We start from the raw sequence: 144179 nt of genomic DNA, 5'->3' as shown, positions 1-144179 counted from the left end.
TGAGTGTGAGTAGATTATTCCTGACACTTGGAAGGACAACAGAGGCAGGGAACAGGAGCATGCCCTGCCAAAGGGGGTGGGCTCACTGCATCCCTCTTGCACATGCTCAACGCAAGATGTTTCCTTTCTTCTCCAGAGCTGAGGTTGAGTGCAGGAGCTGCAGGCCACAGCCTGGCAGGAGGATAGAAGGAATTTTGATTGAACCAGACAGGTAGAGGCTGAGAACTCAATGGAAAGATTGTGAAAAATACACTTTGTACTCAATAGAAAACCACAAAGTGATCTTCAGAATTCTTAGAACCAAGGAATGCCGTGAGGGAACTGGTAAAGCAGGAAATTCTAACAGACCCCAGGCCCATCTTGAGTGTGAAAGCACATGGCTTTACCCTGAATGCTTTGTGATATGCTGCATACAGCGCTTTCAATAGGAAGTGGTTAGGAGTGGTGTATCATCCATTTTTCTATCTTTTAATCTAATCGCATGTGCCTAGAATGTGGTATCTAAACTCTGTAAAAGTTTTTAATGTACAGTGCAGACTGCTAATGTGTGAGACTGCATAACTTATACCCACCAATAACTAAATTAGAAGCAGGTTGGAGACCCAACATTACACTTGGCATCAGAAAGGTAAAGAGAGACCTGACCTGACCTTAAACAGAGACCTGAACTAGTCAGGTCAGGGATCTATTTAAGCTTCTGATGCTTGGTGTGAGGATTGGGGTGCACCTATTGTTAGCCTGCAAGGCAAAATAAAGGCTGGCATAGTCTAGAGGAGAGTGTTAGAGTGGCTCAAAGGCTGGAGGGATCAGGAATTAGATCATCCAGCTAAGCACAAACAAGACTCCCTGATGCTGGAGGCAGGGAGTAACAAAGTGACCCACTCTCCTGTGATAGCTCTTGGGGTATCTGGGACTGTGAGTCTCCTTGATTATCCTTTCCTTAACAACAGTTTTACACTGGTGTCGGTTTTATTATTATTATTTCAACAATGTTACTCCTGATTAAGGGTGTGAGTCTGTCACAGAGGTCACAGAAGTCACGGGACCTCTGTGACGTCTGCAGAGGCCGGTGCGTCTGGCCTCGGGGCTGCCTGTGCAGCTCGAGCAGCTCCTGGGCCAGCTGCACCGGCTGCTGCTGGGGCAGTCTCGGGCTGCTGCACGCCCCTTCCTCCCACCACCACCACCCAGCAGCAGCCGTGGTCTCAGGTCACCATGCCCCCCAGCCCCCTCAGCAACAGCAAGGGTCCCAGGCTGTGCGCCATTGCCCATCTGTCCCCAGCACCATGAGGTGTCCTGGGACGTGCACCGCCACCCTTCCCCCCCAGGGTACCCGCGGTGCCCCGAGCTGCCCCAGAGCACCCGCGGTTTAGTCAGGGGTATATTGTTCAAGTCATAGACAGGTCATGGGCTGTGAATTTTTGCTTATTGCCCATCACCTGTCCATGACTTTTACTAAAAATACCCATGACTAAAATGTAGCCTTACTCCTTGTCACAGGGTCTGTGCAGGCTCTCCCACTTTTGTGCCTGCACCCTGTGTTTAGGCTGGTATCATACCTAACACGCCTTCTTTTGCTGGATCACCCAAGTGTCTTTATTTACAATGTCCATGCAGTTCCCCAGTCTCCCAACAGCTAGCACCCCACAGACCCTCCCCAGGGTCTCCTGCCTTTGAGGCTTCCTGCTTTGGTAAGGAGACAGTGATACTGCCCTCCTGTCTCCTCCTAGTCTAGCCTCCTCTCTGAGGTTTGTTCAGGGTTTTTATAGCCCTCCCGTGCCTCAGCCCAGCTGTCAGCACTCAACTCAGCATGTTCCTCTGAGCCAGCCCTGATTAGGGCTTGAAGCTGGGCCCACTGCTGACTACCTGTGTCTCCTGACCAGAGAGCAGACTGCAGCCAGCATTTTGGCAGGGCTTTAAAGGGGGTTTTACCCTGCCCTGCCACACTTCTGATTTGCACCAGTCTGAGAGAAGACCCAAGGATAGGGTGACCAGAAATCCCAATAAAATTGGGGCCGTCCAAATATTCAAGTAATTTGTCCTGCATCCCAATGGACACCATTTGTCCTGATATTCAGGCTCGGCTTTTTTTCCCCCCTCTGGACCTGCCCCCCGATGTGTCCTGATATTTTGTTCATGTAATCTGGTCACCCTACCCAAGAAGTAAGGTCAATGGAGCTGAGCCAGTTTGCACTAGCAGAGAGTGTGGCAACTATATTCCAATAATCTATTCAAGAGAAAAGAATTGCTTTTCAATGGCTCCCACCTGAAAAACGGAGGTAGGTTTTGTTAAATTCCTTCTCCCAAACAACCCCACCCCCTTGCATGGTGTAGACCTCAAGTCAATGCCTTTTTCAGCGTGTGGTGGCTCAGAATCAAGATAATGGACTGTCTCAACAGCCAAGCATCTACAATGATTAAACAGGGACGATTCATGCAGTTTTTGTGCATTTTTGGCATATGTCCAGCATAGCTGTAAAGTTAACATTGATGATGGTGATGAAGGACATTTATACTTTTCACTGCTAGAACATGGGCCTCCGTGCTGGGGTTTGTGAAACAATATAAGCTGTTTAGTGTCTGCCAGGTGTGTCTCTAGAGAGAGAAGAGTGAGAGAGGCTGCAATGGTGGATATAGTGAAAGACGGGGAAAACCCCCAAACACAGAGGGGAAAAAAAGTGTTTCCAGTGTAAGTTTTTCCTCAGTTTTAATTCCTGAGAGGTCAGAAATAGAACTATTATATTGTATTTTATAAATATCACAGAAAAAAGGATTAAAGCACAGGAGCGAGGAACCACCATAGCATCAGCCTGGAGATCATTAGTTTTAGGCTGAAATGATGGCTGAAGTTCACAGTCCTCATGCAGTAAAAAACACAGACAGGCAGTGAACCAGAGGACAGTTCTGAGTGTTTGGTATGTAGAGTTCATGTAACAGATCCAAGGAAAGATTGTCACACAGAAAATCTGTACTATTGCTATGCAGAAGAAGCAAAACCTGGAGCAGCCTAGGAGGACAGGCATCTCAGTTTGACCTAGTCAATGTAATTCATGAATGTCTGAATGAAAGCATGTACCTGAATTCCAACAGCAGCCTCAATTACTAGGATCACCAGGCCAACTATATTTGATACTAATTTTATGAAAGATTTATACCAGTAGCTCCAATTCATGAAGATGTACAGAAGTTTTGTCCCAGAGGAGCAGATCTTCTTGCAATGCTGTGCCATTAGACTCAGACAGATGAACTACACTTCTTTCTGTATAACACATGGAAAACACTGCTTTATAGCACGGGGAAAAAAAGCCCCTCAGAGATGTCTCATCAGAATGAAGCACCTGCTTTCTAGTGGATGTGAGGAGTATCCTCTTACCGAATATCAGTGTTACTCATGGATATTTGCATTGTTAACTCAGTACCCAGCTCTTCTGCAGAATAATGTTTAAATGGGCTTATAGGAGACCTGAAGTTAATGCCTCTGCAATAAAAAATAGTTACCAAATGTCCCACTAAAATACTATGGGTAGCTGTGAATTAAATTCTAGTCTGAGCATTACACTGCTGCAAAACAGTTTTACTTTTTATGACATCTTTCCTAAACATTTGTATCCCACAGTGCTTCACAGTGTTAAAAAATATAGATTTGGATTGGTGAATAAGCCATGCAGTCAATTATCTGAGTAACACTAAACAGCAATAGGCCTGGGTTGCCGAGCTTAGATCTGGATTTGGATGCAAACATTCCCAATAGTTATGGGGCATTTGGAGCCAAGATTTTGGATCAGCCTGCGTGCTCTGTGATGATGATGGCTATTTAAATAGAAAATCCAGAGTAATCCGGAAGAATTGGTTGTGACATTCCCCAGGGTGTAACCTTGAACTGCTATGTCCCCTTAACTCTTCAGCCCAGTGCCTTTTACACTGCTTTACTGTCAGAACAGCCACTCCCGGCCTGCCATTAGCATGCAAAGTCACTCCGAGCGGAGTACACAAATGCTATACCCAGCCACCCATGAATAGACACAGGGCAACACCTGCATATCCCTCAGCCCCCGCCTTCCCCCCGCCACCCCAAGTGTGTATCCTGTCCCATTCAGTAGTCCACTGGACCGTACAAGCTCATAATTAGTTCATCATTCCAACAAAGTGCAATGAATATGGTAATGAATATGCACCGGCCTTGTTGTTTCAAATGGAAGCTTCCCAAACACACTGGTTTAGATAAAACAACCAAGAAGTTTATTAACAAGAGAAAGGTAGCTTTTGAGCGATAAGTCATATAACTCAGAGTTGGTTACAAAAGAAATAAAAAGACAAACACACAAGCTAATTCCTAAACTTTACCAAGGCTAAGAAGCAAAAATGCTTCTCTTACCCAAAAGCTTTCCACAGTCTGAACTGGTTGGAAAACCTGCAGGCCAGGACCACTCATCCCAGTTCAATGATGCATCTTTGTCTTTTAGTTGATCTTGCTGCTCTGAGCAAAGAGGCAGGGGAAGGAGGAGAGAGGTGGTGAGGATTTCACTTCCTGTCCTTTTTAAGACTCTGACCCTTTGTGCTGGAAAAGTCTTTGCTGGGTCATGGGGTCAGCAGTCCATTGCATACTGCTCTGCAAGCTGTCCTTCAGATAAATTATAAATATTTTGTTTATCCCTTTCCCCACTTAATGTCCAATTAAGCAGGTAATGGCCTTTTAGCACATAGCTGGCATGCCAGTGTGCCTTTGTCCTTGAGAAAATGGTCTGAGGGTGTTACCCAGAACTACAGCATATTAGGTAATGCTCATAGAGCAAGATCTCACTGCTCCATATACAATGTTGATACACACATTTTAACAGCAGATTGTTCAGCAGATTGAGTTTTCAAATGATGCCTCACAAGACATACTTAGTACAAAATATATCACAACTATATAAAAGTGGTGAATGGGGCGTATCACATGGGGTACAGGTGTCACACTGATGTGACTTTACTGTACTTGCAATGGTTAGGGTGACACATCACCAGAGCCAAGGTGATGTGCAGGAACTAGCATCTGTTAGAGAGCCTGGGTTAGACCAGACAGATGAAAAGTAAGAACTCAAGAAAAAAGAACTTAAGAAAAATAAACCCTGTTCTCAAGTGAATAAATAGAAGAGTGAGTATGAAACAAGGTGGCCTTCAGGTTCTTTAGAAATAACCAAAGTCAGGAAAGAATTGGTCCAACAGGGGGGTGCTATCAGACCCCAGATAAATCCAGTGGATGAAGGATCCACCACAGAGACACCCAGGACTTTAGAATGAATGTTTTGTGACTGCTGTACACAGTGCTATCAATAGCAAGTGTTTAGGAGTGGTGTGCCATCCTTTTCTTTATCTCCTCTAATTTACTTATCACCATGGTAGCTAAACATTGTTCATGTTTTAAAAATACAGTGAGACCTGCCAGTGAGTTTGGCTTTCTGCACAGGCCCCTGATTCGGAGTGTCGTGATAGTTCTCCATCCAGCTCCAGGTTAGGTCCTGGGCTTCTTATTACTGCACCTGCCCTCACTTTGGTTTCCTCTTTTGTAGGTTTGATTTCTGTAGGCATTGGCTAGTCTTTTCTCTGTCTCTCTTGCCCCCCAAATCTCAGATCCTGTAAGAAATTAACTGCAAAGTGCCAGTTGGTTAGTGCTTTATTGACTAATTCACCTGCAGAATTGTCTATCCTGCTACTGGATTCACCTGACAGCTGCTTATCCCACATCCTGGAAAAAGCAGCTCATCGGAGCTGCTACCTGCAGTAGGCAAAGCACTCCCCTACCTCGGGAACTGAAAGCAGGTTTTAGATAAGGGAGGTAGAAGGAAGGAACAGAAAGAGTCCAGCTGCTCAGGGTCGCTCTACTCCCTCATCCCCGCCTCATCCCATCAAATGAAAAATGGGGCAGTCTGCTCCTTTCCCCTGCCTGCCTCAGACCTCCACATGACAGATATGGCTATTTCCTGCAATATCTTTGAAAACCAGGATTAAATTAAGTTTCAGTATCTTTGGAGTCCATTGTATTAAATGCAACAGTTGTGTTATGGCAGGTCTGGCTGATCAAAGGACCATAATAAACACCGTAAGAATGGTCCTTTTGGGACAATATGTGTGAAGTGGATTTCCTGGGAAATATCTAAAGGAGGTGAAAGCAAATTCCCCATCCCTAGTTCTCCAAACCCCCAACCTTTTGATGTTGTGCTCTGAGGCAGGGTCCATTGTCTGCTGATCATCTGTTCCCAGAATCAGAAGATCAAAGGCCCAAGCTGCAGAAAGGAAAGATTGGACTATTCCTGGTGCTTCTGGTTCTGAGCTGAGACTGTTATGAATTTATAACAGAAAAGCCCCTTTGTGGGGTTTGAAGGACTGACTCCTACCAGAGCCCTGACTGGGATGGGGTATAAACCCACGCTGGTGATGAAGGGGTTAAAAATCTGCTGTGGGCAAGACTGGCCCCACCCCTCAGGTATTGTCAATCGTGTGAAGGGTGGAATAAGGGCTTACCAGGAGTTGCTGTACAGCTCCCAAAGGAGACTCTGGGAATCCTTGAGCAGAACTGCCCTCTTGAAGGCCACTTATCACTCCCTCCCCCGCCTCCCTACAAGAGGCAATGACCCTGGTGCACTAGCTAAGGTTTGGCCAGCCTTAAGATGAGTCATTAGGCAGTGCGTTCCGCTAACCTGTACCCGTTTTGGGGTTAGGGAATAGCGGGCCATACAAAAGGGACTGGGACAATGGGAGCCAAGAACCCCATCCCCTTCAGCAGCCAGAGAAGTGTGTCGGGCACAGAGACACACTTGGGTGTGAGTGTGAGGGGCAGTTGGAGATGCAAGGGGTTGGGGAGGGAAAGAGAGAAAGGGGATGCAGGAAGTGTGCATGGGAGAGAGAAGTGCAGAAAAGGGTCAGAGCCCCATCCCTCTGGTGGGGAGGAGAAGAGTTTCTCCAATTAATCAGCTATTGACCCCTTTGAATCATATCGGCTCTGGCCTTCTCCTCCCACAAATAGTCATTTCTCCCTCCTCATCTCATTGCCACTCACTCGGTTCCTTCTTTGTTCCACCTCCCCAGTCTTTGGCAGCTCTCCCTCTTCTTCATCTCCCTCTTTCTTGCTCCCTTCTGAATATCTCTTATCCTGTCCTCCATCTTCACTGGCAATTATGCAATATATTTTGCATAATATTGGAGGGCAAAATTATGCAAATTTCAGTTCTGTTAGTTATTGTTCTGATGATGTTGCCCTATATGCTACCATAATCATTTTAATCCGGATGCCATGAACAGGCTTGAGTTGATTATGTTTTTGAATTAGCATGGTACAGAAGTTGTAGTACACCAATGAATAACAAGGATGGTGGAATCGTATGCCCTTCTGCTGCCACTAGTGTCCATGATAAAACTCCCATTAACTTCAGAGGGAGCATATTCTGGCTCAAAAAGCTTTTTTTTTTTTTTTTTTAATAAAATAAAATTATAAAATATAAAATTGAGGGTTACTTTGAAAAAAGAAATGAAAAGGTTAGGAGCCAAATTGACAGCACTGTGCCTTCAAGAGCACAACGTGACCATGAGTGCGCAGACATACTTTTCAAGAGCAGAATAGGTTTCTATAAGGGTGTAGTTCCATTGACTTAAAGGATTTGTCCCTCTGTGTCTAACAAGGCCAATGTCCTTTTCATCTTTTGTCTGCATCTACTTTTTTCAGAGGTTTCCATTTGCAAAAAAGGATGACCATGGCTGACTGGTGACTCCATATGAATTCTTGCAGCCCTGGAACTCCACAAGACCCAGCTAATATGTATCTACTTATAACTACGTACTTGGGTGATTTCAGACAATTGAACTGCTTTCCTAAGAACATACGTGTTATCCCATATGACAATCTATGGGTCTCAGAACAAGCAGGTGAGTGTCGGGTGCTGATAGCACTAACACTTGAAGTACAATGACGGTAAATGGTGAATGACAACCTATTTCATGGTGCTGGGACAGTGCCTCCAAACTGGCCCAATCCTTGTTGTGTGTCTGGTATAAAACCTCATAACTAAAACCGAATTAACAACAAGGAATGTCTCTACCCTTATCTACATGCAAATGAAGGGCTATTTGTGAAATAATGAGAATATTGTTAGTTTTTTATTTAGCTGATTACCAGTTGTTGTTATTATTATCCTTTTTTTCAGTAATCCAATCAGGAGTGGAAAGAATATGCACAAATAATCAATACATGAATAGACAAAGTGAACGGTTAATGAACAAGCCTTTTGTCTGAAGATTGTTCTTATAAACTATTTGGTGAATATTTATGAATGCTGAATAAATTTGGAGATCAGGAGTCATTCATGAAAATGGGCTAAATGAATCAGACAATGGGGATAATGATACTGCTAGTTCTATTTCTAAGTATGGGGGGAAATAGCAAATTCAACAAAGGTACATACAACCATTGCACTAACCATTCTTTAAAAAGGGCACATATCCATCTGTTCCAGCACTCTGGTATAACTTTACAAACAATACTGCGGCATAACTTGAAGTGCAATTCAATATATCCCACTTCCAGTAGGTCAGGCAACTTAATAGGTCAGATCGCTTATCCCATCTTGATAACTCCCCTAATTTTTGAATGCCTGGGAAAATGAATGAGCTTTGCAGCATGTTAAAGAGCCTCAGATCTAGGCTAGTTTGGACCAAGAGGAACCACATCTGACTATTAATTTTGTGATCTGATTTTTTCAGAGGTTCTGAGCAACCCCAGGCAATCAGTAGGAGGCGCAGGTACCCAGCACCTTTGCAAATCGGGGCATGAAACGCATATCCTTGTGATTGTATCTATTGGTTGGCTATGAATTGCACACACAGCTAGTTTATGCTAAAGTATCCTATTATTTCTGTTACCCCTTATTCCCTCCCATCCCACCCAATTGTTTGGCTCTTCCACCTTTTAGACTGTAAACCCTTTGGGGCAGAGGCATGTTCTATATGTTTGTATAGGACCTAATTGAGACCTCTAGGTGCTACTGCAATATAAATGTTAAAAAGTACTAATTTAATGAAGTCCCAATTATTCCAACAAAATATTCAAGTTTAACCAGATCAGTCAAGCCGACATACCATTCTACTGTACAGTGATTAAAGTTCAGATTTGTAATGCACATAAAGAAGTGCTCTTCCAACATCTCTGGGCATCCTACCATCACTTAAAATCACAGAGTTGTGCATGTGCTGCCATGGTGATTTGCATGTCAAATGACCTGACTGACTAATTGCACATGCAATTACAATGTCAGCCTGTGCAGCTGTTCAGGGCCGGCTCCAGACCCCAGCGCGCCAAGCGCGCGCTTGGGGCAGCATTTTTCCGGGAGGGCGGCAGGCGGCTCCGGTGGACCTCCTGCAGGCATGACTGCGGAGGGTCCGCTGGTCCCAGAGGCAGCTGCATTTCAGTGGTACTGTATGTAGTGGTACTATTTGCCCTAGTTTGTAAATAACTGATGTTCCATTGGGGTGGAATGTGCTTTATAAATGCAAGGTAATAATAAAGCAGACAATTCTACTCTGCAGGGGCGGATCCAGGCCCCAGCACGCCAAGCGCATGCTTGGGGTGGCAAGCCGCGGGGGGTGCTCTGCCAGAGCCGTGAGGGCGGCAGGCAGGCTGCCTTCCGTGGCTTGCCTGCGGAGGGTCCGCTGGTCCCGCGGCTTTGGTGGACCTCCCGCAGGCAGGCAAACCGCCGGAGGCAGCTTGCCTGCCGTGCTTGGGGTGGCAAAATCCCTAGAGCCACCCCTGCTACTCTGTAATAGATCTCTCTTCTAAACCCTTTTTCATGATATTTCATGTTCCATTTACTGCATACTTGAGTGGAGACTTGCTCTTCAAGGGGTAAAAAAGATATGACAATGATGAATTCATAACTAAACCATGTCTCCCCCAAAGCAGTATTTTTTGGCAGGAAGATAACAAAATAGTATTCTGCAGAAATTCAGGTTTGTTGTCCAGGTTTCTCCCTTAATACTAAGTAAACAGCTAGCAGCGGGTTAAAATAGCAAACCAAAGCACCTACCACTACAAAGCTAAAACAGAGGCCCAATTCTCTCTCTACAGCAGGTGTATACTGGTACAGCACCACTGAAATCAGTAGAACTGCTCCTGATTCACACTGCGGTGACAGAAAAATCAGCACCTAGGGTTCTGGATTACATGAATCTTTTAATTTCTCTTTACGTCCATCTGAATGACAGAGGGAAATTTTACGAAATTCCTTCCCCTAACAAATCTCCTGCACCTTAGATAATTCAGAGCCCTAGTTTAGGATTACTCAAACTCAAGACAGTAGAATGTATTGAAGGACAAGCCATGCCCTTTTTGAGCTGTTTTGCATCTTCCCGCTGTGTCTCCGGAGAAAGAAGAGGAAAAGGAAGGCTGACATGATGAATGTGGTGAAAAGAATGGCAATTCCACTGGAACAGGATAAAATACATATAAGCAAATCTGTTTTCAGAGTAATGTATTTTATTGGCTTATTTCCTGAGAAGCCGGAAATTGAATGATTACAGTGTATTCTGTAAATATTCATGAAAGGAAGGCAGTTTGTGAAAGATGAAAACACAGAAGTCAGGAGCAGCCATGTCATCATCCTGGAGATTCTCGGGTTTCAGGTATTGAAGGGATGGCTGAAGTTTGCAATCTGCACACAGTAAAAAAACAAGACAGGCAGCAGAGCAGAAGTTGTAAGAAATAAGAAACCAGAAGCCACCTCTGAATGCTTTGTACACATAGTTCTTGTGATACATCCTAGGATAGTATGACATGCAGAAAAGATGTAGCATAAATGTGCATAAGAATATAAACCTGGAGAAGCCTTTACTGGCCAAGATCTTATCACTTGTGGTCAAGCATCTCTTTTTTTTTACTCACTCAATGCAATTCATGGCCACAATGAAAGCATATATCCTAATTGCTACAACAGCCTCAGTTGCCGAGATGATCACAGCAATTACAATGGATGAGGTAGAGTTGTCTACTTTCAGAATGTTGCAATTGTTGATTCTCATTTTTCAAAGTGTACAGAAGTTCTGTACCAAAGGAACACGGCTCTGTGAGAATTAGGATGGCAGATGCTGGAGCTGTCTGTATAGCTCATATGAAAGGCACAGCTTTATACGTTAAAAAAAAAAGCAGTGGGGAGGTGTCTCTTCCCAATAAATCCTCTGCTTTATGAGGCATGTAAATGTGAGTATTCTCCTACTGCGTATGCAGTGATATTTACATGTTGTCTGAAGAGCTGTGAAGAGTTAATTTTTTTCAACTGTTCTTGTAGGTGGCTTGAAGCTTATGCTGCCACAATAAAAACCCATTTTCCATTTGTAACCCAACACCAGCCAAAATTGATCACTTTGGCAACGCAGATCTGTCTGCTGAATACCTGGGCACAGTAGGTGTGTTTATGCAAATACAGTCTGGTCCTGAAGTCTTTCCCTGCAGTTTATCACTAGATGTGAGGGGAGAGCACATTCAGATGCTGCTTACACATTGGATTTAGTTTCCATTAGAAAGTTCCCTTCACCTGGCTGTAGATTCCAGATAAACACAATAAAAAAGTATAATCTGATTCCTGAGACTCCATCAGATCAAATCTCTACCCGCTTCAGAACAACAAATGAGCTCATACTCACCTAGCATTTTGGAGGCAGACAGTCAGGGAAGCCTTTCTTCCAAGTTTCTCCCATGCCTCTTTCTCCATCTCTCCGTTCTGCTTCGAGGTCATTTTTATTAAACTAACAGGCCCCCCTTGTTCTCCTTGACCTGATTTATCATGTTGTTCCAGTTATTTGCCACCAACTTCACTGAAGTTGATGGAACTGAACTGGCATTTAACAGGAGTAATGCATAGTGAATCAGACCTAACTCTCCATTTGGTATAGCTATTATGGGCAATAGTCTCATTTACGCTAAGACCCATTTATACTGCTCTGCATGTAAATGTAAATAGAATAAAATGAGAATCGGCCCCTTGGGTGCAGGTATAGCCCAGTTAAACCATTAGATTCTCAGTGACTCCTGGACTATTTCCAAGCCTAGTTATCTCAGTACCAGCTCTTTCAGATATAACTGTGTTGGGTTATGCAAATTCCCATTGATGCAGAAGCATGGGTGGTGGGTAGCATAGGCAGGGAAAGGTTGTGCCTCCCCAAATAGCCCACGCTCCACCCCGAGGCCCCCTCCAGCTTGGCGCTAGTTGGCCCCTGCCCAGGCAGGCCACTCCTCTTCCAGGAGCCGGGGCTAGGGTGGCTGGGACTTGGGGTGGCTGGGGCTGCCCAGTGTTGGGGGAGCCCCGGGCACTGGGGCTGCACCACCCAGTGTTCCGGGCTGAGGGGGGAGGAGAGGGGAAGGCAAGTTCCTAATGCATTGCAATGCCTATGGATGTCATATAGAGCCACCATTTTAAATTACCTCCATTTTTGATTGCATACATCATTTATTCCAGACACAGGGACATTTATGCAAGATTTCTGTTGGGCCTCTGTCAGTGCACTTACAATGAATGACAATAAAACGGCTTGAGCTCAACTGCCACGTGAAAGAGGGAGGCAGTCTCTAGGGGGCATGTGGCTCAGACAATGAGCTTTACCGTTCACCTAGCACTGCACCCAGATAGCTACTGGAAGCCGATGTCATCCGTGGGGGCACTGGTATAATGTGCTCCCTGTGAGAGCTGTATTCCGTCCCAGCGAATGCTTCCAGGCTGGCCCCATGTAGAGGGCACCAAGACAATCTTAGAGATAACAGAGGCATGGGGAAGGGATAGTGCTTGTGCCTCTTTGCATTCTCCCCCCCCACAGTGAAAATATTTACACAACTGTGGAAGAAGGGTTGAGGGGCAGCATGTGGTAAATGCTTGGACGCCCACAGTTCTGTGGTGAATAGAGGCCTTCTCTCCCCAATGCTGCTAGTCTGACCATTTTGTGGATTATAGAGCTGGTTGAAACTTTTTAATAGAAAATTCGGTTTGTGATGAAACAAATGTTCACAGAAGATGTCTGCTTCCCTCAACGGTTTTTTTTCAACAGAAACCTGTAAACTGAGGGGTTGGGTTTGGGCAGTTTGCAGTTTTGGTTGCCAAAAGCGAAACCATTTTTGTTTTTTGGAAGAAAAAGTAACACTTAACACTGAAAATTTTGATGAAAACAAAAATGTTCGGTCTTGTCAAAATGCTCCCAGGGAAAAATACCCATTTTCCGACCCTCTCAAGTGATTTATCCATTTAAGCTGCAGACCTGTGATGCCTCCATTCGTAGCAGCCATGTTTTTCCTTATGCCAGAATGGGGACTGGAGAGTACATGGAATGGTAACAAGAGCGAGCTTATCCTGAAGAATTTGGAGCTCTATTAAATAACCCTCTTTGGGTCTCAAATTAGGGATGGTTATGAAATGAGAAGGCAGCTTAATCAGTAAGTTAGTTTATGGCTGCATCTGATACAACAAGAACCCAATTTTCTGTACAAAGTGAAGTACTTTTGATGTTTACTAGTGGTTTCTGAAACCATCACTGACAGCCTGGTATATCAGCATATACAAAACCAGCTGGGGGGAGGAATAGCTCAGTGGTTTGAGCATTGGTCTGCTAAACCCAGGGTTGTGAGTTCAATCCTTGAGGAGGCCACTTAGGGATCTGGGGTAAAAATTGCTTCTCCTAGTGATGGCAGAGGGGGCTGGACTCAACTCAATGACCTTTCAAGGTCCCTTCCAGTACTAGAAGATTGGTATATCTCCAATTTTTACCTTACCTGGTCTTTTACAATGGACTCCTTTAGGCTGTTGTGTCTGGCAGTTGTGGCTACCTGCACTTCCACCTTCATGGTATTCTCATCCTTTTGTCTATTTTTGGGCTCCAGGTCAGGGCAAGATTTCACTGTTTCTGTGATTTTGAAATTGGCTTTTTATGTTTGAGATCAGAAACTCCACTGAAGATAAGGATAATAATGAAATGGTTATGCACGTAGGCCTAAAGGAAAATGGCTGGGTTTTACTTACTAGGCTGGGAGCAGTACAAGCAGTATCATTCTGCAAAGGTTCACTGACATCTTGATAGTAACATACACATGTTGATTCATTTGATAATTTGCAACACAGCTGAAAAGCAATGTCCCGGAAGTAAATGCAGGTAAGCAAAAAGGGTGTGTGTGTGTGTGTGTGTAGGAATAAAAGTAATATGGCAGTGTGATGAAAACTAACATTAGATCAGAGCTTACTTTTGAGACCAGCAAAACCTGCAGCCAGGAGCGGGACAAACAGCTCCCCCAGTACGTTGGAAAATCCCACATGTAACATGGATGAAGTAGGTTCTGCAAAGGAGGTGAAAATGTGTGCGATGCTTATTGGCTACCTCCATATAGAAAGGAGAAGAACTGACCTTTCAGTCATGGTGAAGGATAGCCAGTAAGGAGGATGTAGAGCTGGGAGGAGAGGAGGGAGGAGGAGTTGAGAGGGAGGTGTTGGTACAAAGAAGAGTTTAAAAGGCAATCGGAAGCCCTCCAAGGATAGCCATGCAGGGAGCCCATCACATCGTAAAGTTTGCTTCCCTAAGAGTACTCCTGGGCAATTAGTGGTCTGCAGAGCCTGTTCATAGATGTCCACAGAATGAAACCGCAGCCAGAGGATTGGAGAAACAGTCATGTGGATAGTCCAAGCAAGGGCTCCTCTGTTCCAAAGTGTCCTGCAGAATGAAATGGTAGGGGAACCTCAGGGGGTGAATCTAATTTAACATCTATTTGGTTCATGAATTTTACACTTACGTGTATCTTTAGCAAGTTACTTGGTATTAGACTCTCCTTTGACAGAGATATAGGCAGGAATCTTTCTGCAGCTTAAATATCTTCAACCCTGCACTGGGACTTTGCTCACACTCTTATTGTGGGAGAGATTTTCCATTTCCTGCCATCGCTTGCTATCTATCTTTTGTGGTGTGCCTGGTTTCCTTACTGACGGAGGACGTTGTGCTAGTTCTTACTGTCCTCTCTTGTGATATCTTGTTTATCGAGGTGAACATTTTAAAAGTAGGGCTAAGTCCACGCGATTAACTTAAAAAATTAATTGTTATTAAAAAATTAATCACAATTAATCGCTGTTTTAATTGTATTGTTAAACAATATAATACCAATTGGAATTTATTAAATATTTTTGATGTTTTTCTACATTTTCAAATATATTGATTTCAATTACAACACAGAATAGAAAATACACAGTGCTCACTTTTTATTATTTTATTACAAATATTTGCACTGTACAAATGATAAACAAAAGAAATCGTATTTTTCAATTCACCTCGTACAAGTATTGTAGTGAAATCTCTTTATTGTGAAAGTGCAACTTACAAATGTAGATTTTTTTGTTACATAACTGCACTCAAAAACAAAACAATGTAAAACTTTAGAGCCTACAAGTCCACTCAGTCCTACTTCTTGTTCAGCCAATCGCTAAGAGAAACAAGTTTGTTTACATTTACGGGACATAATGCTGCCCGCTTATTTACAAACTCGTCTAAAAGTGAGAACAGAGATTCACATGGCACTTCTATAGCCAGCATTGCAAGTTATTTCTGTGCCAGATATGCTAAACATATGCCTTTTCATGCTTTGTCCACTATTCCAGAGGACGTGCTTCCATGCTGATGACACTCATTAAAAAAACAATGCGTTAATTAAACTTGTGACTGAACTCTCTGGAGGAGCATTGCATGTCTCCTGCTCTGTGTTTTATCTGTATTCTGCCTTATATTTCATAATATAGCAGTCTCAGATGATGATCCAGCATGTTGTTCATGTTAAGAACACTCTCACTGCAGACTTGACAAAACACAAAGAAGGTGCCAATGTGAGATTTCGAAAGATAGCTACAGCACTCGACCCAAGGTTTAAGAATCTGAACAAGTGACGTCCTAAATCTGAGAGGGACGAGGTGTGGAGCATGTTTTCAGAAGGCTTAAAAGAGCAACACTCTGTTGCGGAAACTACAGAACCCGAACCACCAAAAAAGAAAATCACCCTTCTGCTGGTGGCATCTGACTCAGATGATGAAAATGAACATGCGTCGGTCTGCACTGCTTTGGATTGTTATTGAGCAGAACCCGTTATTAGCATGGATGCACGTCCTCTGGAATGGTGGTGGAAGCATGAAAGGGCATATGTATCTTTAGCACATCTGGCACGTAAATATCTTGCAACACGGACTACAACAGTGCCGCAAGAACACCTGTTCTCACTTTCAGGTGACATTGTGAACAAGAAGCGGGCAGCATTATCTCCTGCAAATGTAAACAAACGTGTTTGTCTGAGCGATTGACTGAACAAGAAGTAAGTCTGAGTGGACTTGTAGGCTGTAAAGTTTTACATTGTTTTATTTTTGAATGCAGTTAGTTTTTGTACATAATTCTCATTTGTAAGTTCAACTTTCATGATAAAGAGATTGCACTACAGTACTTGTATTCAGTGAATTGAAAACTACCATTTCTTTTATTTTTACATATTAAAAATAAATATAAAGTGAGCACTATACACTTCATATTCTGTGTTGTATTGATATTAACATATTTGAAAATGTGGAAAACATCTAATAATATTCTATTATTGTTTAACAGCATGATTAATCACACAATTAAACATAATTAATATTTTTAATTGCTTGACAGCCCTATTTAAAAGCTATCTTAAAAGTCAGTTTGATGGTGACCATTTCACAGTTTGGATTGTAAATTTGACATTAAATGAAGAAAGAAAACCTTTAGGAGGCATATCTATAGGGCCAGGTTTTGGATGCCTTAGTAAGCTATCCAGAGCTCACACTGGTGGTGCATAAAACAGGCATTTGTGTGCGTAAGTGCTGATCTGAATGACCAGAGGAAAGTGACAATGTCTAAAACAATTAGCTATTTGTATAGTTGACTAGAACGTCCCTAGTTACCTTGGATTGCATAAAAAGATATACAGGATATAAACTCTCCTGCTTCAGGACACAAGCCAGCCACTAACACCCTGGAGGTTAGGGAAGAAACTTCGTCCATGGGCAGGTGCTGTGCAATTGTCTGTTATGGAGATTTTACTCCTTCTGTTAAGCATCTGGTGTTTAGCCATTGCCGGAGACAGCTTACTGCAGCCTGGTGTGACGATTCTTATGTATTATACATTTCTGTACCGTTAGAGTAGGTAGAGAGACAGACCTGAGCTGCAATGGTCAGATCCAGTTCTGAGGTTTATGGGGTGCCCACATACAGGGCCTGGGTTTGGTAAAAGTATAACTGAAATTCTTGATAAAATGTATTATTGCCCTGGCCGACTGTAAACTGTGGTTTATCTCATTTCAGCTACAGGAAGGCAGGTTTTTTTAAGTTAATATTATCATGTTGAAACATGTAGTTAATCTGATTATGCTTTGGGGAGATTGTGGCACATGTTTTAAAATGTTAAGTAAATCCACATATTTTTTCTTAACAGTCAGAGAGAAATGCTCACTGAAAAACTACTCATGTAGATGGAAATTTCCCATCCCTGAATCCTGAGTGATAGCTTGGGTAACAAGGCTCTTTGTGTGGTGGCAATCTATTGTTTGTGTTAGATACACTCCATATTTGTGCAGCTTGCATGTGGTAGTGATTCAGTTACTGCTGAATTACACAGTAGTAATGTTAAGTATCAGAGGGGTAGCCGTGTTAGTCTGGATCTGTAGAAGCAGCAAAGAATCCTGTGGCACCTTATAGACTAACAGATGTATTAGAGCATGAGCTTTTGTGGGTGAATACCCACTTCGTCGGATGCATGTAGTAATGTTGTTTACACTGTCGAGCGGATCTTCAGCTGGTATAAATCAATGTAGCTCCACTGAAGTAAATGTAATAGTCCATCTTATGTTATCCAGGGAAATGGTCCCCGGTCTTTTGAAATGAAGTTAAAGAATTAAACCCACAATAGAGTGGGTCCCTGGTATACGTTGGGGTTGCGTTCTTGAAAAGGCCGATGGATACTGAAATGACGGATACTGGGGAAATTTTCCCCATAAGAAATAATGGGCCGCCCCACCTCTTCCTGCCCCCCTCCATTCCCGCCCCACTTCTTCCTGCCCAGTTCTGCCCCCTTCTCCGAGCACGCCCCATCCCCACTCCTTCCCTTCCCTCCCAGCTCCTCCTGAACACCGGGGGAAACACCCAAAGAAAAGCCACGAAAAAGGTGAAGCGATGCTTATGCAGATCAGGACCGACATGAATTGAAATGTTCCCCTATTGATGAACGACGGATATGTTAAATGACAGATAAGGGGGAGATGTATACTGGGGACCCCCTGTAGCAAGAATGTTAAACTAGAATGCCAGATTTAAAAAAATATATAAAGTTTAAAGCATTCCCGCTTTTTTTTCCAGGAATGTCCAAAAGGCTTACCAGTTCTTCAAGCTGAGAGTCAGAGTAAATCATAGACAAAATCGCATCGATCGATCGATCATCATTTTATAAGAACCGGATACACAGATAAGGAAAGTGCATTTATGGGCAATCTAATTCCATGTCCTAGCTGAAATTTCCCTAAACATGAGTAATAACTATTAGCAATAATGCAGGGACTGAAAATCCCTTGTGCTCTGAAGTTTGGACAAGTTACAAGGATACAGTCACTCAACATATTGTATTGGAATGTGTATTTAGCCTTTGTGTTTTGAGAGCCCTGGAAACTGAAGTTCAAAAAGCAGGTAGCAGCAGTTCAGACCTCTCCTACAATGAGTTGCTAAACCTGTTCTGGAAGGACCAACAACTCTTTTCACACAGGCCCCTAAAACAGAACAACTTTTGATCATTACTGACATGAGTCATATTCAAACTGCAGTCCTAGATGCAAAAGGTTTATATGCTGCTTACTTTTCTCCTGGCTCTCCCGGTTCATCCCTTCCATTAGTTTTAATAACTGGCATAAAACAGTGTAATCACTCAATGCAGCCCTGCGGCATGTGCTCTTCTCTCCTGCGCTGCAGAAAATAAAAAAAATTAGGGGAGGGATAGCTCAGTGGTTTGAGCATTGGCCTGCTAAACCCAGGGTTGTGAGTTCAACTCTTGAGGGGGCTATCTGGGGCAAAATCAGTACTTGGTCCTGCCAGTGAAGGCAGGGGGCTGGACTCAATGACCTTTCAAGGTCCCTTCCAGTTCTAGGAGATTGGTATATCTCCAATTATTACCTTAGTGGCTTGAGCCTTGGCCTGCTGAACCCAGGGTTGGGAATTCAATCCTTGAGGGGGGCCATTTAGGGATCTGGGGCAAAAATCTGTCTGGGGATTGGTCCTGCTTTGAGCAGGGTGTTGGACTAGATGACCTTCTGAGGTCTCTTCCAACCCTGATAGTCTATGATTCTATGAATAGAAACAGCTAGCACACTGTGAACATTTTGGCTTTGTGCGTTTCTGGGAAAATGAACATCAGCCCAGGTTCATGAGTTATGAACCTGGGCTGTATTACAGATGGAGAGTAGCTAACTGTAGAGCAATAAATCCAAGGGAATGAGAAAAGGGCTATCTGACTAATTCATTTGTGACCTTGCACCCCATAATGGTTCATAGAAATATGCTTATGAGTGTAAATATGACATAACTGGAATATGTTTTATGCTAGGTATGCCATGTAACATGTCTTTGCATGTTATATATTCATATTGCATGGATATATTCATCCTATTTGTATGCATGTATCATTTTTATATCTGAAGTTATGAGTGTTGGCTCTATGCGTGTATTTAAAGTGTTTGCTGTAGGAAGCACATAAGGTAGATTTGGTTAACATAGGGTGAAGGGGTTGTTCAAGTAATTGGGAGTACTTGGCTAACAATGGACCTTGATAGACGCCAATCCACATCTGAGCTTTCCTGGGAACGTTCAGACTAACATTTAGGCAATGGTGTCAGCCTGTAAAGAACTGAGTCATGCATGGACATGTGACTTGCCCATGTGATTCCAAAACTCCATCTTGTAGCTGTGATTCTGCACAGGAAAAGGTAAGGGGTTTCCACCCACAAGAGAGACTATATAAGGCCCGGGGAAACCCCTCCATTTTGTCTTCAGCTGGCTCAACAGATAGCCTCTCCACCCCAAAGAGATGCCTGAAAGAAACTGGAACAAAGGACAGTAACTACAGGGGGGTGACTGATTGCTGGACCCAGACTAGGAGAAAGTCTAGTCTGTGAAAGAAGCTTATTGGAACATTTCTGTGGGTAAGATTTACCTGCAGTTAATTTCTTACTGCATTAGGCTTAGACTTGTGTGTTTTGTTTTATTTTGCTTGGTAATTTACTTTGTTCTCTCAGTTATTACTTGGAACCACTTAAATCCTACTTTGTATATTTAATAAAATCACTTTTTAATTATTAATTAACCCAGAGCAAGTAATTAATTCCTGGGGGAGCAAACAGCTGTGCATATCTCTCTATCAGTGTTATAGAGGGTGAACAATTTATGAGCTTACTCTGTATAAGCTTTATACGGAGTAAAATGGATTTATTTGGGGTCTGGATCCCATTGGGAACTGGGTATCTGGGTGTTGGAGACAGGAGCACTTCTTAAGCTGTTTTCAGTTAAGCCTGCAGCTTTTGGGAGACATGGTTCAGACCTGGGTCTGTGTTTGCAGCAGGCTAGTGTGTCTGGCACAGCCAGGCAAGGTACTGAAGTCCCAAGCTGCCAGGGAAAATGGGCTCAGAGGTAGTCCCAGCACATCGGGTGGCATTTCCAAAGGGGGTTTCTGTGACTCAAGCCGTCACACCATTCATCAGCCATTTCTCTCAACCCCTTTTAGCTATTTAGTTCTCTCCATTCAAAGGAGAGAACTAAATGGGCTGCTGGAAGGAGCAGCCAGGGGCGGCTCTAGTAATTACGGCAGCACGCCGTGGGGATGCTCTGCGTCCTGCGGCTCGGTAGACCTCCGCAGGCATGCCTGCGGATGCTCCACGGACCAGTGGACCCTCCGCAGGCACATCTGCGGGAGTTCCACCGAGCGCCTGCCGCCCTCCGGCGACCGACAGAGCACCCCCCTGGAGCCGCCTCTGGGAGCAGCCATATTTCCTCTGACATGCTGGATTTGGGCCACTCATGCCACCAGTGAACCTGACCATGTCTGTAATGTGAAGCAGGCAACGATGGAAGGATTCACAGTCATATTGCAGCAGTTCAGGAATAAATCCTGAGAAGAATGTTGTTTAAGTTCACGCACCCAGATAAGGCCAGGTCCAAAGGACATACCTGTGGCAGTAGATAAAGTAGATTGGGCTGTTTTGTTCTGGCCATGAATTGGAAATATAAAGATTAAATAACTGATTTTTTTCTAATAAATAACCAGGAAAAGTGTTGTTTGGGTCATTACAGACCCCAGTCCTGTAGCCCAAATGTGAGTAATCTCGTCTCTATCAATAGCAGTATGGGAATTTTGAAGTCAGTGACACAAGTCACATGAGAAAGGGCTGCAGAATCAGGCTCTTGGCTTGTAAACAGTGTCCCTCTTTTCACTTTCTTTGAAGTCAGGGATCATTAGTTCTTGCTTTGAGTGATACTCAGTGCACTAGCTCACATTAAGCCTAGGAATCTCAGCTAGGGCATGGAATTAGATTGCCCATAAATGCACTTACTTGACTCAAGCACCACCACCATAGAATGTCGCCTGGATATAAGAGGTACAACGTGGGCGAGGTGATAGCTTTTATTGGACCAACTTCTGTTGGTGAAAGAAAGCTTGAAAGCTTGTTTCTCTCTCACCAACAGAAGTTGGTCCAATACAAGATACTACCACACCCACCTTGTCTCTCCATGCCCCAACTAATGTCTAAGATTAATATAATGTCACTGTGAGACTGAGTGCTGGCATTTCACTCAGAGTAAGAATCAAAGACCCATGACTTTAGATTGCCTAATAAAAAACACAAAGATAAGTTTTACATTCCCAGTGAGCAGAATACTCCAGCTTTTACCTTGGTTATATGAGGCACTCAATAGTTGTTCCACCTTTAACGATAAGAATATCATTTGTGACCTTGTTCACTTGCACCAGTCTTTAATGGGAGTAGCTTTATTAAAGCCAGAGGGCTTGCACTAGTTTGACGCTAATGGAAGTGAGCTCAGAATCAGGGCCCTATTGAAAGGCCTAGTCTTCACTAGGAGGGTTTTGCCTATACAACCATTCCAGTATAGTTAAACCGGTACAACCCTCTTAATATTGACACCAGGATACGCACCCTTATATGGATATAACTGTATTGTTTATTCTGGTTCCCCAACCAGCGTAAGCTATGCTGATATCAGCACTTCTATACTGATATAACTGCGTCTGCATTAGAGCTTTTATTGGCATAACTATTCTGGCAAAAAGTCACACCCCAACCAACACAGCTATGCCAGCAAAACTTGCTAGTGTAGACCTGCCAATCAAGTTGATATTTAAGAAATTAACAGCAGTACTAGGAGGACTGGAGTTACTCTCCATTTAGGAGCCAGTTCAGCGTTTCATTTGTAGACCTCAAATGTGTCACCTTCATGAAAGGGCCATAGCCTCCATGTGGATGTTCATATTGGCACCAACGAGCATAAACACCCATTTTAGGCATGTGCGAACTCTACAGCTAAATTCCGAAGGCTTGATTCAGCTCCTCTGGAAGTCAGTGTGAGTCTTCCCATTGATATCCATGTGAGCGGGATCGGGCCTTAAATGCTGATTAGAGCATCCCATTGAGACATTTAATTACCTTCTGTGTGGAACTAAACAGAGGGATTACAAATTCATTCCATAGTTTGCACTTGACTCAGCCTGTTGACAGTTTGCGTGGCACACAGAAGTATTGTATGTACTGCATTCATTTCTTGAAACATCTTTTCTTACAGATCTCATCCCTTGGATGAAATCTGAAGTCCCAGTGTATCCTTGAAATGCACTGACTCTAATCACGAGAGCTGTAAACAAAAAATCATCCACTACAGACAATATAAACTGTTTGATTTAAACAACAGTTGTGTTCCATGACACCAGCACATTTTCAGTTGAACAACTTAAACTGAGCTTCTCTGGTGGTTTTGGCAAAGTAAACAGGTAGCTTCATCTCAAACTGTTTAAGTGTCTCTCAAAACTGAAAATGCTTCTCTCAGACATGAAGAACTTCTCCAAGCAGAACTGTGCCTTCCTCCATGATTCAGTCTTCCCGTTGATCTCTACTGTGCATAATACTGGTGACATCCTTGAATCCAAACGCCTCCTCCCCGACCTGTACATCTACCTATCCCCACCCATGCAATATTGAGCCGGTTCAATACTTCTGCTGAGATTCTCATCCATGGTTTCATTTCCCTTCATCTTGACTATTGCAGATTCCTCTAGGCTAGATTCCTCTAACCCCAGCTCTCCAAAACTTGTAAGATAAAGAATGCTGCTACCCATGTACTCAAACATACAACCACACTACTCATTTGCTTAAACAATTCACCGACAGCCCTCCTCCTGACCCTCATCCATTTGAGGACTCAGTTCAACATTGCTGAGATGGTTTGATTTAGGGAGGACTTCTGGTTTTACTTTTGTGGAAAAGGCAATTATGAATGATAAGATTTCATTAGACTTGGCAGCCAAAGTTACACCTGTACATTGGCTTCAACGGGAGTTGAAATGGAAGGGTGTATTTGACTCTGTCTCTGCTTCCTGAGCCATACTAATATTTGGGGATGCAGTTTGTATGAAAAATGCTATACAAAATAAATTGTATTAAGTTAAAACAATGAGGAGTCCTTGTGGCACCTTAGAGACTAACAAATTTATTTGGACATAAGCTTTCGTGGGTTATAACCCACTTCATCGGATGCATGGAGTGAAAAATACAGTAGGCAGGTACAAATATACAGCACATGAAAAGATGGGAGTTGTCTTATCAAGTGGGGGGTCAGTGCTAATGAGGCCAATTCAGTCAAGGTGGATGTGGCCTAGTCCCAAAGGTTGACAAGAAGGGGTGAATATCAACAAAGGGAAAATTACTTTTTGTAGTGTATTAAGTTAGTATATCATGAGGTGGCCATATAAGCACTTTCCTTTATAATCCAAAACGTTAACAGTGCATCTGTGTATCTTTTCAGGATAATTGGCTTGGAGCAGCGATCCGTGGCCAGTGGGAGCTGCGATCGGCCGGACCTGTGGATGGGGCAGGTAAACACACCAGCCCGGCCCACCAGGGGCTTTCCCTACACAAGTGGTGACCCCTGTTTGAGAAACTTTGTGCTAGAGTAACTGAAATTAGAATTGACTGGCTCTAGTTTTTTTTGCTGCCCCAAGCAAAAAAAAAAAAACCTCCAAGAGCGCAACAGCCAATGCAAAAAATACCCACAAAAACCTCTGAGAGCGAACTGCTGAAGCAAAAAATGCCGCCTCTGGAGTCGTGCCGCCCCAAGCGCGTGCTTGGTTTGCTGGTGCCTAGAGTCGGCCCTGTCAGCAAAGGAAATAATTTACTTAATCTCTGGGCCAAATTCAGACCTGGAAGCAGTACTTGAGGTCGGGGTCTGGCCCTTCAGCTTTTGAAATGAAGACAGAAAGATATCAGGCTGCTCAATTACATGTTCTTGCAAATGGACTTAGGTAAACAATGATAATGATATCTCATGCAACTGAAAAAATAATTACTATTTTAATAATAACTCTCCTGGTAAAAATGATGAGTTCGAAGTTTCTTTCACGATGCTAAGTGCAAAGTTCAAGGAACTGCTCTATAAATTGTAAGCGTTGTACATTGTAAATGCCCTGTTTTCTCTCTTCGCTGCAAGAATGATTTCCACTTACTTCTTCCCATGCCTGTGTCTCATATTATGTTTTGCCTATTGCACTACATTCTCGGTAAGTCTAACTCTTCTATTGCCAGATCTTCTCTTTCAGCATGTTATACATCTTGTACAATATGTATTTTACTGTCTTTCAGGTTAGACGCCCTCCAAAGGGAGATGGTAAGGACTCAGTAAACTATTTCTAGTCTTGAGATATTTTCTTTTATTTTCTGTGCGTGGAGCAGGGGATGCATAATGTTTTTCTTCTTAATTTGCTTTTCTTACAGCACGTGATGCTGATGCTGGTGAATTGAGGGAGGACATTCCAGCAATAAATTTAGGTGGGTTGCATTTCTAATTCCCATGCAGTCCTTTTGAGATGGTTGTAAGCAAAATGCTGGTGCAACCTTCTAATATTTAGAAACTTTTAATTTTTTTTGTCTTTTTTTTTTTTTGGAAAAACTGGGTGATATGCTCAGGCAGGGCAGGCAGTCATATCATAAACAAACATGGTGAAGGCAGACTGGGACTGAACATCCTCCTGCACCACCAGTATTCCTGAATCTTAGCCCTGCAGCAATCCTGCTGTCCAAACCTTGGGCTTCTCCTGGATGAAAACCACAGGTCATAGTGACCTGTGTGGTAATTCTGTAATGTTAATGAACATCCACTAGGATGAGAGCCTTTCACTCCTGAAGACTGAGGGCTATTGAGCCAGGTCTATAGCTGAGGGGAATTTACACTGAAGTGAATGATACCATTCCAATTGATGGTATGGCCCAGAGTGGGGTTCCAAGTAGGAATGGCTTTAGAAGCCAGTTAGCACCCACCTCAGCGCCATAACAGCTGGTTCTAGAGAGTGGGCAGTAATTTAGTGGCTTTACTGCGTTTCTGTTGAACTGTATAGAAATTACATGGAAAAACACACAACAAAATGAACCCACCTCATTTAATTTTCTATTTTTTTGTAATCTGATTTTGATATATATTGCTATATCTACAAATATATTGATAAATATATATATGCATATTCTATTCTATTCTTATCATTGGAGCAGCTTACCTAAGGATATAGTGGATTCTCCATCACTTAAAGACTTTATATCAGAACTGGATCTCTTTCTAAAAGAGATGCCCTAACTCAGACACAAGTTGATGCAGGAATCATGGAGTGAAATCCTATGGCCTGTGTTATACAGGAGGTCAGACTTGATGATTGGAATAATTAGAATAGTTTCCTCTAAACTTAAACTCTATGAAGCTATGATTATAGGGAGGCAAAGACATTGGAGCATAGACAGCCATAAGGCAGAGTAAACCTCTCATAACATGCTTTTTAGTAATCTGTCCAATTAGGTAGCAGCATCTGCTGTTAATTTAGGGACAGATCCATTACTTCAGTGAGACTAGAAACAGGCCCTTAATAATTATCCATAAATGTCAACTTGTGGCCTTGAAACTTCCATGGTTCCATAAACTCAGCATTTTTCAGGATATAAAATAACAGTATTTGAGATTTAATTTAAATAATCTGTTCCTAAATCGCTTTGCAGCTGCTGGCCTGAACCTCTTTCAGGGGGATATCTTACTGCCAGTAAGTATTTTGTAAATGCATGCACATAATTCGTACTCGTCATATTTGCAGTACTATTAGCCCTCTTCCCTATTCCAGGGGGGATTAATCTTTCCTTCTGTTTTCAACAGGATGAGCGTAATGCACTGAGAAATGAGATCTACAGATGGAAGTTCCCTATTCCCTATATTCTGGGCGATGACCTAGGTAAAGCAGACTAGATTTTACTCTTCAAATTTTAGGGCCAAATCCTGGTCCCACTGGAGTTAACAGGATACCAGAATTTGACCCTAACAGAAATGACATTAAGCCATTCAAAGCTTTTCAAAATACATTAACAAGCAGGCCCACCAATTACACTAAGATCAAATTCCACGGCATCTCAAAGATATAGCAAAACATGTAATGTAAAGTGTTTGTCTCTTACTGCATGTAGCAGGGTGGTCACCCGCTCCGAGCCTGAAAGGGTTACAGCTAGGGTGACCAGACGTCCCGATAAAATCGGGACCGTCCCGATATTTGGGTGGTTGTCCCACGTCCCGACCAATCAATTTGTCCCGATATTTTGCTCTGCCGGCAGACACCCCCCACCCTCATACATGTCCTGATATTTTCTTCATCTCATCTGGTCACCCTAGTTACAGCCAGCCCTGGAAAAGGGCTGGGGCTGCGAGCTAAAGGCTGGGCTGATTGGGGAAACAGCCTCAGCTGGGGCCACACCCCAATCAGGCCACAGCTGGCCTTATAAAAGGCTGTGAGCCAGGAGTTCAAAGAGTCTCTCTCTAGACTGAGGTGAGGTAGGGATAGAGGGTTGGGGGTTCCCCTGGGAGGAGAGACCCAGAGACTTGGGGGGAGGGGTACTGCAGGGGGCAGAACCGTAGAGAAGGGGCACCGGGGTCCGAGAGGGACATGGAGGCCAGCGACAGGCGAGACAGCAGCCTGCAGAGGGCACTCCAGAGCTGGAAACATTCCCAGGATGACCAGCAGGCGGCGCCGCAGCAATGAGTTGCATATCACTACACTGCGATATAGCATACTGCATGTACAGCATATAGCTTATCTCCACAAACAAGTGATCTACAATATATTAAAGGTACTTTTTGAAATATATTTTCCAGATCTGAATGCAAAGGGAGTCATACTTGAAGTGTTTGAAATGTACCGTCTTAAGTCTTGTGTGGATTTCAAGCCATACGAAGGAGAGAGCTCCTACATACGATTTCAAAAATCTAATGGGCAAGTATTATGATGACCTCCTAGATTCTTGTTTAATTTTCTTTATGTAGATTTGCTGCACATCCTTAAACAGCCACCACCTTCTTCCCGAGAGGTGTTTCCATTTCAGTGGTGGGTGAAGTGGTCCCTCTGTACACTCCTTACCTATTTTGCAGGGGTGTTGGGAGGCAGAATTTGGGCTTTGAAATCTTTGGAAGAAAAGATGACATGAAAGCTCAAGTTATTGAAATGCAGTTTTTATTTCCTGTGTATAAACTATCCCCAGATCACTGAGTACAAAGGCGGTAGCTAGAAAAAGATAAGAATCTTATCAAGTATATCACTTATGTATGTTTCTTTTTTCTCAGGGTTTCTTAAAGGCCTTTTCAGAGTCATAAAGATTATTTAATTTTCCCCTGTCCTCCACTCTGCCTTGGCTCGTTTATCCTCCAGACTGAAGATACTCTTTCTGGATCCCATCAGGGCCCATTCTGAGTCATCCAGAGAAGTCACCAGTGAATGACATAAAGTGGCAACACTTAGATGCTTAGATGCTGAGCATGTTGCCTCTGCAACACTCTTAACTCCTGCTGGCCCAGGTGCAAGAAACTGAAGTCAATAGCTCAGATCCCAGCACATTGTGCTGCTATAACATTAGAGGGAAATATGGTGTCCAACACTAGGCCAGTGTATTACATACTCCCTCATAAGATTTCTAAGTGCTCCTCATCCTAAATCCCTCTAGTGACAAATTCTTCTTTATCACAAGAGGTGGAAGGTTCAGTCTTCACTGATGAGGGTAGTGTCTGTATGTATATTCCAATCTGGCCACATGTTTCATTGCAAAATGGCACCCAAGATGAGACCATAGGAGGAGAGATTAAAAAGATTCAGACCCTTCATCTTAGGAAGGAGACAACTAAGGGGTTTGTGTGGGGGGTGGGTATGATAGAGGCCTATACAATCACGAATGGTGTGGAGAAAGTGAATAGGAGAGCATCAATTACACCTTTACGTAGCATAAGAACTAGGGGTAACTTGAGGATAATTTCAAACAAAAGGAAGTACTTCACACAGCACACAGTCAACCTGTGGATTTCATGGCCAGGGGACGTTGTGAAGGCCAAAAGCATAACTGGGTTCAAAAAAGAATTAGATACGTTCATGGAGGATAGGTCCATCGATGGGTAGCAGCCAAGGTGGTCAGGGACGCACCCCTATTCTCAGGGTGTCCTTTTGGCACTGGAGGTGGGGAGTTCAAATGACACTCCCATGCCCCCTTGGGCCAAAACTTTGAAAGGTCTCAAGTCTGCCTTCTTCCTGTTCTTCTCCTCTCGTGGTACTGCTCTGCTACCTACCCCAATAAAGGAGAACTAACAACTTAAAATGCCTTGTTCAAAAATGTTAAGTAACACTTAACCTTCAAACTCCTGAACAGCAAATGTAACTTTTCTTGTCTGCATAGTAAACACTGGCATTTTTATCTGTTTGAATAATCAAAGTGGTGCTTTCCGTGCCTTCTTGGTTGCAAAGATTTGAACTGCTTCCTGATGATCCACAGTCTAGGCCAGCTCATGCTCTGTTGTGATGGTTGCAAGGCCGACCAACCTCCCGTGTCATTGTGGAACATAGATGTGTTTTTATTAACTTCAGCTTGGAGAAGCTGCGTTCTCCACTGGCAATGTTTACAGGAATTGTTAGAAGTATGCGCAGAGCAACAAAAGCATTTGGAAAGAGGGTGATCATCTTATTTGTGCACATATATTCCAGAACAGGCTTTGGAGTTGATCCTGCTGAAATGTATCTTGAAAGGGCTTTCAGTTCATCACCTAAATCACTCGCATCAATATCGTGCGTATCATCATGTGTCAACGCTGTCTCTAGTGCCCTGCATTGCTGGTGTAGGTCTTCTTCAGGTATAGTGAGGAGTTTTGGAATATCATACAACATCCAAAATATACTGCTGTGTTCCTTGAGCTGCATGAAACATTCTTCAACTGACTGTGTTGCACAATCTAGCACCTGGTTAAATAATTCAACTTTGAATTGTTTGGGGTCTCTTATGGGATTATCCCGTGTCTTGTAATCAAAATGTCTTCTTCAGTGACTCTTGTATTCTTGAATGGGAGGGAAAATAGCTTCAGTGTGAAGTTCCTCTGCCAACTTCTGTACACTCTTCAGAACATTTTGAAATCCCTCATCTGACTGGTAAGACTGTAGGAATGACTTTGCTTTGTTCAGTTGTTCTATTGCTCCAGATATATCAAAGTCAACACCTTGGAGTCTCTTGCTTACAACATTTATTTCAAATGGTATGTCATGCCACAACACTAGGCCACACAGAAATATGAAGTTATGTATATTTCTGGTGATTCCATTTCCCTTTGCCACTGTTCTCCCACGTACAGTTCCTGTCATAGCATTATCCTTCATAACGGCAACTATGGCATCATCTTCCCAATTTGGTGTTTGATAGGCTTTATCGCCTCCTCTCGACTTTCCCACTCTGTGGCATTAAGTGGTTTCAGTGTCAGAGGATGTTCCCAGATGTTGCTTCAAAATTTGCCATCCATGAGTTGATGCAGAGAAAAATACACAGATGCTTTGAATTACATTAAAAATTCAGCAGCCTCACTAGAAGCTGATGCTGCATCACTGACCACCAAGTTCAGTGAATGAGAACTGCATGGGACAAAAAAAGCTCAAGGGTTTAACTCTCGGATCCGTGTCTGCACTCCTCTGTTCTTTCCTCTCATGTTGGCACCATTATCGTAGCCCCGACCTCTCATGTCAGCTATCGCAATTCCCGTTTCTTCCAGCTTTTTAAGAAGCACATTTGTCATACTAGCTCATATAGTATCATCAATGTCAATACATTCTCGAAAATGCTCTCTGACAATCACCATTGCAGAGACATTTTCACTAGGTTCTGTTGTTGTTACAAAATGCACCATTAAAGTCATTTGTTCCATATGGCTGATGTCAAGTGTGCAGTCCAGAATAACAGAGTAATATCCTGCTGATTTAAGATCTGCCGCAATCTTCTGTTTGACTTTTGTTGCCAGTAACTGTATGATTTCATTTTGAATTGTTTTTTGAAGGTAGTGGTGTGTGTATGTTTCTTGGGTGGTGACTCTTCTTAGATGCTCCTGGAGTACAGCATCAAACTCAGCCATCAGCTCCACAATTGTAAGGAAGTTTCCACTGTTTAGCACATACAGCTGATCAGAAGTGCCACTCAGTGCTAGGTTTTGGGTAGCAAGCATTCTCACAATGGCAATGAGCCTTTTCAGAACATTGTGCCAGTAAAGAGACTCTGATGCAATCTTCTCTTGATGCTGATCATCTATGGTGGCCTTTAACCTTAGTCTCATCTCAAGCTCTTTCCACCTATGGAATGCTCTCTGGTGATTTGCTGCCTTCTCATGGCATGCCATATTTCTAGTCAGATATTTCCAGTCCTTTGTTCCTGTAGAACCCAATGTGGCTGGAACATTAGACTGGAAGAGTTTGCATCCAAAACAGTATGCAGCATTCTGGGTTTTTGAGTACATAAGCCATGGCCTCTCCACTTTGTCACCATTGGGGATTTCACGCCAGTAATGTGTTGGATGGAAACTTCTATTTTCATTGTCTTTGGGGAACATGTATCAGGGGTAGCTGTGTTAGTCTGGATCTGTAAAAGCAGCAAAGAGTCCTGTGGCACCTTATAGACTAACAGACGTATTGGACCATGAGCTTTCGTGGGTGAATACCCACTTCGTCGGATGCATGTAGTGGAAATTTCCAGGGGCAGGTGTGTGTGTGTGTGTGTATATATATGCAAGCAAGAAGCAGGCTAGAGATAACGAGGTTAGTTCAATCATAGAATCATAGAATCTCAGGGTTGGAAGGGACCTCAGGAGGTCATCTAGTCCAACCCCTCATCATGGAGGATGAGGCCCCCTTCTAGCAGTTGAGATGTGAAACCAAGGGAGGAGAAACTGCTTTTGTAGTTGGCTAGCCATTCAGTCTTTGTTTAATCCTGAGCTGATGGTGTCAAATTTGCAGATGAACTGAAGCTCAGCAGTTTCTCTTTGAAGTCTGGTCCTGAAGATTTTTTAGCAAAGGGCTTTGGCTGGGGCTGCAGGTTCTGGGGTGGGGCAGGGCTGGGGAGGAGGAGTTTGGGCTGCAGGCAGGCTGCCCCCGGCTGGAGAGGGGCCAGAGACTCCCTGCAGTCCTTTCCCCCGCTGGCAGCACACTCACCTCACACCGCTGTCACTGCATGTGCTTCTAGAGCCCCTCTCGGGTCCAGGAAGCCCCCTTGCTTCCCTTGTGGTGGGTGCAGGGGGAGGGGGCTGCCATCACTTGTGCACCTCCTCCCCTGCTGCTGCCCCTCGCTGTAGCCTCACTGGGGGTGGAGGATGGGGCTACCCCTTGCCCAGCGTGGGGCAGGATAAACCTGGGTCAATCTGTCCTGGCACTAGTGGTGGGGGATGCTAGGACCCTGCGGCGGCAGTTGATGCTGGTAGTTGGCAGAGCACAGCGCGGAGCTACAGGGGGCAGCTGCCTGCTGCCCAGGGCGCAGGCAGGGATTCTTGGAGGAGGTGCACGGGGGAAGCAGGCCACAGGGAGGAGGACCTGGCCTTGAAAGTTGGTGAAGCCGGGTCCCTGTGCCCTGAATATTGCTGGAGCATGGGCACCACAGGCCCATATAACTCACTGCCCCGTCTGCAATCACATCCGCCAACTCCTTTAGCACCCTCAGATGTAGAAGACTGTAGTGGAACATGATACCAGTTTTCAAGTACATAAAAGGTTGTTACAAGGAGGAGGGTGAAAAATTGTTGTTCTTAACCTCTGAGTAAAGGACAAGAAGCAATGGGCTTAAATTGTAGAAAGGGTAGTTTAGGTTGGACATTATGAAAAACTTCCTAACTGTCACGGTAGTTAAGTGCTGGAACAAATTACCTAGGCAGGTTATGGAATCTTTGTCATTGGAGGTTTTTAAGAACAGGTTAGACAAATACCTGTCAGGAATGGTGGGTTTTACTTAGTCCTACTTTGAGTGCAGGGGACTGGACTAGATGACCTCTTGAGGTGCCTTGCAGTCCTACACTTCTATGGTTATATGACTGTGCAATCTCTCTCTCTTTCTCAGGTGCTGGTCCATGGTGGGTGACCGACAGACTGGACAAAACCTTTCCATTGGGCAGCGGTGTGACCATAAAGCTATCGTAGAACATGAGCTCTTACATGCAATGGGATTTTATCATGAACAGTCAAGGACAGACCGGGATGATTACGTGAACATCTGGTGGGATGAAATTCTTCCAGGTCAGCTTTAAATGGCAATACAGATTTTGGGAAGTACAGAGACAGAAAGTATATTATTTTTCTCACTAATGCGCTAGGTTTTAAAGCCTCCTGACATGGAATTTTAGAGCCAGATTAGATCGAGGGTGCAGCATTGGGCATCTCTAAAAGCTGATACTTGTGCACATTTAGATGTAGTAGGTAGTTTGACATCATTTTATCTCCGCGCTGCTTTTTTTCCTGAGGATAACACAGATCAGAGGCAGCATTGCCTAGTGAATAGGGGACTGGCCTAGATGTCAGGAGCCCTTAAGCAAGTCACTTCACCTCTGCTTTCCCTCTCTCTATTTCTCTGCATTCTCTTTTTGAAAGAGAAGCTCTTTGGGGTTGGGGCAGTATTTTACTATGGAGTTATACAGTACTTAGCACATTGTGGTCCTAGTGCTAGACGTTAATGTGATATAAATTATAGTAAGGAAAGGAGATAGCACACATAAGTAGAAGAATGGAGGTCCAACAATAACCTGTCCCATGTGACCATGTAACACATGTCACCTCCATTGGCATCCTTATTGCTAGTCTCAGCACCAAGACCGTGAGCCACTCTTTTACTCTTAGTGGTGGTTCGTTTTGCTCAGTGCTGAGGTACATTGGTGGGACTGTATAGGGAAGCTTGCAGCGTTGTTGCATGGTATATGTGATTTCAATCGTCAGGGCTCCACCTTTCACAAGCACTAAATAAATGCAAGACAAACAAAGAAAATGTACCAGAATAATTCAGTTATCTGATTAACTGATGGTAAAAATACTCTCTTCGGTCCTCCAAGCCGAATAGCTGTTGTTTTGTATGGAACAGGTAACAGTAGTGTATGCATGCTCACTCAGCACTGCCCCAACATGTGTCTGACCCGGGTGGTGGCACAAAGGTCTCTAGAAGTGAGAGAGGAGTTGAACGTCCATGCCCATTCCTTCCTTAACATCTGTGTTGGGACTGCCAGCATGACTGGGGCAGCCAACTGGTGATGGGGGCTTTACACACCATGTTTTTCACCATTAAACTGAACTAAGAACAACTCGCCTCACTTAGGTCACCAAACAGTCATCAGATGGCAATAATTTTCAGTTGCTATTAACTTGGGCTGGATTTGAACCAACAGTATAATATAATAATAATAATAATTAATAATAATAATAATAAATAATTAATTAATATTAAATATAGGGCCTACATGCCTCAACTGAGTTTGGGGTTCCACTGTGCTAGATGCTGAACAAACACATAGTAAGAAACAGTCTCTGATCCTTACAATAGAGAAGACAGACCAGAGAGTACAATTATCCCCATTTTTCAGATGTGTTGAAAGGCTCCGCAACCCATTACCAATGGAATCATAGAAAGGTAGGGCTGGAAGGGACCTTGAGAAATCCTTTAATGCAGTCCCCTGTGCTGAGGCAGGACCAAGTCCTAGACCATCCCTGACAGGTGTTTGTTCAACCTGTTCTTAAACACTGCCAATGATGGCAATTCCACAGCCTCCCTTGGAGGCCTATCCCAGAACTTAAATATCCTTATAGTTAGAAAGTTTTTCCTAATATCTAACCTAAATGTTTCTTGGTGCAGATTAAGCCCATTGCTTCTTGTCCTACCTTTAGTGAACACAGAGAACAACTGATCACCGTCCTTTTTATAACAGCCCTTAACATATTTGAAGATTGTTACTACGTTTGCACCTTAGTCGTCTTTTCTCAAGAGTAAACATGCCCAGTTCTTTTAATCTTTCCTCATAGGTCAGGTTCTCTAAACCTTTTATCATTTTTGTTGCTCTCCTCTGGACTTTTCCAATTTATCCACATCTTTCCTAAAGTGTGGCACTCAGAACTGGACACTACTCTGCCTGAGGCCTCACCAGTGCCACGTAGAGCAGGACAGTTATTTCCCTTGTCTTACATATGACGCTCCTGTTAATACACCCCAGAATGATATTAGCCTTTTTGGCAATTCATTACACTGACTCTCATTCATAGAATCATAGAAGATTAGGGCTGGAAGAGACCTCAGGAGGTCATCTAGTCCAACCCCCTGCTCAAAACAATTTGTGATTCACTATAACCCCCAGAGCCTTTTCAGCAGTACTGACACCTAGTCACCATTTTGTAATTGTGCATAACAATAACCTTGAATTTTCCTTCCTGAGTATAGTACTTTGCACTTATCTTTATTGAACTTCATCTTGTTGAGTTCAGACCAATTCTCCAATTTGTCAAGGTCATTTTGAATTCTAATCTTGTCCTTCAAAGTGTGTGCAACCCCTCCCATCTTGGTGTCAGCCACAAATGTTATAAGCATACTCTCCACTCCATCATCTAAGTCATTAAAGGAAATATTGAATAGTACAGGACCCAGGACTGAATCCTGTGGGACCCCACTATGTATGCCCTCCCAGTCCGACAGCACACCAGGGTTAGCTATTCTTCGACTAAGCTATTCAACTGGTTGTGTGCCCATTTTATGCTAATTTAATCTTGACCACATTTCCCTGTTTTGCTTATGAGAATGTCATGTGGGATTATGTCAAAAATCTTACTAAAATCAAGAGATGTCATAGCTACTGCTTCCCCCATATCCACTAGGCCAGTAACCCTGTGAAAAAAGGAAATTAGGTTGGTTTGGCATATTTTATTTTTGAAAAATCCATGCTGGCTATTCCTTATAATCTTATTCTTCTTCAGGCGCTTACAAATTTATTGATTAATAATTTGTTCCAGTATCTTGCCAGGTATCGAAGCTAGGCTGACTAGTCTATAATTTCCTGGGTCCTCTTTGTTCCCCTTTTTAAAGACAAATGCTATGTTTGCCCTTCTCCAGTCCTCTGGGACCTCACCCATCCTTCATGAGCTCTTGAAGATAATGGCTAATGGTTCTGAGATTGCTTCAGCTAGTTCCTTAAGTACCTTAGGATGAGTTTCAGCAGTCCCTGCTTACTTGAGTACATCTAATTTAGCTGTATAGTCTTTAACCCGTTCCTTCCCTAATTTGGCTTGCATTCCTTCCCTCTTGTTGGCAATATTAATTGTGTTAATTATCGGATCACCACTAACCTTTTTAGTGAAGACTGAAGCAAAATAGGCATTAAACACATCAGCCTTCTTGATCCCTGGAGCCAACCAGTCATCAGTTTTCTTTATTCTTTTCAGATGATCAGTAACATCCCTCTCTGCCTGACCCAACCCAAATATGACACGTCTAATAAAACGGTAATTGACTGGGAGCATTATAACATTCTCCTGCCTAATGCAAAAAAGGAAAAAATATAGTAGGTGCATGTTAGCGTAACTTTACTGCAGGTACGATGTTCTGCAGGTGTCATTACAAGCTATAGATCCCACTTCCCACTGAGATAAATCCTGCAGGCCTTACTGAGGGAAAATGCCTCTTAAAGTTTCTTAGGGGAGTTGAGAGACTGCAACTTCAGCTGGGCACTGCATGGAGGATACAGTGGAAGGTTCCACACGCAGGGCCAACTTCAGGCACCAGTGGAGGAAGCACATGCCTGGGGTGGCTCATGCTAAGGGGCGGCATTCCATCCATTCTTGGGGCAGCACAGTCCGGGCAGTTTTTTTTTTTTTTTTTTTTTTGGTTGAAGCGGCAAAAATGGTAGAGCCGGCCCTGTCCACATGCCTTCCTCATATCTTGTATTTGCATAAAGACTGGATCATCTCTGGCTCTGAATCACTGGCACTAGGTGTCAGCAAAGGCTGGATTTGTACAACCTGCCAGCTGCTTCTTTTATTCGCAGCTAGTGCAGTGCTCTTCTTAGAACGGATCTTCATCTGAAAGTTATAACTGATCTTCTGAGTGGATTACCTTCCTCTGAGCTGTAAAAAGCTGTAGTGCTACATTGGGAGGAGTGACATCCTTTCTGATAATTAATCCAGTCAAAGGCCTTGGCTACATTTGAGAGTTACAGTGCAATAAAGCCACCCACAGCGCTGTACCTCAATCCTCGTCCACACTGGCAAGGCACGTACAGCGCTGTGTCTCCGTGGCTACAGCGCTGCTGGTACTTCCCCTCCCTGAGAGGAATAACAGCTGTTGCGGAGTGGCTGAGATACTGCTGCTCCAGTGTAAATGGGGAGTAACCTTATTACGCAGTGATTGACCTCTGGAAACTCCCCATAATCCTTTTAAGTGAAGCTTCCTCTCTTTGTTTTGTTGTGAACTCTGGAGGGGAAGTGCCCTTTCAAAGCTCTGTTTTGGGGGCTGCTTATCAAAAAACCAAACACAGCTACTGTTTGCTTTGAATGAGTGAGAGGCAGGCAGGGGAGCTCCCTTTGGAATGCACACAGCTAGTGTTTGCTTGAAGAGAGAGGTGGGGCGGGGTGGTGTGCGGTGAGGGGGTTGGGGTCCACTTCCACAAGCGGCTGCTTATCTGGTCTATGAGAAAAAAACCACACAGCTGCTGTTTGCTTCAGTGAGTGAGAGAGGGGTGGAGGAGGGAGGGGGGTTGGAACTTACAAGGCAGCGTGTTGACACACTCTCAGCACCCCCAAAAACCCACTCTCTCTTTCCCACGCTCCCTGTCACTCTCCACCCTTTTGAAAAGCACGTTGAAGCCACTTGAATGCTGGGATAGCTGCCCATAATGCACTGCTCCCAATGCAGCTGCAAATGGGGCCAGGACAGTGCGCTGGCAGCTGGCAGTGTGGACAGACTGCAGCGCTTTCCCTACTCAGCTGTACGAAGACAGGTTTAACTCCCAGTGCTGTACAGCTGCAAGTGGAGCCAAACCCAAAGTCTCAATTCAAATCTCTAACAGGAAATAAACATAAACTTTCAGACAATCCTCAGCTCTGAATCCCAGACCATTGTGTTGAGCATGTAGCTGCTACCCCAATCAGCTACACTGGGAAATAGTACAACTGAGCTATTTAGTAATAATGGTTCATTCAGTGCAGCCACATGCTATTTCTAATTGAGGAGAATAAGAATTTTAATAGCAGTGAGAAGCAGCCAAAACATTCACAGTATAATTTGAAATGTTATTTTTTTCTCTCTTTCTCTCAAACTCTGCAAGCTTGAAATTGGTCCCTTCTGTGAATTATTTGCACTAAATAGGGGCTATTTTCACTGTAAAAATAGGTCTTTCCTTTTTTTATAGCAACATTATTTTCAGGAAAACAATGGAAAAGTTACAATTTCATGTGCTTCTGCAGCCAAATTGCCATTTTAGTGTCATAGGGAATTGAAAATGGATAAAATTGCAGCAAATGTTATAATATCTAGTGTGGCAAAACTGCATTTTCACTCAGCTCTAAATGGAAGATGGCTTTTGTCCGGCACGCCAGCGGGGGCTGGGAGCACTCTATACACTAAGGATGCATGTTGCATGCATCTCCCTACTGAGGAGAAATACCCCGGTTGTTCTACAGTGAGCCGAATACCCAGGCAAACATTTGCCTCAGTAATTAAAGGCTCCAGAATGAAGCCTGCTCATCATTCCTTAGGGCTTAATCCTGCAAGGTGCTGAGCAATCTGGTCCCAATGCTTGCAAAGCACTTACGCTTGGACTTAACTGTTAAGTGTGTGAATACTCCCACTGAGGCCAATAGAGTCACTCACATGAGTAAAACTGAGCAATTACATGCATGCTTTGCTGGATTGGAGCCAGAGAATTTCACCCTTTGCAGGATCGAGGCCATAGCTAGAAGAAGACAAACTGTAATGTGAGTCATAAAAGAGGCAGAGAAGGGAAGCAAATGAGACCGAAACAAGGAGATGCCTGAGGACCTTCAGAAAAGGAGAAAAACATTCAGAACCACTCTTTCAAAACGTGGCCTTATACATTCATGCACCATTTCTGGGCACTGTTACTAGTGCATGCAGGCACGTGCACAAGTTCAGACTCTGCTCTCATTGAACTAGTTTACATAAGTGAGTTAGGGCAGAAGTTGGCTCTTATGCTCTATAGGTGCAAGTTGAGTGACAGTCAAGCATAAATATATTTCATGCATGGAAATTCCATCATTTGCCTTCACGAGTGATAGCACTCAAAAGCTGCAGCTGGCAGTTATTTAAATGTGCACTAGCAGAAGACACATGAAATGAAAACGGGGATCTAAAATAAGAGGACTTTGTTGTCAAAATTGCTTCATAAACCAATAATTTAAGATTCTAATTCTAACCATATGGTACTTGTCTTTGAAGCCACCATATTGATTCTGTTCTGCATTAATATGTTGTAACTTTTGAGCTTTAGTATGTCCATCCCAGGGACATTTTTGCCTTGGGAAGGATTCTGACCATTTTAAGAATGAATCACTCATTTGTTCTTTCACCAGGCCAGTCTCACAACTTTGTGAAGTACGACGACACGTTCATCTCCGACCTGAACACCCCTTATGATTATGAATCAGTAATGCATTACGAGCCGTTATCATTTAACAAAAACGAAGGTGTCCCAACAATCACTGCGAAGATACCAGCATTTAATGACATTATTGGGCAGCGCTTGGATTTCAGCACCGTTGACTTAGAAAGACTGAATCGCATGTACAACTGCAGTAAGTCTACACTGAGCCATTGTCAAGTTTGCCGCATTTTGGGGCTTTAACAGGATTTCTTTTCTCCCCCTTAATTTTTATATCTAAATAAATAAAAAGACAAGAGATCCAGATAGGGAGGAACTATAGAAAACTTGTCCTCGGTTTACCTTACTGCAGTGCTAATGGGGATGAGTGATGTGTGGAGCAGGTTATTTTCCCCATCCCAATCCCTCTCTAGGTCTCTGCTAGCCATTACTGCTTTTGAAGCAGTCCAGTAAGTGAATGAAAGACTTAAACTCATCCAATTCTATGCTTCCTTCCATGCTGTGCTTTATTCAGGGATCCCCCTCAATGAATTAACTTTCTCCTCCTTCAGATCCTTGCTTGAGGGTCACCTCAGTTGTGACAGCTCCAAGAAATCAGCCAATTGTCAGGCTGGGCATCCGTCAGGGACAGCTGATTTTATTTGCTACCTTCAGGAACCAAGAAGTTGAGTAATAGCTCCCTAAGGAATCATTTTGACTACTCAGGGAGGGTAAAGGTTGCAGGATTGTATATGTGCAGTATGATGTGTTGCATAGAAATGTATCCATCAGGAAAAGCATACAGAAGGGAAAAACAATTTGAACAGCATTATCCCAGTCTTCCTTAAAACACATTTTATTTACTAGAGGCTTGTTTGGATTTAACTATATGCATGTCCTTTCAGCTTCCACTCACACCCTTTTGGACCAGTGTGCTTTTGAGTTTGCCAATATCTGTGGCATGGTTCAGGGCACCGGAGATGATGCAGACTGGGTCCATAAGAGCAGCCTCGCAGGACAAGAAGACCACACACTCCTCGGACGCTGCAAAGGTAAAATAAAAAATAAATATGTACCTGAGTAAACGTTAGGGACCCCAAAGGTCACTTTGTTCATACCTTAGCGAGGGTGACAGCTGTGTTTTAAAGACCACTTTGGAGAGATGCTAACATTGCAGCCAACTCTTGGAAAATCTTGGCAGCTGATCAAACTGAAAGGTACTTCAAAGCCAGGAAAAGAACTATCTTTGAGGGTACTGTTCTAAAGAAGGCTTGTTTGTTATGACTCTGGCCACGGTAGCACCCTTTTCCCTTTTCACAGCACCTTGGCAATGTGCTTTCTTTTGATAATGAGGAACAAAGGTGCTGATATTACCAGTGCCAAATCAGAACCTTTTTGCAACACACACTACATTCTCCAGACCAGCTCAGCAATATAGAAGAGGACAAAGAACATGTATTATGGTTTAACTAGAGGCATAATAAATATATGCTGGAATGTGACCTGCCATGCCTGCCACGGTTTGATTAACAATGATTTTAGCACAACATAAGAGTGAAGAGTTGCACCCAAATCTCTGGTAACAGTTACATTTGAAACATAAATGACGCGTGAGGCGTGTTGGGGCTGGAACAGTCTTAGATCAATATTTGATTTCCTAAGGAATCAAACAACAATGATTTTAAGGTCCTTCTATTCAAGTGTTTAATGATAATTTTACACAAAATCCCCAGTTTTCTGTTTTTCAAACTAGTAGAATCACAAAAAAATGCAAGGTCAGTCCCTAGTATGAGCCAGTGACAGAGCCCGGCAGTGTCAGTCCTGGAAGCATTTGCTCACAAATTAAAGTAAAGAGAAATTCCCAAAGGCTTGTTTGACAGCTAAGAGCCTGATTTTCCACTACTTAGTCAGGCAGAACTCCCTCAGACTTCAGGAAAATATGACTTCAGTGGGAATTTTGCCTAAATAAGAAGTGCAGGTATAATGACTCTTAGCATGAGCCACTATCATTTGAGCTAAAGGAGCAATTCCATTTGCTGGCAGAGGTGGCACATTCTTATCCCCTTACGTAGACCAGCCACTAAAGTGAAGAAGACACGGAGACTCACACTGTTTCAGGAATAGTTACATAGGATCAGGTACAATTTTAACTAGGAATGGGAAATGATACTTGGAAGCAATCCACGGGTCATCAGTAGAACATCCTGCAGGCTTTCTTTGAATTCTTTCCCCTCCTGTGACAATCAAAGTCCAGGCACCCCCAGGAGAGAACAGGGGCTCTGAACCCCAAGGGACAAGCAATTGAATCTACAGGTTCTACACAATGTTACAGAGTAGAGCTGTAGATTAAGTACGGTCTTTCATGAAAGCATGTAATGTCCCAAACTTGGTGGTCATTAGGAGATCAGTGAGGAGTCCGGTGGCACCTTAAAGACTAACAGATTTATTTGGACATAAGCTTTCGTGGGTAAAACTCCACTTCTTCAGATGGTTATGGCTACGAATGTATACGTGGAGATATGTGTAGAACATTGTACTTGTAACAAAGATGCAACTGCAGTGTCACCTCCTGGCAGGCAGGCAGGCAGGCACCATAGCATTAAGGCACCCAAAGTTACAAGGCAGGCAGTGACAGAACCCCTTTCCTGTCTGTGTGATCCCCAGAATGTCACACCCCCATTTTTTATTTCACAGGTGTAACTAAAGGGACGTTGGCTGTGTGACAGTACAGTCTAGTGGCTAGAGAGAGACTGGGGTCAAGCCCCGGGATATTATTCCTGGGTCTTCTGTGTAGCCTCTCTGTGCTTCAGTTTCCCTGTTGGTGACACGGGGATATGAGACAATACCTAAAAAGACAGTGGTGTTGTGAGGTTTAAGAAAAGCACCACTAACTATACATGCAGCTGTTTCTTCTGCACTGCACATACATTTATGCCACCGCAAGTCATATGCAGCAGGCAGAAAGATTAAGAAGAGGCAATAACTGATGCTCACTTTCTCTGTAGATGCTGGTTCTTTCATGTACTTCAACACTAGCTCTGGCCAGGCAGAAGATATGGCTCTCCTAGAATCCCGGATCCTTTATCCAAAGAGAACTCAGCAGTGTCTCCAGTTCTTCTATAAGATCTCTGGAAGCCCCTTGGACAAGCTTGTCATCTGGGTTAGAAAGGACAATGGCACCGGGACTGTTAACACACTGGTTAAAGTCAAAACCTTTCAAGGTATTTTTGAAAATATTAGACGACTACAAAAAATTGGGGCGGGTGAGGGGATATCATAGTGTGTTCAGAAAAGAGACAAACTGGTTCAGAAACACAAGGGTTTTCCCAAGCCAATCAGGTCAGCATCTTGCTATCCAGGTAGGCATTCTGGTATGAGCACAACATACCTACTACGTGGATGGCTGTTTACAAGCCCTGGATGGTGAAATTCGGATGGTCCCAAGCAATATACAGGTCACAATGTTAATGCTTTGGGTAAGAGCAAAGCAGGCCTGTAAAAGATTTACATTTGCACCATGAGGGGTAACTAACCACTGTGCTCATGCAAATAGGAGCAATGATCCCCCAGCATTGTTAATGCAAATAAGAGCTTTCATTCCTGACAACTTGCACATGTATTTGCTTCTAGAGCATTTTCCATGCAGAAAATTCATCAACTCCTCATTGCTTGCCAGCGGGACGTGGTTCCAATGAGTCACTGAATTTAAGTGGCACCATCTAATACAAGTGCTTTGACATCAAACTTTAAACTTGTGTCTGAACAGAGAACACGCTGAGCATCCTGGGGTCACCCTGGAATAATAGGGAAGGGTGAAGGGGTGGCCAACAAATGGTCTCGATATGCACCACACAGTCAGAGACGTAGTAGGCCATATTCTGATACTATGTCAATCATACTAAATAACCCCTGACTTCATGAGCAATCCCACTGATTTCAATGCACCTGACATGTATAAATCAATTGGACTTCTCAAGGAGTCATGTGCTATTCAGTGTGAGTAAAGGTATCAGAATCTGGCTCTCCTACAACAGCAAGGGCAACATTCAGCCCCTGTGTCACTCTAACGACTGCCATTGAGTCACCTCAAGGAAGGAAGGATCTGACCCCGATGGTTTATTTTGAGATTACTTTAGACCAAGTTAAAAAAAATGCAAAACCAAACATTGATGAGAGTTGCCACTTTTGTGGGTTTGCTCAACAGCACAAACTCAGCTACTGTGAAATGGTTCTGTTGTGGTGGCAAAACCCAGGGAGTTTTGGGGATCTATGAATATCCTGCAGGTGGGATTTTCAGGATGAAGGATTGTACCTTGGCAAAATCAGGGTGATATTGGGACAGCTGGTGCCAGACTCCCTGAGCCTTTTGTTTGTCTCATTGACCTCTTATATCTTTTGTCTTTAAAAGTGAAAGCTCTTTGGGTTAGAGACTGCCATTTACTAAATATTTGTACAGCACCTAGCACAATGGCCCCCTGGTCTAGCTGGCCTCTGGTGATACTAAAATATAAATGTATAATAGTAATAATAACAACCTGAGATCTCCACCCTTCAGGGTTATGGGGAAATCCACATGTCTTAGTATTCGGTTTAAATAAGTGGTTGGATAACAATAAATGTGCTACTAAAGACTTGTCTATGCTACAGAATTAAGTCGACTTAAGTCAATGTACAGACACTGCTGTAATTCATGTCCACATTTACTCCTTCTGTCGGTGGTGGGTGTCCTCACCAGGAGCATCCACTGACTGAAGTGGGGCATTGTGGGACACACTGACAGCTGGAGTCTGGCTCTCCCCCCACCCCAGCGCTGATAGCCCTAGCTGTCAGGCGGGTGCCAGGCTCACAGGTGGGGGCCCCACTGCTCTGGCGCTGACAGCATGCCTGGCTGACAGCTCAGGCTATCACACCAGGGTGGGGGAGGAGGCGGCTGACAATTTGGGCGGTCAGTGATAGGGTGGGGATGGGGCACTTACCACATCGACATAAGTGCTACGCCTCTTGTGGAGGTGGAGTTATGATGTTGGCATAGTGGGCCACTTACTTCAGCGGAAGCAGCATTCTAGTGTAGACACTGACGTTATTAGGTGAATGTAAGCCACCTTGTGCTGACCTAACTCTGTAATGTAGACCAAGCCTATGGTATATTGTTATTAATTGTGTCCCTGGTTCTTGTTTCTTCCCGTAGGAGATAGCGACCACAATTGGAAAATTGCCCATGTGACCCTCAATGTTCAAGAGAAGTTCAGATACGTCTTCCAAGGACTCAGGGGCAGTCACAGCAGCTCATCTGGTGGAATTTTTATTGATGATGTCACCCTAACTGAGACACCGTGCCCCGGTGCTGTATGGCTCATTCGGAACTTCACCCACATTCTCCAGACTTCTGTTTCAGGCTCTGTGATGCGTAGTCCCCGGTTTTATAGCCCTGAGGGCTATGGTTATGGAATAACTTTGTATCCTCATGGCACATCTAATTCCTACTTTCCAGATTACACCCGCATTTCTTTTCACTTGTGCAGTGGAGAGAATGATGATGTTCTGCAATGGCCTGCTGAGAACAGACAAGCTATTATAACGGTGCTAGACCAGCACCCTGACATCAGGAACAGGATGTCCTCGAGCAGGAGCTTCACGACAGACAAGACCCAGGTTTTGCCGAGTAAGTGGCTTCTGCATGAAAATGACTGAAGCAGCATGCACAAGAGAAAGAGAGTGTGATCCAGTGGAGAGGGCATGGGACTTGGAGTCAGGAGGCCTAGTTTCCATTCCCAGCTCTTCTATTACTTTGTTGGGTGACCTTGGGCAAGTCCCTTCCCTTTTCTGTGCCTCAGGCTCCTTATCTGTAAAATGGGAATAGTGATACAAGCTCACCTGGGATAAAAATGTGCTCTATAAGTGTTAGGTGTTTATTAATAATTATTATTTATTATTATAGGGGTGAATGAGCCTAGAGATATGAGTTTGATTTCTAAATATAAAGTTCTTCAAAACGAAGTCAAGACCCAGAATTCTGCCTGTGTTCTTAGAATGGGTTCAGGGAGGTCAGAACACTTCCAAGCCAGTGACATGATCTGATGAGTGGTGTGTCACAATGTGACATTGCAACGCCACAAGAGCATCACCTTCCCGTGATGCGCCTGACCAACTGAACGTGCAAATTTTGCGGTTTGGTGACCTTGAATACGGACAGCTTGGTTGCATTTAGATTGTCACCCAAAGCAGTTTATTTAATGAGTAAAGTAGTTGGAAATCTGTGGGAGTTCTAAGTTATCATCATCCAAAGCATATCCAGTAATCCCCCATCCATATCTCTGTCTTCATCTATTGCCTCTTGCCTTACACTTAGATTATAAATTATTTGAGGAAGAGGCAGCACAGTGAGGTCCTGGTCCATGATTAGAACTCCTGTGTGATATTGCAATACAAATTAATACGAAGAATAAAGACTTTGTCAAAGTAAAACCCCAAGAGCTGAGTCCCGATCTCGCCAGACCTTTCTCAGTATGATCTTTTCTATATTCATGTTTTGAATAACAAAGATTTTTCACAGAACAATAATACTGATAAAATCCAGAAACTCTAAACTCTCACACAGGTATTCAGAATCTAAATCTGACTGTGGGGCATGACTTCACCACTAGTTTATTAATGCAGAAAAAGTCCTTGTAAAGCTTTAACATCTATTGCTGAATAGCATTTGGTTCTAGGCTTTTTGCTGATTAAAACCAAGTCATGCATAATCATATTATTTTGCAGATAAAAATGATACTTCAATGTGGGATAAACCATCTGTGGTTGGAACATTCGACCCTTCGTGCAACTGTAATAGAAGCTTAGACTGGGGGTGGAGTAATTTCATCTCTCACAAACAGCTGAGCCAGCGGAATTTCCTGAAAAACGATGACCTCATTATTTTTGCAGAATTTAAAGGTGCAGAATCTTTTCTTTCTCTTCATAGAATCATAGACGATTAGGGTTGGAAGGGACCTCAGGAAGTCATCTAGTCCAACCCCCTGCTCAAAGCTGGACCAACTCCAACTAAATCAAACTGAACAGGTTCTTCTTTCAATGTCAATTCACATGGGTATTCCGATAATGATGGTCATCAATCTCTGAGCCGCTTCTATTTTGCTGGGCCAGATTTTTAAAGGTGTTGAGTTTGGTCCATTTTATAATATATATAGAACCTTAGAGCCTGAGATTTTTGAAAGCCAGGATCCACATTTTGCAGTCTGAACCCACCACTAACACACATAGGAATCACTTCACCAATAATTGAGATTACTTGGCAAATGACTTCATTGCAAGGCTTCTGTGGTAACTTTCTCTGTAATGTCCTCACACAGGGCTAGCGAAAAGGGGAAACTTCAGGGTTCTAATACAGGGATGCCAAGATGGCATAAGCAGGAGGAGTTTCATTTTATTAGTCACTGGGGAATTTTCAGGCTATGCAAAAGGCACAGGTTCTATATCTGTGTATGCATGTATATGTATATGTGTACGTGTATGTATATGTATAGAAATGTCTATATGCATTTATATATATCAATGTATATAGCAAGGGCATGTTCTCCTCTTTTTATACATGCAGAGCTTCCTCCAATACCAGTGAGAGCTCCCTACGGGGGCAAGGAGAGATAATATGCCATTGCTGAGATCCTTCGGGATGAAAAGTACAATGTATAAAAATGTCAGTCGCTATTAACCACTGTCTCTCTCTCTTTATTTCCTTTTTAAAAGATCTAACCTATCTCAGAAAGACTGAAGTCCCTATTAAACCAGCCCAATCCATCACCAAAGGCCTCGTTCTTGAAAGGCAGAGGAGATCAGCCCTGGACACTGGCCTCCTTGAAGACTGGTCATCCCACATGAGAGACCCGTGTGACCCAAATCCTTGCCAGAATGATGGAGTCTGTGTGAATGTGAAAGGGAAAGCAAGCTGCAGGTATCACAGACCCCTTTTTTGCCAGCCGCCGATTTCTCGTGCACTCGCTGATGCATCTAATAAACATTCCGCTCATGAGACGCTAAAACTCTCAGTTCACCACTACAGACGTTAATATCAAATCCTCCACATTGTCAGGCACAGTGATAGGAACACAGTACTCGTTTGCTCAGCCTTTGGGAATTCTCTTTCTAGCAGTCCTCAGGGCAGTGCAGAAACTGCTCCCTCTGTGGGTGTTCCCAGGGGATGTAAATTGCCCTAAAGGAAGTGGGGATGATGTGGGAGACTTGGCCCAAGCCCTTCTATTGGGAACTGACCCATGCAACCCAGCCATCTTGTTGGTGGGAGAGGTGGGGGAAAGCCTCCTTGAGCTCCCTCTCCTCAGCTCTGGGATGGGATGGTTCCCCACTGGACCCTGCTCAGGGTTGTGTCTAGATGGAACATCCTCTGTCAAACCAAAGAGTCCTCAATCTACAGCAGACAGGCCCCTTAGTTCTTTCAGAAGTTCTGAATGTAGATGGATGATCTTGCAAAGGTCCTGCAGGGCAGGAAAATACCTGCCACACCTTTACATTTGTTGCCTTTTATTCCCAGGTGTCCTTCAGGCAACACCTTCTTCTATACAGGTGAGAGATGCCAGGCGGCACAGGTCCATGGGAATCTCCTTGGAATGATGGTTGGTGGAGCTGCCGGAACAGTAGTAGTAGTTATCGTAATTGTTTCCATGCTAACTAGAAGATAAATGCTTCAGCTTGATGATTTTCCTGGAGCTTGGGAGCATCTGGTTTTTAATGAAAACAGATGCAGGAATAAAATATGTAGACACTCTCAAGATATGGATATAAAATGTTCTTCTAAAATCTCAGTGACAATGCTTTTGCTCTGCAGGGCATAGCATTTAAAGAGCCATCACCTAGAACTTCTGTTTAATAAAAGTTTATAACATGAGAACAACCTGGAAAATCTTTTCTGCGTGTCCTTTTTATCATATTGTTATTTATTCTAAGACAAGCAGGAATGAAGAGATCCCATGCATTTGATCTAACCAGTGGAAAATAGCCAATGTCCAAACTCAGATAAAGTAACTGGGAGAACTTTTCAAATGATTGAGAGAAATTCCCTTATGGAAAAAGCCAACAGAATTCAACAGGAACAGACCCAATGGGCTTCTTTAGAAATATAATAAATCTCTACAGCAATTACTCTAAAAACCTATTGGCCTAAATCTTCAGCTGGTGTAAATTGATGTAGCTCCACTGATTTCTATGGAGCTATGCTGATTGAGACCAGCTGAGAGGCTGGGAAACAGCATGTAATAGAACATAAGCTCCTTTCTATGAATCTTTGAACCATCCTATGGATTCTATATCAGGGATATAATTTTATATTAAATCCTAGTTATTTTCTATTAAATTCTATAGGACCTTTCCATATGGAGTTATCAAATATTTCAGTGCTGGTCTGCTCTGTGGGCCCAATCCAATGCCCATTGAAGGCAAAGGAAAAACTCTCAATAACTTTAGTGGGCATTGGATCAGGCCTTAATGAGCAAAACACAGCATTAAAACATCAACAGAATTACAATAGGGATGGATTTGGCCTTTCAGTGCTTAGTGCTAAATTCAAATGCACATGGAAATACACAACCAAGTCACTGTCTCATGGAACAGGGACTCAGGGGAGAGGGGTGCGAATGTTTTATAAAGGAGACTGTGGGTCCTGATCCTGGGAGGTGCTGAGTGAATCTGGTGAACGCTGAACACCCTTAGTTCCTATTGATGGTGGTAGGAAGTGTTCAATACTTACCAGGATCATATATTATCAGGTGGGGTTCTGTTGCGTTGCAGTGCCTCTCAGGCGGGCACGGACAAAAACCCAGCAATCAATGTGATTGGTAGCCAAGTCCTTTATTTCTCTCCAGCATGCTCTTATATACAATTATAACAGGCAATCAAGCAGCTGCTAATTGGTTAATAAAATACACACGGGCACAACTGTAACTTCATAGGGTAATTATCATCCTGTACGACTTTCTGATTTATTATCCTGTTTACTGCCTACTTGGCAGCTGAGAACCATCCCAAGGCCACTTAGCCTCTAACATACCCAAACATGCCCATGTGCCAAATTCCCACAGGGTTCCAGTTATTTTCCACATCTGAGATTTTATTTCCCAAGTTTCATCCAAAAGCAATTTCACGTAAGCAGAATACAGAACTTTTCAAGACAATGGAAGCTCAGACAATAGCAACTGGAATGAAGCCACCTACTATTTATTGGACACCTGAAAGAGTAACTGTAGCTAAAGGGAAATTGAGCATTGTGAAGGGGGGTACCTGACCCTTCGAGGCCCCCTTTTGGAGGCCCCGGGGTGCTGCCACTTCTCACCACAGGAAAGGAGCGGTGAAGGTGTGTCCTCCAGGCCTGCCTAAAGAGGCTGCATAGAAGCAGCCAATCAGAGCCCAGCAGGCTCAGCTAAAAGGAGCTGTAGGGGCTGGGCATGTCAGTTCCTGGCTGGAGCCAGTAGGGGAGGAAGGTGGCTCTGCTCTGGCCAAAGGGAGTTTGATGGGCTGTATTTGCTAAATCTGGGAGCAAGAGGACCTGAGACCTCTAGCTTTAGGGTAGTGGACAGAGGTGAAGAGGCCCAGGGAATGTAGCAGCAAACAAGTAAAGGAAGCAATATGTGTCTGATGTATATAGGATCCCAGGGTTGGGACCTGAGTCCTCCCAGCAGCTGGTGCTGGAGTGGCCTAAGCCCCAAAAAGGGAACACGGCTAGTTTAAAAGCCCAAGAAAAGGAGCTAGATTTAAAAGGGCCCAGAGACAGAGCTGAAGGCCCTGGTGAGGGTAGACTGACAGTTCCGGGGGCACTCTTTACTAAGACGGGAGAAGGGGATAAGTTTCCTTCAGAAGCCTGAGCAGAAGGCTGAATTTAGAGGAGCCCAAGAGTGGCTGAAGAGAGAAGGCGTCCTCAGAAAGGAGGGTCTGAGTCCAGTTTGAGCCAGGGATTGGAAGACTTTTATTTGTGTTTGTTTTGGACTTGACTACCCCAGACGGGGTTTATCTATTGTTGACTGTGTGACTTAGCTGGGGATGTGAGCCACTGAAGACCTGCCTATTGAGGTCGACAACCTACAGGTGGCTCCACAAGAAAAAAGATTGCAGCACCACACCCAGCCAACAGATGGCGCTCATGAGATGTGACTGTCTCTCATCACAAGCAAGCACAACTACTGTGTGAGCAGTGGATTGTATGGGGTGGACCAGATTCTACTCTGTTACACTTGCTTTCAATCTGGAGTTTACTGCAGTGTAAGAGAGAGCAGAAATTGGTCCTGTACATGAAGACTGGCTACTTAAAGAACCACATGTATGTGATTAGGGCATTATCAGGAAGTAAATGGTGGGGAAGACTGCGAGCGTATGTAGAAGTTAAGAGATGAAATATAATCCCTGGTATGAAAAACAGATCATGTAATAAAATGTAATCACTCCTTATTTTCCTGCTACCTATCTTGCTCTCTTGGTTTGGAATTAAATCAAAACAAATATTTTAACAGACTTTTCACCATTGGCTATCCAACTGGGCCTTATGATAATATACAAATGCAATTACCCTTTGTCAACTCCTCACGTTAGATGATTGACTCCACCTAGGATAAAATATTAAGAGCTACTTAAGAAATGACTTGTTATTTCTTTGAATACAAGGCAAACCCTCACAGACTGATACAACACTATAGCATGGCATTTCTAGCAAATCTGTTAGAATTGAAAAGCTCTCCTCAGTCTGCAAATTGTGAGAAGCTGTTTCTTTTTAAAACTGCCTGCAAGTATGATGGGAGGAGTTGCCACTATTTCATTCAGGGCCTGCATCCATTTGAGGGCCCCTTGTGATGTTGCTCTAGGGATCCTCTTCCTCCGCAAAGATTTCTTTTCTCTTGTTGTTCCCTCACTTTCTCTGACCTCCCTGATCAATACACTTAGGTGAAATTCACCCCGTGCAGAGAGCCAGCATAAAGGCCTATGAAGTACCACTAGTGATGTTCCATTTAAGTACTGCCATGAGTGTGATTTCATTGGTACCTAGGCCTTTTGGTCACATCATTGTACTGGGAATTTTGTAAGTTATGGTACACATGACATCCTTACAAAGGATTAATTTTTGTAAGGCTGCGGCTCCCACCCATAGCTAGCAGCAGCATCATGCCCTCCCTATGTGATCAGCCAATGACAGTGCTTTCCAATTTGGAAACTTGGGAACTGGACAGAGACCATTACAATGGTTGGAGTTGGAAGGAGGCAGGGTGGCAGGTTTGCTTGCTTGTTTTCTCTGGTAGGCAAAGTGTAATTTAAATGGTAACCGTAGAAGGAAATGTGAGGCTCCCCTCTGCTTTGCATTCTGTCCCATTTTCATAAGAGGGGAGGTGTAAGGTGTCAGGTCACGCTCTAGGCCTTCAATACAGCCCTTTGGAATCACTCTAGCAATGCAAAAGAACTCTAACTTATTCAGCACTGCACCACCCTCTTCCAGGCACCTCATCTAGGGAGCAAGTGAGGGCTAAGTTGGGGTGGGAACTTGGCCAGAGTGCACTGTGTTCCAGCGATTCCTTGAGGGCCATTACAAGATGGAGTAAGTTAGAGCAGCCTGTGGAGGGTTTGATTTAAATTACTGATCAATGAGCCATCAGATGACTCTGCTCAATCAGTTTATTAACCCAAAATAGAGCAGCACTATACAGAAAGGGGTAATACTTGACCCAATCTGGGAACAGGTTTGCAGCTTACATGTTCACTGTTCCAAAGGTCTGAGCTCATTTTGACTCATGTATATACCAGATTTCACTGTCTTATTACAGACCTTTATTTTCCTTTCTCTTATGTAGTTCCCCAGTGATTTCTAGCACCTGCACCAGTTATTTGTATCCGTTCCTACAGAAACCAGGAACAGAGGTCATACACGGTTCACTGGAAGCCTCACATGAGTGCAAAACACACTGGGCGTTTGGTTTATGATTAGCATAAAGCCTTCTGGAAATTTGATAGTGGATAACAAGCCCGAAGGGTGCTCGTGACACAGCAAGGTCCAGGCCAGACTAATAAGCAGCTGTGTCACCCCTTCCCTGCAACCTTGGGTGCCTGACGGTGACTTGCTGAAGTAGCTCCCACTTGGGCTGTTCACAAACAGCCTTCTCGCGTGCCAGCCACACCCTGAGTTCTGTGTGTAGCTTCAGCCTGCCAGCCACACAGCAGTCACGCTCTGGGTCTCATCAGCCTGGGTTGTACTGCAGGGTGACCCCCAACACTCCCCCTCCCCCAGAAAGGTATGTCCTGCACGGCCCAGCCCTCTCCTGGACAGAACAAAATATTTTAAGTCCGTTATTCTTTAAAGGGAATAATATGCCAGTTTAGCTCAAATAATTATTCAGACCCTTCATTTAAAGACACTGGATTAGATAAAACAGCAAAATAAGTTTATTAACTACAAAGTCACCCAAGGTTGCAGACCACACAGTCCTTTGTTTAGGACAGACCTGTTTGCTGGCCTCTTTTTGGATAGGGCTGTGGGGATTGGAACGTGTGTTACTAACACCAGACAGTGGCATGTTATAACTTCACATACCATGTTGCCCCACACATATTTTGCCAGGACAATACCAGCAAATTCTGAGTTTTCCAATGATACCTTACAAGGCATACTTTGTACAAAGATTATTATAATAGTATGTAGGGTGAGGATCTAGGGGTACATTCTGTCACAGTGCTTTAATTCATACTGAGAGTCAAATTAGCCCTTGATAGCTGAAGAGCTCATGGGGAGCTGGCATTCAACCACCTTTGCCACCCATCTCTGGGTCCTACACCGAGCAGCTCAGCCCTGCTTGAGGATCAGGACCTGTGCTGTGAACTCTGCCTTTTGCTTCAGCTGCTGATCTGGCAGACACTTGTTACCGTCAACTTTCAGCGCCTCAGAGTGAAATGTTTAGTGTGGCGCAATGTGCATAAACTAATAACCATTTGGCTAAGAGCCAGGGCATTTCATGACATTAACCTGCTTTATTCTGGTACCCTTATGTTAACGAGTATATCCATGGACACGCCCTTGGGAAAGGGGCTGGAAACTTAACGAGTAGCCTATAACCAAGGCCTCTGTTTTCATTCCATTTAACTGTTTCTTCCACACTGATACAAGTCACGGTAAAGTCAAACGTTTCCCCCCATTGCTATCAATGGCTCTGCTGCAGTGGTGTAAGCATTGTTATAGGCAAGCTTTTTAACCAGGGTATCATGTAGACCTGCTCTGAGGCTTACGATGCTCATGGTTGCCTGGGGACCTGTTTACATGCGTGCTCCCACTGTTGCTAGCACCAAGGAAGTGATAGCTGTGGTGGGAAATTTTTGCTACGTAATCCAAATACAGAGACCCCCCCCGTTAGTATACAGACCTGTTTGTTAGCCTGACCGGGTTTGACTTTCTTTTTTTTTATATATTCTTACATCCTTACTAATAAGTGTGAGCAAAGAACAAAGACACCGTGTGTTGCTTCTGCCCAAGCAGATGGGTTTGTTAGTATAATCAGAGAAGTGAAGGAATAGTAGAGCTAAAGTGTTGCTGGGTAGAGTGGGCATTTAATATATGAGCGTACGCTTGAAGGACAATCCTGCCTCAACTCCTCTCCCACGATAAGGTCCAGAAACCAGTCTAGAGGGGCGAGGAGGATGGGGGGGGGGAAGGTATAAGAAACACCAAAAGCCAAAGAAATGCCTGTCCTTGACCGAAGCACAACCTCACTCCTTACCCCTCCCATGGGATACAAAAGAGGTGGTGCCAAAGCCCCAGAGTCATGAGCCTCCAAAATGGAAAATGACCATAAATTGTAAGGGGTGGTGTGACCGGGCGGGTCGGGGCTCAACCCTCCCAAGGGCAGAGGGGAGCCACACCGACTCACTACAGGTCCTCTGTCTCGCAGGGGCTGATCCCCTTCTGGGTTCCTGGCGACAAAGACACAGTCAGGAGGTTCAGTCCCCTGGTGCCGGGGCTGAGCAACAATGAGTACAAGGTGGCTCAGGCCCTTTGGGTGAGGGGCTGAGCAGTACTAACAGTAGGCGTATAGGCCCAGGTCCTTACACCTGGGTGAGGGGGAAAACTGCCACCCGTGGGTGGGGTGGCAGGGGGGACACAGGCCCGCCCACTCCACTGTGTCCCAGCCCGGGGCCCTAACAGCGGCTATCACTGCCGCTGGTCAGTGGGGTCCTGACCGCAACACACTGACATCGGGACCTCTGCATCTGTAGCCTGACAGGGGTCGGCTACCCCCGGGCTACTTTCCATTTCCCCCTCAGGGCCTACCTCGTCGGTTGCACCGGATCCAGGCCAGTCAAGCTGCATAGGCTCGTCGGGACCAGGGCTTGGTGGCAGGTCCGATAGTTCCTCCGGCCAGGCGTGCTCAGGCGGCTCCTCCGGGTAGCAGCAGGGCTGGGGGAGCTCCGGCGGCCCCTCTTCGTAGTGGGCGCGGGGGAGTTCCAGCGGCCCCTCTGGTACCGGTCATGGGGAAGCTCCGGTGGCTCCTCGTCGTAGCGGGCGCGAGGAAGCTCTGGCCAGTCCGGACAGCTGCCTCGGGTCCTGGAGGGTTCCCAGTCAGGAGCTCCCGCCGGCACGTCTGCTCCCAGCGGTGGCTGGAGTTGTACTGAGCTCTGGCGACCCGCTCTTATACTTCCTGTCCTGCCCCTTGACTTCCGGGGGGCGGGAACAGGTGGTGGTAGCTCCGCCCACTTGAGGGTCTGTACCGGTGCCCCCTCTGCTGGGCAAGAGGGGAGCCACACCGACTCACTACAGGTGGGAACGGGGACACAGCTAAAGGCTCTGCAGCGTCAGAGCTATGGATATGTTTGCTTGAAACAAATCCCAGTAAACATCTAATTGCCTGAACTTCACAGTTCCAGTCTTCTGATTTCTGTCTGTGTGACAAGAACCAGGGGAGGGGTGAAGGGAAAGCCCCTAACACTCCCTAACAAGGATCTGAGCCCCTGAAGTTTAGGAAGGCTAAGGCAAAAATTAACACACAGAGAAGTGAGATAGAGAGCTACTGCTCCAGACCAATAGTTCACTGAGTTGTGGGAAGACACTCTTCAGTAATGTTGATAAAATCTTGTTTAATTGAAATGGTGATGGGGAAAATGAGTTCTTGCTGTTACACTATCAGCCTTAATAAAGCAGGTGTGATCTATGATAACTTTTAAAGCAGCTTGAAGGAGATAAGCTATGTATAAAGTTCTACTGTGGACCAAAGTCTACGTGATCAGTAACGTCCTGATATCTCACATACAGCTGCTGATCAGGCAGGATATTACACATGGCTCAGCGAGATAGAATCTCAGCTGTAACCTGATTCAACAACTGCTTGGTCTTAGGTCATGCCTACACTACAGATCAAGGTTGACACAAGTTATATGGGAATATAGCTGCCACTTGGGCACATGCATACTTGGTTGTTTGTGTTGGAACCACATACTCACCAAGTGTCAATGTAAAGCATCGAGAACTGCACATAGGTATCTCAGTGGGCCATACACCAGCATCTGGTGTAATACCTTTTGGGGCACTTTCACAATGTTTTATGGGATAGTAATGACTTGCCCTGGGGTCTCTGGGAGCCAGGGGTCAAGTCCCCAGTATGTAACTTTCTCCATCCCATAATACCATCCATATCCTATAATTGTCATGCCATTTTTTAAAAACCTGCATGGCACTTTTCAGTCTCTGTCATCTCTGACAGAACAAGGAGTCTGCAGAGGTATGCACCGTTCTCATGAATATTGCAAGAAGCCCAGCAACAACTAGGGCCATGAGGATATCTTTGAGGACAGTTTGCTGAGGGGCATAGAGGAAAAACAACGCAAGGTTGTTGGTAGTGTTGGTGTTCACGGAACAGTTGCAGCTGGTCGAGCGCTGCTTCTGGGCCTGAGAAATGAGCACAGACTGGTAGGCTTGCATCGCAATGTAGGATTGAGATGACAAGCAGTGGCTGAAGAAGTTTCAGATGCGAAAGGCCCCATTCCTGGACCTGTCTGTTGAGCTTGGTCCAGCGCAAGGACACCAGAATGAGAGCTGCGTTGGTGGGAGACGCGAGTGGTGACTGCACTCTGGAAGCTTACAGTGCCGGATTGCTTCTGGTTAGTGGGAAATCATTTTGGAGTGGGAAGGAAGAGGCACACTGGGGGCTGTTGTCATGCAGATGTGGGGCCATTAATTGTCTTCTGCTATGCAAAACTGTGACTCTTGGCAATGGGCAAGAAATAGTGGATGGATTTGCAGCAATGGTGTTCTCATACAGCATTGCAGTAGGGGTGGGATAGCTCAGTGGTTTGTGCATTGGCCTGCTAAACCCAGAGTTGTGAGTTCAATTCTTGCGGGGGCCACTTAGGGATCTGGAGCAAAAATTGATCCTGCTAGTGAAGGCAGGGGGCTGGACTCAATGACCTTCCAGTTCTAGGAGATTGGTATATCTCCAATTATTACCTTTTTTTAGCTGGTATGCAGCCCACCTTATCACCGAGTACCGTATATTAACAGAAAGGGCTATTTTTCTGTGAGAGTGACAAGGTAGGTGAGGTAATATCTTTTACTGGGCCAAAATCTGCTGGTGGAAGCTTTGGAGCTACACAGGTCTGGGGAAGGAAGCAGCGTGTCTCTTCTAAATAGAAGTAGAGACAGATGGTTAAGCAGAAAGGGTATTACATGTTGGAGGTGGGCAACTGAAACAAAATGGGCAACTAGGGGGTAGACTGTTATGCATAAAGGGTTCGAAATGGGTAAATATGGGTAGCAGGCAGTGTGAAGTGTTAAATCGTTGTAATGCGCCAGAAAACCAGTGTCTCTGTGAAGTCCATGGGTTTGGTGTTTAGTAGAGTTATGAATTTAAGTTCCCAGGCTTGCCTTTGAAAGCTGCACAACACCTGTTCTCCCTCCTCTTCCTGCTTCTTGTTGTTCATCCAGGCATTTCTGTCTCAGGCTCCTCCAAGACACTCATAGTTGGCTGCATAGGTGGCGTATGAGTCTTCCATTTGGGGAGGCTTACACATGAGTGCCAGAAGCTCCCTAGAAGTGGGGGGGGGGGGCACCAGCACCTCCCTTCTCCTGTGGTTCTGAGTCCAGAGCAGATTGAAAACTCAGAAGGATCCGATTTTCCTGTTTATTTTGGAGGGGGCAGAATCTTTTGAGATGTCTGTGCTGTTGAATCTGAACTGCAGCCCTGATTCAGGACACCCAAGCTCATTTTAAACCTATTCCAGAGCTGAAAGCTTCCTTTACAGCCCTATCTAGAGGAAATCGTTCTGAGCAAACTCTGCTTCCCCTCCCAAATCTGCCAGGCAAGCATTATGGTATCAGCCCAAACAACTCTGAGGCAGGGTGGTTCTTACGATCCACGCTCTCGACCTGCCATTATGTACACTAGCATCGGCCATTAACCAGCACACTGGAAAGGATCCAATGTGGTCTCAATCTAATATAGCAGCAAAGACTCCTGTGGCACCTTATAGACTAACAGACATTTTGGAGCATGAGCTATCGTGGGTGAATACCCACTTCGTCGGATGCAAGTAGTGGAAATTTCCAGCAATCTAATATGTCTTTGTGAAAGGGTACAGGAGTGATACAAAGTCTCCAGTAAATAAAGGGTTAATTCTGGCTGAGTCCCCCCCCCCTCCCCCCGCCCTTGCTCAGGATCAGGCTGTTGTGGCGGGGAGAGGCGAAATGGCTGCGGGACAGCAGGGCTCCCCACACAGGTTCCCCCCGGGTATGGATGAATCTCAGGCTTGAGAGGGGTTTGTTGGTTATATTTGTCTGGCTTAAGGTAGGCCCTGCTGCAAACTGCTGAGTTATCTCATCAGCTTACATCGCTCTGCAGAGCAGGATTTATAGCCTAGCTTAGAGAGAGAGAGATTCAAAGATCTGTGTGTTTCCCATTGCTACCTACTAGGATCCTATCCATGCAGCATGAGGAATAGGACTCACTCAAGTTTTCTATTTAATCCCTAGAAATGGTCCTGAACCAAAACCCTGGATCCAAATTCCCCTGAACTGTACACTGCAGTGTTATGGACCAATAACGTTAGACAGTTGTGGAGAATCAGGGTGTTACATGTAGTATTTTTGATAAGTAGCCAGTGCCCCTCAGGTTATGTTTGAGACTCCCCTGCTTGAATGCCAGGAGTTAAATCACAGGAGGCTGTTGTGGGAGAAGCCCACTGAAAAATGAAACAATGACACAGATGGGAGTCCTGGAGGAAACAATGGAAGAGCAGTTTATTGGGGAATAGCCCCCATCCGGCTCCATCCAGGCTTGCTGTCCAAGGCTGAGTCTGGGATCAAAGGATCCTAAATCTACAAAAAGCTGGCCTTGGAGAGGAAGGTGAGGTATCAGTAGATGAAAGCTGACACCTCCCTTGGAACACAGGGAGCATGTTGTGAGCAGGAGCGGCTGGCTCTCCCAGCTCAGAGATGGGAATAAACTGGACCTCCCTGAGCTGTGGCTAGAGAGAGGCTAAGCAGAGGAAGGGAAGTCTGTGTCTAAGCCTTTTCTTGTATTGACCGAGTTTCCTAAATGCTTTGTACCTTTGAGGAATGAATGAATAAAGCTTTGTTTTGATTATGCTGGTTCGGTGTCACTGCAAACGGATGTTGTTGCTGGCTCCTGAAGGGAAACTCTTCCAGGAGCCAAAACTGAGTTGGGCCTGGTTCGTTAACAGGGTTGGGAACCAGAGGGGCTGCAGCCCAGAGATCCAGTCTCAGAGTGATTGGACTGTGTGGTTCTACCCAGAGAGAAATACAGGGAGCCAGGTCTGTCATCTATGGCGCACACTCAAGAGGAACTAAAAGGGGTCGAAGGCACAGTTCACCTAGTAGCCCTGACAGCTGTCATCTTTAAATAACACCCATTTTCCTTGAGTTACAAACACGGGACCAATGCTTTCCTGACAATAGTTTACATTTTATTTTATGATGCTGAATGTTACAGGACAACACACGTCTGTCTCCTTTGAGCTCTATGCAAGCAGATTTTATTAACAATTAACATTGCAAGATATAGGTGTGTACAGTAAGGACGGGTGCATTCTCGTTCTTTTATACTTTTGAGATATAAACTAGATACAGTAACTCCTCGTTTAACGTTGTAGTTATGTGCCTGAAAAATGCTACTTTAAGCAAAATGATGTTAAGTGAATCAAATTTCCCCATAAGAATTAATGTAAATAGGGGGGTTAGGTTCCAGGGAAATTTTTTTTGCCAGACAAAAGACTATATTATATATACATGTATATATATGTATACACACATGTACACAGTATAAGTTTTAAACAATTAAATACTGCACACAGCAATGATGAGTGTGAAGCTTGGTTGAGTTGGTGAAGTCAGAGGGTGGGATATTTCCCAGGGAATGTCTTACTGCTAAATGATGAACTAGCACTCAAGGGCTAACATGTTGTTAATGTCGCTTCACACTCTACAAGGCAGCACACATGGAGGGAGGGGAGACAGCATGGCAGACAGAGACAGAGACACACACCCTGTGTGTGAGAAAGAGAGATGTGCATTGCCCCTTTAAGTATGCTGACCCTACGCTAAGTGCATTGCTTTTTTAAGTAGATTAGCACGTTGAGACAGCAACTGCTGCCAGCAAGCACTCAGTCCTGAGCCCTGTAGTGTCCCCCCTCCCTGTGGAGATAAGGTACAGGAGATGGGGGTACAGAAGCAGGGGGGAGGGGGACACCCTGACATTAGCACCACTCTTCACCCCCCCACCCCCGCTCCGCACAGCAAGCAGGAGACTCCTGGGAGCAGCTCCAGGGCAGAGGGCAGGAGCAGCACATGACAGTGGGGGTGAGGGACAGCTGAACTGCCTGGCAATTGATAGCCTGCTGGGTGGCTGCCACACAGGGAACTTAGGGGAGCAGGGAGGGGGCTGCCGGTCCACCCTGGTTCCAAGTCCCCACCAGGTAGCTCCAAAGGGCTGCTCTACCTGCAAGCAGTGGACAAAGCAGGCAGCTGCCAAACAACATTATAAGGGAGCATTGCGCAACTTTAAACGAGCATGTTCCCTAATTGATCAGCAACTAACAACGAAACGACGTTAACCGGAACGACTTTAAGTGGGGAGTTACTGTATTAGGGAGAAAATCATAGTACAAAAATAAAGTGCTGTCATTTGTAAAGTACTATAGACAGTATCCTACAAATGGAAGACATTAACAATTACTTCTTTTAAAAAGGAAGGGTTGTAAAATAACACTGAAAGAAGCTGCACAGGAATTACCGGAATTTGACCCAAAGCAAAATCTTTTAAGCAATGGAATGGGAGGTGATTAAGGAAATTTCCCCTAGATTTTGAATATACTTTATTGTACATTTTTGAATTCCAAATCCCCATCTAGGGAAAGAAAGCTGGATTATCCAGACAGATGGTAGATAATGTTGTTTAAATAACAACCCATTAGCTTATGTCAGTCCTTAAGAGACTGTGTGACTGCTAAACATGGGTTTTATTTTTCTTGACAAACTTACCTTTCTAAAATGCAGCTGTTGCATAAATGTATCTTCCTTGGGGCAATGTAACAAGCCTACTCTAAGCTTAGGTGGCTAGTACATGACAGTGTCATGAAGAAACAGGGCCCCAGGGGGGCCAATTTGCCCCAGGCCCCGGGCCCCGCAGGGGCCCCCACGAGAATATAGTGTTCTATAATATTGCAACTTTTTTTTATAGAAGGGGGCCCCCAAATTGCTTTGCCCCAGGCCCCCTGAATCCTCTGGGCGGCTCTGTGCAGAAATCACGGCATAACAGTTTTCATAGTTCACAGCAATGAAATGTGAATTTTACAGTGTATCAACTTCAGAATTGTTGAGCAAATACTAATTCTGCAGGTCAATTCTATGTAGGGGAATGTCCGCAATCACGGCTATAAGGCTGACATTTGTCGTATGTGATGTAGCACCTTTCATACTGCAGGATTTCAAAGCATTTTACAGATGATAGGCTAAGTCTGCACTTTAGGCATACGCAGGTAGTACTGGGGAACACTGTGTCAAAGGACTCCCCTTTGAGTCCCAATTCCCTCCTTTGCCACCCTCTGTGTGCTAGCTCTGCTACTGTGGCCAGCAAGTTGGAGTGGCAGAACCAAGGCTCTGAGCATTCGAGGCCAAAAGGAGGGAGAGAGGAATACTGCTTGCTCTCATGCATTTGGACCCAGAGTCCAAGCAGCCCATGCACGGGCCAAAGGGCGATCTCACCACCCCTTTTCCCCCTTGCACAGCCATGTAGTGCAAATCAGAATCGTTCCCTCCACTCCAGCTTCCCAAAGGTCCTGGACCATTAATCAGTGAAAAAGCATTTTGATCCCATGCTTATCCAGGCACAGGCAGCTGCTCTCGCACACTCAGACAGATGAGGGCATCGGGATCTGCTATAAAGTCCCATTCCCAGAGGACAATCCACCTTGCAGTGATGCTGTAGGGGAACTGGCGAGGGGCGCACCTAGAGGTGGATGCGGTTATTGACAGCAGTTCAATGTCACAAATTTAGCACAGCAGGCCAGGGTTGATGCTTTCACCTGGTCCACGGCCTGGCACTGCTCTTGCATAGGGAGAGGGCTCAGCTGCCCGTCTGAGGCAGCTTTAGGGAACTTAGGCAGGGCTGAGAATCTTGACTGCAGTCTTAGCCCACGTCCTTGTGCTGGGGATGCGATGTTACATATTCCCCATTCGGTCCCTTTTCAGCAAAGCCCTGAAGCATGTATTTCAATCTGTCCCTGCTCAGCAAAGCCCTGAAACACATTGACGTCAATGAGACTGAAGAAAGCACCTGAAATGAAGCACATGCTCTGTGCTTTAGCAGCATAGGGATGGACTCCTCTGAAGTAGGGTCTTTGTCCTCATTATGAGGCTGGAATAATTTGGCAAGCACACAGCAGTGTTCTCATTAATGCAGGATCCATTTCCTGTTAGCCATTGAAGCTACAACCCTCTTACAATACTTCACACCTATTCTAAGATCTGAGAATAAGGAGGTCATTTCAAAGAAGAACTTTCACACTGGAGGAGACTTTAAAGCAAAAATAAATTGCTGTCGGTATAAAGAATTTGCTTGACCAATACTTCTCTATTTCCCTTCTGCTACCATCCCACACCCCTGTGTAACAGTGACATCTCTCTCCCCACAACATAGGTTTCATCCTACAGTGCAGTCACAGGACCAAATTCACCACATGCATACGTGGGCCTAATTCCACTGAGGCTAAATGGAGTTGCATCCACTGATAATGGTGGTGAATCTGGCCCCTAATCCAGAACTGGGTGAATTTGTGAAATACCTTATGCCAAATTTTGCATGAAGAGTTCCTTTTATTGCAAACAATGTTGTCTTTGGCCATGAGTGTTTTGCAGGCAACTCTCGTAATCCTGGTTTAAGACATCAAAATCTGCAGCCATGGAAACAATTGTGAAGCTACAAATTCAGCATTGTGATAATAATTTACACACCTTTCATCCTGCCTGGCACTCAACGTGTTTTATGGTAGTACTGATCCTGCAAGCCCTCCGAGTTTGGGCCTACCATTGTGGTCAATGGAAGATCACTGAGCGCTTACATGATGGGACCTTATATACATACACCACAGGAATGCAGCCACCCGTGGGGTGGAGTGCAGCAACCAACCATCTCCTAATACATTATATACCCATGAGGAAGGGGGAATTTTAGCTAGGGATATAAGGTAAGCCATCATGTTCTTACAAAAGTCCCATAGGGGGCCTTCAGTATTAAACCAGAGTAAGAAACACTTAGGCCTGGTCTACACTAAGAAGGGGGGTCGAACTAGGGTACGCAAATTCAGCTATGTGAATAGCGTAGCTGAATTCGAAGTACCCTAGTTTGACCTACTCACCCGTCCAGACGCGGCGGGGTCGAACTCCGCGGCTCCCCCGTCGACTCCGCCACCGCCGTTTGCAGTGGTGGAGTACCGGAGTCGACCTCAGCGCTTCCGGAGTTCAAACTATCGCGTCTAGATCAGACGCGATAGTTCGAACTCCGAGAAGTCGAACTCACCGCGTCGACCGGGAAGGTAAGTGTAAACCTACCCTTAGGTTTTTAAGTCACATCTCTGACAGACCTCCCTGTAGTAATCATCAGGGTACTTCAGGTCTCAGAAGGTCAGCACTCTGAGCTAACCCATCTGGGGTTTGAACCTATCATTCCAGGAAGTCTAGATAGCTCAAGCAAGAAATTTAGACTACTAAACCACCTGCCTCCTACAGGAGTGAACAGGAGGGAGAGGATGGGCTGGGATGCACTTTTGTGTATATTTATGCATTTGGCATCATTCAGAAAATTGGAAAAGTGAAATTATTAAGACCATGTGAAGTCTATTGTCATGTAGAGTCATGGCTCAATTCTGTGCAGTGCTGAGCACCTCCACATTGATGCTGACCACCTTCAACTGTCACTGAGATCAAGGGGAGCCTATGTGGAATATGTTTAAAAAAATTTTAGCATTAGTGCTTTTTAACATTCCACATCATGAAACTTCCATACAGGTTAAGTAGAAGGGATGCTTGTTAAAGAACACGCCAAGGCACAGTGCAGTCTGGGTGATGTCCACTTCTCTATGATTCATAGAGTATTTTTTCATTCTTTTGACGTATGGCTCACAAAAAGACCCAGGTCCTTTCACACGTTCTTGGTTCAATATTTGCAACACATCAGTGAAGCTCAGAATATGTGTTGGAGGTGTGCTCACTAAATGAACCTGTTGCTTCTGTGGAAGAAATTTTGTATTTTCCTGAAAAGAAAAAAAACAACAACATGTTTTGGAGTTGAAGACACACTGTACTGGTTCTACGTTCCACGGACCCATCTATCCATAACAAGGATTCCGTCTGGACTGTGGCTACATCACAGACCACAAAAACAACATGACTTGTGATTTGTATCAGATGCTAACACAGACAGATTACGCTGATTTGCATTAGATTAGATTGTTTGAAAGTGACACCTGAATTCCATGATGGAGTTCCAGACGCTGATGTAAATTCTGCTCTCTGTTATGTCTCTGCAAGCCGACTGAGGCCTGGATTCTAAAGTGGGGGACCAATGATAAACTCGTACATTCATATTCAGGTAGGTCTAGATCAGTGTTTCCCAAACTTGGGACACCGCTTGTGTAGGGAAAGCCCTGGGCTGGTTTGTTTACCTGCCAGTACGGCCCTTGGCCTGTGCTGCTTCCAGCAGCTCCCATTGTCCTAGAGCAGTGAACCACGACCACTGGAAGCCGTGATCAGCCAGACCTACGGACGCGGCAGGTAAACAAATCGGCCCGGCCCGCCAGGGGCTTTCCCTACACAAGCGGCGTCCCAAGTTTGGGAAATACTGGTCTAGATGATCTAATCGTCCCGTCTGGCTTTAAACTATACGAATACTTAGGTAGCTAAATAAGTGACTCGATTTTCAAAGTGCTGAGCACCCAGCAGCTCCCATAGAAAGCAATCGGGCTACTTAATGAGGTGCCTGAATACAAATGTGGGAGTATAACTTTAAATACCCATTTGGGAAAATCGTGGCATGGCTTTTAAAAAATATAGGACAAATTCTATTTGGTTGTACTGATGCAATCTTTTTGGCTTCAGTAGGTTCTGGCACTAGATTTTGCCCCAATATGTGGTTAAAAAGACACTTTTAAAACATAATTGTTTGGTATCTATTAAGATCCCTCATTTGCTGCTTTCAGCCCAAACCTTTCCTCATCTCATCTGGATTAAAAAGATCACACCTATAGGGACCAAGTTATTCTGAGTTTAATTTAGAACAATACCTCCCTAAGTATCAATTAATAAGTTAGCCTTAGTAAAACAGCTACCCTATGCCAACAGGTGCTGCTTTCAAGCAACAGCTCAGATCTCCTCAGTCCTAGGTGGTGCAGTGTAGCTCAGAACTATACTAATTGTACCATGTCATGAACATAAGAATGGCCATGGTGGGTCAGACCAATGGTCCATCTAGCCCAGTATCCTGTAGATGATTTTGTATCTACAAACCTTGCCACCTCAGTATTTACCCATTTTTCCAGATCATTTATGAATATGTTGAACAGCACTGATCCCAGTACAGATCTTTGGGGGGGCCTGCTATTTACCTACCTCCACTGTGAAAACTAACTATTTATTCCTACTCTTTGTTTCCTGTCTTATAATCAGTTACTGATCCATGAGAGGACCTTCCCTCTTATCCCATGACTGCATACTTTGCTTAAGAACTTTTGGTGAGGGACCTTGTCAAAGGGTTTCTCAAAGTCCAAGTACACTCTATCCACTGGATCACCCTTGTCCACATGTTTGTTGACCCATGCAAGAATTGTAATAGATTGGTGAGGTATGATTTCTCTTTACAAAAGCTGTGTTGACTTTTCCCCAACATATCATATTCATCTATGTGTCTGATAATTCTGTTCTTAACTATAGTTTCAACCCATTTGGCTGATACTGAATTTAGGCTTACTGGCCTGTAATTGCCAGGATTGCCTCTAAAGCCTTTTTAAAAAATTCTGCATCACATTAGCTACCCACTATCATCTGTTGCAGAGGCTGATTTAAGCAATAGGTTACATACCAAAATTAGTAGTTCTGCAATTTCAGATTAGAGTTCCTTCAGAACTCTTGGGTGAATACCATCTAGTCCTGGCGAATTATTACTGTATAATTTATCAGTTTGTTCTTGTATTGACTCCTCAATCTGGGACAGGTCCTCAGATTGGTCACCTAAATAGAATGGTTCAGGTGTGGGAATCTCCCTCACATCCTCTGCAGTGAAGACCAATGCAAAGAATTCGTTTAACTTGTCTGCAATGGCCTTGTCTTCTTTGAGTGCTTCTTTAGCACCTCAATTATCCAGTGGCTCCACTGACCGTTTGGCAGGCTTCCTGTTCTGATGTACTTAAAAAAATGATTGCAACTAGTTTTCGTGTCTTTTACTGGTTGCTCTTCAACTTGTTTTTGGGTTTGCCTAACTATATTTTTACACTTGACTATGCTCCTTTCTAGTTTCTTCTCTAGGGTTTGACTTCCAACTTTTTTAAAGGACGTCTTTTTGTCTCTAGCTACCTCATTTACTCTATTGTTTTACCCATGGTGACATTTTTTGGTACTTTTACTGTTGTTTTTTTTTATTTGGGGTACACTTTTAATTTAATAATTGCTTTTATGGTGTTTTTTAAAAGTTTCCATGCAGCTTGCAGGCATTTCACTCTTGTAACTGTTCCTTTTAATATCTGTTTAACTAACCTCCTCATTTTTGTGTAATTCCCCTTTTTGAAGTAAGATGCTACTATGGTGGTTTTCTTTGGTATTTCTCCCCTATAAGGAGGTTAAATTTAATTACATTAGGGTTGCTATTACCAAACAGTTCAGCTATATTCACCTCTTGGATCAGATACTGTGAGTCACGAAGGACTAAATCAATAATTGCCTCTCCCCTTATGAGGTCCTGGACTAGCTGCTTGAAGAAGCAGTCATTAATGGTGTCTGGAAATTTAATCTCTGCATCCCATCCTGAGGTAACACACACAGTGTGACGTTATCTGATTACAATATGACCATATAGATCATTGTACAAGATTTGCTGCAAGTATATAACAGTGGTTGCAACAAAATTTGTCAAATGAGGTGTCTATGAAAAGGTTATGATTTGCTGGTTATGACTATGCTATCTGGATGTATCATTTTTGTATGTGAAGTTATAGGTTTTGGCTCTATACTTGGATTTCAAATATTTGCTCCTGGGGTAATGCCCATGAAGTAATTAGCCAGCACATCTTGGAGGAACTATTCAAATTGAGTAGCCCATCAAAAAACATTTAACTGACAATGAACCATGGGAGATGCCTATATACACTTAATGAAATTTCCTGCTGTGACTAGGCAAAATGCATGGACATGTGACTTGCCCATGTGACTTCAAACTGCATCTTGTTGTTGTAATTTTCCACAGTAAGAACAATGGGATGCCCTCCACAGGGCAAAAGCTATAAAAGGCCCTGGAAACACCTCCATTTTGTCTTCAATCCTGCTTCTTACCTCTGGAGGAATTTTGCTACAAACTGAAGCTCTGAACAATGGCCTGAATGACCCATCCAAGCTGTGGATGTATTCCAGTGACTTGACCTAAGCCAGCAGTTTATTCCATCACTGCTACAATCTTAAACCAAGAACTTTGCCATTACTGTATGTAATTGATTCCTTTAACCAATTTTAACTCTCATCTTTCTTTCTTTCTTTCTTTCTTTCTTTCTTTCTTTCTTTCTTTCTTTTTATGAATAAACCTTTAGATTTTAGATACTAAAGGATTGGCACCAGTGTGACTTTTGGGTAAAATCTAAGTTATATATTGATCTGAGTTTGTGGCTGGTCCTTTGGGATCAGAAGAACGTATTATTTGATGAGGCTGGTTGTAAAGAACCACTCATCTCTGAATCCAGTGTTTTTGGTGGTGATATAAGAACTGGACTGCCTGAGGAAACTGCCTTTATGTTTTCTTGTTAGCCAGTGTTGTGAAACAGGAGTTTAATGTTGTGGCTGGTTTGGCATATCTTATACAAGAATAACCATCAGTTTTGGGTTTTGTTTGCCCTATTTCTCAGCAGTTCGTCCTGAATTTGGCTTCCTCAGTTATGACCCACTTAAGCACCATTACACACAGACAAATAGGAATAGTTGAAATCCTCAATATTATTGGGTTTTCTGTTTTTGTAACCTCTCTAATCTCCCTGAGCATTTCACAATCACGATCACTGTCCTGGTTAAGTGGTTGGTAGTACATTCCTACTGCTATAGTCTTATTATTCAAGCATGGAATTTCTATCCACAGAGATTCCATAGTACTGTTTGGTTCATTTAAAATCTTTATTATGTTTGACTCTGTTTTTTCACCTATAGTGCCACTCCCCCACCAGTGAAACCTACTCTGTCGTTCCTAAATATTTTGTACCTTGGCATTACCATGTCCCATTGATTATCATAATTCCACCAACTTTCTGTGATGCCTGTTATATGAATATCCTCGTTTAATACCAGGCACTCAAGTTCACCCATATTAGTAGTCTTCTTGCATACGTACACAAGCACTTATAAAATTTATCAGTAGTTAGTTGTTGGCCTTCTTGTGACGTAATTGAATGAGACTCTTTTTCATTTGACTGTTTCTCTTCAATTTCTACCTGTATTTTATCAACTTCTATCCTCTCCTCTTATCTAGGATATAGAGCATCCCCTTTAATAAATCCTCCCCTAAGGGATGTGTCTGTCTGAACCGTGTGCTTTTCTGCACCTGTCGGCTTTCCCTCAGGCCTTACTGTAAAAACGTCTCTATGACCTTTTTAATTTTACATGCCAGCAATCGGTTCAGTTGGAGCCCATCATTCCTGTGTAGGCGCCTCCTTTCCCAAAAGGTTCTCCAGTTCCTAATAAACCTAAATTCCTCCACCAGACAATTGAGACCCTATGGTTCTGCCTGTCTAAGTGGCCTTATGCATAGAACTGGAAGCATTTCAGAGAATGGTTTCAGAGTAGCAGCTGTGTTAGTCTGTTTCCGCAAAAAGAACAGAAGTACTTGTGGCACCTTAGAGACTAACAAATTTATTTCAGCATGAGCTTTCGTGAGCTACAGCTCACTCCGAAGAACTGAGCTGTAGCTCACGAAAGCTCATACTGAAATAAATTTGTTAGTCTCTAAGATGCCACAAGTACTCCTGTTCTTATTTCAGATAATGTTTCCATGGAGGACCTGGACTTTAATCTCTTACCTAGCAGCCTAAATTTGGCCCCAATGACCTCTCTCTTACTTTCCCTATATCATTTGTACCTATCTGTACCACAACCACTGGCTCCTCCCCAGCACTGCACATAAGTCTGTCTCTATGTGTTGAGAGGTCCGCAACCTCCACACCTCGCAGGTGTGAGAGGTCCGCAACCTTCACACCATGAGGTTCTCCCAGTCATCACAAACCCAACTACCTATATTTCTAAAATCAAATCCCCCATTACTATTGCCTGTCTCTTCCTAATAACAGAGGTTCCCTCCCCACGAGGGGTATCCTCGGTGTGAGAAGATACCATGGCATCACCTGGAAGGATGGTCCCAACTACGGGATCATTTCTCTCTGCTCCAGCTTGAAGTTCTCCTTCCACAAAACTTTCTTTTTTCTCAACAGCACAGGGATCAGACTGGGGGTGGGACTGTTCTACTGTGTCCCGGAAAGTCTCCTCTATGTATTTCTGTCTCCTTAACTTCTCGAGTTCAGTTACTCTGGTCTCAAGAGCCCGTACTTGGTCTCTGAGGGCCATGAACTGCTTGAGATGACTGATTTTTTTTAGAAAAAAATAATCTAATCAATTTTTAAACAAACCTTAATAGAAAAGGATTTGAAAGGACAAAAAAAATCCTGTCTGTTGTCCTTGTTATCACGTAGCCATTGTCACATACCTGCTTTGCCAAATAAGTTGTTTAGTGCTTCTGAGAATGGAGAGCTCATGGAGAACACGGGGCCAGAATCACCCAGGGACGTTGACTGTAAGATGGAAACTGGTTTTAGTTAAAAGTCAGGAACATTTTCTGCAGCTACATTTTAAAAGACTGTGAATAGAATGCTGTTCAGTGGAGCACACAGGTGGCATATAAATGGGGTGTTGGGCAGGCTAGATAAAGGGGCCTTTTAAACCAGCGGTTCTCAACTAGGATGACCAGACAGCAAATGTGAAAAATTGGGACAGGGGGTCGGGGGTAATAGGAGCCTATATAAGAAAAAGACCCAAAAACTGGGACTGTCCCTATAAAATCAGGACATCTGGTCACCCTATACTCCACCAGAGGCACACATATCCCTGTGGGTACCCAGTGATCTTCCAGGGCTTACATCAACTTATCTAGATACTTGTCTGGTTCTACAACTGGCTACATAAAAAGCTCCAGCGAAGTCCATACAAACTAAAATTTCATACAGACACTGACTTGTTTATATACTGCTCTACATGCCATACACTGAAATGTAAGTACAACATTTATATTCCAATCAATTTATTTTATAGTGATATGGTAAAATGAGAAAGTCCCCAAGTTGTCATTAACAGTGTGATGCTTTTGTAGTGTTATGTTTGATTTTGTAAGCAAGTCGTTTTTAAGTGAGGTGAAGCTTGTGGGGTACACAAGACAAATCAGACTCCTGAAATGGGTATAGCAGTCTGGAAAATTTGAGCACCACTGCTTTAAAGCAATCTACTGCAGAGGGAATAGTGATGCTATTGAGGCATCCAGTAGCATTCAACCTATCAGCACAAATTAGAGCCTTCACTTCTCTCTGTGTTTGCTTTCTTGTGGCTTGCTCTGTTTGGACTGGATTGTGGTTTTAGACTGAATTGTTTGTGTGTGTGCTGTGACTCTATTATTTGTCTGGCATATTCTTCAGCCAGGAATATGTACATTTATGGTAATGATCGTGGACAAGAGAGAAGCAGACAGATTAAATTTAAAATAAAGTACAAGACACAGCCACAAATAGCCTTTGCCTAAATGGCGCATATGATATATGGGGTTAGACTACAGGACCTTTCACTCCAGACAGCACAGGGCTTCTGCCACTTGAGCTCAAGGAGAATTGCCATTAGCATGGCCAATAGCACTATGCCTGGCATCCTCTTTAAGTCAGTCATCAGCGGATGAGATTACCACAAGCATTTCAGCAAGTCTGATTCCATCCACCAGAGGGCAGGTGGAACACAAACTATAAAACAAATGGTATTTTACAGAGGGGCAAGGAGAAAATGAGTTTATCTTGCTGGAGATGAAGGACATTTCCTTTATGGAAAAGTCCCATAGCATTTTATAGGGCTGGAACCAACAGGGTTCTCCAGAGATAAAAAGGGGTTCAATAGAAACACTCTAAAAGCCTATAGAATGTAATGAGATCTCTGCAATAGATCGGTTTAAACTTTCTATAGCAGGGTCCTCATTCCCTATTAAGTGTGATAGTGTTTTTATAAGGTTCATTAGACTGAATGACTGTGGAAGAAAGGATGCAATTTAATAGATTTGAAACACAAGTCCATAAGGTTATCAAGAAAGAAGATGAATGTGAATTAATTATTTTTAAGAAGGATGGTCACACAGGGCCTGATCTGCTTTGCTTACTCTCTCCTTATTGGCAAAACTCCCATTGAAAGGGGCCAAAATCCTGAAGGGTGCAACTTCCACTGATGTTGCTGGGAGTTTGAGTTGGCCCAATGGGGGCTTTTCCTGAATCAGGAGTGAGTAAGGAGTGTGCAATTTTAGTTAGGCTGCTCATTTCTGATTGGAGTGGAGCACTGGATGAGTTTCCAATCGAACACTATTACCCATTCATATCAACAACCCAACCAGTGGCTGCAGATTAGCAGGTACCAGATGAACAATAACATATTTTTTTTAAAAGCTGTATGGAAATGTTTCAGCCTGACAGGAGGCAGACACGCTCTTTACAAAGGGTCTGTAGTGAAGGTGTGTTGGTGAAGTCCTCTGTCAACCCACGGAATAGGTACAGCACAGGCAGGCACAGTGCAAGCTCTCCTGAACTGTCTGGACAAAGCGCCTTAAACCTTTATGTGGAGGTATCAGCTCTGCAGTGTATTTCATCCTGGGATTCTAATGTGCCTGCCAGCAAGGGTGCTAATTCGTATCAACTGCAGCAGTGGCTTCACGACAGCTATAACTCATTCTTAATGCATAAACTCCATTGTCTCTCATAGGCCCATATTTCTATGAATTTAACCATTTAAAAATGTCAGGGCCATAGGAATGGCCATACTGGATCAGACCCGTGGTCCATCTAGTCCAGTATCCAGATGCTATAGAGAGAGGTGGAGGAAACCCTGCAGTGGGAAATTCTGGGATAAATCTGTCTCTGGAGAAAGTCCCTCCTGACCCCCAATAGTCAAGGCATGTCCACACTGCATCTGGGAGTGACCCTCCCAGCCCAGGCACACAGACTCACGCCAGTGGGACTCTCATAGCTGTGTAGACCTCACAGCTTGGGCTGGAGCAAAGGCTCTCAAGCTTGGAGGGGAGGAGGTTGGAAGAGGTGGGCATGAGAGCCTGAGCTCCAGACTGAGCTGCACTGTCAAAGCAACATCTACACAGCTATTTTTAGACTGCTATTGTGAGCCCTGCTAACACGTGCCCTTCGAATCTGTCATGCCCAGAAGCATGTGGATTTCTATCCCTTCCTGTTTGTAGTCAGTGGGCACTTCCCCCAGAATCAGGCACCCCATTTTTTTCTATGGCCCTGTGTGTGTCAATAGTGGAGCTGGTTGAAATGTTTTGAATTTCAAAAAAAAAAAAAAACCAAATTTCAAAATTTCAAAGACATTTTGAATATAATTTTTAAAAGTAAAAATATTGATTCAATTTTCGTAACACCACCTCCCCCATTTTTGACTAACGATAGGTCAAAATATTTTGAATTTTGAAAAAGGGGGAGAGTTAAAAAAAATTCATTTCTCCCAACTCTTTTTTTTTTTGAGCAGCTCTAGTAAATAAGTATGAGTATAAAATATGTTCGACTAAATATACATCTGAGGCACTGCAGAGTATTAATAAAGTAACTATGAAATCCATTCTTAAAGAGGATTAACCTTTGTTTGCTGCGTACTCCATCTTCCAAGTGAATATTTGTTCTGCAAGGCTTCTACTACCTGTGGTTTGCAAACAAAGTAAATCAGTAAATCCATGCAGCCAATTCAAATACTAAGTATTTCTTTGTATCAGGTGTAAGACGTTAGTTTAATTCTTACCTTCTTGTCCCTGAGAGTTCCAAACACCAGAATGAATAATCCCTATAAAAATATGATATTTAAATATAAACAATATATTAATTTGTCCACATTTAACCACACTAGAGCATTCCTCTCCCACCATTTGTCTGTCTTGACTATTTAAATTATAAGCTCTTCAGGGCAGGAACCGTTTCTTGCTATGTGTTTGTACAGAACCTAGCACAATGGAGTCCTGATCTTGTTTGAGGTCCTCTAGGCATTGCTGTAATATAGATAGTAATAATAATTCAGCTCACAGATGTGACGCAAACCAACACAGACAAGAATTTCCAGGTTATGGATGTCATTGTGTCTTTAAATCATCCCATTGTTCCTGGGTATTGCATGAGAAGATGGTGACCAGTTAAATGCTCTGTTCTATAATGCAGTAGTGCTTATTCAATGTTTCCACAATATTGACTGCTATTCTTTCCCAGGTTGTTACTGTGTGGTTACCATGTTGCTATCAAAAAGTAATATGCAAAGTGACTAGGGATGTAAAATTTTGAAGACGAGGGAAAAAACATTTTTTTCTCTTTTTGTTTCACAAAAGAAATGAAATTTTGTGAAAAATTGAAATATCTGCAGTAGTTAGTTGCTTATCAAAACTAAACTTGATTAACTTCTTTAAGAATGAGAAATGTATTCTGCGTAATTTAGTTAGCACATAAAAAGTACTGTGGTATATTTATGAAATAAAGTATACCAAACTTGTGCATGGGAGCAAGTATAAATTCTATTGTTTTGATTCAGATAATAAGGACAAATACATCTAGCATTAAGGATGAGCTGCAGCTTTACATACTCAGGTATTTAGGTGCATTTTTTTGCCTAGAGAAACATTTTGTTCATTTAAAATACTTATTAGTTATTATTGGAAAATATTTTGAAGGCCAGAAGGGCAGAAGTAATATTATTTTAAACATTACTCTAAAAATTATTTCACTGAAATATTTCATATAACAGTTCCTTTTCAATTTTTCCCAAAATTTATAATTTTTCCATACCGGGCAAAAAAATGGGGGAAAAAAACCCCAATATTTTCCCCCAAAGTTTCCTTTTTCCCCCAAACCCATACCTTAGTGACACAATAATTCTGATAGTTATTTTCAATTTTAAAGGCATTTCACCCAGGGAATCTGAGTGGTTTACACATATGAACTGGTATTTGTTAACAGTGCTGGGTAGAGAAAGGTAATTCCATTTTACGGAGAATTTGATATTTCAGAATTTGTTGGGTGTTGTTCTCATCTGCAAAGAAACCAAAAATTTTGGAATTCTCAGTGAGAGGGAATATGGTCCTGCTCTAGAGCAGTCTGCCTGATGGGATGCCATGGAGCTCTAGACCCTGAAAGCCCTGGGCGGAATGAAAAACAGAGAGAGGACTAGAACCCAGGAGTCCATACTCCCAGGTTACTTCATTAATGGTTAGAACTCATTCTGCAAGTAAAAATTTTCCCTCATGATTGGCAGAAAACAGTCAGTCAGGTGGGTTGGTCCATTTCAGTTGTTTACTTCCCACTTATTACTATTGCTCATCAATTTATTGTGTCTTTGATGCCTTAGATCTGGACTGCCGTCCTACAATCCCTAATTATTTGGAAGCGATAACCTGCTAAAGTAGCACTGGAGGAAACAGAATCTGATGGTAGGTCAGGATATATAATAAATGAGAATACATTCTTAACCATAGTGAATCTTGCTCCCATGCACAAAGAAGAGCTGTTTGCATAATTTGGGGAAAGAATTGCCTCACAACTTATTGGCAAAGACCTTGGGAGTAGGGTGTCACCTTCATCTGTGACCAATCAGTAAGAAACACAATCTATTTATTGACAAAGAGTCCGGTGGCACCTTATAGACTAACAGACATATTGGAGCATAGCTTTCGTGGGTGAATACTCACTTCGTCAGATGCATGTAGTGGAAATTTCCAGAAGCAGGTATAAATATGCAGGCAAGAATCAGTCTAGAGATAACAAGGTTAGTTCAATCAGGGAGGATGAGGCCCTCTTCTAGCAGTTGAGGTGTGAACACCAAGGGAGGAGAAATTGCTTTTGTAGTTGGCAAGCCATTCACAGTCTTTGTTTAATCCTGAGCTGATGGTGTCAACTTTGCAAATGAACTGAAGCTCAGCAGTTTCTCTTTGAAGTCTGATCCTGAAGTTTTTTTGTGGGCATATATTGGTCCAGGTTGAGGTTGATGGTGGGGTGGAAGCTGTTGAAATGGTGGTGGAATTCTTCCAGAGTCTCCTTCTCATAGGTCCAGATGATGAAGATGTTGTCAATGTAGCGTAAGTAGAGAAGGGGCATGAGTGGACGAGAGCTGAGGAAGCGTTGTTCCAGGTCAGCCATAAAAATATTGGCATATTGTGGGGCCATGCGGGTGCCCATAGCAGTGCCACTGATCTGGAGGTATATATTGTCACCAAATTTGAAATAATTGTGTGTGAGGATAAAGTCACAGAGCTCAGCAACCAGTTAGGGAGGATTTATTAAAGGGGATGCTCTATATCCTAGATATGAGGAGAGGATAGAAGTTGATAAAATACAGGTAGAAATTGAAGAGAAACAGTCAAATGAAAGAAAGTCTCATTCAATTACATCACATGAAGGCCAACAACTAACTACTGATAAATTTTATAAGTGCTTGTGTACATATGCAAGAATTCTAAATACTAAGATGGGTGAACTTGAGTGCCTGGTATTAAATGAGGATATTGATATAACAAGCATCACAGAAACTTGGTGGAATGATGATAATCAATGGGACATGGTAATACCAAGGTTGCTGAGCTCTGTGACTTTATCCTCACGCACAATTATTTCAAATTTGGTGACAATATATATCTCCAGACCAGTGGCAAGCTATACGGGCGATCCACTTCCTAGACACCACAGTACAAATAAGTGACGGTCCCGTTAACACCACCCTGTACTTAAAACCCGCCAACCGCTATGCCTACCTTCATGCCTCCAGCTTCCATCCCGGGCACACCACACGATCCATCGTCTACAGCCAAGTGCTGAGGTACAACCACATTTGCTCCAACCCCTCAGACAGAGACCAACACCTACAAGGTCTTCACCAAGCATTCTCAAAACTTTCCCGCACGAGGAAATAAGGAAACAAATCAGCAGAGCCAGAAGTGTAACCAGAAGCCTCCTGCTGCAAGACAAGCCCAAGAAAGAAACCAACAGAACTCCACTGGCCATCACCTACAGTCCTCAGCTAAAACCTCTCCAACGCATCAGTGATCTACAACCCATTCTGGACAACGATCCCTCGCTTTCACAGGCCTTGGGAGGCAGGCCAGTCCTCACCCACAGACAACCCACCAACCTGAAGCATATTCTCACCAGCAACCAGACACCGCACCATAGTAACTCTAACTCAGGAACCAATCCATCCAACAAACCTCGATGCCAACTCTGCCCACATATCTACACCAGCGACACCATCACAGGACCTAACCAGATCAGCCACAACATTACTGGTTCCTTCACCTGCACATCCACCAATGTAATATACATTATCATATGCCAGCAATGCCTCTCTGTTATGTACATCGGCCAAACAGGACAGTCCCTATGTAAAAGGATAAATGGACACAAGTCAGATATTAGGAAAGGCAATATACAAAAACCTGGAGGAGAACACTTCAATATTCACACAATAGCAGATTTAAAGGTAGCCATCCTGCAGCAAAAAAACTTCAGGACCAGACTTCAAAGAGAAACTGCTGAGCTTCAGTTCATTTGCAAAGTTGACACCATCAGCTCAGGATTAAACAAAGACTGTGAATGGCTAGCCAACTACAAAAGCAGTTTCTCCTCCCTTGGTGTTCACACCTCAGCTGCTAGAAGAGGGCCTCACCCTCCCTGATTGAACTAACCTCATTATCTCCAGACTGATTCTTGCCTGCATATTTATATCTGCCTCTGGAAATTTCCACTACATGCATCTGACGAAGTGAGTATTCACCCATGAAAGCTTATGCTCCAATACGTCTGTTAGTCTATAAGGTGCCACAGGACTCTTTGCTGCTTTTTACAGATCCAGACTAACACGGCTACCCCTCTGATATAATCTATTTACTTCAGGGGCGTGAGCGTCTTAGTCCTTCCTGTCTTCTTCTTCTATGAGTCTGTGTTACATGGTCATGAAAAATAAAGCAATGCATACATGATACTCACTTGGAAAGCATTGAGGAGAGTAAATAGTATATGGAATACTATTGGGCTGTCATTGCTAAGGGTTGCGACTCCAAATCCCCAGGTAAGGCCAAATAGCGGCGTCAGAGTGGCAACATTTTTGATGGCTTGAATCAAGGAGCTCCTCTCCTGCTTGTTTGGCTTCTCCCCAATGGCAGGCCTTAGTATTTTGACTAGGATTACAACAGCAATGATTGAATTCACAGCCACAATGATCAGCGCGGGTATAATGAAGGCAAGGAGAGCTTTGCTTTTCTCCCAGTTGAGCCAGCAGGCATTTTCCCTCATGTAAGTGTTATGCGGCTGAGTGACAGCTATGGTGATGACTGATATAATAAGAGGGCACCCATATCCCAAAGAGAATGCTACAGCTTTCTGGATGGTCTTGCTAGTGTCATGTAAAATGAAGACAAGGCGATAGAAGATCATGAGGCCCAGGGCAAGCATCCAGAAAAAGAGACTGAGGTAGAACAAGTGAATGAAAAAGGTGGCAGCTATGCAGACATTCCCATTCACTAGCTCCTTTTTGTCTTGTACAAAGGCAGTGACAATGAACCAGCTGTCTGCAAGCAGAAGAGACACAGCTATGTTCAATATACAGACGTGACGCATGTAGGAGGTTCTGTTTTTGGTCACATATTTCCATACCAGGGATTCAATTATTATGCAGATAATCAAGCTCACTATGGAAATGCTCAGGCCGATGTAGGTAATGTAATCTAGTGACTGCAGTACGGCTCCAGGAGGGGAGGACCCCTGGTCGAATGACATCAGAATTGAGAACGAAGTCAAGTGATTGCAGGTGCAAATGACATTGTCTCCTTCATCCTTCGGGGCACAACCAGTGTCATCCCATCCTCCTTCAGCAGCAGAGTGAGAGGTGTTCCAGAAGACACACTGGGGCTCTTTCAGGGAAGAATTGCTTTTGGCAAATGTCAGAGAGATCTGGAACTCCGGAAAGAGCGTGCTGTTCATTGTTGTCATCATCACCAAGCCATTCACATCCCTATCTGTCTCATTGGGCTTGGGCAGAATATATCTGAGGGTTGAGAAAGCCACGGAGATGACGGTCGAGTTTCTAGGCAATTTCTTAATGATATTTTTATTAATTAGCACATTACCGCTGAGGTTTGCTGAATTGGAGAAAGTAAAGCTCTTATTATAGTCTGACGTGCTATTTTCTGTGATAACTATACCTTGCAGCTGAAGGTTGGTGTTGGTGATCAAAGGAATGGTATTATTAGCTGGCCGGAGGGACTGGGAAAATTTCTCCACTGAATTCAGTAACCGAGAACTGTTCTCTGCTTGCTGATTGTTCAGAACTTTCCAGGCAGGTATTGTGGAATTGTCGACAATAATGTTCACTGTAGAGAGGAAATTCTGTAATAAAGACAAACTTCTGGTATTAATGAAGTTCTTTACGAACATTGCTACTATCAATAATAACATCTGAAATTTATCTTTTTAGCCTGGTCTCTCTCCTTTTGCCCAGTCTCAAACAATCCCTCAGACCTTTCCCCCTGGATGTCCCATCTCAAGTCGGGGTCATTGAAAGCAGAGGTGCTCATCTTTCCTTCTAATACTGCTACACTTTTGCCTGGCTCCCATCCTGGCTCCCAGGTTTGCATCCTCTGTGTTATCTCTGACTCCAATCTCCCTTCTGCTCAAACATCCAGTCCACTTAGCTGGTGTAAATCAGCAAGTCTCTTGTTGAAACTTGCCATTTCTTCCAGCTAGATATATGACTAAAAATCAGCCCTGTCCTCTCTAATTCCACTTCCTGTCCATTCCTTGTTCATCTCTTGCAATTCACCTGTTTTTATTGCCAATTCGTTTCCCTTACCTGATCACAACAACCCCTCCACATTTATCCTCCTCATTTTTCCCACACCTGCTTCTAACCCATCATTCCTCAACACACACCTCTGCAATTCACACACACCCCACCTCAGCTGCCTCCCTCCGTTTCCATCATCTTGGTTTCACTAATCCTCCAGATAACTCATAGCCCCTCTACAAACACCATAATTTATTAAAGAAACAATCTCCCAAGTCCTTCCTTTATAAACCTAGGGGAACCATCTCAATTTGAGTAACTGTATGACTATACCACCGTAACCTCTGTACTCCTCCTTTTCTCCACTATCCCTACTGTTTATCAGACTCACTTGGGTATCATGTCTAAAATGAAGACCAGACGCTCTGTGGCAGAGACTGTCTTCTACGTTCTGTACAGTTCTTAGCACACTTCTAGATGCTGTACAGATAATAATTGTCCTCTCTCCTATTGCTCCAAACATATCACCTTTTGTGAATCCTTTCATATAAAAGCAAAGCTCCTGCTTCTTCACCTTCAAGGCCTTTCATCTGTATCTTTGTTCTTATTTCCTCTTACCTTATCACTCCCTCACCTCCTCCCTAGTCCACGTACTAACCAATCAGGGAGTATATTCAGGGGTGAGCTGCAGCGGGTTCGCACGGGTTCGCGGGAACCCGTTGTTAAATTTTAGCAGCCATTTTAGAACCGCTTGTTAAGGGCTGCTAAATTTAACAAAAGTTCCCGCCCACTCCTCTCCTGCTCCGCCCCCTTTTCCTCCCCCTCCCCTGCTTCCCGTGAATCAGATGTTCGCGGGAAGCCTGAACAAGCAGCATGGAGGCAGCCAGCAGGTAAGCTGGGGCGCGGAGGGGGAGGGGAGGTGCGGCTGGCTCAGCAGCTCCCGGTCCCAGACCGCGGCTCCCTCCAGCCCAGCACCGGCCCGGGGAGTCGGGCCGAGCGGCCGGGCCCCAGTGCCGGCCCGGCCAGGGGAGTCGGGCCGAGCGGCCGAGCCCCGGCGTCTCGGCCCGGCCCGTCGGCCCGGCCCGGGGAGTCGGGCCGAGCAGCTCGGCGAGTCGGGCCGGCCCGGGGAGTCGGGCCGAGCGGCGCCGGTCGTGGTCCTGGCAGAGTGGACCCGGTCCCCAGGCAGTGTGGTAAGGGGGCAGGGAGGGGGTGGGTTGTGGGGGGGTGGATAGGGGTCAGGGCAGTCAGAGGGCAGGGAACAGGGGGATTGAATGGGGGCAAGGGTCCCGGGGAGCAGTCAGGAAAGAGCAGGGTTGGATGAGGTGGTGGGGGCACTCAGGGACAGAGAGAAGGGGTAGTTGTATGGGGTAGGGGTTCTGGGGGGCCATTGAGAATGAGAGGAGGGGTTGGGTTGGGCGGCAAGGGGCAGTCAGGGGACAGGGAAGGGGGGGATGGGTCAGGGGTCTCGTAGTGTATGTGTTAAGGAACATGAGGGGTTGGATGGTACGACCCCACGGAGGGGGAAGGAGGGAACCCGTTGTTAAAATTTTGGAGGGAGGAGGGAACCCGTTGTTAAAAATTTGGCAGCTCATCACTGAGTATATTCCCATCTGATGCAAAGGCCAAAGAGCCATCCAGCTTCTATAAGGCTTAACTGTAACTTACTTCCATTGTGTGTGGCTTTGCTTCTGTTGGGATCTTTGAAACCAAATCCAGAATGGTAATTACTGCCACCAGGTTTGCAGGTGAAGTGTTTATTTCTTGTTGTTCCTTTAGTGTAGTATTATGAAGAGTCTCAAGATATGTGGGTAGCTGTTCTTCTGCCTGTGGACCATACACCAAAGACTAGAATGGAAATTAAACATGATGTTACATATATGCAATGCACCTGGGGCTTGATCTTCAATTGAGATACACAATGAATACATAGGGAAAGATGTGTACCTCCTGCATCAGTCTAGTTGGATAGAGGGACAGGGTGATGGCAGGTGATTTTTAGAAGGGAAGACAAAGGATGCAGCAGCAGGACTGTTTTTGTATCCAATGGACAGTGCAGATCAGAAATGGGGTTATGACAAAAGCAAAAATGGGAGTGGTCCTACCGACCGCTCAGCCAGACACCATGATGTGGGAATTATTCCAAGCCAGCGACTAGCTGACAGCAAGGGATGGCTTACGCTCTGGAGCAGGGGTAGGCAACCTATGGCATGGGTGCCGAAGGCGGCACACAAACTGATTTTCAGTGGCACTCACATTGCCTGGGTCCTGGCCAGTGGTCAGGGGGCTCTGCATTTTAATTTAATTTTAAATGAAGCTTCCTAAACATTTTAAAAAACCTTATTTACTTTACATACAACAATAGTTAGTTATATATTATAGACTTAGAGAAAGAGACCTTCTAAAAATGTTAAAATGTATGACTGGCACGCGAAACCTTAAATCAGAGTTAATAAATGAAGACTCGGCCCACCACTTCTGAAAGGTTGCTGACCCCTGCTCTGGAGCTACCTGTGAAGAGCAGTCATATGTGTGGGGTGTGTCTGCAAATAGAGGACCACTGTTAATGAGCAATGTAAAGGCCATGGCAGGACAGAGTGATGGTCACCATCCAGCCACTGCAGTATGAACAGAGGGCAGGAACATGCTCCTGGGAGTTGCAAGCCAGCAATACTCACTGATGGGATAGGCAGCACTACAGTAGAACCAGAGGCAAGAAGCAAGTGTTGTGCTAGTGTTGGACAGCTCTGGAGAGAGGCTTGTCTATTTGACTTTGTCATAATTTCCCTCCTTACTTCCTGTGAAGGCTCTGTGTTGTGGTGACCTTCCCTCTGGCTGTGGAGTGCCATGAATGCTCCGTTCAGAGCTAGTCATGGTATGTGTACTATATACACCCACCTACGGCAGATAAAAGCTTCTAACAGCTAAGGGTTATTTGCCTTTAAGACAAGTGGTAGAAGTCTGTACTTATGGTCCTCCAGGTTGGTTAGGTGTGGTATAGCGCACACATTGCGATGATAAGTATGGGATAAAGCCTTGATTCAGGACAGCACTTAAACACATGCTCACCTTTAAAGATGTGCTTAAGTCTCATTGACTTCAATGGGACTTAAGTATGTGCTTAAAAGTATGCATGTGCTTAAGTGCTGTCCTGAGTGGGGAATGCTTTCCTGAACAAGGGCCTATATGCCTAGTCAGAATGACGTGAACAGTAACGTCTGCACAGTAGGTAAGTATCATGCAGACTAAGCTGATGTTTCTCCACCTTCTCAGGTTGGTAACCCCTTATTCAGAATCAAATATTTGCACTACCCCCTTATATTTACTATGGAAACAAGCACAAAATGTGCATATACAGCAACAGCGCTCAGCCTCTATAATTTATGTGTGTGTGTGTGTGTGTGTGTGTGTGTGTGTGTGTGTGTGTGTTTCAAGAGATTGACAGAGAATAGTGGACCCTGCAAGGCTAAAGGTGTGTGGAGCGTGGGGGAGCGAGATTTTCTTTGCTTTAGACTGTAATAGAATTTTCAATGCCTCACAACCCTGTTTCTTCGGTTGGCTTGATAAGTGCTGCACCAGGATGTTCTAAATTACTCTGCTGCACTCATAGCTCCCTGTAGCCCATGGAACAAAGGGTTTATTACTTAGCCTTAAAAGCACTTGTAATTGAACAGTTGCATTTTTTCCAGTATTGAATGTCTTTTTAAATGGTTAAAGCATTTTGAGCAATAGAAACAAATTGAAGGCGCTGTCTACTCTTTATTTAAAACTACTGAAAAAACATGAAAGGAACACAAAGTTGTTACCTCAGCATTACTGAGCAGTGCGTTTATTTGGTCAGATATGCAGCTGTTTCTAGCAACCTCCCAGTTGCTGTTGTTACACACATAGATTACAGTCCCTCTAACGGTGATGCTCATGCCATTCACACCTTGAGAGGCTGGGCATGGTTTTGTTATCCGTGCTCCTTGCTGTCCCACACCAATGCTGCCTGAGCACGTAACTTTATTTTCTGTATTAAGAAAAAGAAATAAATGGATGACAGGGAATAGAATTCTCTAATTTCTCTGTATTTTCCTTAGTACAGATAATTTTCCTTCTGGATGTCTATCTATCTATCTATCTATCTACACACACATATTTCCCTGGCACTCCTCACTGTAGCATTGTATCTGCATGCCTCACAAGCATTACTGAATGAAACCTGGCAATGCTTGGGAGACAGAAAAGTCCTCTTATCTCCAGGATGGAAAACTCAGCACTGAGTAATCTACCCAAGGTAATTTACAAGAATCCTGTGGCAAAAATGAGAATAGAGCCAAGATCTTCATCCTAGACCTAGGACCTTAACCACAAGAACATCGTTCTTCCTAAAACAATCACAAAATTTTCAAAGCACTGTACAAGCAAGGACAAATTTATTAGCAGACATGGGCTCAGGTTTGAAATATTTGTATCCACAGCTGACCTATCCCAAATTAAGAGGTGTTTTGATACAGCATTTTGGTTTGGGCTGATCCTTAATTATAACCCTCGCTTGCATATAAGTTTTGGGAGGCTGTTTGCCTGCAAAAGCACTCAAAGATTTGCTGTTGTAGGGGATAAGAATTAATCACAGGGATGGGTGAATCTCTCCATCCCTTCTTCTGAAGCCTGAACAGACGTTTTTCTGAGGTTCAGCAAGGTTTGGTTTAGTACCCCATCCACTCATGTTATTAATTTATTTTATTTTCATTTTCATGTACCTCAGCATTTATGGGTTCCAGGTGGGAGCAGAAGCAGAAGAACTAAAATTCAACATTTCTCATAGATTTCGAGGCCAGAAGTGACAATCGTGATCATCTAGTCTGGCCTCCTGTAGAACTCTGGCCACATAACTGTCCCAAAATAATTCCTGGAGTATATCTTTTAGAAAAAATATCCCATTTTGATCTAAAAATTGTCAGTGATGGAGCATCCACCATGACCCTTGGTCGGTTCTTCCAGTGGTTAATTACTCTCATTGTTAAAAAACACCTTATTTGCAGTCTGAATTTGTCTAGCTGCACCTTCCAGCCATTGGGTCATGTTATACTTTTCTCTGCGAGATTGAAGAGTCCACTATTAAATATTTGTTCCCCTTGTAGGTTCTGATAGACTGTAATCAAGTCACGCCTTAGCCTTCTCTTTGTTAAAATTTCAGCAAAATTGACTTTTCTAATGACAACCATATTTTCTATCAAAAAACATTTAGACAGAAAATTACCAACCAGATCTAACCACAGCACATGCTGCTGCATTTAAGCAGCCTCGTTGATACAATACATGTCCTTTGATTTGGCAAATACGTTAGGGTTGTACATTCAATTGCTGTATATAATTACCAAGATTTCTTCTTACCTAGTATAATACTTAGTTTCATAGGTGAACTTGTGACCTTATCTTGAATGCGGTTAACAAAGGTACAATATGCCACGACATCTGACTTTGAGTTGCAGCTTTCTGTGTAATTGTATGTGTAGCACACTTGGTTTCCTTGTATGTTTTCCACTGCAAAGAAAGATTTTAGGTGTGTTAATGTAATCATGGGTGGCAGGTATCAAAGGCCAGTGGAGGCTAAGCCTCCCCTAACTCAGGCCGTGCCCCTCCCTCCTGCTCCAGCTCGAGACTCTGCCCTCATTCCCCCCTCTCCTCTGATGCTGGCGGGGGCTCAGCTCCAGCTGGTGGGCTGGAGCTCGGGGATCGGGCTGGTGGCAAAGGGCTGCGGTGGCCAGGGCCAGCCCAGGGTTGGGCCAGCTGGGGTTCCTCCGGCTGGCCCTGGTATGCGGGGCTTTGGGCAGAAAGGGCAGGGCCTGGATTCTAGCCTCCCTGAAGGGGGGGCAGGTTCACCCACCACCCGTGAATGCAATAGTTTGGTTCTGTAGCTAGAGTAGAGCAGGAAGTGCTTGTGAAAACCTCCTTTCTCAGCCTCTTAAAGAACAGCTCTCTCAGCCCTTCTAGGGAGAGTCTCCTACTGTTCAAACGTATGATCTTCTGCTACTTATGCTCATTCCTTGCTACCTTCTTATGTTGTCTCTTCTGTCTACAGACATATAGTTTAAGCATCCTTCTGGCCTTCCACTAGGAGAGCAACTTTCCCCCAAAGTCCTTTATGGTGCAGCAACAGTGGCTGGGGTAGCCACTTTCGAGCACCTCTTTCATTTCTGCTATCCATGCTTCTGCTGAAGCCTTTCGGTTTAGGAGAGGATTTTTAACTCTTCATCTGGTGACTCCCAGGTTCTGCTCTGTAGTCAGTTTATGTTTCAGTCATTCCGAGGCTCTTCAACAGTAACCTCTCCTGTGTTGTTCTCTGCGTCCTACTCACAAGCCTAATGATCCCACCGTCTCCTACTGCTTTACACTCCCTCCCAGAAACCTCAGGCGAGCACATTGTGTCCATTAGTCTTCTTCTAGCCAAGGAAGGTTAGATGCAATTCCCCTCAGAGCCCATCCACAGTGATGTTAAATTAATCTGAATGTCTGTCTCCAATAACCGATTAGCTGAATTGCTGAGGGGATATTTTTAGTCAAATTAATTAAACCTTTGACTTTATTACATTTCTGTTCTTGCTTATTTTAGCTACAAGCAGAGCACAAATTCCTGGCAACTGCTGACTGATGCAAACAGAATGCGCTGTATTTGCATAATGAGATGGTTATTCCTCTCTCTTTTCTAATCTCATGAAATTTGTTACTTTTTTGAGCCACTTGGGAACTTCGACAATGTGCTAAATAATTGGTAGAATGTATAACTGCACTAAATTCAAAGACCTAGAACCACACTGGAAAAGCCCTTTTGTCCATATTCTTGGTGAATATGGGATAGTTCCTTACATGGTATTCTTGAAAGTTTTGTCCCGTTTGGTTTGAAATTACTCAAGCTTTGGAGTTTTCACCACTTGCTTTGAGAGGCTGTTCCATGGTCTAGTAGACATCACTAACAGGAAATGTTTCCTCTTACTCATCTTAAATATGCTTTTGCTTAGTTTCACTGGTATTCCCCCTACACACTTGAGCCACCCTTAATGACGTCTCTTTCCTTGGTGTTTACGCATTTGAAATGCTTGGGGATGGCTATCAAATCAACCTGAATCATGGCTATGCATCAGTTACATGAACCCACGTGAAAAATATGATCTTAAATTTCGAATATAAAATTAAATGAATGGCTAGAAAATATTGGCAAACTGACCAAACCTGATATGAAAGTCACTGGTAGAAAGTAAAGACAGAATGCCAGTGAGTACCTGCAGGACAGGGGTTGGCATATCCCTGTGGCCCGCCACTTCCCGCAGCTCCCATTGGCTGGGAACAGCAAACCGTGGCCACTGGGAGCTGCGGCGGGGGCCGTGCCTGCGGACAGTCAATGTAAACAAAATGTCTCACGGCCCACCAGTGGATTACCCTGATGGGCCGGGTGCCGAAGGTTGCCGACCCCTGCTATAGGACTTTAACGTAACCACATTTTGGATCTGATCCTACACTCATGGAAGTAAATGGCAAAACTTCCATTAACTCCAATGAGATCAGGGTCAGACTTTTTAAGACTAAATTATGAGAGTGCGCTACCTGCACTATGGCATGAACAGAGAGATCTTGGGTTCAAAATGGTGACAATCCCAAATTAGACATGATGTAATAATTAAGGGCAACAAAGCACAAGGATAGGAAGAGCCTGGATTACAGTAATGAGACTGCACATTTTAAAAAAATACTTATAATTATTTGCTCACTGATTGTGGGCATAATAGAAGAAATGAATCTTATGGGGGGATGTCCACAATTATCCACACATTCAATACCATTTTCAGAGTAAAGTATCGACTTCCTTACCACCCTTAAATTTCGTTTGTTGAACTGTGAATGTAACGTCATAGTTTTCCGTTCCGTTTATGCAGCACTTTAGGACCTGAGGTACATTGCATTGTATAAATCCTTGAATGGGATCCAGTACAATATTCTGTTTCAGAGGCAGAGGAACAATCTCAACCGTTGTACTAGCAGAACTTGACAAAGATTTCTGAAATAATGTGCATGTATAGGTGCCTGAAAGCAATGAAACAAAACCAGGCCTCAGTTGAAAGCCACGGAAAGCAGACTGTGATGAACTGGTAAAATACCTATATTACATCTTTATGAATATGGTAGATGTCTCTGTGTGGTTGTTTATGGAGGCTTGCTTGCTATGGAGATAGATCAAAAGGGATTGCTAAAGACACCGAGCAGGAAAGGTAAAACAATGACCCAGATCAGGAGCATCCCTGCAAGCACTCACGCACAACAGCCAGGTTAGCGGATGCCACTGGATTGTGCACTGCACAAAACACAGCTGGAGAAGGAGCTGGTGGGGCTCCCTTGATATGCACTAGTTGGAGTACTCACGAAGGATGCAAAAGACAGATTCAAATCCCCACTCTGCCTGCTTTGGAGGAGGGACTTGGACCCAGGTCTCTTACCTCTTGCCTGAGTGTCCTAACCTCTGGGGCTGGGGTCTCTCCAGCTCTCTTGTTGAAGCTGTTCCACTCTGTATGAAATACTTAAATATTAATTGTGCCGGAGAGACCATGAGAGTGACTCTAGAGCCGGCTGGTTAAGGCATCCACCAGGGAGATGCAAGTTCCAGCCCGTTCTATTGACTTAAATGGGAGCACTTGGGTGATGAAAGCTGTGCCTGTGTTCAAGTGTCTTGCTGGATGGGGGCTTAGGTGAAGTTCTGGTGTCAGGGCCGCCCAGAGGATTCCCAGGCTGTGGGTCTTCGAGGCACTTCGGCGGCGGGTTCCGGAACTGAAGGACCCCCCGCTGCTGAATTACTGCCGAAGACCTGGCTGCACTTCGGTGGCGGGTCCCGGAACTGAAGGACCCCCCGCTGCCGAATTACTGTCGAAGACCTGGCTGCACCTCGGCGGCGGGTCCCGCTTCGGTGGTAATTCGGCGGCAGGGGGTCCCTCTGCCCCGGAGCGGAAGGACCCCCCCGCCGGTGAAGACAGGGAGCGGAAGAAGCTCCGGGGCCTGGACCCCATAAGAGTTTTCCAGGGCCCCCGGAGCGAGTGAAGGACCCTGCTGCAGGGGCCCCAAAAAACTCTCGTGGTGGCCCCTGCTATGCCCGGGGCCTGGGGCAAATTGCCCCACTTGCCCCTCCCCCCCCCGGGCAATGTCACCTACCTTGTCATTCTGACCGAAACACACTGTGAGGTGATGCCTTCACTTACCATTCCAGGCCTGAGTGGCAGAGTTCACTGTGAGTATGGACCTGGCTTCGCTTGTGGAGTTCTTACAGCTGTATAGCCGAGAGTCTATCATTTGAGACTGGATTTTCCAGATGACATTATTGCAATTGCTCACATCGTTGGTGCATGTTAGATTAAAACTGTGTCCCTCAGAAACTTGGGCTTTTGTGATTGAAGATATTTTTAGATTTGCTGAAAAATATAAGATAAACAACACATGATTGTTATTTGTCATTTGCATGTGGCACAATAAGTAGGCAGGGTGCCATGTGGAGAGAACAGAGACACAGCCCCTGCCCAAGGCACTTATACTCAGCTATGTGCAATCAGATTCTATCAGCATTCTGCAACGGCTCCTTACCTATTCGTAAATATGTCACGTTGATGGTTTTACTTCTGATGGCGCCTTTCCCCGTGCTCAGCTCACACGTGTACATTATCTCACTATCAGACGGGCTTGGGCACTGAGAATGATTGGCTTGGAGAGTGTACTTAGTACAGTTTGGAGTGAAACTGATGGTTCCTGTATTGAAATAAACAATCCCAGAGCTGTCACTGCTGTCTGTCTATCTCAACCACAAGTAAAGCCTGTAGATACAGGACTTCTCCTAGCTATGCAAACCCTAGGTGTAGGCACAAGTTTTGACAGTGAGACATTTTAAACTCACCCACCCTGAAGTCCACACTCAGCCTTTACTTGGGCAAAACTCACAGTGGCCTAGGAAGGACTTCAGGATTGGGCCAAAGTGCACTTGCCACTTACCTAAGACACCCATTGGCCCAGTTCCACAATCTTTACTCCTGTTGAGTAGCACATATGCCCATGAGTAGCCCCACTGAGTCCAATAGCACTGTTTGGGTGAGTGAGGACAAGTCACTGTGAGTAACGGTTTCAGATTCAGGCCTGAGAGAAGTATTTGGCGTCAGATAATCTCAGTATTGGCAGATTCAAGGCGTTTCTTACAGTAAGCAGCGGAAAGTACAAAGAGATACCGCAAATATTAAACTCATCTATTTATCTTAGGGGAAACTAACATTTTTAAGGGCCACCCTGTAACTGTATTTTGGGTGTCAAGAGAGGAGGGTTAGACATAATGGGGCAAATTTACCAAAACTGCCTATCTAAATCACACCCACAAAATCTGAGTGTGCATCTGTTGTGCAAGCAAAACTCATGGTCGAAATCCTGACCCCACTGAAGTCAAAGGCAAAAGTCCCATTGGCTTCAATGGGCCAGGATTTCACCCTGTATGTCTGAGTAATTCACAAGTGCATAAATCCCTGGATCCAAGTGCAATTCTTTGAGGGGGTCAACAGGCATGTGGACATGGGGGATCCAGTGGATATAGTGTATTTATATTGATCTGGAAAAAGGGGTAAATAGTGAGGTGGCAAAATTTGCAGATGATACAAAACTACTCAAGATGGTTAAGTCCCAGGCAGACCGCAAAAGCTACAAAAGGATCTCTCAAAACTGGATGACTGGGCAACAAAATGGCAGATGACATTTAATGTTGATAAATGCAAAGTAATGCACAATGCAAAACATAATCCCAACTATACATATAAAATGATGGGGTCTAAATTAGCGGTTACCACTTAAGAAAGAGATCTTGGAGTCATTGTGGATAGTTCTCTGAAAACATCCACTCAATGAGAAGCAGCAGTCAAAAAAGCTAACAATGTTGGGAATCATTAAGGGATCGATAATAAGACATAAAATATCATATTGCCGCTATAAAAAATCCATGGTACGCCCACATCTTGAATACTGCATGGAGATGTGGTTGCCCCATCCCAAAAATAAATAAATAAATAAATAAAAATATTGGACTTGGAAAAGGTTCAAAAAAGGGCAACAAAAATGATTAGCGGTCTGGAGCATCTGCCGTATGAGGAGAGATTAATAAGACTGGGACTTTTCAGCTTGGAAAAAAGATGACTAAGGGAGGTCTACAAAATCATGACTGGTGTGGAGAAAGTAAATAAGGAAGTGTTATTTACTCAGTGGCGTAGCTGGGGGGGGAACAGGGGGAGCGGCCACTCCCCCTGAGCACATTCCCCCAAAGTGGCGCCTTTTAAACTCACTTACAAAAAAACGCGCCACCCACTGTGGAGCGGTCTTCAGCAGCGGGACCTTCACTCATTCTGTGGGTCTTCAGCAGCATTTAGTGGGGGGAGGGATAGCTCAGTAGTTTGAGCATTGGCCCCCTAAACCCAGGGTTGTGAGCTCAATCCTTGAGGAGGCCACTTAGGAATCTGGGGCAAAAATTGGTCCTGCTAGTGAAGGCAGGGGGCTGGACTCAATGACCTTTCAAGGTCCCTTCCAGTTCTAGGAGATTGATGTATCTCCAATTATTGGGGGAGGTTTAGGTTGGATATTAGGAAAAACTTTTTCACTAGTAAGGTGGTGAAGAACTGGAATGGGTTACCTAGGGAGGTAGTGGAATCTCCTTCCTTAGAGGTTTTTAAGGTCAGGCTTGACAAAGCCCTGGCTGGGATGATTTAGTTGGGTTTGGTCCTGCTTTGAGCAGGGGGTTGGACTAGATGACCTCCTGAGGTCCCTTCCAACCCTGAGATTCTATGATTCTATGATTTCGGTGGCGGGTCCTTCAGTGCCACCAAAGACACCCGGAGCTACTGAAGGGCCTGCCGCCGAAGACCCGGAGTGCCACCCCATCAGTAAAAGCGCCGCTGGGTGAGTAAAAGCGCCACAGCAGGTGGTGCCTTTTTTCTGATTGCTCCCCGTTCCCTCCACCTGGCTATGCCACTGTATTTACTCCTTCTCGTAACACAAGAACTTGGGGTCACCAAATGAAATTAACAGGCAGCAGGTTTAAAACAAAGAAAAGGAAGTATTTTTTCACACAATGCACAGTCAACCTTTGGAACTCCTTGCCAGAGGATGTTGTGAAGGCAAAGACTATAACAGGGTTAAAAAAAAAAGAACTAGATAAATTCATGGAAGATAGGTCCATCAATGGCTATTAGCCAGGATGGGCAGGGATGGTGTCCCTAGCCTCTGTTTGCCAGAAGCTGGGAATGGGTGACGGGATGGATCACTTGATGATTACCTGTTCTGTTCATTCCCTCTGGGGCACCTGGCATTGGCCACTGTTGGAAGACAGGATAGTGGGCTAGATGGATCTTTGGTCTGACCCAGTATGGCCGTTCTTATGTTCTTATGTACCTTTGTGCATTTACAGTTACTCAGTTTGCAGTCATACTTCATATTAAAGTTCCATTTATATACAGTTAATAAAAGGCTAGTAAATGATTAATAAGTGTTTTAATTAGTGGTTACTCCTTTGTTATAGAGTCCAAAAGGGCAATTGGTTGCTTAAGACTTACAACCATCTATAACACCATCTACTGAAGACTTGCATCTGACGAAGTGGGTATTCACCCACGAAAGCTCATGCTGCAGAACGTCTGTTAGTCTATAAGGTGCCACAGGATTCTTTGTTGCTTTTACAGATCCAGACTAACACGGCTACCCCTCTGATACTTGACACCATCTACTGATGTGCTTATAAAAACTCTACCATGTTCTACTGATGTCTGTAGCATTATTTATAAATCCATTCAAAGTGGAACTTTACTATCCAGCATGATTCATTTTGCATGGGACAGTTCACACTTGCATGTGGGGTTTTGGCCCCAATCTTTAGCTGTGCTGCAGCTGTTTTGTACCACACACTTTGCTTACCAAAGGTGAGTACATGGCCCATGGAAAGTACTCTCAGTATAAGGGTGACCCTGAAGTTGTGGACAACCAGTAGAGGGACTTATACGCCTCATACCCAGCTTGCTATCAACAAAGCAGGAAAAGGGGGAGATGCACTTTCTGAAAGATGACTAGATATCAGCATGCTGTGCTGATCCTGGGATAGATTTCCAGCCCTCTGTGGCAGTTATGGGGTGGCAGAAGTTAGAGCAGCCCCGACCCAGCTCTAACAGTGCATAGCAATGGCTACAGTAGCACTAAGACAATGCTAGTGGGAACTTTATCTTGGCTTGGCACAGCACCCGCTGACTTGTGGTCTAAGCATTTGCGGAGTCCCCGAGGATATGGCCTGTTTGTGCATGAAACAGCTACAAATGCCTACAAATTAGGAGGAGAGATTTAGAAAAAACTGGCCTGTATTTGGCCTCCAGGTAGTAGTAAAGGATTGTATATTTCCATCAATGCAGCAGCTCAGCGATACTTTGGTACCGTCACATATAACCTCAGTGTCTCCTGATTGCACGATGTTTATTGGAGCTACTGTTATATTGCGTGTTGCTTTAAATTCCAATGTGGAGTTCACGCTGCTGTCTATGAAAACGCAAGTATAAGGACCTGGAAAGGAAATACAATATTACTGCTGAGAACTCATTCTGCCTTAATCCCCCAAAGCAATGAAAAATAAATTCAGCTAGTCACCCCCTAGCCCAGTAATAGCTTAATCCCTTGAACCCCTTTTTTGCTGGCCACTGTCATGGTTCCACTGCTGGTGGTATGTGTCATAGGCCCATTGGAACAATGGCACTTTAAGGAGAACAATGAAGTACTGCATGTGCCTCTTATGCCATGTACCTAGTACCAGTGCTCCCAAGCCTATCCCTCTGCCTCTTTTCTCTATCATTGGTGGCAATTTCACTCCTCGCTGTGTCCTTCAAGCGTGCTGCCGTGGCATCATATCTTACTGCTTTCTCTCCTTCCCCCCAATAAATAGGGCTGGATTTTCCTCAGCTGCTTCTCCAAAATCTACCTGCTCCCTACTATTCCCACTGCCAAGCCCTTTGTATCAGCCCAACACACCTCTTGCCTTAACCACTGACACCTCATCTTCTCTGGCTTCCTGAACTCCCCCCAGCCAAACTACTGCTGCAAAAATCATCTACATTGCCTGTATCTCTGATCAGGTCCAGCCTCTCCCTTCTCTCGGATATAAAGTGCTGTGTAATAATACTTGGCTGTTTTCATCTATAGATCTCACATCACCCCCTTTTACAGATGATGCGAAGTAGCGTGACCAAGGTCACCTAGTAGATCAGTGTCAGAGCCAGGAATAGAACTCATGGTTCTTAACTCCTAGTCCAGTCCATGTTACCTGGCTCCTTAATACTAAGCTCTAATATATCACCTCATTTCAAAGGGCTCTCCAAACATTTAATTTGCTATGGAACTCTAAGCTGTTACTTTTTATTATAATATAATAAATACACTATGCTGGCATCACCATTCAGAAGCTGATTCATTAAAGAAAGTCAGAGGAAGATGATGGGGGGGAAATGCATTTGCCCTTCTGGTTTAAATAAATAGAATCATTGCATTCTTCTTTGTTCCTTTGCCAATTACAAACAATGCACTTGCATACACAGACTCAGTCGTACCGGTATCATCCTGTGTAACACTGGTAATTTCCAGAACTGACGTTGTAGTTTCTTTTATAAATATTGTACGTATTGAATGCCGGCTATTCAAGATTACATGTCCAGAATGATACCAGGTCACTTTCCCTGCATCCAACCGTAGCTCACACTTCATTTTTACTGTATCCCCCTGGAAAATGTCCTCAGGGGACACAGAGAAGTTGGTTTGACCTGGAAAGGCAAAGAGAAACCTGTAGTATTTTTTATTTTATTACTTCAGCTGACATTTACCTGGCGCCTCCCATCTCAAAGCAATCCTAAGCATTTCACAAATTATACACATTCAGTGTCAATGATATGCAGCCACCTCTGGGGTGCAGGGCATCAGCCCGAGATTCATGAAAAAATCATGAGTGTTTGCAAGATTGCACCATGATCTGAATGGGGCCACTTGGATCAAGGTGGAGTTTTGCATGCTGGGAGATGTAATTAGCAAGACACACTTTCCTATTAAAAATAACAGCTACAGTAGGCCCCAACATATTGTGCTTGGTCCATGAGTCACATTTTAGCCAGCCCCACTGTTGTGTAAAGATCACTCTCTCTCCCGATTAAATTTCATACTATATGCTACTAAGCACAACTTACCTTCAGGCTGAAGCTGACAAGAGGATCCTTGAGAAGGCACCTGTGTGATACAGTCACAGATCTCCTCTTGTGTTGGGATGGTACTAGGACAGATTGTGTTGGCACTGCACACTGCAGCTGGCCATCTGTACCCACTTTCACAAGAACAACGGGTCTCATTATTACTGGTGAGACTGCATACTAGTATAAAATAGAAAGCCTGTGTTAATGATGCGTTAGTCATAATATTTTGCGCAGCATGGTTCCCTTAAGTATATTTACCCTACTGGGTGTGTATGCAAAAGTTTATACAATATGCTGTGCATCTTAAATGTTCACTAGCAAGATATAAGCCTGAGTATCTGATGCCCTGAGAATCCTGTTATATGAATCATGAGCAGCTAAATAAGAGGTGGTGATACTGTCATTAGGGGCTAAGTTTGATTCATTACTCTAAGGCTTGTCTATACTACCCGCCGGATAGGCAGGCAGCAATCGATCTAGTGGGGGTCCACTTATCGCGTCTAGTCTAGATGTGATAAATCGACCACCGAGCGCTCTCCTGTTGACTCCGATCCTCCACCAGAGTGAGAGGTGCAGGCAGGGTCGACAGGAGAGCATCAGCTGTCGACTCATCGTGGTGAGTAGATCTAAGTATGTCGCCTTATTCATGTAGCTGAAGCTGCGTAACTTAGATCGACCCCCACCAGTGTAGACCAGGCCTATGAGTTTTCTTTTAAATATACAGCATGTACTGAAAATTACCCTGTTCCAAACTCTTGGATCTGTTGTGTTTAGTCTTGGATCAGTGTGTTGAAATAGCCCTGCTGATCTATGAGAGCAATGATAGTTTTACAGTCAGATTAAACTACCTGGGCTAAAAACAAACACCGTATATCATCTAGACTGGTTTCAATAACGTTTTGTAGTGTTTGTTTCTAGTGAGATATTGAACCATAAAATGATACGATTCTGATCTCTACCTTGAACTTTAGAATGCAAGGGCATTTCAAAGGGCACGATCAGAAAAATGCTGTAGCCAAATATACTTCGTATCATCTAAAATATTAAGTCCTAGTTTTTGAACAGCATAAACCCATTTTCTTACTGTTTATGAGACTAAATCAAAGTTAACTTTCAGTGACATAGCATGAAGTATTGACAAAACGTTTTGAATAAACTAGCTCACGGACAAACACTTGGAAAGATGAACACACGTGTTTAGAACCAGTACACACAGCATTCCACTGCTCCTGGATCAGAGATTTAAATTGAAAAAAAAAAAAATCAGGTCCTGAACTATTGTAAATACATGTGGTGTTTATATTTTGTTGCATATTTTAACTATTCAAAATACTATATAGCTGCAATTTTGTATAACAACTAGTGGGAAAATAAAGGTTCTTCAATTCTTTGCTCTTTAATAATGTCCCTTGGAATCACACTGGAAAGAAAATTAGCCCATGAAATGTGTGTCCACATGCTAAGGACAAAGCATAGCCTCTTAGAGTGATTTACATTCCAAATGTCGTTAGAGGGAAGTAAACACTTTGAAAATCAGCGCTGCAGCTTCCTGAAACATAAAAGTAAATCAGACTGCTGTTATTACTGTGGTATTAAAGCCATAGCAGAAGGTTTTAGCAAAGGGTTTCTCAGGCTCCCTCCCTTCCTCCGGCACAGAGAAGCATTTAGGCCTCTCCTAATGTCAGTGTTTTGTAAGAAGGAGAGGTGTGGAACGCAAAGACCAGAAAGTGCTGTTATCTATGAATTTTTCTGTCTTGCTGGATCCTTCCCACTCAGGCCTGGTTTATACTACGAGTTTATATCGAATTTAGCAGCGTTAAACCGAATTAACCCTGCACCTGTCCACACAACAAAGCCCTTTATATCGATATAAAGGGCTCTTAATACCGGTATCTGTACTCCTCCCCGACGAGGGGAGTAGCGCTGAAATTGGTATTGCCATTTTGGATTAGGGTTAGTGTGGCCGCAATTCGATGGTATTGGCCTCCGGGAGCTATCCCACAGTGCACCATTGTGACCGCTCTGGACAGCAATCTGAACTCAGATGCAGTGGCCAGGTAGAGAGGAAAAGCCCCACGAACTTTTGAATTTAATTTCCTGTTTGCCCAGCGTGGAGTTCTGATCAGCACAGGTGACCATGCAGTCCCAGAATCAAAAAAGAGCTCCAGCATGGACCGTATGGGAGATACTGAAGCTGATCTCTGTATGGGGAGATGAATCTGTTCTATCAGAACTCCGTTCCAATAGATGAAATGCCAAAGCATTTGAAAAAATCTCCAAGGCTATGATAGACAGAGGCCACAGCAGGGACTCAACACAGTGCTGCGTGACAAGCGTAACGGAAAGCCAAAGAATCAAATGGACGCTCACGGAGGGAGGGGGAACTGAGGACTCTAGCTATCCCACAGTTCCCGCAGTCTCTGAAAACCATTTGCATTCTTGGCTGAGCTCCCAATGCCTGAAGGGTCTAAAACATTGTCGCAGGTGGTTCAGGGTATATGTCATCAATCCCCCCACCCCCCATGAAAGAAAAAGGAAAAAAATAATTTCTTGCCTTTTTTCAATGTCACCGTATGTCTACTGGATGCTACTGGCAGACATGGTGCCGCAGCGTTACACAGCAGCATCCCATTGCCTTCCCTTCCTGATGGCAGATGGTACAATATGACTGGTATCCGTCATCACCATCCTGTGAGTGCTCCTGGCTGGCTTTGGTGAGGTCAGCCGGGGGCGCATGGACAAAAATGGGAATGACTCCCCAGGTCATTCCCTTCTTTAAGCTTTGTCTCCTGGAGATTCAGTCCTGCCTGGAATATCATAGCAGCTGGAGGCTGCCTCTCCCCCATTTTATCTCAATAAAGTCAGAGTTGTTTCTTATTCCTGCATTCGTTATTACTTCATCACACAAATGGGGGGATAACTGCCACAGTAGCCCAGGAGGGGTGTGGGAGGAGGGAAGCAACGGGTGGGGTTGTTGCAGGGGCACCCCCTAGAATAGCATGCAGCTCATCATTTCTGTGGGATGTCTGGGGCTCTGACCCGGAGCGGCCATTTGCCTCTCTGGTTCTTTAGTAGACTTGCCTGATATTCTAGACAGGACTGACTCTACCTTTAGACAAAATGTAAAGAAGGGAATGACCTGGAGAGTCGTTCCCATTTTTATCCATGCGCCCCCGGCCGACCTCACTGAGGCCAGCCAGGAGCACCCATGACAGCAGCAGATGGTACAATATGACTGGTAACCGTCATTGCCAACTTGCAAAGCAGCAGACGATACAATATGACTGGTAACCATCTCTGCTAACTTGCCAAGGCAAGGGGATACTACTGTGTAGCACTGCAGTACCGCGTCTGTCAGCAGCATCCAGTAGACATATGGTGACTGTGAAAAAAGGCTGAACGGGCTCCATGGTTGCCATGCTATGGCGTCTGCCAGGGCAATCCGGGGAAAAGGGCGCGAAATGATTGTCTGCCGTTGCTTTCACAGAGGGAGGATTGACTGACGACATTTACCCAGAATCATCCGCGACACTGTTTTTGCTCCATCATGCATTGTGATCTCAACCCAGAATTCCAATGGGTGGGGGAGACTGCAGGAACTATGGGATAGCTATAGGATAGCTACCCACAGTGCAACACTCCGGAAATCGACGCTAGCCTAGGTAACAGAGACAGCTCTGGATTTGTAACCCAGGCCTGCTTGGTGTGGTGCTCTATCCCCCTCTAGTGGCACCTAGCGCAGCTAGAGATTGATGAGTCTGCTACAGCCTTAGCTAAGAGCCATGTGGCTTTTAGTTCATGCAGTAGAGGCTCATATACTAAGCTTCAGAGGTCTCAGGTTCTATCCTGCCTGCCAACAAGCAGGGTCTATCAGCGTTACGAGTTCATTGCCTTCACATTTTCACATAGCAATCAATCAAATTATTGACAAGCCACTGCATCGTGCAGAACATCAGAAGAGCGACCGACTCACCTGTGGTAACATTGAGGCTTGAAATATTCATTGCTGCATTTAAGGTGTTTAGTATGACTGGAAAACTAAGATTCTTGAAATAATCTTTGATGGCTTCCAAGAGAGATGGATCTGTATAACTGATCTCAATGTTAATCTTGTATTCCATAGGGGAAAGGCCAAATGTAGCTACTGAAAAGAAAAAGGATGGATGTGTTAGGGTGTATTATAATAACTGAAGACTTCCAGACTAGCATCTGTGCTGTCTATAGCTATTTAACAAGAGCTAATGAGAGGTTGTACTGAGGCAAATAACTGTAATATTGGCCCTTCTTACTCAGCAGCTCTTCCATGTGCCTGTCCTATCTGCCTGCACTTCTGACAGAGGGTCAAATCGTTGCTTCTGAGTGGGCAATGAAAGGAGGTGAGAGTAACAGGAAACCCGCTTCAGTGGTTTGAAATCTGTCAGAGTGAAGGGAGTTAAAGCTGTCTCTCCGCTTTGACCCAACAATTGTATCCATCCCAGGTGAATCTCCATTCGCCCAGATCTGTAAAGGGGTTTGTTCTTTCTCTCAAACCATTTACTTGACTTATCTAGTTGTGTAAGCAGGGTCTGAATGAGCACTCCCCCGACAGCTAGTGACACACTGGGGGGAAAAGACTTCAAGAGCAGACTGCATTTGCATAGACACGCCTAGGTGCACAGCACGATGGTGCTGCTTTGCCAAAACAATCCACTTTGGCTGGTTTGGGGTTACAAATCACTCTAGTATCATATCACTCATGGTACTGCACACCATCAGGTGGTCAAGGGACATCTATTTAGAACACATCACCGGACATCAGCAATACCAGGAGAGAGGAGCTGGAGTGCTACTGAGAAGTGAAGTTGGGAAAGTAACTGAAATACTTCTCTGGTGTGTTGTATTTACTGAGGGACAGCCTATCCTAAATTCTCAGTTATCTACACGCATTGCTAGATTTGCTTTCCATAAGCTACTCTTAGTATAACCTTTTATGGATGATTTACCTGAATATTTGGATGCTAATACAGTAGCTAAACTGTATTATTAAATGTATTAACCTAAATTTGGGATATTGCAGATTATGTACTATATGTATTTTATGACTTTTAAACCAAACTTTGCACTTTTTGACAATGTAAGCGTTATATCCAGATGTATAGATTCTTTCCCTATAATCTGTGTATTCGATAATTTTAACATTAGCTTTAATAAAAAAAATATAAATTGGAATGCAGGAGTAATGAAATGTCGTTATCCTTATTGTATGAGTAAAGGGCTGCAGAACTGTGCTTAGCATGTACTGACAGAGGGAGTCGCCCTAAACTGAACTGAGCTGTCTAAGCGGGCGGGTTAGGGGTGCCAAATCCCAGTAACAAAATGAGAGCAGATAGGGACAGCTGATTCTATCTCGTTGGGCAGTGGCTGCCTAAGGACGTCTAGACATCAATGGACCTGCCTCTCTTCAATATTTAATGACAGAGCTGATTAGGCTCAGTGGAGAGTCCTTCTTCCTGGCTGTTATTCCTAGAGCTGATGTCATGTCTGAGCCGGTGTAAAAGCTAAGCCTTACACTCTGAGTGGGGACAATGAAAGACAACATAGAGACTGCAGTGGCTGTGAGGCTCCCCTCTATCTGCTGCAATCTCTAAGAGCTGGGTGAAGTGGTGGAACCTCAGAACCTGATGTTGCAGGAGTAGCCAGCGGCAGTGGCTGGGGACAGCAGAGAAACATCAGAGAGAGACGGTGGCCAGCAGTGGCAGCAGAGTGGCAGCAGAGACACAGTACATAGCCAGTGGTGGCACTGAAGCAGCAGCAACACAGAAGCATTGGCAGAGAGACAGTGGCAGCTGGGGGTGGGGAGGTGAGAAGCCTAGGCGACTGCCTCCCACCCACTACCAGTGGGGAGCCGAGAGCCAGGGGGGCAGCTGGGCTCCGGGCAAGGAACTACATGGAGAGCTCTCAGCCCCCCACACTGCCTCTCTTCAGTTGGTGGACGCGCTCCTAATGCGGAAACGCCCAGCGACACGAGGAGGGGAACGTGGATATCAATTAATTAGTGTGGTGGCTGTAAGTCAACCTAACATAAGTCGACTTAGGGCTGTAGCATAGACATGCCCTCCACTTAGAGTGCAGTGGAGATATACACCGAGTGACCAAGGATAGAGAAGGGAGGTGGCATAAGCCATTCCTCGCGGGAGGAGCTACATAGTAAAATGTGTTCAGACACTTTCATCTGTGATTGGCCACAGGTTTGCACCACAGTGATTCACAGGCTTGATCATTGCCACTCGCTATGTCTAGGAATGACCCAAGAGACCTGTTCCCCTGCTACCTAAAGGAAACCTGCTGTAACGCCAATGTTGACATACCCTGTCGCTTCTGCCTGTGCAGCTTTGTTGGGACATTCTCTTTGGTTCCATTTTCGCCGTCAGGCTGAAAAAAGAAAAGCAGTTGTATAAGCTTTATTTTAATTTATTTATTATACCTGAGCTGGTGAAAACTGAGAGGACAATGGAACTCTGCCAGATCGCACAGCTAAGAGTTTGGTCCATCATCTTTTTCCACATGCTTACACAGGTCAAAAGCAGCCAGTGATTTCATGCTAATGCACTTACATCTCCTTATTTTCTTCTTCTTATTATTGATTACTTGTACACGCCCCGTAAGTGTGTCCCAGGGTGAAAGTCACTCCTCCGCAAAGGCCCAGCACAAAGCCTCTAAGCTGCCTGAGTCCAAATGAACCCTACATACTTTATAGAATGGATACATGGAAATTATCCCTGTCTCAAAGAGTTCACTATCTAATTTTAAACGTGACATGACCAATGACAGTAAGACACAATCGGGGAGATGGGGCAAAGAGTGACAAGGGTTACAGTAATAAGATCATGCTGTTACTCACTATGTGATTATATTGAAGGTTCCATTAATTTGACTCTAATGATAATTTAACCTATTTTTTGTAGGTAAATCTTAGATCCTTTTTGGTCATCATGATTTCTGATAGCAAAGTAATACTGTGTATTAAAAGGTCAATGTGGTAGGCTTGCTCCCGCTCTCATTAAAATTGATGGCAAAACTCATTGGCCTCACTACAAGGAGGATTGGGCTCATAATTATATGTGACCTATCGATGGAAATGTTTATTAAAGGGATATTGCAACTATGAGCAACCAGTCGTTGTTTTGTAACCTGAGAGCCTCCAGCCTGTCAGACAATGTGTTCAGACAACAGAATCCCACCTCATTTTTATTACAGATCAGCTCAAACCAGCTCCTGTCCATCACCTGGAAGCTCTGTGAAAGCAGAACACCAGGGAACGCTGTACCCACACTCTAGGGACAAAATTGGATGAAAGATGTCAACCTAAAGATACAGAACTTCAAAATAAGCGACACCACTTATCTATCTAAGGTTCTTCTATGGCCCTGGTATCTGAGCACCGCCCAATCTTTAATGGATTTCTCCTCACAACAACCCATAAGGTAGCAGCATTTTAATAGTGGGGAGTGGAGGCACAGAGACACTAAGTGACTTAAACAAGGTCACACTGGAAGCCTCTGGTAGAGTAGGGAATTGAATACAGCTTCTCCCAAGTCCCAGGCTCGAGTCCTAACCACTGCACCATCCTATCTCTTGCTCCATGCCACGTCAACATTTGGCCAAAAGCGTTTGACACACATACAGTCATTTGTCTAAGCTGATAGGGGAGCATGTGGATGTAGCGAGAAGACACTGCCTGTGAGGTCCTCCCACCTGAGTCTCCCAAAGGCTGTGGATTTGGGCTAGGACTGACCCTGCTGTAGGACCTCTGAGGCCTGGTCTACACTACAGAGTTAGGTCGACATAAGACAGCCTACGTTGACCTAAAAATGTCAGGGTCTACACTACAAGGTCCTTCCTGCCATTGTAACTCTCCTGCTATGCTGACTGAGGGCTGGTCTACACTATGCAGTTAGGTCGACATAAGGAACCAAGCTGTGAAATTGCCGATGCTGCCCTGCTCCCCAGAGAGAAGGTGGGGGGGCGGGGGAGCCAGAGCAGCTGGACCATGCTTCCTGGGGGCGAGAAGCTCAGAGTGGCTTTCCCTGCTCCCAGCGGGGAATGTGGAGGAGGGTGGGCAGTCCACTGGGAGCCTGGGAGCCTGTGGGGCAGCGGGGCTGACAACAGAGCTGAGAGACCAGCCACTCAGCTCCCCACATTGTCCCTCTTAGGACGGCAGAAGCGCCCCTGGAGAGGATGCGCTCCACTGACCCAAGGAGGGCAGTGTGGACAATTACTGCCGTGGCTGTAAGTCAACCTAATATAGGTCAACTTACATTTCTAGTGTAGACATACCCTTAATAACTCCACCTCTGTGACAGGCATGGCATTTATGCCGACGTTAGGCCAATGCAATGGCAGAGTAGACACTGTGTTGCTTGCGTCGACTTAAGTGCACTCCACGAGGTGTCCCACAATGACCCATTGTGACTGCTCTGGTTGCCATTTTCAACTCCTCTGCCTCGCAGCCAGGTACACAGGAACAAGCCCCTCCCTCCTTACAGGACTGCTAATTTTTTAATTTTCATTTCCTGTTTGGTTGGTGTGGAGAGCTCACCTAGCAACCAGCCAACTGAGCATGCCAGGTCCATGCTCCAAATGCGCTCTAGCCTAGAGTACACAGGAGGTGGTGGATCACCCATGTCAGAGGGGAGAAGATTCTGAGCAGGCACAGCTCAGATCTAGCTGTAGAAATGTGGACATTTACAAGCAGATCTCTTGGGTTACAGGGAGAGAAGGGCTGCAAGAGGGACCCGCAGCAGTGCCAGGTGAAAGCCAAGGAGCTGTATCAGGCCAGAGGAGACCAGCACTGAGCACCCAGAGGCTGCAACTCAGCAGCATGCAACATCTCCAGTGTGAGCCCCCTCCCGCTGCCTACTCATGCCGCTTGGGGGGATAGAGACTTGCCTGGCTCTGGCAAGGGAATGGGGCTTAGAGAATGGGGGTGTCTGTCAGTCTGGACTCCTAGGTTCTCTCCCTGGCTCCAGGAGAGGAGTGGGGTGTAGAGGTTTGGGGGGGTATATCATTCAGAGATCATAGAAAGTGGTGCATTTGCAAGGTTACATTACTCCACTCACAGCGTGGTTCAGACCAGGGTGCCAAAAACACAGTGGCAGGCAAAACACAGGAAAGCAACATACATTGCTGGGGGTGGGGGCATTATTAAAACAGTCTTTCAAAGCCTCCCTGAGCCGTAAGCTCCCTGTCAAGTTGTTCTTATAGTCCTGGTATCTGGCTGCTCAAAATCAACAGACAACTGATCCACTTCCACCCTCCATGCGGCGGAAAATTCTCTCCCTTTGTTCCACAGATATTATGAAGCACACAGCAGGCAGCTATAACCATGGGAATATTTTTTTCACTGCAGTCTAACCTAGTGAGTAGACTGCTCCAGCGCTCCTTCAAACGGCCAAAGGCACATCAACCATCATTCTGCACTTGCTGAGCTGATTGTTGAAGTGTTTCTTGCTGCTGTGCAGGTGTCTGATGTCCAGCTTCATGAGCCATGAGAGTCAGGGATAGGCTGGATCTCCCAGGATCACCATGGGCATTTCAACATTTCCAATGGTGATTTTTGTGGTCCCGAAAGAAAGTGTCTGCTTGCAGATTTCTGAACAGGACTGTGTTTTTAAAGATACGTGCATCACGTACCTTCCTGGCCCATTCCATGTTGATGTCAGTAAAAACATCCTCAGTGATCCACCAATCCTTGCAACACCATAGAAAAGTATCCCTTTCTGTTTATGTATTCTGTGGCAAGGTGGTCTGGTGCCAAGATAGGGACATGCATGCCATCTATCGCCCCACTGCAGTTAAGGAACCCCTATTGCAGCAAAACCATCCAGTATCTCCTGCACATTGCCCAGAGTCAGAGTCCTCCTTAGAATCATAGAATGATTGCAGAAGGCAATCTTAGCAGAAGGCAATCAATTGTCTTGCAGACTTGGATCAAAGCAGCCCTGGAGGTGGATTTCCCAACTCCAAATTGATTCACGACTCAACGGTAGCGGTCTGGTGTTGCCAGCTTCCACACAGCGATCGCCACTCACTTCTCCACTGTCCATGCAGCTCTCATTTTGGTGTCGCTGTGCTGCAGGGCTAAGCAGAGCTCCTCACAAAATTGCTGGAAAGTGGCCCGGCACATACAGAAGTTCTGCAGCCACTGCTCATCAGCCCATACCTGCACAACGATGCGATCCCACTGGTCAGTGCTTGTTTCTCAGGACCAGAAACGGCACTCCACCATGTTCTTCCGCTCTGTGACTGCCAACAGCAACCAGGAATTGTTTGTTTCCATGGCTTCCAGCTACTTGAAAGGAAATTGCCATATTCCGTGCGGCGGCTCCTCTGGTGGCTCTGGAAATACTGCAGGATCAGGTGTGTTGTGTTTGCCATGCTCACCACAATAGTGCAGAGCTGTGCGGGATCCATGCTTGTCTAGAGATGGCAGATGCATGGCTATACTAGGCTTTTGAAAACAGGTGTGAAATATTATGGGATGTAGAGAAAACTGCATTCTGGGACATTCACGCCATGGTCCCAGTCACCCCTGCGGGAATGTTTTGCCCCCATGAGGCATTGAAAGTCCTTCCCACAACATCCGGTACTAGATTCTGGCAAGTTGCACTGTGGGATAGCTACCCACAGTGCACTGCTCTCAGCATTGATGGAAGTGCTACTAGTGAGGACGTGCTCTGCCAACACTCACAACTGATTTAACTACTGCGGTGGCTGTATGTCGACTTAAGTCGACTTAATTTTGTAGTGTAGACATGCCTTGAAACAGGAATGCCAGCCAAGGTCTGAGGAGCCCAGTGGGGGACAGGGAGAGGGAACTGGAGCTAAGGATATGGGCACTTAGCTGAATTTTTTTAAAATCTGGGGGTCCAGTTTCCCCCAGCCCAATAGCAGGAGCGCAGGGTTTTATCAGCTCTCTCTGGATCCCCCTCAGGTGAAGGACTGGTGGCATCCCAGTCAATTGAAAACTCTTTGCTTCTGTTTAGGTAGCAGATCAGCCACCTATTTCACAGGCCATTACTAGCATGCTTTAGCCGGGGGCATGATGGCACAAGGGACACAGAGCAGCCGAGTTCATACAGGGGTCTGCCAAGTAGAGTAGAGCGTGTGTTATTTTTATATCATACCCTAGAATGCACTGGTACCATTCTTAGTGATGGGCGAAAAAAACAAGTGGCGACACAGAGGCAGGAAGTTTGCATCTTTGCCAGTTTGTGGAACTTAATTCAAACCTTTATTTACAGAGCTGGTGAATAGCTTGGCGCCCCTTAAGATACCTCATCACACAAAGGAACCATGTGGTGTGTGATTAGAGCTGCTTCCTCCTCAGATTACATCAGTTCAATTGTAAAGATTCCCAATGCATATGTTGCTGCAAAAGTAGGGATGTGAGCCTTTCTCCTGGCCAAATTTCTGCTTAAACAGTTACATGATGCTTACCTAAGTCCACTTCCTCCCTCAGTTTGAAGCTGTAGGAAGAAGTCTTAAGCTTTTCTCCGAAACGATTGTGGTTTTGCTGCGCACTGTTAAACAACTGCCACGTTGCACCAAGAGGTGGTTGCAATTCAGGAATTGGTGAAGCTGGTTTGTTTGCAAAGCATTTTGGGACCCTTCTGAATTGTAGATACTATATAAATATTAGAGGTGGTGTATTCAAAAGAGGGTAAAGAATGCAAGCTGTCACATTAAATCCTAAAGGGTTGCCTGGTCCTACTTGCCCCTAAGGAAAGTGTGTGATCTATGTCCTATGCAGAAAGCCAGGCTGAAGCAAGGTGAGTTGAGGTGGGCCTCTCTGCTTTAGGGAGCTGGCAGCTTTGTCTCTCTCTGTTTTGAGGTTCTTGTCTTAGGGTTCTGGATTCTAAAAAGTAAAGCAGTGTTACGTCGCAACCTTCCTGAAGGAACACTTGATGGTTTTTATCTATCTTCTTTGTGTATATGCTGTGAACATAACCTAGGATATCAGATATTTTTGTTCAATATACGCTCTCCACCCAAAGCATTGTGGTTACGTAACAGCCTGCAAAAACAAAACAAAAAGAGAGACCTTCTCTCTGTTAGTCATCAGTGGTAGGAAGTGAGGTGCTGGTGGAACCAGAGAGCTGATGCTTTTAGCTCCCGATCGTGGACAACCTATTAACTCAGTAAAGTCGCTAGTACAGACAGGGTGAAAATCACTCCTCATCACACTAAGGCCAAGTAAACAGGTTTAGTGTGGGGAAATAAGGGGGAGAAAATTGATGCCCCAGCCCAGTCCACCAACAGCTGCCTCTGATCACTGCTTTATGCAGAGATTCCCCAACACTGGTTCTAGCCATTGGCCCCTCCTCTGTCTTGTTCCTCTAGGTTCCTCTCTGCTCCATTGTATTCAGTACTAGTGCAAAGTCCATCTCAGTGGTGCAAAGGGGGTGGAGAGCTCTCTCTCTCTCCCCCCCTCCTTAAATCTGCTCCAGTGAAGAACAAATCCTCTCTATAGGCACTCACACTCCAAAACACAGTGGGAATGCCAGGTTCCCATTGCACGAAGAAGATCTGGAAGTTACGGCCCGACACAAGGGGCTTTTGTGCCCTGTGTGTGGTGCTGAATTGTGTTCCATGATGAGGATCTGCACAAGAATGTGTGCTGCGGGGGGTGTGTGTGGGGTCTACTGCCCAAGAACCCTACAGTGGGGTCACAACAGGCCACCACCACTTCTCCCTGCAGGCTATCTGCATCTTATTATTCATTTCTAGTGCAGTTCTATGTTGAGGCCCCAATGGAGATCAGGACCCCATTGTTCTAGGCCCTGTAGATACACACACAGAGCAAGAGGCAGTGTCTGCCTTAAAGAGCTTACAGCCAAAAAAAAAAAAAAAAGGAAGGAAGTATTACGAGGTCTAAGGATTAGAATACTGGACTGGTAGTGGGCAGACATGGGTTATAGTCCTTCTCCCTACACTGACCAGTTGTGGGACCTGGGGCAAGTCATTTCACTTCACTGTTTCTCCTCCCACCCTTTGTCTTGTGTATTTAGACTGTAAGCCCTTCGGGGCGGGGGCTGCCTGCTACCACGTGTATGTCCAGCACCTAGCACACTGGGGGCCTGTAGGTGCTGCCATAATAAATATTATCCCTATTTGCCAGGTGGGAAATGAGGCACAGCGAAAAGACATTTTGCACAGGAAGACGATGGAAGAGGTGAAAATTGAACCTAGATCTGAGTCCCAGCTCTGTTTTAAACAGGAGACGCCATTATCATAGCAGCTGACGCTTTTGTCCAGACATTGCCCCAGCGCCTGCTTTCAGGGTACTGGGAGCCGGATTGTTGTCCACACTGTGACGTTGCACTCTATATGGTTTTATAAAAATATGCTAATGAGTGAATATGATGTAACTGGAATATGCTTCATGCAATAGGTTTCTTGTAAGGTATTACAAAGCTTATAATCTACTGAGTGTGATCATCCTATTTGTATAAATGTACCACGCTTGTATCTGAAACTAGAAATATTAAATATAACTCTGAGGGCCTATTGTAAATATACAAAGTGTGGGCCATTAATGGTGGTTTGGAATCTTGATGACTCCCATTAACCAGGACAATTGTCTGCAGATGGCTCTGTTTTACCTGTAAGTCTTCCTGTATACGTGTGTGCTGGCAAGTGGGCAATGAAGTCTTGCAGTGACATGTGACCATGTCACCTGAACTGGAATCCATCTTTAACCTGGTGTCTTTCCATTGAGAAGGATGGGGGGGAACCCGGAGAGGGACAAAGGATTCCCGCCTTATGCAAAATATATATAAAGGAGTGGAACAGAACAAAGTGGAGGAGCCATCATGAAGAATCCCCTAGCTACCACCTGAGCTGGAACAAGAGCTGTGCCGGGGAAAGAATTGTGCCCAGGCCCGGAAGGTGTCCAGTCTGAGGAAAAAAATTAATGAAGCGTTTCTAAGGGTGAGATTATCTGTATTCAGTTTGATTAGACACAGATTTGCGCGTTTTATTTTATTTTGCTTGGTGACTTACTTTGTTCTGTCTGTTACTACTTGGAACCACTTAAATCCCACTTTCTGTATTTAATAAAATCACTTTTTACTTATTAATTAAATAAGCTTTATACTGGGTAAAACGGATTTATTTGGGTTTAGACTCTATAGGGAGTTGGGCATCTGAGTATTAAAGACAGGAACACCTCTGTTAGCTGCTTTCAGGTAAACCTGCAGCTTTGGGGTAAGTAATTCAGACCCTGGGCCTTTGTTGGAGCAGACGGGAGTGTCTGGCTCAGCAAGACAGGATGCTGGAGTTCTGAGCTGGCAGGGAAAGCACGGGTAGAAGTAGTCTTGGCACATCGGGTGGCAGCTCCCAGAGGCTTTCTGTGATCCAACCCATCACACACACAACTATTGACAAAATTCCCACCCAAGCATAGCCCACGGGGCGAGCATTTAAACCAAGCTAGCTAAGCCGCCAATAGCCTAACATGGTAAGAAGGCAGGAAATATGACGTCTTGCTCAGTTTACGCTGAATGTGTTGAGTTGGGGCTGCACTTACTGGTCGTGTGGGTTATTTCTGCAGTCAGTGGAGCAGGACATTTAGCTGTCTATGCATTTATAAAGGATGGCTACATTGCAAAATCCAGCAGTTCCTCGAGTTGTTCTCATTTGACCCAGTGGACAGGGCACAATAGGAGACCTATGTTCAGATCCTGGGTCTCCTGGTTGACCTTGGGCAAGTCATAATGACACTGATCTCCTTTGAGGCTGATGGAAGGAAAAGTGCTATAAAAGAGTTAGGTAGGGTCACCAGACAGCAAATGTAAAAAATTGGGATGGGATGGGGGGCGTAATAGGAGCCTATATAAGAAAAAGACCCCCAAAATTGGGACTGTCCCTATAAAATCGGGACATCTGGTTATCGTAGAGTTAGGCATCGTTATAAACCAACTGAAAACCACCATAAAAGTTGAAAGTTACTTACTGAGAGAGAGACGAATGGGTCAAAATTAACTTCCATCGAAGCATGGGTAGACGTGGTGACAATTAGAAGCAGGAAGCAGAAGACTGTAATGCCCAGGGATGGCATTTCACCCAATATTTTATTGCAGAACCTGAAGGAAAAATACAGCAAAAAGTTAGGAATTTTTCTATTGATTTATATAGTGAAAATCATTAATAACCCCCATTGAAAAGCACTATTTTCAGTCAAATTATGGTCACTGTAGTGCTAGGTGAGCAACAAGCCACATAAGGGGGAAATATTTATTTATATAATGTATTTTCTTATTTCTCTCCTACCACATGACTTTGTCCTTCAACTCTCTTTCCCAGGTTATCCTGGCCCTAAAAGGTTCCCTGGCTTTTTTTTTTGTGTGCTTGTAGTACTTTTCCCTGAAATGTGCAAGCTCTGCTACCTGCCAAGGGAGAGAAAGGATTCCTTTCATTGCTGTTATACATACTGGGGAGCACTCAGAGGTGCCATTCAGGGATTGGCAGGTGCTGTACACAATGGTCCCTGCCCCAAAGAGGTTGCAGTCCCAGGACAAGACGGAGTGTCTGGTTTTTACCAGCAATGTGCTAGGAGTGCCATTCTCATGACCAGCATTGCAGTTACTAGCTTGTTGAGATTAGACTAGTCTTGTGGCTGGGGAAGTTGAGTGGGACTCAGGAGTGCTGGGTTCTATGCCTGACTCTGCTATGCACCCTTGCCTGAGTCACCTCACCTCTTGTTTTGCTTCTGTTTCATCTCCCACTCTTTGTCTTGTTTATTTAGACTGTAAGTTCTTCAGGGCAGAGACTGTTTCTTACTGTGTGTATGTGTACAGCACCTAGCACAATGGAGCCTCTAGGCATTACTCTAATAGTAACAATAATGTTCAGGAACAGTGAAGAGTTTCTAAAAGGTCTCAGCTTCAAGCTAGTGTTTATATTCACCCCTATGGAAAGGAGGAATGTAAAGCCAATGCACCACTTTCAACACATATGTTTCCGGATCCTCTTCCTAGACCAGGAGGAAAGGAGCCTGCTTTCCTGGAGAAGCCATCCACGGGGATACACGTTTGTAAAACAGAGAAGGACGCCATTGTGAGGGGCAGGAACAAAACTGACTCCCAGTAAAAAGGGACAGGAGGTGAATGAAGATACAAAAATTAAAACCCAGCAATTTTTCAGATTTCAAACACCAGGTATGTTGGGTTCATTTAATCAAAGCATTGGAAAATGTGGGGGAATTTTTTTTGTACAAATGTTTGTTTCCTTCTAAAGGCTCTTTTTCATAAGGGAAAAAAAAGCTTTTCTGTGGAAAAAAAAAGAGCAGCTTATTTTCTTGCTTACACCAGTATACAGCTATAGTAACGCCACTGAAGTCACTCCTGCTCTACACTGGAGTAAGCAAGAGGAGAATCAGTGTAATCGTAACTCGTTTGGAGCTACTGGGCCAAATTCTGCTCTTTTTTGTTGTTATTTACTATTTGCATTCCTGTAGTACCCAGTGGCGGATTAATGATTTTGCCGCCCCTAGGCCCTGAAATAATTGTCGCCCTGCCTGCCCCTGGCCCCGCCCTGACTCCACCCTTTCTCCGCTCCCATTCCAAGCCCTTCCCCAAAGTCCCGCCCCAACTCCACCCCCTCCCTGCCCCTATTGGATCTTTTCCCCAAATCCCCGCCCTGGACCCACCTCTTCCCCCAGCGCGTCGTGTTCCTGCTCCTCCCCCCTCTCTCCCTTCTCCATGAAACAGCTGTTTCGCGGCGCAAGCGCTGGGAGGGAGGGGAGAGAAACATGATGCGGCGGCACGCTTGCAGAGGAGACGAGCTGGAGCAGGGGAGCTTCTCCGTGGGTGCTCAAATTTGCCACCCCTTCAAATTTGCCGCCCTAGGCCTAGGCCTTGTCAGCCTAGGCATTAATACACCGCTGGTAGTACCTATGAACCCCAGTCAGGGACCAGGGGCCCATTGTGCAAAGTCCTGTACAAACAGAGAACAAAAAGACAGTCCCTGCTCCAAGGGACTTGCAATCTAAAGTATAAGAAAAGAGACAACAAATAGATAGAGCCCGATGGGGGAGCCCAAGGAAACAAAGAGATAGCACTGGTCAGCATGACAGGCAGGGGTCTCTGCACACCAGCAGTTTAGCCGTTGTTAGCATCATGGCAAAAGACATTTTTGAGGAGCAAATTGAGGTTGGATAATGAGGTCACTTTGCTGACATTTACGGGGCGCCTCTCCCAAGTGGGAGGGGCAGCGTGGGAGCAAGTACGAAGGCACTTGTTTGATAATTTAATAAGTGGGAAATGGACATTGGCATCATGGGCTGATTGGCAGTGGGAGCTGACATTTCCATAGCAAATGAGAGATGGCAGGTAGGGTAAGGACAGGCTGAGAGGGCGGGGCCCTGAAAGTGAAGTCAAGTAGGTTATGTCTGACCCAACAGAAAAGGCCAACCAGCAGAAGGATGCAAAGAGAGGCGAGGCACGGTCAAAGTCTGGTCAAATGATCCTTGTAGCAGCCTTCTGAGTGGATGTGAGAGGGGCAAGATTGCATCTGTCAAGGCCAGAGGGAAGGAGGGGGCACTAATTGCAGTGTCAGATGACGAGAGCCTGGAGGACAGTGTGAGCTGTGTGGATGGATAGGACAGGCTGTATCTTGGTGATGTTACGCAGAAAGAAGATTTAGACATAGCCTGGGTATCATGACAGAGATCTGAACTGAAGATGCGGCCCCAGTGATGGGCCCGAATGACAGGCAGGATGGTGATGCTGTCCATAGGGCTTGAGAAAGGAGGATGAGGGAGGGTTTGGGGGAGAAAGATTATGAGCTCTGTTTTAGCCATGTTGAGCTTGAGCTGACATCCAGGAGGAGGAGAAGTCAGCGAGGCTGGCTGAGGCTTTAGTTTGGACAGAAGGAGGCAGGCCTGCAGGACAGAGGTAGATCTGTGAGTTGTCAGCACAGAGAGGACAGGTCAGTTTGGACTGAGGAAAGCTGGAGGGGAGGATGAGGGGGAGCCTCTGTAGCACTTGCTGAAGGAGCGATTAGAGAGGTAAGAGGAGAAGAGGAGAGGGGGGAGGGATAGCTCAGTGGTTTGAGCATTGGCCTGCTAAACCCTGGGTTGTGAGTTCAATTCTTGAGGAGGCCACTTAGGGATCTGGGGCAAAAATTGGTCCTGCTAGTGAAGGCAGGGGGCTGGACTCAATGACCTTTCAAGGTCCCTTCCAGTTCTAGGAGATTGGTATATCTCCAATTATTACCTTTAACCAGGAGAGAAGAGATCCACAAAAGCCAAAGGAGGACAAGATTTCAAGAATAACACCGCGGCCCACTGTGTTGAAGTGGCTGACAGGTCAAGGAGGAAGAAGGTAGAGAACTAGTTCTGAGATTTACCTAGGAAGAGGTCATTACAGCCTTTGGTGAAAGTGGTTTCAGTGGAGTGCTAGGGTTAGAAGCTGCATTAGAGAGGGTCTAGGATGGAACTGGAGGAGAACTCCAGACAGTGATTGTATGTAGTGCAGTCCATGAGCTTAGATATAGAAAGGAGATGGGGAAGTGGTTAAGGGGGCCAAGAGGGGTTAAGATGGGAGGACTACAGCGTGTTTGTATGGGGAGGGGAAAAGCCAAGGGAGAGTGAGAGGTTCAGAAAAGATGGGAGCAGATGTGAGTGGGCATGGGGGAGACTAGGAGATGGGATGGGGTCACAGGGGCAAGTGGACAGTAGGAGAGAGAAGCCAAGAAACTTCTGTGTCTGTGACAGGGAAGAAGGAGGAGAGAGTTGTTGGAGGCAAAACAGGAAGGCGGGCAAGTGAGGGGAGGGGGAGATTGGGTCCTATTTTGCCCATTTTCTCTTGGAAGAAATTGGTGAGATCCTGTGTGGAGAGAAAGTGGAGGCAGGAGGAACAGAGGGTTTGAGGAGGGAGTCAAAGATGGTAAAAAGGCAGCGGGGATTGCAGGCATGAGATCTGATTAAGGTGGCAAAGTGGACTTGTTTAGCTAGGAAGACGACAGAACTGAAGGAGGAGAGAATGAATTTGTAGTGTAGGAAGTCAGGCTGGTCATGGGATTTCTGCTTGAGATGCTCCTCGGTGTGAGGGCAGGCGCAAAGGAAATGGATGTTGGAGGAGAGTCACGTTGGTGTAAATCCAGAGTAACTCCATTTGAACAGCTCATAAGGGGGTTTCTTTGGTAAGACAGAGGTGGGGCCAGTGATGCCCAACTACATGGACCCACTTGGCATTCTGTCCTATGGATGGCGAGGCGCTGCTGTCCTGAGTGGACCCTTCTCCCCAGACCCTGTGGAAATCACTAATGCACAGCCCCGTGCCTTATGCTGTGCACCGATACCAGCATCCCTCACACCAAGCCAGGACCTCCGTTCAATGCTGATTCCAGGGGAGAGTGCCCCTGCTGACTAACAAACCTCACTTCATGAAATGTTAGGAAAATGCTTGCAATCACCCACTGTCAGACCCATTACACACTGTGGCTGCAGGCCAGACAAATTCACATGGAAACATTTGCACGCATTATGGTACTTTATGAAAGACTCTCTGTAGTCTTCATGCAAATTCTATGAGTCCATATGCCCAAACTCTTTGAGGTCTATGAAGTATAGGGGAAACGTATGCCTTTAACTGTAGGCACATTCATAAATCCACAAAACATAGATGAGAAGAATATTTATTATTACTACTATTACTACTACTACTACTAATTACTAATTTGTATTGTTGTGGCACCCAGAGGTCAGGACTCCATGTGATATGGAAACATATAACACAGAGACATCCCGTGCTCTGAAGAGCTTACAGCTGAAACAAACCACAGGTGGATAAAGCAAACAGATGGGGAGAGGCAACAATGAACCAATACTGACCATCATGAAAAATAGCGGTTGCGCTGAGCATAGACAGTGCCTTGTGAAATTCTGCATTCCCCGTTCCTCCATTCACAATCTTGTGTGCAACTGCAAACACCATGGGTCAGATTCTTTCCCCAAATACATCATCGGGGCAGCCACATAACTCAGAGCAAATGTCCCATTAGCTGTATCTTTAGTAGGTGCCTTTGGTGGCTTGCCAAAGGAGACATGCACTAATTGTGTTGCATCTGAAGAAGTGTTTACCCACGAAAGCTTATGCCCAAATAAATCAATTTGTCATTAAGGTGCCACCGGAATCCTCGTTGTTTTTGTGGATACAGACTAACACGGCTACCCCTCTGATACTAATTGTTTTATTACTGAAACATAAATATTTATTTATGTATTAGGTAAACACTGAGGCGTACGTTTTAATTATACAGTATATCTAAATAGGTTTCTAATTTTATCTTGTTTCAGAGCAGGATGGTACAAAGAGCTGTCATATGCTTTCTTGTTTGCATATGAACGTGTAATAAGAAAGATTATTTTCCCGCTGAACGAGTGCATTGTTTTGATATTCTCTATTATAATGTTTCCTTCCAATACACTATGTTATTTAGCCTGCCATTAATAAACATAGATCTAAATTTCCTGGGATTACACCAAATCTGAAATTAAGCAAAAATTAAGGCAATGGTATACAAGCAAGTTAATTGCACTATTGGTTATCACAGCAAAAGTCACCTGTCACATCAGACCCTTTGTGTGCATGAAATGAAACTTAGCGCAAAAGTATTATTTCTGCAGCCTGTTGGGTCTGTGGTAATGCCCCTGTAGGTTTGTGTTTCAAGGTAGCTTTTAAGTTATCTCAGCAGCAATGGTGTTTTATATGTGCATTATAAAAAAACAGTGGATAGAGGTAATAAAACATTTCTGAGCCACTGTGTCAGCATGACAAATGTAATGAAAGAGACTAACAACCTTGGAGACTGAGAGCATGATGGGAGAACACAGTAAACATCCGTACTTTTTCTTTCTTCTTTCCCCTACCCCAGACATTCCCTGACCCCCCAGAGTTGTTTAGATCTAACTCTGCTTAGTCTTGCCCCAAAGGCAATTCAAGCAAGGTCTTCTAAACAATCTCTAATCACTTTAATTTTGGGTTCCTGCCTACTTCCTCTACAAACTTTCTTTCTGCATTTCTCACACTGTGAAGGCGGGCAGCTAAAGCGATCTTATTTCCCTGAAGGAAATTTCTGCCAAACCAAGAGGTTGCTTCTGTCAGAATTCCCAGCAGAACATTTCAGCTGTTCACTGCAAAACCCAGAGCTAGAAACCTAAGCTCTTTTTTGATTTTCAGCAACCACCCACCGATAATCCAACATTTTCAAGAAAAGCAGACAGTTTCCACCCGTTAGAGCAAACCCCCAATTTTAGGTTGAAAAAAGTTTCGGTGGGAAGTATTCAACCAGCCCTCCCTCCAAGGCAGATGCAGATGCCTTGGCTGGCCAGGTGTCTGTACTCCTTCAGCCACGCATAGCTAAGCCGCAACAGCTCAGAAAGCAAGAAAGACCCAACTTTGCTTCCAGCTCTGTCTCCTGCACTACAGCATTTGACAGTTTGTTGTCAAATCACTGGCTGAAAATAAATTTGGCTCACGGATACAAAATAACCCTAGAAAACATACACCGGGGAACCAACCTGAGCTGGGAGAGGATAGTCTGACTTTCCATGAGCTGAGAGCGGCTCTTCTTCATTCCCAACTTCTGAGAGTTTCTCAGAAGCGTCGCTGAGTCTTTAAAGCGCCTCTTACAAACCCAGCCTAACGTTTCTTTCAGATGAAAAGGCTGTAAATGAAACCCAGGTGTGTAATCTCATTTATCTGCCCAATTTTCCCTGAGGAAAGCTCCCTGAATTCAACTCGTGCCATCTTAAAAGTCTTTCTCCCTTCCACTAGCTGTCTGCCTGCTCCCAATGCAGGATGTTCACTGAACTGGCCGGGTTGTCATTGCTGCCTGGAGAATGGCTGCGGTTTGTGGCTGGGACTCCCTTTCAGAGCAACCTCAGTGGCACTGTTACAGGAGACAACACGCTAGGCATTTTAAGGTGTCGTTTCCTGATACCGCTCACCAAGTAAATATATTATTTTTTCCCTACACATGATCCAAGTCTCCAGCCCCTTTTCTGCACATTGCTCCAGCAAGTGGCTTAACTTGTTCTGCCAGCATTACTCATACTGTTTGTTTGGATTAAACAAAGTGTCGTGAAAGTGGTAACTAACCTGGTAAAAATGAGGTCTGGCCAGCTGCCCCGGGGTGCTCTTCTTTATGAAATTGCAATGGAATGATATTTACTGCCTTTGTTTAATCGCCAAGGGGAAAGAATATGAAAGTTACTCCGATAGGCCAGCAGGCTGGTTGCTTTTCAGAGATTCACAGAGTTCGAGCAGCGCCATATGTAAGAGGAATATTTACAGGTACATGATATATCACAGCATCATTGCAGGCTGCGATGCACCACTGTCATCAAAGTCTAGTTTAACAATGGCCTAACCCCAGCCTTCCCAGGGGCTCATGCTTTTAGGGAACAGACTGCCAGGTGCTTACAAAGCTCTGCCTAATGTATACACAAAATGCAACTTTGTTAACTGGATTCCAAGTTCATTTCATAAGCGCCGGTGAAAAAACTGCACCGTTAAATCCAATGTCAAAGCATCGGGTACGTATTCAACAGGCGATGTCAGGGCTGGTGGCCAGCCACGCCTCCTAATCACACTGCTGAGTGGTTTTTTCCTCGTCTCATTCATACAATCGCATCACTGGAGGCTGTAATCATGCCAAATTTTACAACTTCAGACAGATCTGGCTGGGTCACTATTTGGATGAAGGAAGCCAGCAGAAATTTTATGGGCTGCAGGAAGGGTTGTTAATCAGTCAGTAGGTGATAACCTGGTCTCTGAGTCAGCTGGTATTGTCTGTAAGCATTTCTGCAAGGGTCACAGGGCCAAATCGGTGGTGCTGGGCATAGGCGGCAGGTTTGTATAATTTTTGGTGGGGCCCAAAATGGTGGTGCCCCCCCGCTCCTCCCGCCCTGTAAGCCGATATAAAATGAAGCTACAATGCATCAGTGCCACAAGATTACAAAGGTCAATTAAAAGTGGAAAGTCAGAAGTAGCACTTGCCTACTTCAATATACAGTATTATATTTTGTTGCACCTGTTGTGATGAAGTGGGAATGTCCTTAATATTTTCTCTGAATACTGTATGGGTGCCTCAGTTTCCCCTGCAAGATGCCAACTGAAGGTGTTGGGGACAAAGATCAGGTGGCCTCCTTGTCCGGAAGAGACACAGAGGCCAGAGGAGGGAGTGTCAGTTTGGAGCTGGCTGGGGAAATGGGGAGAGACCCAGAACTTGGTTCTGGGCGCCCCACCTCCCAAGATGGACCTGACAGAGGGGTTCTGTTTTCTGTACCTACAAGCTCTGTTTAAACTGTGTTCCCGTCATCTAATAAACCTTCTGTTTTACTGTCTGGCTGAGAGTCACATCTGACTGCAGAGTTGGGGTGCAGGGACCTCTGGTTGCCCCAGGACCAGCCTGGGCAGACTCGCTGTGGAAAGTGCATGACGTGGAAGGGCATGCTGAATGCTCCGAGGTCAGACCCAGGAAGGTGTAAGCTTCTTGCCCTGGAGACAGTCTGCTCCGAGAGAGGAGGCTCCCCCAGAGTCCTGACTGGCTTTGTATGGAGTTGTTCCAAAGCATCCCAGCATCCCCTTCCACACCGTGCACTTCCCAGAAGTCCGCACAGGCACTGACACTCCCTCCTCTGGCCTTTGTCTCTTTTCCAGGCATTAGGAGGCCACCCGATCTCTCTGTTCTCCAACACCTTCAGTTGGCACCTTGCAGGGGAAACTGATTTGGGAGAAATGAAGTAAAAGCTGCCCAAACCGAGCTTGAGCACACCTGAATTTTGAGGTGTTCAAATCTGGAAGGCAGGTGCTGGGGGTGGGAGAGGGCTGTGGGGTCCATGGGGGAGCATGACAGCAACTGTCTGGAGCTGCACGGAGCCAGACACGCTGGTCTGAGTGGCACAGTAAGTGGTTTGGGGGTTGGAGAAGGGGTAGGGAGTTCCGGGGGGCAGTCAAGGGACAAGGAGCAGGGGGGGTTGGATGGGGCAGAGGTTCGGAGGGGCTGGCCGGGGACAGGCCGCATTGGGATTGGCATGGGAGTCCAGGAGGTTTATCAGGGGACAGGTAGAGGGGTTCTGGGGGGAAGTTGGGTGGGGTCTCAGGAGGGGGCAGTTGGGGACAAGGAGAAGGGAGGCTTAGATAGGGGCTGGGGTCCCAAGGGGCAGTTGGGGCAGGGGTCTCAGGAGGGGGTCCTGGGGGGCCCAGGGCCAGGGGTGCGTAGAACGGGGGGGGGGGTCCTGGGGGGCAGTTGGGGCAACGGTCTGGGGAGGGGGCAATTAGCGGCCTGGGGCTGGGATTCAAAGGACTCTGCGCTGCTGGCAGCTGCGGGGAGCCCTGAGCCCTTTAAATCCCAGCTGCCTCCCTGGCTGGGATTCAAAGGGCTCTGGGCTCCCTGCCCCTGGGGCAGTGCAGAGCCCTCTGACTCCCGGCCGCGGCTGAGATTTAAAGGGCGCTGGGCTCCCTGCCCCTCCGGGCAGCGCAGAGCCTCTGACTCCCGGCCGCAGCTGGGATTAAAAGGCTCTGGGCTCCCCGCGCTTGCAGGCAGCCCAGAGCCTCTGACTCCCGGCCGCAGCTGGGATTAAAAGGCTCTGGGCTCCCCGCGCTTGCAGGCAGCCCAGAGCCCTCTGACTCCCGGCCGCGGCTGGGATTTAAATGGGCGAAACCTAGCTCCACCTACTGGTGGAGCAGAGCCCCTGACTGTAAATATTCCTGCGGCTAAAGCCCCAGGAGCCCATATAAGTCGGCACCCATGGTGCTGGGTGCTGCACAAACACAGATAAAGTGGCAGTCTCAGCCTTCGTGAGCTTAAACTGGAAAGGAGCAAGGCCCGACGGAAGGCTGGGGCTGGGACATAGCAGCACGTGAGCATGGAGTGGTTGAGCCCAGCTGTGTTAGTTTCACGGTTTGCTGGTGTTGGGAATTACCAGTGAACCGAATGCTCAGCATGGCATTTGGGAACACAATGCTGCTGACAGCCCCTACCTTCACCACTGTGCAGACCTGGGGCAGTTTTACTGTCTGGAGCAATCGTAACCTGCCGTGCCTGCTCTGTGAGCCCAGTCAGAAGGGTCAGGTGGGCGAATTGCAGCATGGCCACTGGGCCTGCAGTGTTGCCGGGGCAGAGGAAGGAACTGGCCAAAGTGGTTGCCCGGAGACCGGTAAGGTTGGGAATGGCTTTCCCCATGAACCTTTGGGTACCATACATGGGAGAGAGGCCCCATGGCTTGCCCCCAAGGGTGGTGCATAATGGAGGCTGAGAGAGGCTAAGCCTCCCCAAACCTCATGCCAACGGGGGGAGAAGGGGGTGAGGGGACAGTGGAGGATTTGGGGCCCCTGGAAAAATCTCCCCTCACCATGCCTCTGGGGTTGGAGGAGCTCATGCTCCCTGCTGCAGCCCCAGGGATATGGTGGGGTCACAGAGCTTTTCTGGCCTCGGGGGCCACAGCACCGGAGCAGGGGGAAGGAGTGAGCAAGGGGCGGGGACTTGGGGGAAAGAGGCAGAGTGGGGGCGGAACGGGAGAAGGGCTGTGGGGGAAGGGGCAGAATCGGGGAGGGGCTCCGGGCTCGGCACTCCACTTTCTGAGGGGGAAACAAAGGGAAGCCACATGAGCGGCCATGCCACCCTCCCCAGCAGTATGTTTGGGGTGCCCAGGGCAGCTGGCAGAGAGGTAAATCTCTGTGGGGGAGGAGGTGGGACTGGGGAAGACCTGGCTGGTGGCTCGTACCCTGCGCCAGACTCAGCTGCTAGTCCCGGCTGGGCTGGGGAGGACGAGACTTCCTCTTTCCCTGCACAGCATCCAGGATTGGGTCAGACCCACCCCCAGATTTCTCCTCCAGCTGTAGGAAGCTCTGCAAACTTCTCCCACTCCCATGTTTCCTGCACCCATCGCTCCTCAGCTTCAGGGGGAGGGATTCCTGTACAGGGAGCTGCACCCCCATCTGCTCAACCCCCATGTATTCAGACCCCCTAATACTCAGACCTTCCCACCATGTCTCACCCCCACCCCGCATTCAGACACCCTCCCAATGAGCCCCACTTCCCCTGCACCTGGACCACCCTGACGAACCACCCACACCCAGATCCCAAACCCACCGAGCCCCAACCAGCTGCACCTGGATCCCCACCCCACTGAGCCCCACTCCTCCCACACCCAGAGCCCCCACACTGAACTCCCCACAACCAGAGAGGCTGAGAGAGCCCCCCTGCTGAGCCCCAACCACCTTCATCTGGACCCCCCTGCAGAGTCCCATTACCTTTGCACTCAGAACCCCCCCCAACAAGCCCCTGTGCATCCAGATTCCCCCCTGCACCTGGATCACCCACTGAGTTTCCTGCACCCAGATTGCTGCATACAGAACCCTCTCAACCCACACCTGGATCCCCCCACACTAAGCCCCTCCACACTTGGATCCTGCCTTGCTGAGCCTGCCTGTCCACACCTGGTGCACCTGGCACAGAGGGGCAGGGCCCTGGGGTGTTTCTGGGGCAGGCCCGGTCCTTGCGCTGTGTCAGGGTTGGGTGCAGCCTCACTGCTGAGTCCATGTCCCAGCGGGGTGGAGCTGCACAGTGATCTCCCACCTCTGCGCAGCCAGTGGCCTGTGCTACCCAATGCCAGGCTGGATCCTCCACATTCATTTGACAAATAAACTTTGCAAAATTTTGCAGAATTTTAAAATATTGTGCGCAGAAATTTAATTTTTTTGGGCGCAGAATGCCTTCAGGAGTACTCCATGCAGTCCTTGCACCCAGAAGAATGCAAGAACTGTGATTGTGATGGGCTCTTACATGGAGGTTGTATGGTGAGTGACTGTTTCATGCACCCCTCCACGTACACCCCACATCCCCACAATGGACCATCATAACCTGATAAAGGGAGGGTGTAGCCCACTGACCCACCCCACCCCTTATTCCTCACCAAGAACACTTCAATCTCCCTGGACACTCAGTAACAGACTTAAAAGTGGCAATTCTTCAACAACAAAAACTTCAAAAACAGACTCCAACAAGAAACTGCAGAGCTGGAATTAATTTGCAAACTGAACACCATCAAATTAGGCCTGAATAAAAACTGGGAGTGGATGGGTCACTAGAAAAAGTAATTTTCCCTCTGCTGATACTCACACCTCCTTGTCAGCTGTTGGAAATGGGCCACCTTGATTGCATTGGCCTCGTTAGCACCACAAAAGTAATTTTCCCTCCTTTGGTATTCACCCCTTCTTGTCAACTGTTGAGAACAGGCCACTTCCACCTTAATTGAATTGGCTCATTAGCACTGACCCCCAACTTGGTAAGGCAACTCCCATCTTTTCATGTGTTATAATATATATTCTGCTTACTGGTTTTTTTTTCACTCCATGCATCCGATGAAGTGGGTTTTAGCCCACGAAAGCTTATGCCCAAATAAATTTGTGAGTCTCTAAGGTGCCACAAGGACTCCTCGTTGTTTTTAGTGGTGTCTGAGTAACCCGGGAACATATGAGCTCATTCCTACAAGCACCAAGTGCCCTCATCTCCCATCAACTTTAATAGGGATTGCCAGCATTCTGCAGCATTCTGCAGTCTCAGCTATGCGAAGAGTGGCCAATGTTCTGATTTCAATGAGGCTGTCCATTTATTTTCTGAGATACCCATCACCATGTATCTAAGTGCCTATTGGCTGCCATGCTTATTGCCCCTGGCAGTTATTGAGCTATTTTCTCTCTCAGCCATGTATGGGGGAAAGTCTATGGTGCCAGCACCTGAGAGAAAAGGAAAGCAGGGAGAGAGGAATTAGGAGAAGCTAGAGACTTAACTTCAGCTTTTTAAAGGCATCGAGGTACCTAAACATGCAGATAGGCATCTACAAGGTGTTTCAATGCCTCGGTACCTAACTCTCCTAGAAATTGAAATCAAGGGGAGTTAGACACCGAGGTGCTATTTTAAAAAAATCACACTAGGCACCTAAATGCCTTTAAAATCTAGCCCTTACTACACAAAGGGTTGTGACTAGAGAGGGGCAAAAATTTTCAGCTGAAACTTTTCTCTTGTCTAAAAATGCCGATTTGGGTTGACTGCAACATTTCACACACAGGCACTGAGTTGGGCCAATTGGCTTTGCTGAAAACCAACACACCAAAAGTTTTGGAAATCTCAGAATGACCCATTTTGATGTTTCTAAAATGAAATGTTTTGATTTTCCAGGCTAATGTGACTGTCATAAGGGGATGTAGGCACCATCCACAAAAGCAATGAGGAGAAATGAGTGGATTCTCTCTTATAGTCAATAACACTGTGGTTAGGACACTCACGTGGGATGTGGGAGATCTCAGCTCAAGTCTGTGCCCCCAAGTGGGGGGTTAACCCTTTGTCTCCCACATCCCAGCTGAATGCCCTAACCACCGGGCTCTTGGGTATAAGGAGCACATGGGCATCACTTCCTCCTCCCTTAATTTCCTTTCTTTTTCTTTTTTTAAGCTAAAAATGCCTGAAATTGACATTACGTTTCATTTTGGGACAAATGAAACCTTACTTTTGTGCTGAAATGAATTTTCTTCCTACTTCCTGATTCACTGAAAATTTTTAAAAATATGTTGGTTTGGGGTTGACCCAAAACTTTTTTTTTTTTTAATTTTGGACTTGCCAGTGAACTGAAACATCGATTAGTCGCCAAGCACTTGCTGTAACTGGCCATTGGATTAAGGGACTGGATTTATAGCTGGTGTAATTTTGCATAGCTCATTTGGTGTCAGTGGAGGTACACTAGGATCTGGCCTGAGGTCTTTAAATCTACCAGCATCAACTGTGCATTTGTTCTAAGAGACCAGATTTCTGGAGCCTAAAGTCATCATTTAAGTGTGAACTTTCTTTTGCTGTCTACGGTTCTTTCCTGTCTGCCAATATGGACTGGCTTTGCCTCCATTCGATTATTCATTGCCTAAAACATGACTTTTGACAGGGGTATAATATGACTGGTGAGCAGACAATGTTTGTTTCAAACAGAAACACAATGACCGTAAGAAACACGCCCATGCACAACAATAATTCATGGGCGAGTTTGCTGTAAGGGTAGGTGGGGGAAATTGCAGTGACTTTAGATAACGCATCTCATAACTTTAGAGACCAACATCATGTAAACAAATATTAATCAAGGATTCCAGGCTCAACCACTTGGTGATAAGGATTCAGGGGGTAAAAAACAGGCTGTGACGCACTTTTCTGCTCTGACTTTTTGAAAATGAGCATACAGGATCCAGTTATGCCTCTGTTATTTCAGTTTTATGCCAGTGTAATGAAAGTTGCTTGCACCGCCCTGTAGTTCAGGAGTTCTCAAACTGGGGGTCGAGACCCCTCAGGGGTTCGTGCGGTTATTACATGGGAGGTTGTGAGATGTCAGCCTCCACTCCAAATCCTGCTTTGCCTCCAGCATTTATAATGGTGTTAAATTAAAAACACTATTTAATATATTTATGGGGAGGGGGGTCGCACTCGGAGGCTTGCTATGTGAAAGGGGTCACCAGTACAAAAGTTTGAGAACCACTTCTGTAGTGCAATGCTGTGGCAAAAAGGGCTAATGCGATCCTTGGATGTACAGAAAGGGGACTGTCAAGTAGAATCATAGAATATCAGGGTTGGAAGGGACCTCAGGAGGTCATCTAGTCCAACCCCCTGCTCAAAGCAGGACCAATCCCCAGCTAAATCATCCCAGCCAGGGCTTTGTCAAGCCTGACCTTAAAAACCTCTAAGGAAGGAGATTCCACCACCTCCCTAGGGAACCCAAGTAGAGAAGTGATCTTTGCCTCTGATACTGTTGATAAGACAATAGTGTAGCCAGCCCTGGTGTCCACAATTCAAGAAGGATGTGGAAATACTAGAGAAAGTTCAAAGGAGGGCCACAATAATGACCTGAGGGATGGAAAACAAGGCTTATCACGTGAGGCTTAAGGAGTTTAAGCCATTCAGCTCATCGATGAGAAGCCTGAGATGTGACTTGATCACTATATGTAGGTCCTTACACATAGAAAAGAGAGCTGATAGCAGGGCCAGGGTGGGGTGGCAGAGGAGGAGAGCGTCTCAACCTGGTTGACAAAGGCATAACAAGAGCCAGTGGCTGGAAGCTGAAGTTAAATAAATTTAACCTTGAAATAAGACACAGTTGCTCAGCAGTGAGAGTGATTAAACATTTGAACAGGAAGGAGGTCGAGTGATCATCACTTGGAGGTTTTAAGATGAGATTAGATATCATTTACTTTAACACAGTTTCTGGAAGAAATTCAACAATCTATGTGTGGGGGGTAGGGTAGGAGGGGGATTGGGCTGGATTTGTTTTCACCCCCATCTAAAGCACCAGAGCTGCCCCAGCTGGAGCTGGGACACTGGTCAGGGTGGGCCAGTGCTCTGTGGTGGTACAGAGAATTCTCTTTCTAGATGCCTGGCTGGGACATCTTGCTCACATGCTCAGGGTCTGACAGATTGCTAGCAGTCTGAATGAATTTCCCCCCAAGGTCAGATTGGCAGGGACCTTACAGTCTTTCTCTGCAGCGTGGAGCATAGTTCTTCTGCTGGGATCATCTGGGCATAGCTCAACTAATCAATTCCCAGGCATTGCAGGGATCATGGACATTGGCAGCACCTCAGTCTCTCCCTGTAGCACAGAACAGTTTTGTCTCTTGAGGTCTGAAATTCTTTAGCCCAGGTCTACAGTAGTGGGGGTAGGGAGGTCGACCTAAGATACACAACTTCAGCTATGCAAATAGCGTAGCTGAAGTTGGTGTATCTTAGGCCAACTTACCTGGCCGCGAGGACGGCAGCGAGTCAACCGCTGCCACTTCCCTGTTGACTCCGCTTCCGCCTCTTGCAAGCTGGAGTTCCGGAGTTGACAGGGAGCGCAATCAGGGATCGATTTTATTGCATCTACACTAGACATGATAAATCGACCCCCCCGATAGATTGATCACTACCTGCCAATCCGGCGGCTAATGAAGACCTGCCCTTAGTCTATCTAAAGTCACTGGGGTTAATAGACATGTACCGGTGTAAAATTTAATGGCCTGTGAAGTCAGACTACATGATCTAAATGGCCACTTCTGGCCTTAAACTCTGTGGAACTATAAATGATTTAGTTATTTAGTTAATTATGCCAGTGGAACAGCAGCAATTTAGACAATGGCCTTAGTTTGAGAAGTTATGCTTTCATACACCTAGTGGTGAATCAGGTCCCAGTGCTTTAGGAATATGCATGGTGACCATTAAACAAGACTATGACAACCATTCATGGTGCTGCCCAGACCCAGTATTCATAGTGCTACTCAGCAGGGACAGGCAGCTGAGATTGCCTAGTTCTCAACCCAGCGTGTACACTGTGGCTTGGAAAGTTTCTCTTCAACTTGCATATGGAGCTGGGTTGGAAATGATTTTCGAGATTTCTGACAAAATTTCCCATTCCAGATCAAGCGAAAAAGTCAAATTCTTAAAAATGTTAGTGAGCCAACACTGAAAAAAACAGCAGTCAGATTGGGCCTAGTAAACCATTTCATTTTGCTGTCAAAACATTTTGTTTTGATACTTTTTTTTTTTAATTTTTAACTATAAATTAGTTACCTTAAATTTCTAAACTATAAAATTAGTTTTGATCCAAAACCCAAACCTTTTCCATTAGGAAAATGTCAAAACTTTCCATCTAGGCAATTTTGAAGCTTTTTTCTCAATTTCTCCCAAGAGGAAATTAATCAGAATTGACCTTTTCCCACAGAACATTTTGGTTTTGACAAACTGGCATTTCCGGATGAAAAAACAATGAGTTGAAAAATTCCCAGTCAGCTCTACTTCCGTGTTATTGGGCTCATGTTCCACTGAAGGAGACGGTGAAAAAAGGAGCAGAGGGGGGAAAAGCCAAACAAAAATAGGATGCGAAATGGCAGGCATTATTCTATTCTATTGAGGTTCTTACACCTTGCCCCTCACCCTGGTATTTGAACACAATGTGTTTGGGAGCGCTCTAGAAGAGCACGTCACCCTACTTTGGCACGGGCTCTTCTCTGCTGGCTATTGCGATTGGAGAGATGCAACCGTGAACTTTTTCTTCCCCTCCTTGTAACATTTTGGAGTTTCTAGAGCTGTTGGCTGGCCCGGCATCTCCCAGCCCTTGGCCTCAGGGAATGCAAAGACTGGGAGCATGTGTATGAGCACAAAGAAGTTTGAGAACCTCTTGTACTCTCTCCCCTCACGTGCACACCGACGGCCCTAATCTAATAACATCCACTGAAGTCAAACTTCCATTGACTTCAGTGGGTGTTGGCTCACGTCCCTACAGTGGGCCAGAGACAAGCTACTCCTACACATTGAAGTCCTTGAGAGCCCAGTGACTGGATCCTTCCTGCTGGTTGAGCCTTTTTAACTTTCTATTTATTTTCCTGTTATTGCCACGGGAGCTGCTGAAATGACACATATGCAGCTGCCTCTGGCTAGCTTTGTAGGAAGTGGCTGAAGTGGCTTGGTATTTACATAACCCACTCTGGAGGGTGAACAAGATTCCTGCACAAAGGAGCAGCCTGTTACACCTAGCAACCAGAATTAAAAGTCTGAAACAGTGTTCAGTGCCTTCCACATACTCAGGTCCTGCCAGAAATAGTACAGAGTAGCTTGGATATGGTGAATACGGCCACAGCATTTCCAACGGGTTACGCCAAGGCTATTGTTTTCTTATGACCTTTTTTATGCTATCAAAGCTGTTGGTTCCATCTTAGTCATAGGCATTTGCAAGATGGTTAGTTAGTGATTCACCACTGTGTTACTCTAATTTTATGCCAAGTTAACACCACAGAGAATAACCCTGGTTCTGGAACATGAGGCATGTCTACACAGTATGGCGGTGAGGACTACAGTGGTGGGATTTCTAAAGTGCATTAACATATTGGACACTAGTTGGGCTCTGTAGACCCTGCTGGTGTGCACTAAACATTCACTAATGCTCTTTAACGTAATATTGTTTGAAAAGGAATGACATTAAGGCGTGCTAGGGAACATTTAGTGCACACCAGCAGGGTTTAGGTGGAGCAATTAGTGCCCAGTATGTTAGTGCATGTTAGAAATCACACTCCTGTAGCACACGTTACTGCACCATGTTGACAGTAAAAGTGCAGGAGTTCAAAAGGCAACATTTTTGTGTGAAGACCATTATCTTGGCCATCACACCACTGATTGATCCAGGCACCTCCAGAGCTAAACGCATGAGCTGCTTCAGCTGTACCTGGGGCTACACCAATTCATGTCCTCTGTGGAGTGGGGACTTCTAACACATGCTCACCAGTGGGTTACATTTGCTCTTTCTAAAGGGTTTAAGTCAGCAGGGTCCTTGGGCTCTGAACGGAGCAAGCCAATGACATTACTCTGTCATAAAACTGGAATAACATAGTAGTGACTCCGAACTGCTTATTTCACTTATGTGGGGCTCGATCCTCCACTGGTGTAAAGAGATATCACTCCATTCAGGCTGCCTGCTGCTGAGACTGGTGCAACTCCACTTGCGTTAGTGATACTGGGAACCCTAGTGCAGACGTCTGGCTGTAGGCACTACGTAAAGCCTGGCTGCAGTTAGACTGGCTATGAGCAGGGTTAAAGATCATAGTGCTGAAAACAGTTCTGGGAGCCAGTAATCCATCACCACTAGGGGTCCTTGCATTGCCCATCGCTTTGACCATCTCACCCCACTCTTTGCATCCCTCCACTGGCTCCCTGTCCTCCAGCACATCAGACATAAGCTGCCTGTCTTCATTCTAAGGCCCCGCATGACTAGGGCTCTATCAAATTCATGGCTGTAAAAAATGGACTGTGAAATCTGGTCTCCCCCGTGAAATCTGGTGTTTTGGGGGCTTTTACCCTATATACTACGAGGTAAAGTATGCAAAAGTACTAGGGCCGACCAGTGTTTAAAAAACTTAATCGTGATTAATCGCAGTTTTAATCCCACAGTTAAACAATATTTGAATACCATTTATATAAATATTTTGGGGTTTTCTATATTTTCAAATATAGGGTCAGGGCTGGGGGCTCGGGGCTCCAGCCCCCATCGGGGTGCAGGCCTCCAGCTGCTCTCGGGGTTTAGGGCATGGGGCTCCAGCCCCCCCACCACCTGGGAAGCTGAGCACTGGGGCTGATCCAGAGCTGCAGGGCTGCGGCTTCAGTCCCCGCTGCACCCCGGCTGCCAATGCCTCCTGCCCCACCATTAATTTTGATTTCAGTTAATCGCAGGTGTTAGCTGCGATTAATTGACAGCCCTAAAAAGTACACAGCATTTCTCAAACTTGGAGTCCCAATCCAAACAGGGGGCCACAAGCCTAGTGTGTGGAGGGGTGGTATTGGTACCCTTACTTCTGCCCTGCCTTCAGAGCTGCGCAGCCAAAACGTGGCAGCAACTGGCCGGGTACTCAGCTCTGAAGAAGTAAAGGTGGTATCGTGGGGGGGGGGGTCGTCACTTTTTGGGGGACAGCCTGAAATATTTTCCAAGGGGATCCCAGCAAAAAAAAAAGTTTGAGAACCCCTGATTCAGCAGAGTCCCTTATCCAGGGCGACTTACAAACGTAACCGTAGTAGTAACATGCTGTTTATGTACTGTATGAGAACATCTGCGAAATTTGCTATTTATGCCATGACTAACTCACGAAAAATGTGTGATTCCTCTGTCACTTAGGTAGGGAGCCCCACCTTAGTTATCGCCTCTTATTCACTACTGAGCGGTCAGCTCCTGCCTCCGATCGGCCCATGACGCCGGCCTCCCCTATTGTACGGGGAGACTTTGGCAAACCAGTAAAGTGTCTGAAACCACTATGGCTTATTGTTAAAGACAGCCTAGTCAGCAAGTGTTAAAAGCAAGTCTCAGCCTGACCAAGGCAGGAGGGGAGGGGGGTTTAGGGTGCCACTGAAAGGATAAGAATTGTGTTGAAGTTGCTGATACATGCGTTTTAAAAGAGTAGGATGTGCCCCAGGAATGTCTATTGAGGTCTCAAGGCTGCAAGTTCTGGAAAAACCCACACCTGGTTATTCAATAATCAGAAGGAGCCTCTTGTTAATCATTGAAACTGCTTCCTTAACAAGGTTTCTTTAAGGGACATGTCATTCTATTACTAATGTATAAATAAGGGGACTCGTTTGGGGCCTCTTCGGGACTGGTCTCTCCCTCTGGGTGCATCTTGTGTTCCCCAGCGGCAGACGGGCTGCCGCTGTATCACTCAAAAGACACACTCAGCTTTGGTAATTATCAAGGGTTGTGGGTGTTTTACTAATCTTGTTGCGGATGTGTGTAAGTGCTTGAGACTAGTAAAGTTTAGCTTTAAGTGAAAGCACTCTTGTGTTGTCCTGTTTGTGCCAGCCATCTGTCGGCCAGATGGCCATGTCTCCCCTGATTTATTTCCTGACACCCCCTTGCACAGAGTAAAAGTTACCAAGCGCTTTGGGTTGAAGGAACCCCGGGTAACACTATCCACTTGTAGAATTTTCAGCCAAACACCACTGGGCTTTCTCCCCGGCTGCCCCCACGCGCCGCGTAAACATCTGCAAAGCTGGTGCAGCCTCCTCCTCCGAAACCCTCCTTAAAACTCTCCTCTGCTGGGATTCCTCTAAAAACTTGACACCAGTAGGCTGCTGCTGTGTTGAGACACAGCCTCTCATGCTGCCCTAGAGTGTCCAATTGTTTCCTTGTCCCCCATGAGTCACCATCTGTTGTCTCTTGTCTTATAGATTGTAATGTCCTTGGATCAGGACCATCTTCTTCTTCAGTGTTAGTACAGCACATAGTACAATGGGACTGGGGCTCCTACATGCTACGGTAATAATGATCATTAAGGCTACGTTTTAGTCATGGGTACTTTTAGTAAAAGTCATGGGCAGTAAACAAAAATTAACGGCCTGTGACCTGTCCGTGACTTGTACTATATAACCCTGATTAAATCTTGGGGACGGAGATGGCCCGGAGGTGCTGCGGGTGCTCAGGAGGAGCAACCCAGGGGTGCTGCAGGTGCTGAGAGGGTGGCCCAGGACCCCTGCTGGTGCTGTTGGGGCGGGTGGTGTCACGTAGCCTGGTACACCCACTGGTGCTGGAAGGGGGGAGTGTTGGCAGGGCTGGCAGGGTCCCTACCTGTCTCTGCACCTCCCTGGAAGGGGTGACATCCCCCTCCCTCAACTGCTAGGCAGAGGTGTGGCCAGGCAGCTGTGCACACTGCCTCCGCCAAGAGCACCAGCTCCGCAGCTCCCATTGGCCACAGTTCCCAGGCAGAGCTGTCTGGCCACACCTCTGCCTAGGAGCTGAAGGGGATGTTGCCACTACCAGGGAGCCCTCTGAGGTAAGCACCACCTAGAGCCCACCTCACCCCAACCCGTGCCCCAACTCCCTGCTCCCTCCCACACCCAAACTCCTGCTGCCGCTGCTGGGTGGGGGGCAGGGGCAGCGCGGTGGCCTGAGACTGGCCCAGTAGCGGCCAGTGCGACTGTTCCAGGGGGCTGCCTGATCTGCTCAGGCGACCGCCGGGCCAGATGCACCGGCCACTGCAGAAGTCACAGAGGTCATAGAAAGTCACAGAATCCGTGATTTCCATGACAAACTCACAGCCTTATTGATAATTAATAATAGCTAACACAGGTGGAGCTCAGCCAGTGTCACCAAGAGTGGGACATTGTTGACACATTTCCCTAATAATGATTCTTTCCTCTATTACAGATGCATGTAAAGGCTCCACACTGAGATCAGGAACATGGCGTGTTGGGTACTGTAAAAACACACAGTAAGACACAGTCCCTTCCCCAAAGAGCTAAGACAGGATAGACAGGAAAGAAAGCATTATGGCCCCATTTCACAGATGGGGAACTGAGGCGCACAGGGATTCGTGACTTGCCCAAGGCCACCCAGGAAGGCTGTGGTAGAGCCAAGAATGAATCCAAGTCTCTGGCATCATAGTCCAATGGCTTAACCACAGGACCCTCCTTTGCCTCGGAAGGACATGTACGCCAATTTCAGAAGCAAGGGAGAGCTGAATGAAGAGCACGTAGCGAAGCTTTGTGAAATATTATTATTGTATTTAGTGCCATAGGACTGAGTTAAAGCAGGGACGTCAGTGAAGCCTTTCCTTTCTATTTCAACAATGGGAGGAAGCTCTGCTTTATCCGCAGAATTTCCTAGGATACTAAATCGGACCCTAGAATTCCTCTCTATTAAACTTCTCTGGCAGATATTTTAAGATAAGTGCTTTGCAGTAACATTTAAATGGGGATCAATGGAGCTCAGACATTGCTGGGCTACAACAAACCCAACGTGCCACAAGATCTTCTCTGGTCTTGAAGCTCTGGATATATTCGAGTGGTTACGCAGGAGAATTGTCCTTCCCTGAACAGAGAAGTTTTAGCACCAGGGGCAGATTGGGAAGTGAGATCTGTTCCTGGCACTTGCCTTGCACCCCTACTGCCTTCCATTACCCTCTTATAAGCTGATTCACAGGTCTGGCAATGTCATCTGCAACTAGAAAAATTAAGCAAAACCATCCAGCTAGCAAGAGTTTCTGTGGAGAAGGTACTTATACAACCCTCCCCAGCAAAGGAACAGAGAACCTCCCAAACAGGAACTCATTCATCTTCCCACCACCAGCTATGTGTGGCAGGGAGGAAACTTTAGTGCGGTTTCACAGACAGAGAGCTGAGGCAAAGACAGGGGAAGTGGCATGCCCAAGGGCACCCAGGAGTTCGGTGGCAGAGGCAAAAAATGGAGCTGGCTCTCCTGAGTCACAGCTCAGGGCTTTCATCACTGACTGGTCTGGTGCAGCTGCACTAATGGGAGGAGGGAGGACAGGAGGCCCTTTTCCCCATCTGCATCCACCGTGCAGGACGCTGCCAATTTGGGTGCAGCACGCAGGGATGTGGAGCTAGTTGGTGCTGCTGGCAGTGGTTACCCACCTCAAAGGGGTGTACTAGCTCAGGGGCAAAGCCATGGCCCTTGTTCTTTCCTGCACATCAGCTGGCAACTGCATGGATGCAGCGGGGGGGGGGGGGAAATCGCTCTTTTTGAAAGGTATAGCAAGATCTGCTTCCCCCCAGCTTCCCCAGGGCCCTGGAGAGTGCATCTCTCTAGTGCCGTGACTGGGACACGATTTAGCACAAAGGTGTTTGCAAAAAGAGCAGGCATCTTCCTGAGGTTCATCCCCCCTGGCAGTTCCAGTTACTGCCCGGTGGGACAGGAAAGCGCAGAGCTGTTGCGTCAGAGCTGGCATTGGTCGCCTCTGCGGGGAACTAGGTTAGCAGAAGGGAAGACACGGGGTCTTGTGGTGAAATCCTAGGTGGGATCTCAGGGCACCTATCTTCAATTCTCAGCTTCACCACAGCCTCCATGCGGGACGGTGGCCAGGCAACCTACTCTCTTGGTGCCCCTCCGTTCCCCATCCGTAATGGGAGCACTGGTATGTCCCCACCTCACAGGGTGTGCCGGGAGGATAATCCCTCAATGTTTGGACGCTCACATACTGTGATGCTGCAGGGGCCTTATAAGCACCTGACTGACAGGAACTCAATGCGCTACAGCTTCCGTGCCACACAGAACCGAGCGGGCGAATGCTGAGAACTGCCAGCTCCAGGTGACCTTTGAGCTCCACCTCACAGGAACATTCATTAACATGCGAACATGAAACAGGGAAGCAACAAGCTGAGCCTGGGAGTGGACGAAACCACTTCTCCTTATTCAACAGTGGCCCAGCACGACTCTGGGATCTATCTCTCCGGCTGGTAAAATAGTGGCTGTGATGGGCCGGGGAAAGGCTTCGAGGAGGAATTTGTTACAGACGTTGGCAGGTCAGCTGTAGCTCCAGTAGGAGTGAGGGGCTTGATGCAGAGATAACCGGGTGAGGTTCTATCTCCTGTGCTGTACAGAAGGTTACTCTAGATGATCATAATAGGCCCTTATAGTCTTAAAGCTAAGTGCTGAGGTCTCCTAAGGCCAAGGAACTACCTTCGATCATTTTAATGTTGCATTACAAAGAGAAATATAGTTCCAGATACTGGTGTGGCTTTGACTGAAATGATTCTCATCCATGTTCCCTCACTACAATCCACTTAGCTCACAGCGCCCCAGAGACGTCAGCCACAGGCTGCGATGCTGGAGCCACTTTTCTCGCTCTAGGCGAATGGGTTAATGAGTGCAGAGTACTCTAGTAAAGCTTCAGGCTTTTAACAATCAGAGGAAGCTCTGCCTTGATTGAGGAATTTCCCACGCCTCTAATTCAGACATTAGAAAACCGCTCTTTTCAGCTAGGAGAAGGGGTGTTTAAATAACAAGATAAAACAATAAGCAAATGTAAGGGGAGGACCAGGGTAAACATATTTAGTTACAGCTCAGCCCTTTCAAGAAGGGTTTTTTATTTGTGTAAGCAGAGTCAGGATGAGCCCTACCCTGACATCTGGTGGTACATTATGAGGAGTGGGCAAAGGAATTTTAGGAATGTGCATTTGCATTGGTAAACCCACTTCACTTAGCATAACACACAGCAGCATGGGAAGGTTATTTTCACACTGTGGAATCCCCAATTTCTTTGTTATTGGGGCAGGAAGGAAAAAAAGGGGCTGTTACCTTAATTATGTGAATGAGGAACTATGAGACTGCTTTATGACAGAAATGACTCAACCTACATTAAATAGTACTTGCCAGACAAGGGACAGGGGTTCCAAAACCCAGTGAAGGGAGAGAGGCTGGGGACTGGTGTGTGTACCTGATGGTATGGGCCCCTGGAACACCAATTGCACTTCCTCCTCTCTCCACTGTTAAAGAGCAGAGCTAATTTTGAATCCTTTAGGAGTCCATCTAGAGGTTGCTGACCTGAATTCACGTTGGGCCATGTGGCAGTGGGGCTCTCCTACTACAAGTGGAAATCACTAGGAGCTGAAATCACTAAAAGAGCTAAGCTAAGATCACTGAGTGCTGTGTTAAGTAGTGGGAGAGCCTGAAGATCTATCACCAAGCAGCTGGCAGAGCGGAGCAGTCTGCAGCACGTTGGAGCAGCCCATGGAACAGTGAGCAGTGTGGAGCGGTTTGTGGGGGACGGCTGTCGTGGTTCACGGGTCTGCTGGAGGAGCGGCACAGCTGGTGGAGTGGAGCCAGTCGTGGTGAAGGCTGCAGCAGAACTCCACGGAGAAGCGGGCAGTCGGCCCTGGCCCACGTAAGGTGTCCCTTAACACCATTTCCACCCAGGCTGGGGTGTAAAACTCTGCAGATAAACTTTTGAACTCTGGGGTGGCACTGACCGGAGACTGAGACTTTTGGGTTGTTGGACTTTGGGGTGATTGGACTTAAGACCCTAAGGACAGTGCCAAATGTACTTGGAGGTGGGTTTTTGCTTATGGTTTGTGTATAGTCCTGTTTGTGGTGTCTCTCCAACGTGATGCCACATTGTTTCCCTCCTTTATTAAAAGGATTTAAGTATTGCCTCCTAGAGGTCCCAGGTCACTGGGTGGGCATTGTGTTATTGAAACGGAACCCCTGGATACTGAACCCGGCCCTTGTTGCTGCCAACTCAGAGGGGCAGAAGGGTTACATTTGTTATCAGAATCAAAGGAGCCAAGCTCAGGGGATAAGATCTGAGGAAGTTTGATAACAACAAATGCCAGTTGTACTCCTAGGACCAGGTCCTCTGCTAAATCAGCTTTGCTCCATCCACTTCAATGGCGCTTCATTGATTTGCACCAGCCGATGATCTGGCCTTAATTTCTTCATGTCACTTTTCATTGAAGGGCTTGGTACAAAACATTGCAAGATAATGAAAGTGAACAAAATGTTGAAAAAGTTTCTGGGTAAGCAGGAAATCTGTGGATTGAAAAATGCACCTTCTAGGGTATAATAGCAACAGGTAACCTAGTGAGAAAAAGAAACTCTAGCCTTCCACAAATTCATACTGATCTCCTTTATAGTTCTGACCCACTGCTTTCCCATAGTTACAGACTTGTTTCACCTGATAAAACGATGATAAAAACAGAATTCATAATAATATTTTGCAGTTATATATCACCTTTTTTCCCAAAATTGAAACGCTCTTTACAAACATTCCTGAACATTATTCTCTCACTGATGAGGAAACTGAGGCACAGAGGTGCTGCGACATGCCCAGGGTCACATAACAGCTCAGTAGCAGAGCCAGGAATAAAATCCATGTCTTTTGACTCCCAGTCGCCTGGGCTAATCACTAGATAATGCTGCTGCTTAAATGTAATCACACTTGGAGAGTTTCGTCTTTGCTGAATCAATGCTTACATGAGTCTACAGTGTTGGAGTCAGGATCATCAGATCCTTCCACAAGGTGCATGTCAAAGGAAGGTGATCTACCCTGAAAGCATCTGTGCTTTCCCACTGACTCACAACTTGACACTGATGACAAGCCAACACAGAGGTGATGGCTGCTTTGCCAGGATACAAATTAACGGCAGATAAATGAGTTACTAAAAACCCAGGGAGGGTAGAAAAAGTGATGGAAAATAAAGATAACTGAAACCCAAAGGAAGTCCCATGCTAAGGTCTCCTGTACTGCACTTCGTATCCAAGGTCCTTCTCCTTTAAAACCCTGCTTGGTCTAATGTGAAAGTGACAGAGCCAGACTGCAAGAGATTATGTGTAAAATAAATGATTATGGCATAATCTGAATGGAATATGTCACACTTATCTACACTGCAAACCCCAGCCAGAGGAGAGATTTCGCAAGGGGAACATTATTTTGTCATCACCAGGCTGAACAATCGAGCTCTTTTTATAGCTCTTGCAGTTTCTCAGAGGTTGATAAGTAACTGTAGGCATCATGTTTAATTTTGTTTCCTACATAAAACTAGTGCCTCCTTAATATAGCAGCTCCTGTCACCTCCATCTCGGATGCACTGAATTTTATCTAGCTTAGTCATAGTCACAGTTAAAACCTACCCAAAAGGACATAGCAGAAGGTTAGTGTAGTTCCCACTTCCACAGCTGAAAATATCATGCTGGAAGCTGTCACCTTATCACCTTAAAATGAAACATTTATTATGGCAGTTATGCTAATGTAAATCTGCACCGGGTCCACGGACTCTGACTGAGTTATTTTAGGTTTGCACCATGAGCTTAGAGTCAGGCCCTGAAAACTTTCCTGACCAAATGATTTCACAGCATGAGGGGGGAATGGCTGTTGTTACAGTCAACATGCGCAGTCCTTACCTGAAGGAAAGCGAGTGCCAGGCTCCTCTGAGCAGTCTTTCTCTTGCAATGGGTAAGGCGCTTCCTGGCCAAGTGTGAGCTTCAGTCTCAGTCTCTGTCCTTTGTTTTCCCATAGAATCCTCTATAGCTCAGTGACATCAGGAAGACACAGCTGTTTTTTACCCTTTGGGAAAAATAATAGAACAGCCTGAGCACAATTTTCAGAGACACACACAGTGCAAGAAAGAGACTTTGGCTTTAAGTGAACAAACCAAACTAACATCCAACAAAGATCCCAACTTCCCCTTTCTGTGGCCAATGAGGATCTATCCCATCATTCACATTTCAGGGTGGAACTCCAGTAAATGCCACACAGGACTGACTGGCCCTCTGCCATATGGGCAGGGCCGATTTTCCCCACTGTCTCAGTTCTCACGGTGCCTAGAGAGCAGAGGTGTATTGCCTTCTCCTGCTGCTGCTGGTCTGAAACACTAAGCTGGCATTTAGCCAGGAGAGAGGGAGGAAGCCCAGGGAAATGTGAAAGTGAAAACCTTTTCCATGGGATTTCCTGTGCTTGAGGAAAAGTGAGGCCGGGGGGGAGGAGGGGGGAGTTCCCATGGAAGTGATGGAGAGTTTAATTTCAACACAAGGCAAACACTATTTCACCTGTTGCTTCATTTTTTGCTAGTTTGTGGGGCTGAAATAGAAAAGGCAACTGGCTTAGGAGACGAAGCCCCGTTGTCAGATGCGACCCAGACTCTTTAGACTCAGTGTTGCAACACCAAATGTTTGAGCACCCTACTGCCTCGTGGAATGCCCAGCTCCCGGGGTGGGCACCCCCTAGAATGCCAGGGGAGAGAGAGACACCTGTGAGCAGGAGAGGGCAAGTTGCGTAATTCCCGCCCTCTACTGAGATAGGTGCCCAGCTATCAGTCAGGGGCAGATGCCTCCCTCCACCCAGGTTTCACAGCTGGCAACCCCTGCCTGGAGGCAAGTGCCTAAGTCAGGTCAGCTCTTTAGCCACTAGTGGTGCCCTGCTTATATCCAAAATCCCAGCGGTTGAACACTCACTCACGAGGCAGGAGACCTGGGCTCAAATCTCTACTCTATCTGATATGCACTAGGGACTTGAACCAAGCATTCCTGCTTCGTAAGTGGTAATAAAGGTAATAATTGAAAATATAACAATCTCCTAGAGCTGGAAGGGACCTTGAAAAGTCATCAAGACCAGCCCCCTGCCTTCACTAGCAGGGCAATTTTTGTCCTAGATCCCCTAAGTGGTCCCCTCAAGAATTGAACTCTTAAACCCTAGGTTTAGCAGACCAATGCTCAAACCACTGAGCTATCCCTACCCCCCAAGCTCTGAAATGTTCCTGTTGAAGCTGTTCTACTCTCTTAACAGATCAAGAGGCACTGATCACAGAAGTACAAAATAATGGTAGCTTAGGTACAAGTGATCATAATTTGATCACATTTATAATTTGCAAGCAAAATAAAGTCTAGACCAGCCCCATAGATACACATAGTGCTTTAATAGGGCCAATTGCACAAAGCTGGAAACAATTATAAGCCAAATCAGCTGGGAGGAAGAATATAATCAGAAAAATGTGAATGATGATTGGGAATCATTTAAGAACACTTTACTAGATTCTCCAAAAGCCACATTCAAGGAAGAAGGCTGTACTGGCTTAAAAATAAATGACCTGGTTTAGATGGGAAGTGAAGGTATAAGAACATAAGAATGGCCTGCCTTAGCCCCAGGTCCCCGCTGCGCTGCCGAGCGGACTTTTAACAGCCCAGTCAGCAGTGCCGATCAGAGCCACCAGGGTCCCTTTTCGACCACGTGTTCCAGTCGAAAACCAGATGCCTGGCAACCTGCTCCACAGGTGATCCTGGCAATTACAGGCCAATAAACCTAACTTCAGTACCAGGAAAATTGGTTGAAACTATAGTAAAGAACAGAATTATCAGACATAAATAATGAACACAATTTGTTGGGGAAGAGTCAACATGGTTTTTGTAAATGAAAATCATGCCTCACCAATATATTAGAATTCTTTGAGGAGGTCAACACGCATGAGGACAGTGGTGATCCAGTGGATATATTGTACTTAGATTTTCAGGAAGCCTTTGACAAGGTCCCTCATCAAAGGCTCTTGAGCAAAATAAGGAGTCATGGGATAAAAGGGAAGGTCCTCTCATGGGCTGGTAACAGGTTAAAAGATAGGAAACAAAGGGTAGGAATAAACGGTCAGTTTTCAGAATGGAGAGGAGTCTGTACTGGGACCAGTCCTGTTCAACATATTCATAAGTGATCTGGAAAAAGGGGTAAGTACTGAGATGGCAAAATTTTCAGATGCTAAAAAACCATTCAGCGTAGTTAAGTCCAAAGTTGACTGCAAAGAGTTACAAAGGGATCTCACAAAACTGGGTGACTGGGCAACAAAATGGCAGATGAAATTCAATGTTGATAAGTGCAAAGCAATGCATATTGGAAAACATAATCTCAACTATACATATAAAATGATGGTACGACCACATCTTGAATACTGTGCGCAGATCTGGTCGCCCCATCTCAAAAAAGATATATTGGAACGGAAAAGGTACAGAAAAGGGCAATAAAAGTGATTAGGGGTATTGAACGGCTTCCGTATGAGGAGAGATTAATAAGACTGGGACTCTTCAGCTTGGAAAAGAGATGAGTAAGTGGGGATATGATTGAGGTCTATAGAATCATGACTGGTGTGGAGAAAATAGAGTAAATAATACTTTCTTATTTTTCTCATAACACAAGAAGTAGGGGTCACCCATGAAATTAATAGGCAGCAGGTTTAAAACAAACAAAAGGAAGTATTTCTTCACACAATGCACAGTCAACCTGTGGAACTCTTTGCCAGAGGATGTTGTGAAGGCCAAGACTATAACAAGGTTCAAAAAAGAATTAGATAAGTTCATGGAGGATAGGTCCATCAATGGCTATTAGCCAGGATGGGCAGGGATGGTGTCCCTAGCCTCTGTTTGCCAGAAGCTGAGAATGGGCGACAGGGGATGAATCACTTGATGTACCTGTTCTGTTCATTCCCTCTGAAGCACCTGGCATTGGCCACTGTCAGAAGACAGGATACTGGGCTAGATGGACCCTTGGTCTGACCCAGTATGACCATTCTTACATGTAGTGTTAACTATGTACACCACAGGTAACACTATAGAAGAGAGATATGGCTTGTCTACACGAAGACTGAGTGAACTGTAAGCGGGGATGTGAATCTGCACCGCACTAGCTTGACACACACTAACTGTCCGAGTGAACCTTGCTACTGTGCATTAAAGGTTCTGCTATGTGCTTGGATATCTGCAGGGGTATGGATCAGTGTTCACGTTGCACTCCCTGTCAGTACCGGCCCCAGCCAGGGAAGCTAATGATCCAACCAGCGGACCAGATTTGGTGATAAATCCTGGTCACATGCCACCTGAGGCACGTTGTGCATACACTAAGAAGAAGAAATGTGTGGCAAGCTAGTGTGCTGTAGAGTAACAAGGCACTTTGCCATGCACTAAGTAATGATGTAGACAGGCCCTTAGCTACACATCTGTGTATTCATTTACATTACAGAGCGTAGAACTGCTGAGGGTAACAAGTCCTGCTCCTATTGGAGTCATTTACTTCCTTAAGAGCAGGATGCACTTTGAATGCCCTCCCCAGGCAGCATTTGCAAAGGGTCAGATAAGGATCAGCTCAATAACTAGCTTGGACATCTCAACGAGTTTAATAAAAAGATTCTCTCTCTTCGGCAGGCCTGTCAGCACCAGCATCTACCAGGACTCAAACCAGCCCATTGGTATGCAACTATACTGGTTTTAATCCCTTCATGGGAACAGCAGCTTTGTCATTGAAGCAAGACTCATCAGGCTCCAGTCCATTTCTTGTGGGTAGCAGAGTAGCAATAAGTTAAACCACAAAAGGTTGCACTGAAATAAGCATCTCGGAGGGAATTATTCAAATCTCTTGAACATGCCAAATTGGCTATATCGTTATGATTTATAAAATGGGGGGGGGGTGGCTTTAGACCCCAGTAAAAATAATCCCTTTTATCTGAGTACTTCCGTGCCTTGCAAAGTGAATTAAGTACCATGATCCTCATTTTACATGTGGGGAAACTGAGGCACAGAGCGGTGACCTAAGTTGCTCAAGGTATCACAGCGAGCCTCCTTGAGAGCTGAGAATAGATCCTTTGCTTGTGGAGGATAAGTCAGTGCCTCCATCCACTTAACCACCTGTCTCCTTGAGGTTGAGGAGAGATTGGACACAAGGGAGGGAGACGGTTTGGCAGCTGGTAATGGAAGGGGCACTCAAGCAGAGGCTCTTTCGTGAGAACGGTAGTATCTTGCAGATCTCGCTGGGCAGGAAATAGCACAACCACCACCTCTCACATGGTATTCTGACACTTTTGGCCCCAGTCACCACCTGGAAGGGCAAAGAGAAACAAAAACAAAAAGTCAATATTTAAAAACCTGCCATTTAGTTGGCAAGACTGGACTGGGTTAGAGGGTAAAGTTAGAGGTGACTGACAGAGGAAAAAACATATCGGGCTGGTATTCGTTTCTTCTTTATTATGCTGTATGCAAAATGCTGGAAATGTAGAGGATCAGGCCTAATCCTGCAAACACATACACAAGTGCTTAACTTTCTGCACAGGAGTAATTCCGTGGAAGTCTGTGGGACTGCTCCCGGGAGTACAGTTAAGCACATGGATAAGGGTTTGCAGGATCAGGGCCATCGGCATTGAAGTCAGTAGAGCAGATCCTCGATTGATACAAATGATCATAGCTCCATGGATTCTAATTGAGCTCTGACTGCTTACACCAGCTGAGGCTCTGCCCCAGTGAGTCACTGTGAAGGTGCAGCACTCCTCAGGCACGCTACACATTGCAGGATTAGTGTGTGTGTCGTTTCCAAGGTTATCTTTCTTGCTTGTTTGTTACAATAGACATTCTGATCTTGCCTGCCCTGGAAGACTCTACAGATGACTGGCAATCTGGCAGGATTATAGCAAATCCATTTATAGTACAGCTAGAGATGGAAAGTTCCACCTGCACATCCCCAAAGCCCTCCAAGAAAAACGGGAACGCACGACTTGACAATCCTGATATCATATCACATTAGTGTAGCCTGAAAATATAGTTTATGGGCTGAATCATTAGGTCAGTTATTATTGAACCAGAACACCTGGCAATTTTACTAGTGCAAGACCGGGCTTTCTTGCTTCATAATCAGCACAAAAATGAAAGAAAAAAAATCATCAGTAAGGTGCTATGTACAATGAAATAAAAATCACTGCTATCAGCTTGGGGAATTGTGCTGAACAGGATCAGTTGACATGGGGAATGAGTGCTAAAAACATTGCTAGATCTACCTGAAAAGAGGTTTCGGAACTATCAAAACATGAGGCTTGATTCTTCTCTCATTGGCACCAATTTCACACCAGTGTAATTCCATGGGAGTCAATGAACTCACTCCTCGTTTACACACTAGTGCAAGTGAGAGCAGAATCAGGTCCATTGACTTCACTTACGCTCCGGGTGGGAGTGGGTGGAGTTAAAGAGAGTGGCCATTCTCCTTTGAGCCCAGTGACTGGTACGAACACCCATAGGAGCCTGCATCCCCTCGGCAGAGAGGAGTGCACTAGGACAGGAGGTGCACAGCTCTAGCTTTCTGTTAGATACTGGCACTGTCCAGAGGTGCCATGAGTCACCTTCAAATGGACCTGATCTAGATTTAGCTTCACCCAAGCCACCTTCTTCTAGGGGGCCAGACTGTGCCTATTAAGGTATGTCTACACTGCCATTAGACCCCCATGGCTGGCCTTGCCCACTGACTCAGGCTTACAGGGCTCAGGCTGAGGACCCTGTGAGGTGAGAGAGTCCCAGAGCTCAGGCTGCAGCCTGACTCCGAACATATACACCAAATTAAACAGCCCCAGAGCCTGAGCCCCATGAGCCTGAGTCAGCAGGCACAGGCCAGCCGCGGGTGTCAGACTGCAGCACAGACATTACCCTTGGAGTGCTTGGTGGAGAGTCTGGGAGGAGGGAGGTGTGAGAGGCTGAGATTCTTTGTGGCCTTCGTACACACGAGTCAATCGAGATCCAGCTCAGAGCAAACGGCGTTTCCTCCTTTCTTGCACTGCTCCTGAAATGTGTCTATTTCCTCTACATGTTATTTACCAACTGCCCTTCCTGATAGGGGAACTGCTGAGGTATATTTCTTTATGAAACCATTATTTGTATTACTCACCTTTGACTGAAACTGGCTCTTCACCGAATTTTACTGCCCCTTCCCACTTCTTCATCACGAGTGCATGCTGTTTTGTTATTGGAGGGTTGCCCTCGTCCTGGATAATGGTGCTGGGGGCAGAGGTGCAGAGTCAGATGGAGAAGAGAGGTTAGGAATGCAGCACTGAGTTGTTTGGTTTGCAGAAACCCTAGCCAACTTGGCAAAGTCTCGCTCGTTTCCTGTTGAGAGAGGGAAGTAATCTTTCACAGGCTGCTTACATGCCAGCACCTTCACCTAAGGCACTTACTGGAAGGAATGTATCACCTTGATCTCTACATAATTAAAATAATTTGTGCCCCTCCCCCCCTTGAGATTCCAGACACGCTCAACAATCTCCAACAATTCCCCCAGCTGCCTCCCCCTCTCTGCCCGGACTAGAGGGGTGTTAGCAGGTCACTTTACCTTGAGTGGTCCCTTGAAATGAGTTAACTACTTATGCTAAACAATCTACCCCACCTTGTATTTAGCTGTGACACCCTGAGGTCAGATCTACTCTTACGAGGCTGCAGCTGAGCTGCTGTCGTGCCTCAGGGCAGGTCTATGCTACAGGGTTAAGTCAACCTAAGTTATGCAACTCCAGCTACATGAATAACGTAGCTGGAGTTGACCTATGCTTCTCGTGCCGGTGGAGTACCGGAGTCGATGGGAGCACGATCAGCGGTCGATTTAGTGGGTCTTCACTAGACCCACTAAATCAACTGCCAGTGGATCGATTGCCACGCGTGGATCCCCTGGTAAGTGGAGAGAAGCCCTCAGTGAAGACACTACTATGTCGGCGGGAGAGCTTCTCCCATCAGTGTGGTTAATACCCCTCTGAGAGTGGCGGTAGCTGTGTCGAGGTAAGACACCCTCCCATCGACATAGTGCTGTCCACCCCAGGGCTTAGGTTGGTGTAACTGCCTCGCTCAAGGGTATGGATATTTCATACACCCTGGGTGACACAGTTATACGGATGTAAGTTTATAGTGTTGACGTGGCCTGCATATGTTCCCCAGACCTCAAGAAGAGCTCTGGGTAAGCTCAAAAGCTTGTCTCTCTCACCAACAGAAGTTACCTCACCCACCTTGTCTCGCTAATATCCCAGGACTGACACAGCTACAACAACTTGCTTAATCCCTGTTAATGGCACTTGGCTGTTTGATTAAGCTGTGTCTGGGACTCAGCCACTGGTATTCCCGGCATCAACAGTTCCCGCTGACTTTGCTGGGCACTTATGGAGCTCAGCACCTAAGGTAATAATTGGAGATATACCAATCTCCTAGAACTGGAAAGGACCTTGAAAGGTCATTGAGTCCAGGCCCCTGCCTTCACTAGCAGGACCAATTTTTGCCCCAGATTCCTGGGTGG

General features: G+C 45.3%; 2 protein-coding genes across 4 annotated transcripts; one reads left to right on the top strand and one right to left on the bottom strand.

Annotated features, from left to right (window-relative positions):
* The first annotated feature begins 24926 nt into the window (after nucleotides 1-24926).
* Nucleotides 24927-48113, top strand: MEP1A (meprin A subunit alpha). The gene is made up of 13 exons (XM_039530842.1): nucleotides 24927-24972; nucleotides 25080-25133; nucleotides 26346-26386; nucleotides 26497-26572; nucleotides 27484-27601; nucleotides 32721-32896; nucleotides 39215-39436; nucleotides 40128-40274; nucleotides 42228-42443; nucleotides 44411-44884; nucleotides 45982-46155; nucleotides 46966-47170; nucleotides 47765-48113. The coding sequence occupies exons 1-13, from the start codon at nucleotides 24927-24929 to the stop codon at nucleotides 47910-47912; spliced, it is 2097 nt and encodes a 698-aa protein (XP_039386776.1). The 3' UTR covers nucleotides 47913-48113.
* Nucleotides 48114-63237: 15124 nt separating this feature from the next.
* Nucleotides 63238-136728, bottom strand: ADGRF5 (adhesion G protein-coupled receptor F5). 3 transcript variants are annotated; one of them, XM_039533083.1, is made up of 18 exons: nucleotides 136523-136728; nucleotides 109292-109421; nucleotides 100644-100707; nucleotides 98270-98440; nucleotides 94294-94473; nucleotides 93667-93876; nucleotides 92429-92629; nucleotides 88649-88810; nucleotides 88270-88479; nucleotides 86894-87106; nucleotides 84422-84571; nucleotides 82849-83054; nucleotides 80711-80890; nucleotides 77251-78648; nucleotides 73034-73075; nucleotides 72875-72934; nucleotides 69696-69780; nucleotides 63238-64005 (listed from the first exon to the last, which is right to left on the bottom strand). In XM_039533083.1, the coding sequence occupies exons 1-18, from the start codon at nucleotides 136633-136635 to the stop codon at nucleotides 63926-63928; spliced, it is 3855 nt and encodes a 1284-aa protein (XP_039389017.1). In that variant the 5' UTR covers nucleotides 136636-136728; the 3' UTR covers nucleotides 63238-63925. The 3 variants fall into 3 exon arrangements, with proteins under 3 accessions (XP_039389017.1, XP_039389018.1, XP_039389019.1); XM_039533084.1 differs by having other exon boundaries at nucleotides 98270-98437; XM_039533085.1 differs by lacking the exon at nucleotides 136523-136728 and adding an exon at nucleotides 115862-115975.
* Between the last annotated feature and the right edge of the window lie 7451 nt (nucleotides 136729-144179).

Source organism: Mauremys reevesii, linkage group 3 (genome assembly GCF_016161935.1).
Source record: "Mauremys reevesii isolate NIE-2019 linkage group 3, ASM1616193v1, whole genome shotgun sequence".
Taxonomy (NCBI): domain Eukaryota; kingdom Metazoa; phylum Chordata; order Testudines; family Geoemydidae; genus Mauremys; species Mauremys reevesii.
This window is presented reverse-complemented; position numbering and strand designations above follow the sequence as displayed.

Bases quoted from the DNA above. Each gene is read 5' to 3' on its own strand.
- MEP1A (XM_039530842.1), top strand. From the start codon at position 24,927: ATGTATTTTACTGTCTTTCAGGTTAGACGCCCTCCAAAGGGAGATG. The intron at 27,602-32,720 runs GCAAGTATTATG...TCTCTTTCTCAG, and splicing joins CGATTTCAAAAATCTAATGG to GTGCTGGTCCATGGTGGGTG. The intron at 47,171-47,764 runs GTATCACAGACC...TTTTATTCCCAG, and splicing joins AAAGGGAAAGCAAGCTGCAG to GTGTCCTTCAGGCAACACCT.
- ADGRF5 (XM_039533083.1), bottom strand. From the start codon at position 136,635: ATGGGAAAACAAAGGACAGAGACTGAGACTGAAGCTCACACTTGGCCA. The intron at 92,630-93,666 runs GTACGACTGAGT...TTTCCTTTCCAG, and splicing joins TGTTACACAGGATGATACCG to GTCCTTATACTTGCGTTTTC. The intron at 69,781-72,874 runs GTTAATCCTCTT...TCCATCTTACAG, and splicing joins GGAGTACGCAGCAAACAAAG to TCAACGTCCCTGGGTGATTC.